Source organism: Protomyctophum parallelum, assembly GCF_964188405.1.
Source record: "Protomyctophum parallelum genome assembly, chromosome: 13".
Lineage (NCBI taxonomy): Eukaryota > Metazoa > Chordata > Actinopteri > Myctophiformes > Myctophidae > Protomyctophum > Protomyctophum parallelum.
The window spans coordinates 15,445,714-15,589,892 of record NC_139708.1 but is presented as its reverse complement, the minus strand read 5'-3'; the positions used below and the strand labels follow the sequence as shown (position 1 = coordinate 15,589,892).

The window sequence follows — 144,179 nt, the reverse complement described above, 5'->3', positions numbered from 1 at the left end:
GGGCGTCCGGCACATTACAGATTATCATAGGCATGTCCAGCTGCCGAACCCCACTTCTACAGCAGTCAACGAGAGAGAGAGAGAGAAAGAAATAGAGAGAGAGAGAGAGAGAGAGGAGAGAGAGAGAGAGAGAGAGAGTGAGAGTGAAAGAGAAAGGCATGAGCTAATAAACGGAGGAAAGACAGAGCACCGTGCACGCTAACAGCAGCAGTATATCAGAGTGAGATGACAGTTGCACAAAACCTATTTACTCTATCACATCTCTGGAAGTAACATCAGTGTAAATGTAATTCTGAGGGTAATTCGGGGATAATTTAACACATTTAGCTGAATACTAGGCCATTGTACGGACACGTCCAATCTGGACTGTTTCATGGCTTCTGAAGGCCTCTGATTCAAGTCAATCATTTTTACATGTGTGCTGGCATGTCCCGCATATACCAGCACACATATACCAGTGGCTGGGAACCTCTGGTGTAGACCACTACTGTAGCCTGGCTAACGTGACTTTGGACTGGGAAGGCTCATTTGATCAGCATATTATGTGTAGATCAGAGGTTTTCAACTGGTGGTCTGTGGACCACTGGTGGTCCGTGAAAGTATTGCATGTGGTCCCTGGCCATGCATTTAGTATGTTTTTTTATCGACCACTAGTTGGAAAACAAACTAATTCATTAAGTGAGTTTTGAATTTCAAGGAAAAGTCAACCGGATTGACTGGTTGAGTCTATTATTGTGCCCATATAATCATGCAGGTTAAGAGAACAGAGTAAGGGCAACCATGCAAAGGAATAGCTCCGGACGACTAACATATATTAAATTACTGACTGTTAAGGGCTTGATTTAATTCACCTCAAATTAACACATTTTATATTGCTTTTAATATCCCCTCACTCAACTCAACAGTGGTCCCCCAGGTTGATTATTAGTCAGCGTGGTGGTCCCTGGTTCATAATCAGTTGAAAACCCCTGGTGTAGATAATAAAGGCACTGTGGCCTCACAGGTCAGACGCAGGTTGGATATGCCCGTATTGAAACGAACAAATCGCGATCTGTGTATCGTTGAAAGCACACATCACATGTCATCCATCGATTATCTCGTTAGCATTAAGGCTAATTTTTGACGTGACATTTTGAAAGTGCAGATGCAAGTCATGTTGAAGCTTTTTTTGTTGACGACACGACAAACTTGCAATGAAGTTACAACAGTGCCTGTTTGTTATCCTGGTATCTCTAGTTGGGGGTGTAGTTAATTGACTGGCGAGAGGAAAATATGAGAACCAATACAAATACACAATCAGCAGTTAAGTGAAGATTGAATGAATGGAGCCTATAGCCTACCCAGTCATATACAGCGGAGGTTCCCGCACTATCTCCCCCCACACAGATCTCCTCCAAGCGGGCTGAACAACAGCTAGGCGGCCCAACCAACCAGCAGGAGTTGGTAGTGCAGAGACATAGACACAATCGATTGTATAGTGTTTTACCTCTATGCCTCCATCAGTTGCTTATTAAGATTGTATGAATATTATTCATTGTTCAAGGTATACATTAATGTCACTGTTAGAAATGGACATGGAGAGACACATGCACATGCAGGGGGAGAGAGAGCGAGAGAGAGAGAGAGTTGGGGGGATTCAAACATTTCCTGAACTTAGCTGAGCAATCTGACCCCCATAGACTGTTGGGAATTCTCTTCACAACTCACAAAGCCCTATAAGAGCCTATCGAGGGCTCAGAAGTAACATAAACACACACGCGCGCGCGCACGGGCGCACATCCACACACGCGCTTAAAGGCCCACTGATTGGCCCCATCAGTGCTCTTGTAGAAATGGCGCTGGAATCGGATGCCGCGCACATATTGGCGAGGCGAACATAAGTGAAAACACATGTTGTGTGAATGCAGAAAACAGAATGACAGAGCCCACGTGAAGTTATAACCCCATCGGATACTTCAGTTCACCAGAGGCAGGCCAGCCCGAGCGGAAACGCGTCCTGTTTTTAAAACCGACGTGGACTATGTATGATTAAGAAATATAAAACCAATCACACGCTGTGTGTTCACATTCATTGAGATCAGGGCATCCTTATTCCTGCAGCCTGATTGGCCAGGAAGATTCTGGGCTGCTGAATATTCATAGGAACATGAGCTGAGCTTCCTTTTGAAAATCATTGCACTACAAATATGAAACAGGTGCCGATTTGGAGATGATATCATCATCAGAAGCATTTAGATTAGACTCATTACTGGACTAGAGTATATACAGTAACGTCCTTGGTGTGCATTTAAATAATATGTGACCAGATTTGACCACATAAGTGAACCTTTCAAGCCTGTTTTCTGCAAGACATTACTCTATAAGCTATATCTCCAAAACTGGTGGGTCAAACTGAACAACCAATATGTCAATTTGAAGCTATGATTCCCTGCTTTCATATGACATGAAAAAATGAAAATTCAAAAACAAAATCCAATGGCAGTCCCTCAGTATAATCTGGTCACATATGTGTACGAACTGACACAAATAGATCCCTCTTGGATCCAACACAATTTTACACTCTCACAAACCTCTCTAAGCCAGTTGAGTAGCCGAACATCCACATAACAAAGTGAAAGTACATAATAACAAGTCATTCATACATTTAAAACATCCACATACATATTTATATTATCCATACATATTTTCCTGCATCGCGGAAACAGAACCCCTCCATTGTCTGGGGTCAGAGGTCATACCCCTAACTGCTGAATGGTCACATACTCTGACCTAAGCCTGACCTTTTGACCTCCATCATGGGATCTGGAACCAAGTCAGATCACTATGTTCGTCCCTCAGGGCACATATACATATGCACACACACATGTGCGTGCGTGCTCGCGCAAGCGTAACGTGTGCTCGCTCTCACGCACGTACGCACACACACACACACACACACAATAAACATTGAGACTGGACAGAGAATAGCTTCTAATCTTTAAATCTAGTCTCATTCTAGAAGCAGCTAGAAAAGCAAGGCCATGGTGAAATAGTATCCCAGTGCGAGTGAAAACAGCCATTACGAACAACCTGCCCCTACACTGCTTTCTGACCAGTTCAGGGTTGACATGTTTTCTTGTAGTTGGTAATTTGACATACAGTATCGTCGCTGTCAGGTGGAAAACCTTGTATGTCCAAAACCGTTACTTTTCAGGAAATGGAAAACAGAACCTGTGTTCCAGTGGATCCAATGTAGTTATTATTTTAGTGACAAGCTTGTTGATACGTTTCATTGGTTCAATATTTATTAATCCCACAGATACACTTCATCACTTTCACTTGTTCATTCAGTGAGCATGTGAATCGGCAATTCTTTGCCACTTTGGCGTAATAATGTAGAATGACAAAGTAGGGATTAATTTATGAAAAATAACATTAATAACAAGTTGAAACATGGAGATACAAGGTTTCTGCCCGACAGCGATGATATTGTTTTTATTTTTATTTTATTTTGTTAGTGCTGTATGTTAGCTTCTTCTTTCACCTGAATGACTGTTGCTAAGCAACTTGTTACTTTGTCTGTACTCACTCTGACAATGTACAGTATGTTGGACAACTGTACAGTACTTTATAGAAGAGAAGAAGAAAAAAAAACATTGCAGTACTAAATACAGTTCAGTTCATACATACACACAGTATTACATACATGACCATCCTCACATCATCTCTGGAATGAAGTGTTGGCTGTGTCTGTCCACCAAGGCATTTTTATTTTCTGAGGCCAGCTTATGTTTTCAATTGTTTTCATTGGGAGCTCTGCATATTTAGACTATGTTACAAACGCCAGCAGCCAGCGTGACAAGGTGTTGAGTGTCTATTCTGCACTGCACATCCCCGTACCGTCTACTTTGGGAATTTGGATGAGCGTTTTATAAGAGTGCCTTGCGTTCTCAGCTGGAGAAAAAAAACACAGTCTCAGTGTTCTCTAGTTTACCAACCCACATTCAAACACCAGCAAGACAAAAGCAGAGGATGGGTGCTCAGATAAAACTCTAAAGAATGCATTGTACACGCTACCTGCTTTATAGTCTAACGGTAAACGTCTTGATTGTTTGTTGCACAGAGATGGTCTCAGTGACCTGATTCCATTTTATTTAAAAGGACAGATCTTTCTCTGCCACTTGTCTGTCTGTGTATCAAGAATCAAGAGGGGTTTATTTGTCCCTCCCTCTCTCACTCGTACAGGGACAAGCAGTGTAAAGTTGGTGTGGCATGGTCTTAAGCATATTACAGGAAATAAATAAAAAGCAGAGAATGTACTGTATATGGAGGGAAGGATAGTGAAACATTAAACTCTGTCCTTTTACATAATGCAAACTTTCTTTTTGCATTTCAAAAGGGGCTTTCTCTCTCTCTGGGGGGCTTTATTTCTTTCTTTTTTCTAGACAGTTCACGCATTAAAGGCATGTAATAATAATAATAATAACTAGAACTGCACTCTGTCGAGTGCATACTTGCTTGTAGTAGCTCACTAGTAGGCCATAAATGGCCAACTAGTGCGCAAGCAGAGCGCGCAAGTCCTTTCGACCGCTGTAAACTGTCAAATCTCAGTATCTCTGTGAAGGAACGTTTGAAATGTATAATTCTTAGATTTTTACTATTTGCTACCTACCTACTTTATGCATATAAACACCTAGTATTATTAAGTATGATTCAAGTTTCTATCTATATAAGTTTGGGTGAAGAGCTAGTCATACATATACACACCACATACTCTGGTCCCAGCAGATCAGGCACAACTTGCTATTTTATTTTTTACTGATTATGTATATAGTATACGTATGACTAGCTCTAAATGATGACGTAAGAGATATGGTCATTTGTGGTTGTTTGGTCCCAGCAAAGCAGGCATATACTATATAGGCATATACTATATATAGTATATATATAGTATATAGGCATATACTATATACGTATACATATATACTACATAGAGTGTGTAGTTGTAAGTTGATTAGCGGTATACTGTGGTTACTTTGCGCCAAAAACCGTGACAGCTGTCCCGCCATTTGATGTTTATGCATGAAAACAGCAAATCTGTGCCTGGTTTGCTGGGACCAAACGACCACAAATGACCATATTTCTTACGTCATCATTAAGAGCTAGTCATACATATACACACCACGTACTCTGGTCCCAGCAGATCAGGCACAATTTGCTATTTTATTTTTACTGATTATGTATATAGTATACGTATGACTAGCTCTAAATGATGACGTAAGAAATATGGTCATTTGTGGTCATTTGGTCCCAGCAAAACAGGCACAGATTTGATGTTTTTCTGCATAAACATCGAATGGCGGGACAGCTGTCACAGCGGAAGAGACCGGGCGAAAACATTACTTGCGCGCTCTGCTTGCGCAAGTAATAATGTACTTTACCCCAGGCTAATGACATGCTAAAAGTTTATAAGTGGACTATTACAGTTTGCCTCTGAAACTCTCACAGTGGAACCATTCGAATTCGTGTTCCGGGCATTAAAACGGAGGTATTATAAAACCTGGACATTAAAATACTAAAGTGGGAATTTTTTTACAGCATGAAAAACACAGACGTTCTGTGTACAGCATTCACCTACTGTACCTTGACATATACACCCCCCTCCCCCCAAGAGGTAATACCGAACCCCCTCACCCAACGAAGTATGTTATAAGACCCTCGGAAACGTTACCTTCTTGGCGGTCCTCGAGGGCGACCTCCGCGTGGGCTTGATCGGGCCACTCAGCGTGACGGGCTGCTTGGACACGGAGCCGTTCTCCCTCTTCTTGCTGGGCGACGAGGGGGCCGACGAGGAGGAGGGGGATGGGGAGCCGGGCTGAGAGGAGGAGGAGGGTGGGGAGAGGGGCCCCACCACACGCACCGACATCTCCTCCGTGGCGGTGAGCCGGAGGCTGCGCAGCATCTCGTCCGTCTCGCGGTCCACCACCAGCAGCCTCGTCTCGTCGTCCACGGCCTTGATTCGCTGCACCACCTGGGAGGAGGAGGGGGGGGGGGACGACGACATGGAGGAGAAGATGAGTGGAAATTATGTTGCAATGATGGAGAGACCATATTACGAGTCCATTTGGGTCATTTTTCACTGAGGATGTTACTGTGCTGAAGAACACAGACCACAGTCTAAAAGACACAAATTGATTGTGGCTCAATCAGAGATTACAAACAATCCTTCTCAAAGAGGGCATCACATCAGGGAGAGAATATTATATCATCAATCAATAATTAACCACTTATAGTAACCCCTAGTTGTTTAGTTGACCGGAGCCCCCAAGGGCCCTATACAAGGCCCCCTGCATCCTTTATTTGACTGGAGCCCCCAAGGGCCCTAAACAAGGCCCCCTGCATCCTTTAGTTGACCGGAGCCCCCAAGGGCCCTATACAAGGGCCCTATACAAGGGCCCTATACAAGGCCCCCTGCCCCCAAGGGCCCTGCCGCCCTATACAAGGCCCCCTGCATCCTTTTTGAGTGGTGCAGCCACTCCAAGGAACAGCAATGTATGTCTGTCTGTCTGTCTGTCTGTCTGTCTGTCCGTCCCTATGTCTGTTTAGAGTACCAATAGTGACAAAAGTGGCGCTGTTGAGCTTCACACTGCACAGCTGCATGATGGAAAGCTGAATTTTTATCAGCCATTACGTGATTTCGGGTGTGACAGTACAGTACAGTAGAGGGACCCCGTGGGGACCCCCACACGGTAACTCTATCATTTCTCAACTGTATCGGACGCAGGGCGTCTCGCCGGAACCGAGCCGGCACCCTGGGCACGTTCCTGTGGGTCTGGAAGTTCCGGGGACCCCTCAAGGATCCCCACACAGAGTTTTACCACTCAGTTCACATGGGTGTGATTTTCCTCTATACCAAATGTTCACCCCAGATATAGATGATAGGATTGATGTTGTTAACTCTGTCTGAGGCTGACTTTTTTGTGTGTTTGGACATCCTTTACATTTTAGAACAACTTTTTGAAATCACTTCAAGCGTCTGTCACCATCTTCCTGTAAGCATGGATGCAAGCCAGTGTCTGTTACAATGGGGAAAGAAGAGACATTTGGAACTTGTACAGTGGAGAGACTTGACCTCATATGAAGCTGATTAATGGTAGGGTACATTAGTTACAGAAAGGTCCAGCATTCTACTTCTGAAGTTTTAATGGATTACGGTTGTCAATGTTTTCAATCAAACGAGCTGGACTCTGCAAATTACCTACAGTCACAGTGGTTGCTAATGATAATATAAGTACATAAAAATTACTAGAACGAATATGCACTTAGTTTTTGGCTGCACGTCTCATTCTGTGTGCTATGATATGCAGTAAAGTTGCAAGCACACACAGTTAATTTAACTCTGAGTGTAACAATGGACCCAAACGGACGGGTCAACAACACTGAAGGATTTTTACAGTGACTGATTCTTCTGATTCTTTTCGTAAGCCTGGGAAAGCCTTAATCAGATTCTGCTGTGGTCCACTTGACAGCCCGCCAAGAGACACAGCCTCCTGGATGCTGGCGTCCATGGAAATGGATAAAGACCCCCACCACCACCACCACAGACATGAGGTGGACACAGGTTGTTTTCTATGACTATTTTTATTTGACAATTTGGCCAAGTCGTTAAATTGTCACTTACGAAATGTGCATGTGTGCATGTGCGAAATGTATACATGCTATGATGCACTTATACTACATGTTGGTTTGTTTACTGTTGAGTGAGAAAACAATCTTGCACATTGCAAGATGGACCCGTCTGTTTGGGTCCATTTTTATTTTTTACACTCATAGTATGCTGCTGAGTGAAGTGGAGTGAGTCCCAGTCCCCTGAATGAGGGATGGAGGTGGGGTGACGACGGTGAGTGGTGACGTTTTGACATTTACCAGCAGTGACCTGCTGTCTTCAGTATTTCTGCAGAAAGGTCTGCTTGTTTTCACTGCACAGATGAGCAGATCTGGACTTGGCATAATGTGCAGTAAACACGCAGCAGTACTGATGTTGTCACTTGTTTAAGAGTTGGATGTGGTGCAAAAAGTTGTGAAGATAATGCTAATTAATACCACACAGTAAAATCCCCAGTGCTAATGTATTCATTTCAGTGTGTTTTTACACACACACGCGCGCGCGCGCCATACACGCGCACGCGGTGCTCTCACCTGGTGGTGCGTCTCTTTCTCCACATTGTCCCCGTTCACCTCCACCACACGGTCCCCGGCGCGGAGCCCCGCCGCCTCTGCAGGACTGGCGGGCTCCACTTTACGGATATACTGTCCGCTCTTCCCCTTCTCGCCGTGCAAGTGAAACCCATACCCGTTGTCCCCTTTTGTCATGAGACAAAGCCGCGGTTTCAAGACGCTGGCCATTATATCCACGCTTGTTGTTGCGTTCAACTTTCCACAGCCGTGCAGGAAAAAAAGGAAGAAAAAAAATGATAATCCAAATGCAGTGTTTTACAGGCGGTCGCACACTAAACTTTCACGCAGTGGAAACACCATATCGATTCGATGTGCGCACACTTTTTTCCCATGAAAGTCGGGATCACACGCACTACTCGCATAGAACCAGACGCAGTAGATATTCTCCAGGAGCGTAACTCCCAGCTCAGAGGTTAATGAAGGAAGGAAAAAAAATCAACAACCCTTTAAAATAAATACGACGAGCAACAAGTTCCGCGCTCGTGCCTTTGTAGTTTGTAGCCAAGCTGGATGGAGCGCTGTGCTCTGCTGTGCTGCTCTGTATGGAGGACTCTCCAAAGCGGATCCCTCGGGCGCGCAGAACTCAGTGCGTGCAACAGCCCATCCTTACAACGGGAGACCCCCCTCACAGTGCACTGGACTAGAGAAAGGCAACAGAGCGCTGGCTATATGCTATGGTCACGACGTTTATCCATTACAACCGGTTGGGGAATATGGATTAAATTACCATCGCATCGGAGCGGTGTTGGCGCTGGCTGTTGTGCGCAATAGCACCACCTCTCAGTTAGCCCTGACTTTTGCCTGCAACTTCGAGGGAGTTGCTTGGTAAAAGCTGCAGCACCGCCCCCAGGTGGTCATACATCAACGGTGACTTAAATGCATTTAAGTTATTTTTTGTGTGATATTTTCATAATACTGAAAATAGTTATACCGGTATCTAGAACTGCTATTTTGGCTATTTATTATTTTTAGTTATGCCACCCTCTATTTTTTATGACCAAGTTTTTATTATGCATTCTTCATTTTACATTGAGTTTTGATTGATTGATTGAAATATGTATTAACAGTTTGCAGAATTACAGTACATTTCAAGCACAACTCAATACAAAGACTATTAACTGTGAGTGGACAACCCAACCCAATAACGCATTACATTTGAGCAACTCACACTCCACTCAACAATTTATTCCACAGTGCACAAAGTGAAAAAGGACAGACATGTTAAACTGTACACAATCCCCCATTTGTACACATCCTGCCATGCACTTCCATTAGCTATGGTTACGTTATTGCATGGTCACAACTAAAAATACGTTTTACAAAATTAACATATAACAACATAGGCTGTACATACATGGCTTTACAACATAAATAGCAAGAGAAATTGTAAGAGTAAAAAGATTATAATATTGTGCTTTGACCTTTTCTATACGTGTATGACTGCATCAATAGATTTCCCTTTGGCCCCATTTTATTCCAACCCTAAAACATTCAGAAATGATAGTTTCCTTCTTCTTCTTTTTATATAACAGAAAGGAAGAGTGGAGGTTTCCATCTAGACACAAGGAAATTTTTTCCCCAGTAATAATTCCAGCAAAGATATATAGGCCGCCGCCTATATATCGATTAGAACCTTACTTGGGAATACCTTTTAAATGGTAAGGAGAGTGTGGAGTCATCATTTAGCAACAAAATCTGATGAAGATTCTATTCTATTTTTGAATGAAATGAAGCCTATCTGACTGCTAACATCCTGGCTTTACTAGCCTAATTAAACACATCCCACAGGCTAACACTTTCTAATATTAAACCTTTTTACAATCTATTGATGTAGTGGTACACGTAAACACAATCACATGCGTCCTTTTTATTGATTGAGAATCGTTGTGCATAGTGTTAAAATAAAATGTATAATAATGACAACAATGCACTAATGGGAGGCCTATAACACAATTTCAAATTGGGCTGCATTGTGACATTCCTTTGATGGTCAATCAAAACACTACACATAGGCCCTACTGCATATATTGTGTTAAGTTGTATGCCTATTCATAGCCTACTAAAGGAAACAATCCCAATGCCCTGTCAGAATAAGATCCTGTTTGTTATACTTGCAGGTATCACTTCTTAAGTTCTTCAGCACTGTTCTCCATGTTTCTGGAACTTTTGAGAAAGAGCGGACGTTATGTACATACGTCATCACGCCGGAAGCTAAATGTACGCTGAATGCTCTCATTGGTCAATGATGTCTGAAACGTCGAGAAACATCCACAGAGTTGTGGAAATATCCAGAAAGCTTTTTACAAATATATATATGAGTAGTGCGTCAGACACACAGACATTATCTTCACCAGATCCGAGGAGCACAACACTTTAGGAACAGCACTTAGGAAGTGAACAGCGAGGAGCGACCACTGTAGGCCAATACTTTTACACAGAAACTTCTCAGCACAGTAAGTACCAGCCTGTTTCGGTCACTTTTAATTTACAGGCTATCAACGGAATATCAGGTTCAGGTTTATCAGGTTCAGGTTCAGGAATATGGGTGTATAAGTTAGTATAACTGTACAGTGTACATTATCATCATATTAATATGAATAAAGTGTAAAACCTCAAGGCTACAATATCATTGTGATAAAATCTGCATCAGTTCCGTGTGTATTCAATTCCAAGAAAGCCATTGAGTAGGATTGTAATATAACTGTTGTAAGACATAATCTGAAACATATACATTATAAAATACCCAAATAGAATCAATATACACAGAAACTTCTCAGCACAGTAAGTACCACTATCTTGTTTCTGATGCTACATTTACAGGCGGAAGGAAACTAAAGGTGTAAATTCATTTGTTTAATTGTTTGTTTGTTGTTTAATTAATTTGAATAAAGTGCAATAACTTCAAGGCTATTATAGTACATGCTTTTCCAGGAAACGAACAAATTAATTTAAATTACAGCATGTGATAAAATATGCATCATCAGTTATTCAATGTGAATGAAATGCAGGAAGCCATTAGGAGGAACTGTTGCAAGTCATATTCTGAAACCTAAAGTAAATATAATATTGGTGTATTCAATTTTACATTATTTGATATAAATAGATATAGATAATATAATCAATTAACTAATACTTATATTATATTTCTTATTATATTAGGCTACATATAAATTATAATTTCAATAATAATCTATACATATATTGTTTCATGTTTGTAAAATGTACCTTTGTTCATTTATTTCTAGGTAATTATTCAAAATGTCTGCAGTAAAAGGTGTTGCTATTGGCATTGACCTGGGAACCACCTATTCCTGTGTGGGGGTTTACCAGCATGGCAAAGTAGAAATCATTGCCAATGACCAGGGCAACAGAACCACCCCCAGCTACGTGGCTTTCACTGACACTGAGAGACTCATTGGAGACGCAGCCAAGAACCAGGTGGCTATGAACCCCTCCAACACTGTGTTTGATGCCAAGAGACTGATTGGTCGGAAGTTTGATGATGCAGTGGTGCAGTCGGACATGAAGCACTGGCCCTTTAGGGTGGTGAGTGATGGAGGAAAGCCCAAAGTTCAGGTGGAATACAAGGGGGAGAACAAATGCTTCAACCCAGAGGAGATCTCCTCCATGGTCCTGGTAAAGATGAAAGAGATTGCTGAGGCCTACCTGGGCCAGAAGGTGAACAATGCTGTCATCACAGTCCCAGCTTACTTCAATGACTCACAGAGGCAGGCTACAAAGGATGCTGGCACCATTGCAGGGCTGAATATACTGAGAATAGTCAACGAGCCAACTGCAGCCGCCATCGCCTACGGACTAGACAAAGGCAAGTCAGGAGAACACAACGTCCTAATCTTTGACCTGGGTGGGGGCACCTTTGATGTGTCAATCCTGACGATCGAGGACGGTATCTTTGAGGTGAAGGCTACAGCTGGAGACACTCACCTGGGTGGGGAGGACTTTGACAATCGCATGGTCAACCACTTTGTGGAGGAGTTTAAGAGGAAATGCAAGAAGGACATCAGCCAAAACAAGAGATCTCTGAGGAGGTTGCGCACAGCTTGTGAGAGAGCTAAGAGAACCCTGTCCTCCAGCACTCAGGCTAACATTGAAATTGACTCTCTTTTTGAGGGCATTGACTTCTACACCTCCATCACCAGGGCTCGCTTTGAGGAGATGTGCTCTGACCTCTTCAGGGGAACATTAGAGCCTGTGGAAAAAGCCCTTAGCGATGCCAAGATGGACAAGGCGCACATTAACGACATTGTCCTGGTTGGAGGCTCCACCAGAATCCCCAAAATCCAGAAACTCCTGCAGGATTTCTTCAACGGCAGGGAGCTAAACAAGAGTATCAACCCAGATGAGGCCGTGGCTTATGGAGCTGCTGTCCAGGCTGCCATTCTGTCAGGTGATACATCAGGAAACGTTCAAGACCTGCTGCTGCTGGATGTGGCACCTCTCTCTCTGGGCCTTGAGACAGCTGGAGGAGTTATGACAGCCCTCATTAAACGGAACACTACCATCCCCACTAAACAAACCCAGACCTTCAGCACTTACTCTGACAACCAGCCTGGGGTCCTCATCCAGGTGTTTGAAGGAGAGAGAGCCATGACCAAGGACAACAATCTGCTGGGCAAGTTTGAACTGTCAGGAATCCCACCTGCTCCTAGAGGGGTTCCTCAGATCGAGGTCACCTTTGACATTGATGCTAATGGTATCTTGAAAGTGTCTGCAGTGGATAAAAGCACAGGCAAAGAGAACAAAATCACCATTACCAACGATAAGGGTCGGCTCAGCAAAGAAGAGATCGAGAGGATGGTGCAGGATGCTGACGAATACAAAGTTGAAGACGACCTTCAGAGGGACAGGATCACTGCCAAGAACTCCCTGGAATCCTACACCTTCAACATGAAGAGCAGTGTACAAGATGACAACGTGAAGGGGAAGATCAGTGAAGAGGACCAGAAGAAGGTCATTGAGCAGTGTGATCAGGCCATAGCCTGGCTGGAGAACAACCAGTTGGCTGATAAAGAGGAATATCAGAACCAACAGAAAGAGCTGGAGAAAGTGTGTAGCTCCATCATCAGCAAGTTGTATCAGGGAGGAATGCCAGCAGGCAGCTGCAGACAGCAGGCACAAGGCAACTCCCAGGGCCCAACCATTGAGGAGGTTGACTAATTTAATATTTGTTTATGGACTTAAAAAAAGGAAGAAAAAAGAGATGATAATGCTTACTGTACTTACACTTTAATCTATGTGTGACTATAGGTAATTTGTGTTTTTGTTGATCATGTACATAATGTACAGTGCATTCACTGTATATTCATTACTTTTATTTGTATTTTATTTACAGTATGCAGTGCTGGACATTGCAGTAAAATGTTAAATTGAATATTGCTGGTGGCTTTGTATATTTTAAATAAAATAATATGTAAATATCATCATTCATCATAATAATTGTCCTGAGTTATTCACATTTACAATTAGGTAGGAACATTGATGGCATTTTCTTTATTTGGAAAGTATCTGAAACCCATCTGAAGGAGTTCAAGAGTAACTCAACATTAACATTTGCCATTTGAAATTCACCACTGAATGTGATGACCACAAGATGAAGAGTGACTCTAGCAGACTTCATTCCAACATCTTAAGCGTACTGACAGAAACTGTGTTACATAAACAAACTTTCCATCCTTTTCCATTCAAGAGAAGTCTGCAAATATCCCAGTTTAAATTCCCCCACATCTGTATTTCTGATGTCGATTTCCTTAGGCTCTGCCTCTGATATAGATGCATGTTATTATCAAAGTATCAACACTGGTTGACAGTCATACAACTGTGATGCAGTATTTCTAGTTCAGAAGTGGCACCTTGAACTAAGTAACCAGGTGGGGAGAGAAGATCTAGTATAGACCGATTCACAGAGGGGTGCCCTGGGCGCGGCCATTACTGAGGTGTAATCCATGGAGCAGGTGCTCCGTAGGCCAGGTGTAGCTAATCAGTGCTGCTGCACTCAATGGTACACCTCAGTAATGGCCGCACCCAGGAAACCCTCTGTGAATCGGTCTATAGGCTAGATATATACCCACAACAATTAACTTATAATATACAAGACCAGTACAATACCATGTCTTCATTCATTCAAACTGGTCCATTACACTGTCTATTAAATTGACCCTGAGGATTTTACTTGCAATGTTTTGGCAACGTGAGTTTATGTAAGACTGGGGAGACTACACAGTTTTAATGTTTCCATGTGTACTCTCAGGCCCCTTTTCCACTGGGGTTGAACCGGTTTGGTTATTTTTTCCCACGGCCGCTTATTTAACCAGTTCAGAGTGTTTCCACTGAACATGAGTTGGTTCAGAACCTTAAAAGTTGGTTTGGAACTGGAACCAAACAATGGCTGTCGGTTCTGTGGAAGCACCAAGGTTCCAAATGTGTTACATTTGCACAGATGGTTTTACTGTATAGTGAAAGTAATCATATCAAAGTGTCAGTTCAACTGTGATGTTTAAGTGGCAAGTGCTGTCTGGGAAAAGTCCATTAACATTCTCTAGTCTAAAGTGTCCTGGCCCACAGCTCAGACAGGAATGTGGTCTACTCTAGATACAAAATAATGATTTGTCAACACACAACAGCAAAGGCTCTTAACTTAACTTAAATTGTGTTTGTGTGCTGTGTATGTGTATGAGTCTATGACTATGATATAATGTCTGCTCTGCCTCCATCCATCCATCTTCAATCGCGTATCCGTAGTCGGGTCCCGGGGCAACAGCTCCACCATGCAGAGAGCTCCAGACTTTCCTCTCCAGAGCAACATTAGTAACCGAGGTGGTCCCGGCAGATATTGGAGATAGTCCAGCATAGAGGGTCTGCCTCAGGGTCTTCTTCCAGCAGACTGTGCATCGAGGACCTCCCTATAGGGAGACGCTCGAGAGGCATCCTAACCAGATGCTCGAACCACTAAGCTTAGCTGGCTCCTTTCCAAGCGAAAGCTCTGCTCTGCCTGCTGTCTGCTCTGCCTGCTCTGTCTGCTATGCCTCTCAAACAAATATATACTATACTCTCAAATACATATACACTATATGGGACAAATAAGTCGTTGTTGATCAGATTAAGAGCATGATGAGACATTCATATCGTTGGTTTTATGGAGAGGGTTAAAACATCTGCACACTGGTTTAAAGCTCCCCAAAACCTATTTTATTTAATGGTACGTTTCGTCCTCATAGAAACGTTGCGCTTAAATAATATACGTTTTGGGAGCTTTAAACCAGTGTGCGAATGTTTTACCTTTTTCTCCATGATTCTTGTCTTGATGTCCAGCACCTGGCCTTAACAGAGGCACTGGGCTGCTAAGTCTCATGCTTAAGAGTCACGCAATTTGACCTTTTACCACGCACCACGCCACACCTCCCATTGGTATGACCATCTCTTTTTACCTGGTTCAACTCTTTCACTCATTTTGTTAAATGCTACTATTCAAAAGGTGGGTTATTATTCAGCATCATAATTATGCTAACTATCATTTTCTTTTGCAGTTTAAGCAAAAAAATATAATATATATATAGACAGGTGTCATGTCAGGAAAGTAACATCATAATATGTATAATATGATAGTTGATTAGCTGACTTCCATTATATTATAATTATGGAAGTCAGCTAATCAACTATCCTTTTGTGACATAATGCAGTAACTAGAAACAACCACCAGGTGTTCTCATTCATCCATTCTGAGGATCTGAGGATTTCACATTTTACAATATCATATTCTTTTTCTTTTGATTTCTAACCGTTTGAAATCATATGAACTTTATATACGTGTTTTCTTCTTCATTTTACACAGTACTTTGTATTTCATTAAAGTAGGTCACTTGAGTCTTGACTTGAAGTTGACCAGTTGATTTCAATCTACGAAAGGAACTGGGCCTACACTACCCATAATTCCGTCTGGGAGTTTTGACGCAAATTTTGAGATAAAAAAAAAAAACACCCCGACCAACCGTTAGTGACGCCGAAGGAAGGAAGAAGGAGGAGGTGTGTGGCTGCTGCTGACTGTGCTTCTGGGTCGTTTCTTATTTTAAATAATAATAATAATCATCACCATTCTGAATAGATACAGACAACAAACAGCGTTCTAATTATGGCTGAGGGATCTGTGACCGCTGTTGTAGACAACAAAAGCGCCAATCTACTTGTGAGTATTTCTCTGATGCTAGCAAACAGGTGAACTTTAACGTTAGCATGTTAGCCCTAGCTCTGGCCTGTCCTCGGCCCTAATGAGGATTAAAGCCTCTTTTTATATACCCAGTAGAGTCGACAGTAGTACGACGGTGTCGCTTCCCGAAAATAACTGATCTACAAGCTGCGACTCGTTGTTGGCTTGTATATCAGTCTTGTACGAGCAATTCATATTAGCGCTGGTTAATATGTAGCTGATCGCTCTCTCTTCAGTCTCATCCTTGTGTAATACCTGACCCTGGGTTTGTATGCATATATTACATTAGCCTACTGCTACGTATTTCTTAATGGTCTACATCTAGGTATTACCATTTTATTTTATTAGAATTGTTTATTGATTATTGCAGCATCCCTGCAGGTTATTTGTCTGTGTAAAGAAGTGGTGGAATTCAAGTTCTTCAGAAGGGGAGAATACAGGCGGGTGCGGGCCGGGGTAGCCCCTCTCGGAACCCAGTATAAATCTAGGCTAGCCTAAGATTATCTACCATAGTTTAAATCTTAGGCTAGTATATATTTTGTACCGTATTACCGCCATCCCAAATACAAAGATGAAAGATGTTTTTGTGTTTGTTTTGAGTGGATGGAAGCTGTACTTGTCTTGACTCTTGCCCGTTTCCTTTTATATTTAATGTGTATATTTGTGATTGTGTGCACAGTTGCACACCTATTTATTTTGCACTTTTGCTGCTAATTGTAGTGGATTGATGCCAAACTAAGTTTTGTTGTTATGCAATGATGACTATAACTAATTCAATCTAATCCGAAATCTTTGGTTTTAATCGGGTAACTTAAACTAGAGCTCAGATTCCTCTCCAAGACCTTAAGTAGGGAAGTGTAAAAGGTCACAATGTTGCAGAGAACAGCATGAAATGGCAAGTGGCGACATCACTCTTAAGGCCAGTCCCCACCAATGAAACTTGTTGCAACTAGTTGTATTTGTGCGGTCTGTCCTTTACCCTTCAAATATTACGGTCCTGTTCCAATGACATCATCAATGTGGAATACAAGCTAATAGAAACTGCAGGCTTTCTAGTCCTGAAAAGTTGCAATGTGAAAATGGAAGCCATCGTTCTCACGATAATGAAAATCTAAAAAAAAAATGTTTTGTTTAAAAAAAGATTCTGCCTAATGATGTCACTGGAAGACGCTTACTAAACTGCCCACAGCCCTCCTATGAGACACAGACTGAGTAGAAGGAAATTGTGCCATTTTATCATGATTATTAGTGAGGACCTATTATATGAAGATACGTTAAAGTGGTGAAGTGGTCTTTTAACAAGTGGTGCCTGTTGAATGAATAGGCCTTTAAATGTTTCCATGTCAGGGACCCGTCACCCCCAAATTTATATTTGGCCCTCATCTGAAAATGTTTTGTTAGATGGGGTGCAATTTTAACGCTTTGCATGAATTGCATCACCAACGCGTTGTGGGCTTGTAGATCGGCTATTCTCAAATAACAGTGGTATAGTGTTAAACTGATAATGGTGCAATTTTAACAAAATGTCCTGGGGACCCCGGACCCCACTTTGATAACCAGTGGCCTACAGAAAGCTATCCTACTACACGCCTGAGCTTCAGTCATCATTTTGGCTGAGTCGCAATTATTTTCATGGATGACATGGTATTGTGGCTCATTATCAGATGTAACGAACAAGGCTACCATAGTCCTAGTAGTATTTATTCTGTAGTACATGATTCTCTTCAAAATGAGTACAGCCATAGAGAGGACTAGTAGAATTAGAGCCCCCCCCCCCCCCCCCCCCAGCTGTTCATTTCAAGTTGGAAGTTGCTCACTGGCGTCTGAAGCCCCCGGAAGAACGTTCTGCTTCTGCTTTTTGTGCCCAAAATGCGGAAGTGGTAACTCCATGAACGTGCCTGAATTTATTCATGAACAAGCCGCGAGCGCCCTGTTAAACCCGTGCTCCTTTGCTCGTGCATGCATTTCACCCGCCTTCAGTTCCAGCTTTGGCCAGTAGGGCAGGGTGGCTTCAGTTTCCCAGCCGCTCTGTGGGCCTGAGTGCAGGCCTGTCCACCTGTGCTTATGAGTTTTTCGTGTGTGTTTTGGGTGTCTAGGCACAGGAAACGGCCCAGCTGGAAGAGCAGCTGCAGGGTTGGGGAGAGGTGATCCTGGCTGGGGACCAGGTGCTGCGCTGGGAGAGGCCCTGGTTCCCTGGGGCGTTGATGGGTGCCACCACTCTGCTCTTCATGTGAGTGTCTGTTTTTGAACTTGGATGATGATGCCATCTGGATGGTTGCTTTTTTTTAATGCCTGGGGACACACTGACGGGAGGAGCATACAATGGTGTTTGTTTTTAGGGGACCCATGTTTTACAGTTTGTTAACCCAGATTACATCACTAGGCACATATTTGGCATGGCCACATCAGCTGCTATGTGGTCAGGTCAGGTCTGCATGTAGTGTACTAAACAAAATGGTTAAAAGCTATCGTATCAACACGAAAGAAAATGTTTATGCATTATTATTATTATTATTATGCACTTTCATTTAAATTGCCACCTGTATGCTTTTTTTTTGCCTTTTTTTGCTTAAAGATGATTAATATTCCATTAATAAGTTAAGCTAATATATTAAAGTCTAACTCCAACACAAACATTAAACGCCATTAACAATAAAGAGACAATATGACGTGTTCCCTTTATTGTCCTGTACATAGGAGGGCCTAGTACCCCTCAAAAACAGATGGGACTCTTTCATTTGTGATAGTTGGTGACAAATTCCGTGGGCTGTTTCTGGACAAAAATTATATCAGAACCCAGAGGCTGTTTTTGATGGACGGTACTGGTGCAATAAAGATTTGTTTCCAGGCAATATGGCATTGTTCTTTAGTGCCCTCACTACGCAGAGGGTTGGCTACATTATCTGATTCTGAAGTGGAAAAGAAAGCATGTTGTACCAAAGCCAGTAGAGTGGTGTTGAGCTCTGTCTGTATGCAGTGAGAAGTGCCCTAAGCTGTTTTGGAAGATAATGTAATCATTGTACAACAAAATACTCTTGTGCAAGTGCCAGCCTTCTTCTAATGCAGTGGTTTTCAACCAGTGGTCCTTGATGGGGTTCCAGGTGGTCCCCAGCTAAGTGATGGAGAGGTGTAACCAAATGGACCCTTATTAGATCTTTAACTCTTGAGAGTGTAAACTGAAACCAAATGGACCCTTACAGGTCCATTTGGTTTAATTTTATGCTTAAAGTAGGAGTTAAATTGTTAAACATCTGCATTACTTAATTTACGAAAAGTCTACACTACTGTGTTTAAATTGACAAAAGATAATAATAGTGAAATGTGATAACTGGCTGGGATATACTGCACTGGTTCTCATTATGGTGTTACCACTTACCAGGTCCTTTGCGAAGTAGTTCCAGAGGGGCCCACTCCCCAACTGAATGATTGATGGTTAGGAACCAAAATAAGTTAAATTGATACAGGGGACACGGAGATAAAAATGAGTGTTAAGTTAATCAATGGTGATCTGTGGCTTAAAGCATATTGAATGGGGGATCATGTTGAGAATCACATACTGGATTGTTAAACGTGTCTCTCTCTCTATCCTGACAGGATGATTTACTACCTGGACCCCTCTGTGCTGACTGGACTCTCCTGCACAGTCATGCTGCTGTGTCTGTCTGACTACCTGGTGCCCACGCTTGCCCCGCGGATCTTCGGCGACAACAAGTGGTGAGACGCTGTCTTCTAAATAAAGAGTTGAATCGCTGTCAAGTCGGAGCCCAACCCCGATTTATCGGTCATTATTTGACAACATCAGTATATCGGCCCAATTTGTAACGTCTTCCATCCTGATGTCCCTGGCTATCTACAAGCTCACAAATGTGTCACGATGAAATATGGTATATCAGGAGTTAGTTGGTTACCATAGTTATCATATTTAGTAATCTATATTTCTGACAATTTATAAAGTTGACACCCGGGGCTAGCACTACGTGTCCTGTTGGTGTACACACTTCACAGCCATAAGGTGCTCCAGGCAGTTCTCGTGTTGCCTCCTCTTGTAGAAGACATTTGGAGCAGGATTGAGTGACAGTCTCCAGGTGCTGCGTGTTGGGTGTCTGGCCATGACTGTGACAGTGCTGACTGTAACGTTACATCAGCAGAGCGTGACTCATCTGCCTTTTTTTTCTCTTTCTCCTGTTTGCAGCACCTTCCATACATTTGGCCTTCCCTGCAAGAATATTGTTTTGTAAATGGCAACGCGTGTGCCTTAACAGTTTAGTTAAATAGTTCATGGTGGTGGTCAGGATTTATCTAGATTAAGATATTGCCATGGCATGGGAAGGCATCGCTGAAAATGTTGTTTAAAGGCGGGAAAAGAGCTTTAGTGGGCGGGTGAACAAACTGGACATCGTGGACACGACAATGTAGTCCTGTCTGTTATGTGCTAAGATTGCACCTGGCATTTGAATGCGGCAAGTCTATTCTTAGTTGAGCCAGTAAGGGTGTGGCTATTGATCCATGCAGTCTGCTCGCAACGCAGATGTGTCCTGCAGAAAGTGCTGGCTGGGTCCTCGCTTAACCTGGATCCTCACAAGGCCAGTGATTGGGAGGAAAGTAAAAGCAGTGTGTGTCTGTGTGAGAGAGAGAGGCTATTTGGGTATCTGGTCTTGATGTCCTTTCAGGGCCGCTAATGGGAACAAGTCCCATGGCTTGAAATAGGGGGTGATGGTTAAGCCAAAGAGAACAGCACGTTCTGAAAGATACCCCCCTGCACACGCCTCTGAAGCGGTTTGCTTTACTCCCCGTCAGCACTATATAGCACCGTTTCAATGTATATGGGTGTGTGGTAATCGTGTCCTTACTGAGGCAACTGCACTGTACAGATTGTGAGACTGATGTTTCTCGTTGAGAACAATGATGTATCTAATAATCTTGGCTCCTGTATCGATGTGCTTGCATCATGCACAACTGGTTTGCTTATTCATCATTAGTCACTGTGGCCTAGTTTGTCTTCACTTGGTGTTTTGTACACACTGAGTGGCAGTTTGAAATTTGATGATTAATGCCAATTCCCTACAGAAAACTCTGTGCCAAGCATGAGCAGACAGTACCGTATACTGTTGTGTTAAATAGACAAAGCACCAATTCGGTTTTTTTTTTGGGCTCGACACAGTCGACAGTAAAAAATCTCTTAAACGTTGCAGTTTGTTGCTTTCCAGCTTGCTTACTGTTCTTTGTGCTCCTGAATCAATCAATGCACCAATTGTTATAAAAATAATTCTCCCCTCCTTCCCCTCCAGGACCTCAGAGCAACAGCAACGCTTCCATGAGATCTGTGGCAACCTCGTGAAGACCCAGCGCCGTGTGTTTGGCTGGTGGACACGTCTTTTTACCCTCAAAGAGGAGAAACCTAAGATGGTATTCCATTAGATTTTTTGAGGGGCACTAGCTCCTCCTATTTCCAGCTTTGAGGGTGTGTGTAAACACAAACATTGTCCTTAAACAAACATTAAATGCCATTGATAAAGAATGGCCAGTTTTGAGTGTTTGTGTAAACACAAACCTTGTAGACGAAGTTGAGGACACAAATTGTCATTGGCCAGAAAATGTGTCTTATGTATACGAGCAAATCGGCTATTCCTCCAGCACAATTGACAATTCCCATTGACAATGAAAGGAGAATTTAGGTCAAATGTCTGCCAAAGCTTGTCCCCAAACGTCAATATTTGCCAATGAAACGAGAAACGTAAAGTTGTGGCCAGTATGAGATGATGCAAGATGATGTACGATGATAAGAGCGTCCCTCACTTCACACGGGTGTGACTTTTAAATATATATTTAACTGACCCACAAATCCATCACCTTTACACTACTGCCAAAAATAAACTATGCATAATATACTACATATTCAATAAACAATACTTCTTGAGGTAAATTAGTAGTGCCAGTGGTTGTTCATTAGATTTGTGTCATGAGGAGAGAATGCTCTTTCTCTAGGCTACAGATAAATGTGTCCCCAGTCAGCTGATATGATTCTGCTGCCCCACTTTAGTAGGCCATTAACTTGGCTTTGTGCCGCCTAACGGCTCATAAAGGCACTTGCAGGCTTGTCTTTGATGATGATAGACACGCACATAATTAATTTGCACGGTCAATGAGGGCTTTGTCAGACGTTTGGCAAGGACACAGCCAGGCATGGACTCCGCTCATGTAAGCAGAGCTGCCAACCTGCACACATTTTGTGTACCAACCACGCAATTCTAGGTGTCTATATGCCTAGAATTGCGTGGTTGGTACACAAAATGTGTGCAGGTTGGCAGCTCTGTGTAAGGTTTAAAGCTCCAATCTGGAACTTATTTTAATGAATACAATTTTCAGTGTTTGGAGGGTTGCTGTTCCATTGATAGTAGGATACCTACCTACTGGTAGACATGTAGTACTGCCTGAAGTTCATAAGACTATCTCCTCTGGAATAGTGGGAGTTGCTCTTGCATGAGAGGGCTAGATCCCTGTCCGGATCCTGGGTAGGACATAAAAGTTGCGGACTGCAACTTGTTTTTCACCACCTGGGTGCAACCTAACACACACACACACACACACATATTAACTGTATGATTTCTGGTGTGCCAGTACAGTACACAGGGCTTAAAGTTCTCAGTCCTGGGTTACGGATTTCAGTCCTGAGGATTTCATATAGGTCATTTAATGAGATCAGTGCAGATTTGCAAAAAAATTATTTTCAGGTTTAGGATTTATTTTAGCTTTAAACCCTGCATACAGTACAGTAGAGGGACCCCCACACGGTAACTGTCATTTCTCAACCGTTTCGGATGTGGGGCGCCTCGCCGGAATCGTGGGGGCACCCTGAGTGTGTTCCTGTGGTGCACCACTCACGTCACACAGGTGTGATTTAAAAATATATATATATATATATATATGATTATGGCAAAAAATCACAATGTGTTGAGAGACATGCAGCTGCTGTATACTCCCACAGTTGCTCTATACATCGGCTTACAACAGTGTTTTACTGGATATTGCCGTTTGTGTTAAATAATACCATAAATCTGCCATTACCCTTTTCATGTCACGCACCCCCTAGAGGATGTTCACGCACCACAAGGGGTTCACGCACCACAGTTTGGGAACCACTGGGTTAGGGTACACTCTGAGTTAAATTAACTTAGATTTTACAATATAAAATAATAAACTAATGCAGGTCAAACTGGGGGTCCCTGAAATAAAAATGGTTGAGAATCACTGCACCCACACACAGCATTTCTGAGGCAGTGGGTCTGACCCAAAAGTGGGCCTGTGAAGCTGCGACATAGACCTATGCAGGCTATGCAGCCTGTGGCAAATGGGAGTAAAAAAAAATCCTCCATGTTGATGTAACTCGAGAGTGCTTACATGGACCTGCCGGCATGGTCAATTTGGTTCAATTTGTGCACTCTTCGGAGTTTAAATAACACTGCAGGTTTTACTGCAGTGTGTAGTGTGGCTGTGGAACAGTTTGTACTGTGAAGGTCCTTATCAGTGTCGTCTCTTGTGGACCCTCCCTGTCCTGTGTTCTATCTGCAGTACTTTGCCTCGGTGATCAGCAGTCTGCTGGCGGTGGCCTGGATTGGACAGCAGGTCCACAACCTGTTTCTCACCTACCTGATTGGTGAGTACAAAACACACACACACACACACACACACACACACAGCAATTTGTTTTCGTAATTTTGTAACTTTGTTAACCAATGGGTTTTACGGAAACCTCATCAGTGATACTCTATCCTCTGCTTGCCTTAGGGCAAGCAGAGGAATGACATTTCTTTAATGATTAAGATGCTAGGAAACGGGAAGTGGTGGCTGTTTGTCTAAACAACACCAGCTTCCTGTTTAGAAACACACGCCTGTTGCCCTAGACTAGAGCATGCCGGACAAATTAGCAGCCCCGTTGGCTGCGTCTGGCCCAGGAGCAACAGCTGTGATCTAATTTAAATTGTATTTTATTAAAAGTATCCATCTTGATGGTAGCTGAGCATCGTCTAAAATCTGTAATCTGGAGCATCTTGTTTGCCAGCGAGAAACCAATTCTGCCAATCACACCATCCTCAGTCTAATTTAACTCTGAAAGCGTACAAAATAACTAAATGGACCCTTTACCAGCAGCTGGCAAGTCATCTGCACTGTGAAATTGTACACTCTAGTTGGCACCGTGATGCAATTCTCACCATGCTGTAAGGTAGAGACCATTGTCTTCAGTAGGTTTGGATCAACATTCACATGTGAATCAAGCTTTTGTGTACTATATACACAGTATAATACAAGATACCTCTCTCTGATCATAGACATATTTCGTTGGCTTTTTTTTTGTCTTCGTGCTTTGAAGACATTTGTGTGCGTTGCATGACTGCTCTGATGCAACGTACTAACATGTTACTTCCTCTTAGTCTGATTCAGCACTACAGTAGAAGTCTGTCTTCTAACGCACACTCGTGAAACACAGGCAAAACAATTCGCCTACTGCTGGAATAAAAATAAAAGTTGCCAAAATGTTACACACACACACACGCATAGTATCAACCCTATAGATGTATAATTATCCCTTAGAGAGTGTTAGTGAATCATCATTCTTGGAAGATGAGTTGTCAACAGGGTGAGACTGACATGTCTGTTCCCATCCCTCACGTCACCCCTTCACCACAGCAATGGATGACGGGGTACAAATCATGGCGAAATCCTTTGTTCTGAAGCATTCAGTGAAATGTGACCTTTCATGTATTCCTGTTTTGGGACATCGACTGTTATGAAATGGTCGCGATGAAACCATTTTAAGCTAGAGTATTTGTTTGTCATTGTATGATACTCGTCACGCACGAAAATCTGATCTGCAAGCTCACAACTCATTGCTTATGTGACGTGTTGAGTTTTAGATCTACTCTTTTCTGAGTGCAACGCCATTGTATGATGGAGCATAAATTAAGCATGCGATTTCGCATCGGTCTGAATTTTTCTCCTAGACTCGAGTCATGCCAGTAACTTGTGTGTTCTTGTAATTAATTCCCCAAATGTATTATTTTAAGCTTGGGTAGGTTTTCCAATTAAATACATTTCCACCATTATGCACAGTGCAATACTCATTGTGTGGCTCAGGAGGTAGAGCAGGTCGTCCAATGATCCGTCGGTTGGTGGTTCGAATCCCGGGTCCTCCTGTCCACATGTCGAAGTGTCCTTAGGCAAGACACTGAACCCCACCTTGCCTCCAGTGGTCGTCGCCATTGGTGTGTGAATGTGGGAAGTGAGGATGCTGGCGTTGACTGTTCGCCGCTTCACCGCCCAATGTATGAATGGATGGACCATTGCAAAGAGCTTTGAGTAAGCACGTAGTGCATAGAAAAGGTAATCTATTATTGTTAAAGGGAAACTTCTCCTGACGCTCTGATGTGAAACACGTTTGGTATGTTGGCAATGTAAATGTTTAGTGGAAAATGCATAGAACATAGGGAGGGTATTTCTTTAGCCATGTTATAGTATATTATTTATCTTCTCATAATAACAATGGGATTTAGTTTGAAATTCCTCCAACATTTCCCTTAATCTATCGGTTTGTAACACTGACTGACAATATACATAATTATAATGTAACCAAAGGTACAGGAAAACATTGTCAGGAACACTTTTCTTTTTCTGCCCCCTGCAGTGAGCTTCCTGCTGCTTCTTCCTGGCCTCAACCAGCATGGTATCATCACCAAGTACGCTGGTATGGCCAAGAGGGAGATCAACAAACTGCTGAAACAGAAGGAGAAGAAGAATGAGTAGGAATGGAAAGCACTGCAAAGTGCAATCCTCAATGTTCATTTAACTTGTAGAGCGTGCAACCAAATGGACCTATTGGGTCCATTTGCACACTCTGAGTTAAATTAACACTGGAGGTTTTACGAGAGGCGAGAGCGACTCTGAAAGACGGACTGTGGAACAAAGTTGAAGATGGAAATGTATTTACAAGAGAAGAAACCAGTAGAGCGACTGGGAAGAGAGAAGAAAATAAATAAGCACCCTGGGCTCCCTCAATTTCTCTCTCTCTGTCACAGAGATAAGACCAATTTGTCACACGTGGAAGAACGTGTCATCGCTCCTTCCCTCCCGACATTTCAGGCCCAGTCAAATAGTGGGATTATTATTAATTTTTTTTCTATTGTGTTTTTGTTATTCATTTAAGTGCATGCAGTCACCACATGGATTCTGATTGTTGCTTTTCCTTCACCATGAACCAAATGGCAGATATACAAGCTCATTGTGAGCTTAGAATTAGTATTAGGGCTTAGGTGGTTAATTAAACATGTTCTGTGCACTGAAATGTTCATCACCATAATTCACTCATACACACGCCTCCTATTGTTTCTTAGTTTAATGAAAACAATTAAGATGCCAGTAAAGCTTGTTAAAGCCATTCCCTATTTATTTTCCACAGAATTGGCGACTACTGAGTGTTTAGTTTTTCTCTGGCATTGTAGCATCAATTCTTTCAGCCACACATAGATCGCTCACAGGCAAGATGTCACAGGAGAAATTGTTTACTTTTTTCGTTTAGTCACTACTCTTTGCTTTAGATGTATTTAAATGGAGTATTGAATGAAACTGGAGGCCTCCACAGGAAATCCTTTTAATTTAACTCATGTGACACTGAGTGTACAAATGGAACCAGATACTTGGACGGGTACATCTGTTTTCTTTTTGTACACTTTCTGGGTTAAATTAACCCTCAGGATTTTGTCAGTGTACGCTGTGCTGTGTGTTTGTGTACATGTTTGGAAAGAGAACAGAGCCGTCTCTTTAGAAGCAAGCCTGCTGTTGCTAGGCTGAGCATTGCCGGTCCCTGTAGCTCTTGCTCCTACCCCCACAATACACTTTTTGTTTATCGTCTGGGGTGCCTGTCTGTAAATAGGCCTGTCCCTTTATTATATATGTCTACCCTGCTGTCTCCCATCTACTGTGATGTCTTATTCTGTCCCCTCTTTAGTCTGTTTGACCCCTGTCCTGAATTTATCCTCCCCAATGGAGGTCTGTAAAAAGAATAAATAAAAGTCTGATTTAAATTAAGTTGGACCAGTTTGGGGTATTTTTCTTTTCTTGGGGCAAGGTTCCTGGGGGGGGGGGGGGGGGAAGTCCCCTGGAAGTCTCACTTTTGTCGACGTTTCCAGCAAAGGTGGTTGAGGTGCTACATTACAACATTCAAGTTAGTACCGTGGAAGTTCTAAGATGAACTTGACAAACTTGAATGTTGTAATGTAGCACCTAAGCCACGTGATATCTTTCTGCGCCTGTGTGATTGCTCAGACAGCCGTGCAGATGTAAAGTATAGGAACATTTTCATTCCCATACTTGAGAGCTCTGGAATCTCTTGCACTCCCTTGGAGTTATGTCAAGTATGAAGCTCATATCTCCAACAAGGTTCATAGCACACAACCATTTGCCTGCAGGGCACCTCCCCAGATTTATTTGATGCCGTCAATGAGAAGTCTGTCTGGTAGCATACCATGCATTCCCTGTACTCTGGTGTCATCTGCCAGACATACGTATACCTTTAACCATTAACCATTTTCAACCTATTTTGGGCATCATACGGGGCGGCCAATCAATTTGGGGGACCTTGAGATGAAAAGGTTTGAGAACCACTGGTTTATGGCCTGCTGTAGATGTGATTGCAGATGACAGTACTGTACAGTATGTTGTGTAGCTAGCTAGTACAGTCTGAGAGCACAGCAGTCAGTCTCCCTGCGTCGTGTGGCCCATAGCACCCTGTCCCCCGACTGCCTCCTTGGATCCTGTGGACCAGCTTCATTTGACTTCTGCTCACCTGTAGCCCACAACACACACACACACACACACAAAAACATGAACCTAGTGGCCCTATATAATTATATTTTGGGGCTTTTTATGCCTTTATTGATAGGTTGAAAGTAGATTGACAGGAAATGGGGAGAGAGATGAGGGGGAAGACACGTGGCAAGGGCCGTTGGGATCGGGAGTTGAGCCTGCGGCACACTGTCAGGCTGGCTCAGCAGCTCAGACGGTTGAGCTAACTGTCCGGGCCCTACAAGCTGTTTTTGGTAAAGGTATTTGGTGTAGAGAATTTATGGGTTTGGTGGTAAGGAACTCTAAAACATTTTAATTTTGATTATCCAGTTTTATATGCATTAGGCCAAAGACCCCCATTGGATTATTTCTAAATATACAGTATCCCTCTAGAGTTTTGGGGTTCCTGAATCCATCAGAGTTTTTAGTAAAGAATTACTCCTGGTCATTAAATTGGCCACGCCTACTTTTCAGGGGGCCTATATATCCATCAAATTGTGGTGGCTTATGTAATTTTTGAGTGGTACATTTTGATTATTGGGGTTTTTTAGAACATCAAATAAAGATATCTCCATTTTATACTGTTTGGTTTGCGTAATTTGCATAATTAGATAATTATTGGCCAAAAACTAGAAATCGCTATAATTTTGCTTCTAATAAACTTAGAAAAGCAATCCAAGAGACTAAGACCATGTTTGTGATGTCCAGAAATTAATCTATTACCATGGTTCAGTCTTGCAAAGTCTCCTCATTAACGATACACATCAGGAAATTACTGCATTCTTCACATTTTCCAATGTAGAGATTATCTCAGACTCTCATAGACTAAGTCTATGTTACATGTCCAGACATAATTACCTTGACATGACGATATTATGCAACCATGTCATTAGTATATTGGCATACATGATGTAATAAATGAGCTGAAACCAGGAAATAGCTACAGTATATTGCCAGCACACGCTGGAGTCCAATCTGAAATAAACTATTGGCCCTATAGTTCACCACCCACCTAAACTAAGAAGGTATCTCTCATGGATGGAATGGTAGTGCTACAGGGAATTGGAATTAAGCCATCATGTGCCCAGCAGACTGAACACTTCACAGCCACACTGGACAGCAAGTCCAAATAGTATAGGGAAATCAATGTGGTGTATGACCTCTTCAATCTGACAATCTCCCATCCATACTGAAGGAGGCCATGGAAGAGATTCCAGGGTGGCAAACACGGGAACGTTTCAGCAAAACAGTTCCCGTCAAACATGACCTAAATTAAAAGGAGCTGACTGTCTATCTCATTAAGGAGGCCACACGGAAGAGATTCCAGGGTGGCAAGCCTGCAACAAGGGGAAGGTTTCAGCAAAACAGTTGGATCAAACATGATCTAAAAGGAGCTGACTGTGTATGACTCTATCTCATCAAGGAGGCCACAGGAAGAGATTCCAGAGTGGCAAGCTGCCAACTACTTACAGTACCATGTTGATGACTGCACAGTGCACACCATTCAGGAAAGTATCAGCAAAACAGTTCCTGTCAAACAGCATCAAACATGTCTATCTTGCCAAGAAAGCCCTATAGTATACTCTATAGGGTGGACACACTAACCAACCACAAGGCCACTGAGAGGGGAAACTAATCTCTGGATTGAGTTCACACTCTTTTGTCTTGCAACCCGATGGTACCATCAGCTATGAAAGCACGTGCACCGACATACTGTACTTCATCAGCAACAAGAAACCTTTATGTGCAGTTTAAAATAAACATAATCTAGGAAGTATGTGACCATTTTTTATATTCTTTATTTTTACTTGATATTTTTTCCATAATGTATGCAAATGATACTAAAATGGACAATCTGCATAACTTAGTAATTAGAAGAGATTAATTGATGAACATCCGAACAGACTCTCAGATCACCTATATATCAATTATTATCAAAAATACTAATGCTAATGATGAAAGGTTACATGACTGCAGATTTTTCTGGACATCACAAACATGGATTTAGACTCATCGATTACCTTAATTAATAAAAGTAAACTAATATCGGCAAATATATAATATATAGCTAATTATGCAAACGAATACAAAAATAGAAAATGGAGATATCTTCATTTGACTTTCTAAGAGAACCCCAAGGATCAAAATATACCGCTCAACAAGGATAAATATGTGACAATTACGGGCCAACACAACTCCTGTTGTCTATTGGCGAGTGCAAAGCCTTTTTTGAGTGACATGAGGACGAGGAGCCTGCCAGGGAGTAGTAGAATATATGCTAAACGTTTCATGTGGTTAAGTTAAAACATCATTTAGGCCAAATTGTGATATCTTAGGGCCCATGTCATCCAGTGTCCCTTGGGCTTTGGTCCCTATTTAATGCCTGCAGCTGAAAAATTCAGCGCTGATCCAGTTTCCTCACTGAATGTCAGGTTACACCAGCCATATTAATATTGATGCAATGGTTCCAACATCTAACTGTATGGATCTACCTGTGAGAACGTTGTGCTGGTGCCACTGTGTGGGTCTGCCACTGGGGCAGGGTCCTGCTGAGCAGGCAGCCACCGGCGGTAGGTGTGTGGGTCTACCACTGGGGCAGGGTGCTGCTGAGCAGGCAGCCACCGGCGGTAGGTGCTCTCTCTGGTAGGTTGTCCAGTACGAGCTGAGCTCATGTGGGTTCAGGACCTCTTGTAGTGCCTGACCCCCGCGGTAGCGTTTCCAGTTTTCCTGACTCATGTCAGCTCTCTGGAGAGAATACAGAGATGGAAGGAGAGAGGATGCTTCTTGGCTGCCTCAATCTATGTGTATTATTATTATTATTATTATTATTATTATGTGAGAACTGGTGCTTTCTGAATAGTCATCTGATTGCACTGAAAATGGAGCTACAGTGCCATCTATTGTGGATATAGAGTAGGGGCCTACTGTAGACAGCTACAGGAAAGCTACACAGCTTTCATCATGCACCACCGCCAGCATTAATTGTGATTTATAAAGGAAGAATCTAATATGCATAAACAAAAATAGAAAAAAGTAGACTTAGAAAAGTTTAAAATGTAATTATATGACATTTTAATTATAGTTATAAGCAATCATACATAATCATAATGCTTTATAGCAATAATTATACCACTTTATAAAGTGGTATATTAAGCACTGTCTAATGCTTTATAAACTTCATTATAATCGATGCACGGTATAATGCTGTTATTGTCACTCTTTATACCAACATTCTAACATTTTATAATAACTTACCCCCTCCATCCTACTACTCCTGTTTTCCTTACTGACAAGCATGTATTAATAATCAAAATATCATACCCTTTTGGGGGGTCAGCATCTCAGCAATTCATTAAACCAACATGTTTCGACCTATACTGGTCTACATCAGGGCTGATGAAGACCAGTATAGGTCGAAACATGTTGGTTTAATAAAGATTCTAAAGATGGGGAGTGACACGTGGAAGGGGCCGTCGGGCTCAGGAGTCAAACCCGCGGCACGCCATCCGGCTGGCTTGGCAGCCTAGGTGCCCAGGCGGTTGAGCTAACCGTCCGGGCCGATTCTTTTTAACTACTTTGTGTGCCCGGATCTCCACCTTTTTTCATTCTACACATGGATGAAGGTGGCGTTGACTTACTGGGGTGACATATTTGGGTCCGTGCACCTCTTTGGTGTGTGACTGGAACAGGCAAGGTGCACCATTACTCAGATCCAACTGGCTGAGATGCTGGGACTGGAAACTGGAATGCGGCAGATGGAACATGAGCGGCTGTCCATTGGCCAGCCTGCTGGAATAACTCTACAATGCATTGATAGGAAAGCAATATTCAAAAAGAGAGCACCATGTTATGCCTGATTTGTGCTTTGATGCGTGCTGGTGTCACACATCAAAAATAGCAGATCTACAAGCTCACAATGCGTATAAATGAAGGCGAACCTGGGTGTGTGTGGTGGTGTAGCAGTCCATGGAGCTTTGGTCGCCGAAGGTCAGCGTACTCTGGTGCATTGGACGTACCGACCTTGAAGCCTGGGGCAGGCCCCGGTGCTCTCTGGTCTGGACCCTTCTGCTGCCACTGACTACCGACCTACTGTTCATCTGGCTAGCAGGTTCCAAGGTCAAGGGCTCTCCAACAGGCATCCTGGTTGTGTCTAGTCAAGCACCTAATCACAAAGAAAGAAAGAAACAATATAAATCCAAGTTAGTTATAAATCCGGTAGTTTGGAACCAAATTGACCCTAAAAGGTCAGTGTACAAATGTAGTTAAACAGTGTACAATAATGTACACTCATGTCATGTGGGTCTATGACCTAAATTTGCATATCAAACTGGGGTTCCTTGAATATAAAAAAGTTTGAGAACCTCTGGGCTATATATGTCCAAATAGAGAATCTACAGTAAGTATCCACCTGAATAAATCCTTTATCCATGTTCAGAGTGAATAACAGGCATTTGTTTCATATCTAAGAGACCTTGAGCTCTATACTATGAAAGCATGTTTATCTTCATTTGAAAGGAAGTCTGTCTGTCTCCAGATATTCCTTTTGAACCTTTTAATGAACTAAATATCGCCTTTGTACAACATTCAAGGATGAGGCCAGCACAAAATTACCCCACGCATACCGATTTGCACCTGTAACAGTTATGATTACACACACAGTTATATCAGTACTGTATGCACTATGTCGTTTTTTTTCGTACTTTTATAACAACAGCATTTGCATAAGATGGTCAGTCAAAGTTCCAGTTCTTAATTAACTTTGATTATGTTCTGACCCACAATCTAATGTCTTAATAAAACTGTCCTGACGCCTTTTAAGCAGTGACGTCATGTGGTAGCCACAGCAGGCGCCCTTCACTTCACACGAGTGTGATTTAGTTGTTGGGAAATGGGAATAATATTGTATTTATTACATAATAATAAATGTATGGAACCTACATGTTCTTGATTGTGTAATCATAAAGCATAAAAGAGATGTGAACAATATAAAAATGGTATTCAGACATAATAAGCTAAGACTTCAGCATACACATCTGTCTTGTGTCACACATGAAGTGTCATTGTGATTAATTTAATTTAATTCATTATTTGATGTTTTATTTATTTGTAGGCCTACAACCAAACTAAACAGGCAAAAAAACAGATTTAAATTAAGAGGTTGCAAGTGCAGTCGCTATAGTGTGACTTACCCAAGCTAAAGCCAGACATGCATGAAAGTCAGAGTGCAGTCTAATCCATTGCTGAGCATGTGTTGTTATGGTAACACGCAAACAATCACAGTTGTACAGCATAAATGTAGAATTATAAAATGTATATTTCCGATGTTAGTTATACACTGACTGCAGATGTGTGGGTTAACCTGGTTATTTGTTCACGTTTTTCTCGTTTTGTTGTTCTTAAGATTTGTTCTGCTTGACCACAAAAGTTCCGTAATTTAAATAGATGAGATTTGTTTTGTATATTTCTTCCTCAATGCGAAAATATACCTTGTTGTTTGTTGACTGGTTCATGCATACTCTGATCCGGCATGTCGCTCTGAAAAAGAACATTTGCCAAATGCCTATTTTGGCTATTATTGACAGGACTGGAAAATATACTGAGGCATGCACTGTACTGAGTGGTTATTTGTAGGTTACCAATCTATTTGTCCGAACATGCATCTCGCCATAGCCATGTCATGAACCTTTCAAAACAGTCAAACTCTTCATGTCAAGGACCCCCAAATTGTCACTAATTAGCCCGCAGACCCCCATTTGAAAAGATATGCCAGGGACCCCCATAAGAGAAGATTTTTACGGTTCTAGCAGTGATTCTCAACCCGTTTAATTTCAAGGACCCCCAGTTTGACATGGATTAGTCTACGGACCCCCATTTAATGGCATTTCTATCTCTGGGACCCCCAATGTTGATTGTAAAATCAATGTTAATTTAACTCTGAGAGTTCATTTAACTCTGAGAACAAAATGTACACTCTCAGAGTTACAGACCCATAAGGGTCCAAACTATCATTTAGCTGGGGACCCATGGACCCCACTTTGGGAACCACTGTTGTACAGGACACAGGATGCTGTACGTCCGTCCTACACAGAATCCGACAGAGACACTGAGGAGTCATTATGAACAGAGTGGTCTGCAGTGAATGTTGTAGACTTGCGACACTGTCATTAATTTACACATAATCTTCTTGGTTGAACATCTAGGCATATATGGGAACTTTCTATATGGAATGTGATGCTTGTAATCCGGAAATGATGATTTCAATCACTGCTCTGTCATACCACGTCCCTCTGAGAATGTCTCAACCTCACTGGGGCTGCTGCTGTCATCCATGGCTGTCTCTCCCTCAGCACTGTAATTCCTCTAATGTTTGGAGCATCTGTATTTATCACTTCATCTGTTTCAACTAGGGCTGTCGATCGATTAAAATATTTAATCTGATTAATCGCATGATTGTCCATAGTTAACTGTGATTAATCGCAAATTAATCGCAAATTTTTTATCCGTTCTAAATATACCTTAAATCTGCATTTCATGGACCACACCATTTGATGACATTTAGCCTTCCAGACCCAAACTAAAGAACTGTATTGATGTTGGCCAATGATACCATTACTAGAGATAACAGGCCATGTTGATCAAAATAACATGTTTTCTAAGTTTTCTAATTGTGTAGACTTAAATTAACTTAAGTAATTCAGCTGTTTAACAATTTATTATTCAACTCTTCAGTGTAAAATTGCCATGCGTCTCTCAACCATTCTGTCAAACTTCACAGTGCGTTAATCGCGCATTAAAAAAAATAGTGCCGTTAAAAGGATTGTGAGTTAACTAGTTAATAGTGCGTTAACTTTGACAGCCCTAGTTTCAACCCTTTAAGACTCTACAAATGCCTTCTCACATTTCTCACAGTTAAGATGTTTCAAAACATGTATTTGTTATTTCGGGCAATTTGACATTACTGTGTCAGACAATTTTTTGTCTATTTTACAAATCTTCGCTTATAAGGCACAAAATTGTTACAGATGGAAGTCCACGACATCTGGGGGTCCTTGACATAAACATGTTACCACTGGTGAAAATATTATTGGGGCGTGCCTCTTCGCTGAGATTTGTGCTCGACTGAGCAGGTACGTATAGTTAGTTATTCAGTTAACATTCCGGCTTCAAGAAAGTGCCACATGTTCTGCAAATAATATATAGGCCGCCTAATATACAAGGGGCAATACAAGTAAACATCACACTCGTGTGAAGTCACATCATCATATATCATCATACATCACATTCCGTTCTCAGCCAATAAAATCATCACAAACTGGCCAATCACTTTTGGCGTCTTCACTTTTATGCCCTCACTTTTTATCCTCAATATGTACTTTGCTCAGCCAATCAAATCATTGCCATCATCGTGTTTGTGTTCACACAAGCAGAGAAAGCTGTGCATAGGAGGGGGCTAGCGCCCCTCAAAAGCCAAGCAGCAATAATAATAAAGTAATTAAGTGGAGTCTATCAACCATGTATAATGAGTAGAGAAAATGATAAAACACTGGTGTGCAAAAAAACTATACAATTTGTTTGGAATTGCAATATCTTTACAGCAACCAGGATATACAGACTATACACGAACAATATACTGTATATTACACTACATGTGGCAGCAACATACATAAGAATATTATGTCCTGGAGGTTTAAAAAAAATGTTACAGTTGAAGATGAAATTTGACAGGGCTTTGATAGCCTGAGGTAAAAAAAAGCTCTTTGTGACTCTCTGTTGAGACTTTGTGACATCACAGGCATTTGCCTGACTGTATACAAACAACTTAAGGGGGCGTGAGGTGCACCTCCACAGCAGAGTGGATTTCTACAACACAACATTTTGGCTATAGGGATGGCGCTTGAGAAAGTTTGGTCACCAAAATGTGTTGACTTGAACCAAATGTTCGTAACGTCCCCAGTTTGATTCAAGCTGTTAAGTGTTACATGTCTTAACCTCTGACCTCAGTTTCCTTACTTGCTAAACTCACCTATATCTAAATAAAGAAAAACTACTGGGGGCATCTGGATTGTGTTGACTTAAAGCAGTCACCCACCACTAGAGTTCCATGCATTCGGTAGAGTGCAACTGGATGGGACTTCTTGATTGGTAGCTGAAATTGCATACAGCAGTGACCTAAGTAGATTAAAGGCTCATACATAGTCTGGTTTTACGGTGGTGGGGTGACCACCGAACTACAACATGACGTCACGAGCCGCGGTGAAGAGCAAACCACCGCCACCGCTCCAGCCCTTCTCTCTGTTTTTACTCACCACCGCTCAACGTTATTTCAGCTCCGGTGGTCAGCTCACCACCGGAGCGGTGGTCACCTTACCACCGAAAATCCAGACTATGAATAGGCCTTAAGACTTAAGGTCACCCATTTGTCATAACTAGAAAAACTGCCACCACTGGAGTCACGGACTTAATTAGATAACCTATGTCAGTGAAAGTAGCAACCAATACCGCACTGGTCATTTTAACTTTGGTTGTAGGCCTACACACAATGAACTAACAATTTCATCAATCCATCCATCCTCAACTGCTTATCCGTAGTCGGGTCACGGGGGCAACAACTCCACCAGAGAGCTCTAGTCTTCCCTCTCCAGAGCAACATTTGTAACTTCATTGTGGGGGATCTTGAATGCGTTCCCAGACCATTTGAGATATGATCCCTCCATCTGATCCTTGGACTGCCGGGGGTTCTCCTTCCAGTGGGATTTGCATGGATGACCTACCGAGCGTGACGCGAGAGGCATCCTTACCAGATGCCCAAACCACCTAAGCTGGCTCCTTTGCAATCGAAGCAGCATGGTCTACATCGAGTCTCTCTCGCGTGACTGAACCTCTCAATCTATCTCTAAGAGAGATGCCAGCCAGCCGTCTGAGAACTAATTTCGGCCGATTGTATCCACAACCTTATTGACCCACACTTCATGACCATAGATGAATTTCAATTGAGACTAAATTGGAACACAGAAAAAAGCAACAAAAATCCCAACAAAAACCCTTAAAAATACTATCTATCACATCTTCCAATCCACGTGGAACCTTCCATGTGGATCTCCGACTTCATGTAGCCTGTCTCTATTGCAGCTTTCCAGCTGTTTGTGGAGGTCATTAATCTGGTATAGTAGGTTTCTGATGTTGGAGGTCTTTAATCTCTGTGAACTGTTACTGTTCCACTCTGTTTCAAGAAACTTTCAATCAGGTTCATCTGCTCTCTCAAGTCTTTCTCTCCTTCAGATTCCAAATCTGAGCAAGGGTTCAGATCGATCCGGCACCTACAACTTCTATATTATGAAATTAAAGTAAAATATATATATATAAAAAAACTGTATGTGACAAGCGGTACTTCTTTGGCTTACTTAGCATGTGCACTAGATAGTAAATGCTGATCGGACCAACAGTTTGCGAGATGTATCTCCAGACAAACACAGACACAGACCCGTGGATGGCTAGCCTCCTACAGAGCCACGCTGTAAAAAAAACACTGGTCTTGGTCATTTCATGTAGTTCCCGTGCATAGTACCTAGCCTAAAACCAGCTAAACTTATCAAAAATGCTGCAATCAAATAAGCAATCAAACCAACAGTTTGGATGCTGCTTTGTTTGCAGTATTGAAGATAACAATGGAAGCCGATTCTTTCAATTTCTAACATTTTTACACCATAGACTCTCCTCATATGTCTTGCCTAGCTCCGTAGTGACTTTGAACCATATCTGGGACTCGCATCTCTCCATCTGTCTTTTACGGATTTCCTGATGAGGCGCTCCTCAAAGTTTTTCCTCTCCTTGGCCCAAAGCCGCTCTTGCTCTCGCCTGTCTCTATTGGAGCTTTCCAGCTGTTTGTGGAGGTCATTAATCTGGTATAGTAGGTTTCTATTCTGATGTTGGAGGTCTTTAATCTCTGTGAACTGCTCCACTCTTTGTTTCAAGAAACTTTCAATCAGGTTCATCTGCTCTCTCAAGTCTTTCTCTCCTTCAGATGTCACGGTCTTAGCCCTCGGTATGTAGAGAAGACTGCTTCTGAAGTCGCTTTTCGTTCTCATTTGTGGCTTTATCTTTTCCTCCATATCCATGATCTTATGCTGTGCAGATAGGAGCTTTCCATTCAAAGACTCCTTCTCTTCAAGCAGTTTGTTCATCTTTTTTCTGTGCTCTTGCATGGTCTCCTCTAGTTTCCGGTTCCACACTTCTTCAAGCAAATCCATCTTCTCTTTCCAGGCTTTCTCTCTCTCATTCATAAACTTCTCTACGCATTCTTGCTCATGGAAGATTCTTTCTCGCAGTGCAGTGTGTGCCTGTGCTTTATATTTTTTCTCTTCCATTAAGCGCTCTTGGATGAACATCAGTTCGTTTTCATAATTCTGGACCCTGGTCCTTAACCACTCATTCTCCTGCCTGTTCCTGTTTATCATGGGTTCCATTTCCTGGAGAGTTATGGCTTGGCTGTGATCCTTTTTGCTGAGTTTGTTGTTCTCCACTCTCAGGCTGTTCTTCTCAGCCTCTAATTGCGTTACTGTCAGAAATACCTGTCTCAGACCTGTGCTTAACTGCTCCATGTCTGAGAACTTCTGCTGGTCAACGACATGCTTGAGCCTGTTGACTAAGTCTTCCTCCGACTCGGCTTCAGACGTGTCTTTCACTCTCCTGCCAAAGACACCCCTTCTAGCACTTTTGCTGAGGCGCTCCTCCAAAGCATACCTCTCTTTGGCCCAAAGAATTTCTTTGTTGGTCCAAATAGCCACTTGGTCTTTCCATTCATTGTTGATGCGGTTCAGCTTTCGTTGGAGATCGCTATTATGGAATTGGAGATCTTTCAACTGTTCCTCCAAGTGCTCACGCTTGATCCTATCTTCATGCATTGTCAAAGTAAGTACATTATACTAACAAGTGCCAACACAGATATTTATACAAGTACATTTGTACGTCATCATAGCTGCCCACTGATTGGACAGAGTATTTTGACGTCATCACGATTGCTATTGTAACAGGGATGAGGGGAGTGAGATATTGTAAGTAAATCCAAGCCTTTTATAGAGTTCTAGCAGCATATACAGTATATACGCTAGAGGGCGGCCCCCCGTTATTTATTTCAATAGAAGTTGCTCAGTGGCATTTTGAAGGATCCGGAAGACTGACAAAGTCCTCCGGGTAGTACCCCTCATCCCTCGAGCATCGATATGATTGGTTGGCTCCTATGAGAGTGCACCTTGCGCTGTTCTTGTGGTAACTCTACGTCATGTCACCTCACGCGTTCACAAGACCCATCGGCTCACCCTCTTGCTCATGCATGTATTTTGTTCACCTGCAATTCTAGCTTTGACCAGTAGGGCCGAAGACTTCAAAGTTGGCCTGTCGTTCTGGGGGCTTGAAGCCTAAGGACGCGCTGTGATTGGCCAGTGTGCTTGTGCAAGGACACGCTGTGATTGGTCAGTAGCCACTTTGAGTGGCAGTGTGGGAAAAAACGCTCTCACCAGAACATTAACTATACTATTCTCTGCCTATCGGGTCACGCCTCGTGGCGGCGTTTCTGACCGTCGCGGTCAGAAACTATACTTTAGGCAAGAGGCATTTCCGTGTTGGCCACAGAAGCAGGGTGTGGTTATAAGCACAACCGCTATAGACATTCAAATGTCGCAAATAAATAGAATCACTCATATAGTAATCTAAAATACTGGTTCTCAATGTTGGGTTCAGAACAAATGGAAATGGAACCATAAGGGAGTTTTTTGAGGGGTGGTAGACCCTCATATGCCCAGCTTTGAGTGTTTGTGTGAATGAACACATACATTGGCTGATGATTGGCTGATCACCCCATAGCGATGATTTCATTGGCTGAGAAAAGTACCAAGTCCAATCCGGCTAATCATTTAGGAATTTTCTGTCCTCACTTTCAATACGCACTTTGGTCAGCCAATCATATCATCACTATCGGGTGCTCAGCCAATCAAATCATTGCTTTGGGGTACACACAAACACACAAAGCTTGGCATAGGAGGGCCCTCAAACATCCTGGCATATCCGAACAAGCCAATAATAAACCAATGGAGGCCTAAACCGTCATTACACCTAGGAAAAACTGAATCCATTACTTATCGGTCTAAAATCAACCTCAGTAAAGTCCAATGACTTACCGACTATGGTTAGAGTTTGTGACCATGTAATCTCTGTAAGTAAGGTAAGGTAAGTATAAGGTAACCTACACCATTTGGGTTGTACTTGGGATAACAAACTTGCCAAAATAAATGCCATCAAAGGTGATTATGAAAGTCAACCAAAAAACAATATTTTTGAGTAGGATCAGTGGATCAGTTCCCCGATATGGGGGGCATACATTAGTCCGACATACAAATAGTCCGACATACATGGCCGGTTAAGACTCACCCACCCATGGCTATGGTTGGGCTATGACATGCGTTAAAGCCACATACATGGCTGTTTAAGACTAACCCGTGGATCCGACATGTGTTGCCGCAGGTTGAGACTTTGGCTTCTGCGTGTGGTTAGGGTTAGATTAGGGTTTGGGGTAGGGTGTCGGACTATTGCATGTTGGACTGTTTTCTAGAGTTAGCCCATGGGCATAACACCCGAAGGAGATCAACTGACCTCGTTCCCCCAAACTTCAGGTCAAACTAGGGGGGAAATGCATTCTGCTATGCTGCCACCATAATGTGGAATGAACAACCAAAACTAAAAGAATGGCTGACCTCGAAATAGTGAGCATATAGTTTAACTCCTTGAACCCCTTGGTAGTAGCTTACCATCCTCTTCCCCCACCCCTACTTTCTCTGTAAATATACTACTGCGTTGTCTACCAATATGCAAGTGTTTGTTGTATAATTGTATTGTATTACTGATGAATTGAGTACATCAGACCACAATCTTTTCATGTTATCCTTTTAGCATAACCTTTGACTGTACTACTTATACTGTTAACAAACATGCTAATAAAGTATTCAATCAATCAACAAATAGTTTGATTGAATACTTTATTAACAGGTATGTTCCAATCATCTGTGATTATATCGACCAGGTGTACAGGATCACGGAAATGCAGCTGGTGTCTACCTGTGCGGAGACGGGCCAACACAACAGTGGAGGTTAACAACTACTGTACAAAGAGTACAGTAGAAATGATGAGCTGACAATGATTGACAATGACTGAATGGAAAATAATAACAAAAACTCCAACAAAGAAACAAACAAAAAACACTAGTGTGAGTCAGCTTCATGCAGATTGCAGCCTCTCATATGCTCCATCATGGACATCCGGCACGATTCCCACCTGCCGTGCGTGTCTTGTTGCAGCTGCAATCTGCCTTTACGATTTATAATTTAGACATTTCAGGAATATTTGTGTATCTGGTCTGTCTGTCTGTCTGCCTGGTTGGCTGGCTGGGGCTCCAGCACTATGTTCACGTCCATGATGGAGGATTTAAGCCATTCTGCCACCAATCTGAAACCTTTTCTGCCTCTGTCTAGGATTCACGTATTTCTTTTTATTTCGCAGGGCCTGTGCATATAAATAAACATTACTGTAAAATATACAGACGTAGCCTGTGGCTATTCATCTGACTATTCTGGTCAGGTATGAAGCGGGTAGCCTAAAATCAGCCAACTAAAACCAATTATTGTCAATTATTTCTTTCCAAGTTCTTTCCATCTCCAAATACATTTCCAGGCTCTTAGGGCTCTTGCAGGGTGCATGTCTGCTTTTAATTCCAATTTCAGATACATGTTTCTTGCTTCTACTTCCTTGGCCTGTGCCAAGAGTAGGCCTACAGAACAGTCTGTTGCTTCTCTGAGAATGAGATTTCCCCTTATTTTCATTTTTTGTTGAAGCACTCACTGAAAGTGTCCTTCTCATCTGGCCTAGACTTTCTATCCTTATCAACTAATGCGTTCCGTGATGAGGTATTTATTCTGGTATTTGAGGTATTTTATCTCCATGAACTTCTCCAATTCTCTATATCAGGTTCATCTGCTCTCAAATATTCTCTCTTCCTCAGAATCCATCCCTCTTGCTCCTTGATTGGAAGAGAATGTCTTAAACTTTTTCTCCATGTCTGTGTCGTGAGCTTTCCAGGCAAAGCCTCCTTTCTTCAAGCAGTGTGCTTATCTTCTGTCTGTCTCTCCTTTTCCACTTCTCTAGTCTCTTGTTACTGCTGCTGTGCAATTCATTTATTTGGGTAACTGCCCTCTTCCTCTGCCTCCAGGGGTACAGTGCTAGTAGTTATTTTGATCTAGACATACTTTTTAGCATTTTCTGTTAATGCGCTCCTCCAAAGAATTCCTCTCTTTGGCCCAAATGATGTATTTTTTGGTCCAAACAGTCTCTTACTCTCTCCAGTTTCTTTCTTTCTCATTCTAGGGATTGTTAATTTCTCCGTTTATTTCTGTAAAATATGCTGGATTTAGACCATAGGTATAAAGCTGGCAGCCAAAATCCAGCCAAAATCTTATACTCCAAAAATTCCAAACAACAAGCCGAGCAAACCAACACAAATAGCCATGGCAGTCGATTCTTTCCATCTCACCAACCACTCTTTCATGACACGACTCTTAACCCTCTCCCATAACGTCAACTTCGGACTTTCCTCCTGCATGGCCCAACTAACTAAACACTCTACAGTGCAGACAGAATTTATATCGAAAAACTCAATGTGTACGTCACAACTGCATGTTGACTACATTCATTTATTAGTAATTTGACGACGTCATAGTTGCTATGGTAGCAGAGATAAGTGTGTGCGACAGGCTGGAAGGGCCCTGACGGTTGACAATGCCTCATGAGGACTCAGATTCCCTGTCTAAAGATGAAGACGATGATGTTTCCTTTCCTTGATGCTAAGCGAGGCTGGAAAGCCTCCCAACATAGCAACTCTCGATGCAAGGGAATCCTACCACTCTACCATGGAATTCAACATTCAAGTACTATGTGCAAATGCAAGTGTTTGCAAACAGGCAGCTTGCTCCGTGCCCCTTTCATAAAGCAGGGCCATCAAAGGATGCTGGCCTACTCTTTCTCAAAACAGATGTGGCAAGCTGATTTAGCAACAAGCTCACAAGCTGAGCTTGTAGATCTACTCTTTTTGCAATTTGTTTTTTGGGGGGCCTATAATGACATCTGACATGCCCAAACTAGGGATGGTTGGATGCCAGGTTGAGAGTAGCTAATAAATGTATCGTTGCAGTCTAGAAAACGCATACCGGTATCTTAACATGTCTGTCATGTGTCATGTATGGGCGGGCATGGATTGAACCATTCACAGGCCAGGCCCAGGGCCAGCCAGCCTCTGGGGATGAACAAATATTTCTTCCTATAGCCTAGGGCATAGCAGTGTGTGCGGTCTTCTGGTTCCACAAAAAAATGGTGGTGGGAATTGTAGGCCCTATCTAATGAACAGTAGGATGATGTCATCTGTGACTGTGATATGGTTTTTCATCAAATGCGCAGAATGACATTAGGCTCCCCCTGGAGAGATCTACCCTGGCACCATTAGCTGCAGTTTGAGGGTTTGCGCTAGCAGCACCATTCACAACACCAGCTAATGTTACAAATGTTGTTATCAAAAAAGCATGCAACTAATTTCACTTAGCTTTAGAAGCAGGGCACGACTACTTAGGAATGGTAGAGAATAGGTAGGCATTTTTCTTGTTCTCATTAATAATGCCAGAGAAATATGCCTGCTTTGCCAGACGCAAAGCTTTGTTATAGGCGACTGTTGACTTTTTAAGAATCTCTAGGTGGATAGTCTCTACGACATTTCTTTCTTCAGTGAACATGTATGCTCATTTATCCATTGACCACAAGTCAATTAATACAAAAACTGTTACTGTGGACGACTCACAACACCATGATAAAGCATTACACTTAATACAACAGGGTCCACCATTTAGGGCATAGGGCCTACTGTACAATGTATTATGAATACAAATTACACTCGTGTGAATTAAGTGAGGGGAGCCCACTCTCCCATTGTGGCTGCCACACGATTGCAGATTCGCTGCCACTATTCATGGTGTCGTCCACAGTTGTTGTGGCACAGTAACAGTTTTTGTATTGACTTGTGCTTAGTTTGAAATGTATACCACTGTGAAATACAATTTCCAATCAATCAATCAAACGTTACATTCATGCAGTGGGTTATTAAAACAAACCCAGTCACAAGATGTATTTTTATATATTGGTCACATCTCACACAATATCATTTAGCCTAAACAAACATTAACATTAATATTAAAAGTCAATAGACATGGCTGCATGGCAAGGTTTTTTTTTTTTGCTATTTCAAAAGCCATGCATTAGCGGGGCCACTTAATTGGCACAGGCCCAGTCAATTGAGATCTTGTCTAACTTCTGAAATACTGGGGCGAAAAAACAAGAAAAGCAACAAAATATAGCCTACATTAGCAGTAATCTCTCGTCACCAGACTTTCTAGTGACATTGGCAGCCAGCCCCACACACCCTGTGCTGTGTATGCACATTTCTGTTCGTAGCCAACGTAACGTGTCCAAAATGAAATCACACCAACGGTGACCAACCACAGCAAGCCGCCTTTGAATACTGAACCACGGGATAAAAATAATACCCTATGGACTTTATGCCCATTCCAGACCAGAGCCATAGCGTACAGTTGTTGCGACATTGAGGGGGCAGAAAACAGCCCGGTCACGTGGCTCATCGACTCCGATCATGCACATTCCGTAAACTTCCGGTTGTCCCTGAAGTAGAAGAGCCTGCCTGGCCCAATGAAGTGAACGGAGTTGTCGTAACTCTGTCTTCTATGGCTCTGGCTGCTGTGTCTGGTCGTTTCTGTTTAGGGGTTAAAAAGTACCCTATGCGTCAGTGGATCGTTGGACATCATGGCTACGGAGTGCGAGTGAGTTGTTGACACTGACAGCGTGTGAAATCATTGAAATCAAGATTCTCTGTTAATTTCTGAATGACACATCTCGGCCATTTGTTGTACAGCTTTACACAAACGGTGGCTATGTTGTTTTGAGCAAATCATATTGATCTTGCTTTAGTTTGTGTGTAGCAACAGCAGGACTCAGCTAAGCTAGCGACTGCTAACACCGATAGCTGATGTGTGTGATTATTTTCTGATCTAAAGGGTTTCATATTGTGAGCTGGTTGTATAAAGGCTGTTTTCGGTAACTAGTCTAGGACACCAGCGCACTAATCAGGCTGTCTGCTTTTATGTAAAAACTGGCCTTGCATCATAAGCATAGGGTATAATAGCCCTGGTCCAGGGCTAAGGGTATAACTACATAACGAGTACGTTGTCACTGACTTGGAGGCCACTCTGACGCCTGCACTCATCAATGACGTCATTAATGGCATCTCCATATTTGGACAAAAAGCGATGACCGACACAGATTCCGTGAATTTATTGTACGGTGATGCTGATGGATAAGTTGAATGAACACTGGGCACTTTTCTGCTACTCCGTATAGTGTGCTGGGTGAAATTGAGGTGCTCCAGTCCATCTACCTGGATGAGCTGCATGTCACCAGGACAGGTGACGGGTGAGAAACTGCTTTTTGCACCATAAACAAAGCCATAATTGAACTCCCAAGAGTGTACGTAAGGGGAACCAAATGAGCCTGTAATTTATGGGCCCATTTGGTTCCTATTTGTACACACGCTGAACGAAGGTTGTCGATACTGTTAGGCCCCATTTACACTGGCAGCCTGAATCAGATCTGAGCCACATCCAGATTGGAATCTGATTTGTTAGTCATGTGACATGTTGGACTCATTTAAACCAATCTGATTTCAATCTCGATGTGGCACAGATCTGATTTAGGCAGATTTGTCTGCCAGTGTAAATGTGTGTCCCCAATTAGTTTGTGGAATTCTGTGTTCAATGCCCTTATTTCTCCATACAAATTCAAATTATAAAGTGCTTACCCTAAAGCCACGGCTACCAGACTTTTGTGTTCAGTAATATTAAATAATAAAGAGGTTGGTTGGTTTAATGTTTAGTTGTACAGTATGGCACAGGATGTGAAAGCAGGTACCAGACGTGATGGAAACGAGAAAAGTCTGTGGCATTCAGGCACAGACGGGATTAAAACACTTATTTTAAACAATACGGAATATTACGGAACCTATGGTCAAGTAACATCCGTGGCTTTACGATAAGACCTTTAATCTGTCAAACTATCAGAGTCTGAGATTCTGCATGCCAGAATTAATCAAATTTATCTCCGACAGTCTTGGTATAAGGCTAGGAAGTTGAATGGTTTTAATCATAAGCTACTGTAGACTTAGTTTGGTCAGGTGTCACTGTGTGTGTGGGCCTGGTGACTTTCAATTACTTTAATTTCAATGTAATTGTATTGCAAAACGGTTATCTCAAGACAATACAATGGTATCAGTTTGTGTTGTGCTTCTCTCCAGGGGCTGGGAGGTGAGCCTGGTGCTGTATCCGTCTACGGCGGAGGACTCTGTCTCCCAGTTCGTCCGACTCACCCTGACTATGACCCTTGACCGGGAGGTAGGCTTATTCAGTATCTTATCCCATCTGCTGTTGGTCTCTAGTATCTCAGTTAAAGCTGCAAGCCAAATGTTTCATACTCAGAATTTGAACTCTGTTCCCCCATGCGGGAGACCAAATTTCTACCTCTCTTCTGAAGGGGGAATCACTGCTTGGGGAAATATTGTGCATATGCACAGCTTCAATCACTACTACTTGTCAACCTGTAGGTGTCCTACGTGACACAAGGGTCTAAATGTCTCAATGGAAGAGCAGGGAGACCACCTCCAACCACTGAATATGTGATAGTTATATACAAGGGTGCACACTATTATTTTGGGCTAGTACTCAAAGGAGCACCTGCCCATGTAGTTTGGTGCGCACAGCGGGGTGGGTGGGGGGGTTACAGACGTTTGTATCCTGCCACAACGTTATGCTGCTTTCACACGGGCGGATGCAACAGATGCAAAGCTACACTAGTACACCTAGTCACAGACAGTGTCGTCGTTAAGCAGTTGGTTACATCTATTTGTGAGTTATCTGACTGAAATGGTTTTAATGGTGCTCAATGCAAGGAGTAATATGTGTTTCTCTGTCCCTCTCACAGTACCCATTCTCCCCTCCAACCATCTCCATTCATAACCCCCGAGGACTTTCTGATGAGAAGCTCAACAGGTAAAGATTTTGAATCCTTGTTGTTGGACCCATTTGGCTTGGTTCAAGAACTTGAACCCTATTTTTAAAAAAACAACGAAAATAAAATAGAAATATTACGTTTTTGATCAATTTCCAAAATATGCTTACTATATTGAGTTTCAAACAGTCCAAATGATGTGTCTCTTTCTCTCTGCTCTCATCAAGTGTTAAGAGGTGTCTGCAAACCGAGGCAGAGGCCAGTCTTGGTTCACCAGTCTTATATCAGCTTATCGAGGTCTGTTATCTCTCCAGCATAATACTGAATTACTGATCTTCTTATAATACACAGTTGTGTACTATGTGTAGTAGTTCTGCTATCCAATTATTTGGTGCCTCATTTTAAAGCGGCACTCATGTCCTGTCGGATTTGAAGTTGACCTGAGTCCACCATGCAAATGCTACCCTGAGCCAAATAGCCAATAGAGCGTACCTGTTTTAATTTTTACCTTCAGGCAGTACCACTTGTCAACCAGTAGTGGTCAGACCCTACAGAGGGATCTAGATTTCTCGATAGATCATGCAAACCAAATGCAACGACTTGCAGCTGTGTTAGTTGTATCGTATTGAAATACTCTAATAATAATGACCATGCAAATTGGTTACAATGACATTTTATTCAAGTTACATAGTGTAGCTTTAAACTTCTACTCTGTCTCACTTTCCACCATCAGAAAGCCAAAGAGATGTTGACAGAGAGCAATATTCCCCATGGGAACTGTGTCATTTGCCTTTATGACTTTAAGGTTGGTTTTGCTGTCTTTTATTTTGATGAAAATGTGTACAATTTGTGGACCCAAAGATTCCACTGCAGATAAATATGAATTCTTACAGCCGTTATACTAGAGGCCATTGTTTATCCAACATCCATTTGACCCTCTTTGCGTCACACTCTTGTGTACTTGACTTCCTTTAAAATCACTTTTATATGCTTAACAACCGTCTATCCCTCTCTTCAGGAGGATGAAGTATTCACCAAGACAAGCTGCTATCACTACTTTCACTCCCACTGCCTGGGCCGCTACGTTACACATTCTGAGAGGGGGCTGAGGGAGCGTGAAAGGGAACTGGAGGAGGACAAGACCAGGGCGAGGACAGAAGAGGTCAGATGTCTTGTTCTGCACACTGACACAAATGCACCTGAGATGCAGTGTGTACTGTATATTGTCACAGGCACAAACCTTGTATACATAGTTTCACCCTTAAAATCTCACCCTTTTGTTTGTTTTGTATAGGAGCTGACTGTTGTGTGTCCGGTGTGCAGAGAGCCTCTGGTGTATGATGTTGAACAGCTCCTGTCTTCCCCTGCTCCTTGTTTTCCTGAGGTAAAATAAACACATTCTGCATTTTACACTCAGCTCCAGTATAGCTATCGGCTAACAGCAGATAACACTTTTAGGCCCATCTATTCAAGGTTTTTAAAGTCAAGAGTTTTTTTTTTTTTTTTATAACTTTATTTATAAGATTTTCAATTTTTGTAGACAAACAACCCCACATATACCCCACCCTCCCTGGTTCCATCACAAAACAAGACAACAAGAACAACAACAAAAAAACAACAATAAAATAAACGGGTAGTAAAGGATATAAATTAAATAAATAAATACAATAAAATAAAATTAGCCTTTTACTAGATTAAGGGGCTACACAGTGAACCAAATTACATGTAGGAAAAACACTTAGGACACATCATCAAAAGACAGTGAGTCGGAAGACAGTGAAAGGGTGAATTCAAGGATAGGGGACCAAGCCTTCTCCAATGGTATAAAGGACAGAACATCCTTGACCCAACTTGTAAATGTTGGAGGTTTATCAGATTTCCAATTGCGGAGAATAAGTCTCCTCGCTATGAGTGAAGCAAAATCTATGAAATTGGCTTGGGGAGAGGTAATTGGTGCATCGTCGTTGGGAACTCCAAATATAGCAGTTATCGGGTTGGGCGCAATTGGCATATGACAGCTGGTTGAGAAAGCATCAAAAATACTATTCCAGAATGGGTTCAAGGAAGTGCATCCCCAGAACATATGTCCAATAGAGGCTGGCTCCAGATGACATCTTATACAAGTAGAGTCAATGTCAGGATAAATTTTAGATAGTTTTTCTCTCGAGAAATGCAAACTATGTACTATTTTGAATTGAATTAGGCAATGTCTAAGACATAAAGAGGTAGTATGAATACGCCTCAAAGAGAGTTCCCACGTCTCTTCCTCCAGCTCTAAATTCAGGTCCTGTATAGTATAGTATGGTGTCTACTATAAAAAAGTCAAGAGTTTTGACTTTTGACTTTAGAAGATTAGATTTCGCATTAGAAGATTAAAAGTAAAATAACCATAAAGGGTGTATTGACATAGGTAGATAATATATCCTTCTATCTTACAAGCTTGTAATTTTTAGTATGCACCTGTGCTACTGTAACACTTGAATGTATGTTTTGTGTAATATATCATGATGAATAGCAATTTGTTAATTCTAGAGCTCAACTTGCCGCAGGCCAAATGCGGTCTGCAGGGCGCCCCCTTGTGGCCCCTGTGGGGGAAAAAATACTTTTTGAGACTTTACTGTGTGTGTGTGTGTGTGTGTGTGCCCCGCCCCCCCCCCCCCACACACACACACACACACACACACACACACACACACACACACACACACACACTCATTCCACAGTTGTGGCCCCCTGCAGTTTAATTGTATTTAAAGATGCCAACATGCATCATGCCAACACTGGACAGTTCAATTAAATTCTTGCACCATGACTTGTCTGACTCTCTGGAACACCTGAAGCCGTGAGTTATAAGAAAGGGTAATGAACCTGTTTGTTTAACCCAGATGCAAGGAGTGGAGATCGGGGCAGACTTCAGACGGAAGTGGCGTAAACTCCAGGGCATTTTAGAACGACAGAAGGCCAAAGGAGGACTCATTGACCCTGAAGTGGAATCGAATCGTTTCTTCATACATATCAATGAGGTGAGCAACAATAAATGACCCTACAACAAAGTAGAGTAGCAAGTCTATTTTGCTCATGTGAAAATGTTTGTCAATGTCAACCTCTGCAGACACCCGCTGGCGGTGAAAATATGAACCTGGATGTAGATGCCTCTACTACCCAATCGGTGCCCTTCACTTATTCTGTGTCATCCAATGAAGTTCGTGTCCAGGGGGAGCAGTTGCACACTGGCCAGTCACATCACAGAGGCTGGCCAGGTCACAGAAGGTTTATCCATTCAAAGTACACAAGAAGAGGAGGCAGGGGAAGGCCACAACATGGAAGAACTGCACCACCTTCAGAGCAGTTTGTCAAACTCAACCTGTCTTCAGCCAGCACCAATTGCCAAGCTTCTGAATCCAGACTTCAGAAAGTAGGAAATGCAGAGCAAGTAGGAAATGTAGAGCTAAACCAATCCAAGATGACAGAGGATGAGTGCTCCACAGTCCAGAACGATAAAGAGCTTCTGGTTTCTGACAAACAGCCAATTTGCCAGCCAAATTTGGATGGACTGAAAACCGACTGCCCAAAGGATGTCGGGGAATCTGTTCATAGCCGAACAAACCGAGGAAGGAGAAGAGGCCCTCGTGGATCTGGACAACAACCTAGCCGCTGGCAGGATAGGCATGTCAGAGGACCGGAGGATAGGCATGTCAGAGGACCGGAGGATAGGCATGTCAGAGGACCGGACCAATGGGATGCTCCACAATCTGCTCACCATAACTGGGATGGTCCAAGAAGCAGGGGAGGGGCCTATAATCCCTGTGACAGAGGAGGTGGGCCTCGACGGGGTCATGGGAGAGGATTCCACCAAAAAGTGGTAGAGAGAGAAGTGGGTAAGGAGGGGGTGCTATGACAAAGGGCCATGCGAGGGCAAAAGAACAAATGTGTGTGTGCCTCCATTATCAACATGTATAACATAAAGCCCTGCACCAGAACTGTCCTGTATAGTATCTTACCATCCTTTGCATTGGTGTTGTCCTCGTCTATGATATGCACATTCATGCAGGCTTATATCCGATGCAGATGGTCATTGTTGGTCTCTGTTGTGCTGCCATATGAATTGAAAGAGCAAAAAATTAAAGTAATCTTTCTCTGGGAGTTTCTGTGTTTTGTAAGATATCTGAAATGATGTGCAGGCATCTTTATGATGCATGTTTCTCCAGTCAACAATTATGTTACATACCGGGTGTATTTACTACCTGTATATACACATACCAGGCCTGGCAAGCCAAATGTGAGGCAACGGTATATGCAAATCATAAGCGATTCTGGGGATTCAAAACGTCTGACAGAAACTTTGCCTGAAATACTCATTAACAATTTGATGACAAGATTTGTCATTGTCTTATATCCTACAAAAGGGCAGGAATTTCAGGAAGCACATGGCGGTCGTGCTCCTTCAATTTGGCCATATGTGCTAACAGTGCTTAGTTATTTATCCTGGGGCCATCGTCGCCTTGATGCAGCACCAGTGCAGTCGCGGATATCACAGTTTTCAGCCTGTTTTCTGTCAATTTGTTTTTTTTAGACACCTCTGTGACTTGATCTGACATCAGTGTTTTGTTGAGATTCTGAATTCTTAACTCGCCATCTACAAGCAAGCCCAGTGACTGATTAGTCCAAGGCTGACCGTGTATAAACATTTGACTCAGGAGTTTGAATAAATATTGGTGATTTGAAATGTATTTACATGGCTGTCATTGTTTTATTTGATGGCCTTGAGTTGCCCTGTTGTGCCTTCATATGTAGGCCTTCGACTTCGCACAGACTAGTCACTATGACTAGAGTGACTACAACAAGTGGAACGTGCGTGCACAGTCACACCCCCTGACCAGCCCCTGAACCCTACTCTAAACTCTATTATTATTAAAAAGCGGTCATGTGACAACAACCTAGCCCGCCCATCACATACATCTACGACCATTCCTCTGAGGCTGTGGGACCCCACAGTCCAGAGCCGAAAATAGCAGATTTACAAGCTCACAGTGCGTGGCAGACGGTACCAACTGTATGGGTAACTGGCGCGTTGTGAGCTTGTAGATCTGACGCGCGACACCGTAGTCCGACGACGCTAATCTTCTGGGCGGGGCTAAACTGCAAGCAAGCGCACTAGCGCAGGGTTTGTTTTCAGATTGTGATCGGCGTATGTACGTTACGTTTCACTTTAGCTTGTTGTTAGCCAAATAGCCATTTATATTACACAAAAGGACTACCGTCAACGACATAAAATGGACATGGTGGACATGGAGACACGACACGGCATGGCGGACCGGGCGGATCTGGACGGCGGCGGGATGCAGATCCAGGCCCCCTGCTCCTCGAACGGCAGTGGCGGGGAGGACGACGAGTCGGAGGCCTTGGAGCGTTCTCGAGAATCCGGGGACTCTAGTTGCCTGCACGGCGGGGATGGAGAGGACATGGCGGGCTGCAGGGAGCAGGAGGTGACGGTGGACATCGGAGAGACGTACTTGTGTCAGCGAGCCGATAAAACATGGCGTGAGTATTATTTATATTGTATTTGTTTAAATTGAAATGTTACTGCTTTATCGGTCGCGTTGCAATGAAACTTGTAACGTAGAACAACAATCTAGAAGACTGGAATCAATGCACGTCGCAGATTGCATGGTGCTTGCTTATCCGGTCTGGAATTCTGGATTCTAGAGGTACATGTAACATGAAATGAATATTGCCAGTTTCAAAGCATTCATAGATATCATATCATTCATGTTGGTAGGATATGCACCATTATGTCATAGCTTATGGCTGTATTCTACAATAAATAATGTAGAACGTTCTTTGCACTGATCCCTAGAGTCACATAGGTCTAAATTCGATGGGCTACAAAAGACAATATAACAAGTTAACAACCATTCATTAAGACTTCAGCACAGATGCATTTAGTATGGCGGTGTGGCTCGGCTCATGTGATATCATCACCTGTGCACCGAGACACAACTTTGTTATCATATCATATTTGATATCTCAGATTATCTGTGCATTGAGACACAGCTCTGATATAAACAACAAACCCCAGAGCCGAGCATAACATGTCATCAACAACATAACTTTCAAGTTTCAATGCATTCCATATACCACATAGATACTGAACATATCACATTTAGTGTTGCATTCAATTAATCGGATAGGTGAATCGAGAGGCTGCTGCCTGCTGTTTAACGTCAAAGCCCCCCTTGCAAGTTGCAATGCACTCCCTTCCCAGACCCTTTGTTAGGATGTTTAGACATTTATTTTAATTTAAAGTTCTCTGTGGGCCAGCCCTTAAAGTGCTTTATTGTATTGCAACTCTAGATTCATCCCATTATAAAGAAAAAGAAAGTTGCAAATTGCGGATAAGATACCCCTAACAGAACTAGATACTACATATAGTACAATCCATAAATCACATTTATAATCATAGAATCACCCATTACAGAACTAAGGGAGGAGGCCGGGGAGGTGGAGGGAATTTGAACGCTGACATCTGAACACCCACAGAGTCAGCTAGCACATTGTAGACTGAGGACAGTGTATCCAGACAGTAGATTCACAAAGACGCCAAATGCCGTGAGCGGCAGGAGTTTCTTCCTGGTTTTTAGGTGGAGCTTCATTTCCATTCACCAGGAAGAGACGCCTGCCGCTCGCGGGATTTGAATCTTCGTGAATCTACTGTAGTCTGTCTGGATGCAGTCTAGTGACTGCTTAAAAGGAACATCTGATTGAATGTGGGCTTGCTTGAGTTAGGGCTCGTACACACTGCACGATATTTACTCCGGTTATGCTGTCAGGAAGCATTTTTGGCGCTCGCCGACAACCCCCCCGAGCATTTCTGAATGCCGACTGGACATCATGCAGTATGAACTGGGTTGCGACCGCGTCCCGAGAAGGCCTGTATTACAGCCAATGAGAGCACAGGAAAGGTTCAAGGTTCAAGGTTCAAGGTTGTTTATTAATGTCCCCGAAGGGCAAAAGGTTTTACAGCAGGTCATAAGGCCCGAAACACATATAAATACATCAGTCAGACCAAAGTTATTGCTGCTGGTCGCAAGCGTGCGCTGCGCCCGGCCTACTTGCATCTTCAGAAAAGAAGAAGAAGAATGGGGGTGGGGGGGGGGGAAGCATGAATGGGAGATGGGTGTTGACAGAGAGGGAGGGGGGGGGATGGAGACATCACATCACATTACAGTTGCATTGTGCAGGCACGGAAACTTGGGTGCGGGTGAGGGTTGGTTTTGGGTCTGAGGACAAATAAAAAACACTGATTCTCACGCCACGCTTCGATATGAAGGGCTGCCTGAGAGCAGGAAAGCTGTGCTCAAAGACAGAAAGTCTGTATGTCACTGTTTCCACACCTAAGCGCAAAATGTCTGTGATGTAAATCATTTCCGAGTTTTTAGACAGCTGGTGGATGGAAATTAAGCTCCACCAGGAGAGCGTTTCCGGGAATCTGGCCGTCTCGCAAGTCGTCCGCGGAAGTGGAGCTTCTTTTCCATCCACCAGCTGTCTAAAAACTAAGCTGCGCACAGCCGAGAACGTGCGCGGCTCTTTAGATAGTGTGGCAGCACCTTGTCTGTGTTTGTCTGTATCGATGGATGATAATATATAACCTTTATTCCGTAGGTAAATCCAGGTGTCATAGGTAGCTATATTAACCTAATATTGCTGTTAAATAGTCTATAAAACCAACGCATCTCACTTGAATAATGTTGATATTATGTTGTGTGTGTCTGTGTCTGTCTGTCAGAGAATTATTTAATGAAAATCAAGATTTTAGCGTCCTGACTCCTGTCTCGCTCTATTTCGCCCTGTATGTTCCTGTGTGTGTGCACTGTGCAGAGAGAAAGATGCAGGCTACGTCCTGTCGGTCTCGCGCATGTATCACGGGATCCTGCACCCATACGTGAGACGTCAAAATGAATTGAAATAAAAAAACAAATGTAGCCTATATGTATCGGGTCTGGATCGCATCGTCTTGCAGTGTGTGATCCCTAGTCGGCGATTGTTTAGTGTGAAAATCACAAAGCCGATTAAACAAAAAGACTCCTGTAGTCAAATACATAACGATCTGATGACTCGCAGACAACTTTAAAAGTCCTGTAATGTGTAGTTGGCAGCAAATGAGAGTGAAGGGAGTTGGCATGCAGAGAGACAGCTGATTTAAAGGAGCAGAATGAATTATTGCTAGAGAATGAAGGGGGTATTACATGATAAACCTTCTGACTTCCGTGTCTCAATGAACTATCGCTGCGCTGGATTAGTTTTTATTGAGGTTGCTAACTATTCTCCTTTCTCCCTTTCAGATTCAGCTGAGGTGATCCAGACACGGTTGAACGAACAAGAGGGCAGAGAGGAGTTTTATGTCCACTATGTGGGATGTGAGTTAACTTAACACACCAACTTCCTAACAATAGCTAAAATGAAGATTGTATATGACTATGATCATGCTTTGCTAGATATTATGACACTTCAGGTCCATAGGGTTTATCTATTTTGTTTCACACACTGACACATTTAATATCGTAAAATGATATCCATTCAACACGTTTGTATTTTAATTTTATAGCACCCCCATATCTTCAAAGCCGGATTCAACCCTACATGTCCCGGACTCTTCTCCCTTCTTGTTTCCAAACTGTGGAATGAACTCCCCATTGCAGTTAGAATTGCAGACTCACTCCCAATCTTCAACTGTAATCTGAAAGACTCACCTCTTCAGACTACCTTAGCGTCTATAGCACTTACAGTAGTACTTGCCCTAGTCTTGATGACCTTGCAGGCTTTATGCAAAAGCGAAAATGTAATTTACATAGTATGTTATTTAGACAGATGCCATGTGTAGACCTGGAATCCTATAGTAAGCCTTGCCGAGGCATGAGGCCCATAGTGCAGGATACTATCTCCTGTTTCTGTAGCGTGAGGCAGCTTGATGTACAAGTACACCCCCTGGACATGACGCTAGTATGTCGCAGGGACTTACCCCCATCCAACCCTTGATGCTGAGTGTCAAGCAGGGAGGCACTGGGTATTTCTTTGGTATGACCCGGCCGGGGATTGAACCCCGACCTCCCAGTCTCAGGGCGGACACTAACCACAAGGCCACTGAGCTGGTAATGGTAACAGTAATGGTTCCTAAACAGTGGGTCAGAAACCATGTTTCGGTCATGGACCAATTTGTATACGTCGCAAATAAATATAAATAAAGATAGATAAACATCAATCTATAATTTCAAAAGTTTTAACAAACGACGCAATTAAAAATAATCCCAACATTTTTCTAAAGTATTTCATGAATACAACATTTTTAAAAGCATTGAAGTAGTGAACATAGCAGATCTGCAATATTGTAGATCTGCTAATTTCACTGGGGGTGGGGGGCGCTAGCGTCTGGCTTTTGGAATTACGTCAGATGGCAGCAGCCAGGTCTATAGATTTTTAATGTTTGGTTAGAGCAGCGGTTCCCAAAGTGGGGCCCGCGGACCCCTAGGGGTACGCGACGCATAGCCAGGGGGTACCCAAGCCCCCTCAAAAAAAATAAAAAACATTTTTATTTTATTTATTTTTTAGGGGGCTAGTGAATCATGGTGTGTGTGATATGAAATGTCCAGTACCTCCCCAGTGCCACCCCAGTGTCTGCCCTGCAGTGTCTGCCCAGTGCCTCCCCAGTGTCCGCCATGGTGCCTCCCCAGTGTCTGCCCAGTGGCTCCCCAGTGTCCCCTGAGTGCCTCCCCAGTGTTCCCCTGAGTGCCTCCCCAGTGTCTCCCCAGTGCCTCCCCAATGTCTCCCCAGTGGCTGCAGTTTCTCCCGAGTGCCTCCCCAGTGCCTCCCCAGTGTCCCCTCAGTGCTTCCCCAGTGCCTCCCCAGTGTCCTCCTGAGTGCCTCCCCAGTGCCTCCCCAGTGCCCCCCCAGTGCCTCCCCAGTGTCCCCCTGAGAGCCTCCCGAGTGCCTCCCCAGTGCCTCCCCAGTGTACCCCTGAGTGCCTCCCCAGTGTCTTCCCAGTGCCTTCCCAGTGCCTCCCCAGTGTCCCCCTGAGTGTCTCCCCAGTGTCTCCCCAGTGTCTCCCCAGTGCCTTCCCAGTGTCCCCTCAGTGCCTTCCCAGTGCCTCCCCAGTGTCCCCTCAGTGCCTTCCCAGTGCCTTCCCAGTGCCTCCCCAGTGTCCCCCCAGTGCCCAGCCGAGTGCCTCCCCAGTGTCCCCCTGAGTGCCTCCCCAGTGTCTCCCCAGTGTCTCCCCAGTGCCTCCCCAGTGTCCCCTCAGTGCCTTCCCAGTGCCTCCCCAGTGTCCCCTCAGTGCCTCCCCAGTGTCCCCTCAGTGCCTCCCCAGTGTCTCCCCAGTGTCTCCCCAGTGCCTCCCCAGTGTCCCCTCAGTGCCTCCCCAGTGCCTGCCCAGTGTCCCCCAGTGTCCCCCCAGTGTCTCCAATAGCAATACAAGAGCAATAATACAAATTAATCTTAATTAATAAACGTAATAAAACGTATTAATTAATTATTTAATCAAATTAATTAATTAATCAAAATGTTCGACGCAAGAAGGCCCCCCTGCGGCCTGCGCCCAGCACCATGCCAAAGCTTTTTCCTGCAGGAAACACTGCTTGTGGTTGTAAATATATTGTTATCTGTGTTGTACCTGGAAAAATATCTACCCCAAAAGGGGTACCTGGTCCAGAAAAGTTTGGGAACCCCTGTGTTAGAGCACTAAACGTGAACATCATGTGGCAGCCAAGTCTATGGACTTTTAATGTTTGTTTACAGCACCTTAAACAAACATTACAGGTGCCCCTAACTTCACACGAGTGTGATTGTTTTATATTATACTGTTACACTGATGATAGGTTCTTGGTTTATCTATGATCCTAGATTACCATTTCTATGCATTTGATGTATTATCCTTGCTTAATGTAAATCGCTCTGGATTAAGGGTATTTGCTAATGCCTAAATTAAATTGTAAATTGATGGCATTAAAAACTATTTTGTGTAGTCTGTCAGTATCAAAGTGTCTACACTGTGAAATGTTTACAGAAACATGAAATAGAGTTCCATTAAAATTCTACCATCATCCATTGCTTTTTGGCCCATGCAGTCAACAGGCGCCTGGATGAGTGGGTGGGAAAGATCCGCTTGGCACTCACCAAGACAGTGAAGGATGCAGTGAGGAAGAGTGCAGAGATCGGCGGCATCGGCGAGCTAGGGGAGCAGCCGGAGAGAAAAATCACCCGAAACCAGAAGAGGAAGCATGATGAGATCAACCATGTGCAGAAGGTGTGTAATCACGTCCAGGTTGTCTAAACACTAAGGGCACTTTCACACTGGACATGTTTGGTTCGTTTAACCAAAGGGGTAAGCGGACCATGGTCCGCTTATAGGCCCTATACGTCCTCTCTAGGTGGAGGTACTACCTGTCAGTGGGGAGTGTTGGCTGATGAATGAATATCAACATCCTAATACTGGGGGGGTCAAAATATGTCAAAAAACACTTTGTTTGAAATAGTCCAGTGTGAACACCAAACGGACCAAAATCCAAATAGAAATATTTGGTCCATGGTCCTTGATCTGGACCTTCTAAGCAAATTTTGGGTGTGAAAACGCTCAAAACGGCCTAAAGCAGTCGGAGCCAGAACTAGAGATTTTCTTCCGTGACTGCTCATGACTGGGATTTGTGTCATAAACCGTGAGCCTTGTTTTGTTCGATTGCAGTCAAAGTTCTGTTTTGCAGACCAAGGCTTGCTTTGAGCTTCTTGATTTTCCCCCAATTACACTGTTGCGGTCAGTTTTATATACCATAGTTGGTTGTATAATTGGCATTGCCTAGGACTGTTTTTGTTTGTTCAAGCTTTCTTGCAGGCTTGCAAGGTTATCTTCTTCACATGACTTCTACTAATATAATTTACTTATTGATGGAATTATACAAGTAATGCTCTCGAGAACATATTCAATTGATCAAAAATGTCTACATCACCTATTTGCGCATTTCCTTTTTCTATAAAGCTGGCAAGATCCACCTCCTTCAAATGTAAAACTTTGTAGTATTATTATTGTGCCAAATATCAAGTTTTGGGACATTTTCTGACAGTTTCCACTCAGGGCTTTATGCAAAAAAATGGAATGTTCTGTGCACAAAATATGGTTGATGGAATCCCACTTCAGACCAGAGAAGCTTTTTACTTGGGGTCAGGGTTCAATGTAAATACAAAAAGAACAAGCATTGTGTACCTGACCTATGGCAGTTTGTTGGTTTATGATTCTGACAGGATTTCATTCATCTCTCTCTATAGACTTATGCAGAGATGGACCCCACAACAGCAGCCTTGGAGAAGGAGCATGAGGCGGTAAGGAATGTGTGGAGGTGTGAGTTGGAGACAAATGCTCAGATACACCATGTACTCAACTGTATGCAAGCAAAACAAAACCCTGCAAGGTGGCGTAAAGGCTGTCCGACACAAAATGGAACCGCTGAAATTAATAACTTGACATTCAAATTCAAATATTACTTTATTTTGTATTTTTTGCAAACTTTCACTGCAGAATGATCAGAATGTCTTTTACAATTACACATCAGAATCGAGTAAGCTGTATTTATAAGCCAAGATAGGCTGCAGCCTATTACAACAAATCCACATCAAGCGTTTTGCCATTCTAGTTAGCTCTACATGAAAATATTTTTTTTTTATGCATTCTCAGTATGTATGTTTCCAGCACAGACAAAGAGAAAATAATTATTTCGCGTCTCCTTCCCCCAGATAACCAAAGTGAAATATGTGGACAAGATCCAGATAGGGAACTTTGAGATCGATGCCTGGTACTTCTCGCCGTTTCCAGAAGACTACGGCAAGCAGCCCAAGCTGTGGATCTGCGAGTACTGCCTCAAGTACATGAAGTACGAGAAGACCTTCCGATATCACTTGGTCAGTTCAACACCCTGCATGTAGGCTGCAAAAGGGGATGGACTAGTTCTGTTTTCAAGCTAAAATATTGTCGCTGTCAGGTGAAAATCTCATCTGTCCAAATAATTATTATGTAAAAGATTATTGATTAACAAAATGAAAAAGATATAAGCTCACAATGCGACGCGTTGTAATCTAGTAGATCTGCTATTTTCACAACTTTTGTGTGACACTGTTGTATGAAGAAGTAGGACATTAATTTACGAAAAAAGTTGAAATATGGAGATACAATGTTTCTGCCCGACAGCAACGATATGGTATCGGGATAACACAGAACACAGGATGTACTGTATCTCTGTTTATTTGTCACTCACCCCATTTAAAGGGAAATGGGATGGGATCAGTTTTGAACATAAATCCCATTCTTCTCATTGCTAGTTTTGTGCTAGTGTGGCACAAATAAATCCCCTTGTCTTCTGTGGCCTTGCTTGGTGGTTTAGAAAATGTGATTATTGCATCTGTGGAACTTGAACGTCAGGAAGATTAACTGTTGACTTCCTGTCTCTAGTCCAACTGCCAATGGAAGCAGCCGCCCGGTAAAGAGATCTACAGAAGAAGCAACATCTCAGTGTACGAGGTGGATGGGCGAGATCACAAGGTAAGCAGAGCTGGGGAAGTCCAAATACACGCTGTGAATCCCAAGTAGTTAAATCGACACTGAGGAAAGTGAGATTGGATGAGGCAAGATGAGAATGATTCAGTTTCATGTAGAGCCGCAACTATTAATTATTTTCATGGTGATTAATTATTATGCTAATTGATTTTTGGGGCTAATTTTGTATATCAACGAATCATTGTGAAAATACTGAAAAGAGCTGATCTACAAGCTCACAATTGCAACACGTTGTGAGCTTGTAGATCTTCAACTATTTTAACTGTTGCACCCCTAGTTCATACTTCTCTTAATGATCATGGTTGTTTGTTGGTTTCTGTGGTCAGATCTATTGTCAGAACCTGTGTCTACTAGCCAAGCTCTTCCTGGATCACAAGACGCTGTACTTTGACGTGGAGCCTTTCATCTTCTATATTCTCACTGAAGTCAACAGACACGGCGCACACATAGTCGGTTACTTCTCCAAAGTAAGTTCTGCTGTCCTTGTTTTGTTTTTTTCTTTTTTGTTAACTGGCTTAGCGGTTACTGAATAGGATCTTATGATTTTGTTTGTACAGGAGAAAGAGTCTCCCGATGGGAACAATGTGGCGTGCATCCTCACACTGCCGCCCTACCAACGCAGAGGCTATGGAAAGTTCCTCATAGCATTCAGTGAGTAGGAGATAAGACTCATATTAAAGGTAGAGTAAGTGATGTTTTTTGGTTAAAACAAAACGTTTTTCGTCAAAAGGCTAAAGTAGTATTTTCTGATATTAATCATTGATATAGACTGTTCAGTAACGGGAGTCTCCTGTATCCTGTCTGAGTCCTAATTGGTATCCTGATTCCTGAGAAGATTCTCCTGCTACTGAACACAACATAACAATGATCAGAATATAGAGCTATGTAACACTTATTTTAACCAAAGAAAATCACTTCACAGCGGGAACACAATCTATTGATTGATCATTAAAATAAACATGCTTCAAAATGCACACAGCCCACCCATCTGACCTTTTAACACTGCAGCTACGGCTGCCGTTTCAAATGGTCAGATGGTGAGTCTTTTGAGATGTTCAAGTGGCCCTTGATCCAGAAAAGGTTGGGAACGCCTGGTCTAGGTCAGTGGCCTGAGGATCCTGATCCACAGGTTGAGAAGCACTAGTCTAGCTAGCATTCTCTGACTGTGTCTGTCTGTCTGTAGGTTACGAGCTGTCTAAGCTGGAAAGTGCTGTGGGCTCCCCAGAGAAGCCGCTGTCGGACCTTGGCAAGTTGAGTTACCGCAGCTACTGGTCCTGGGTGCTCCTGGAGATCCTGAGAGACTTTAGGGGTACACTCTCCATCAAGGACCTCAGGTAGACGATGTTAATGACTGTCATTTATCAGTGTCAGTTCTAGAGAGCATACTTAAAAAGGTTATCTTTGAAAAACAAAGAAGGGTCCCGCACACTGTCTTGCCAAGAATGTTGCTCTTTATTCAACGTTGTCCATCAGGACAGACAAGACTTTTGCTAAAAAGTTCTAGAGAGCAGACAGAGCGAGACACACATGCACGCACACACGTGCGCCCTCTCTCACACACACAGACACACACTCACACACAACCACTGAGAGTTTGTCACGAGATTTCCCCAATGATTATTTGGTTAATTTGGTGAATAATGTTATTTTTGGGTGGTGAAACCACTCCAAGGAACAGAGAGAGAGAGAGAGAAAGAGAGGAGTTGCACCACACAGTTCACACGGGTGTGATTTTACTAATCTGTGTAGTAGATTATGTTGATACAATGAAACTACCACAACTGATAATTTCAGATCCAATCCACTTCATTTATATAGCACATTTAAAATGACAGTGTTGAACCAAAGTGCTGTACAGTAGGTTTCCTACCTGTGGTTGAGTAGGACACCTACTGGTTGAAAGACGTATTACATTAAAGTCAAATGGAAACAAATTTAAAAATGTCAGTAACATCAGTACATTCCCCCTCTGCCTTTAATGCTCACTTAAGCTTTTTCATATCAAGTTCCATTATTTATTTGGCATTTGATCCACGGACCACCATCTGATGAGATTTAGCTTTGCAGACTCAAAACTGAAGAATATTTTGTTATCGTTGGCTAAGATTTTGTCCACAATTCAATGCTGTTGGCAAACGGCATTGAAAATGTATAAAAATTACAATTCTTCTACATTCTCTAATTTTGTAGACTTCTTGTAAATTAAGTAATGCAGATGTACCGGGTTTAACAATAATGTAACTCTTGAGAGCGTAAAATGAAACCAAATAAACCTGTACGGTTCCATTTGGTTTCATTTTACACTTGAGAGTTAAAGATCTATAAGTGTCCATTTGGTTACCAACTCCATCATTTAGCTGGTTGACCACCTGGAACCCCCTCAAGGACCACTGGTTGAAAACCACTGCTCTAGTGTGAAAGCTAGTTGTGAATAAGCCTAGTCTTCACATAGCCGTACAGTCGGAGATCTCCCCCTACTGATTTACTGAATCTAAGGGCATTCCGACTAGGGTCCTGGGTTCGCAGTCGCACCCGGGTCCACTTGCCAGATGTTGTGATTGGTGTGACTGCTGCGTACCGTACTGGAGTACCATTCCGTACCCTGGTATTTCTGGAAGAGTTGTCTGGAGTACAATGCATGCATGCATACTCTGGTATGGCATGCACCATGCAGCATATTCAATATAGAGGCAAAGAAAATCATTCTGAGATTTAAAAAATTGCATTGCAGAACCATATAGAGCAGGGGTGCCCACACCTTTTTTTACTTGAGAGCTACTTGCTAAATGACCAGCAGAACAAGATCTACCCACCAAAAATTGTATTATCCCATTGCTGAAAATAGTTTAAAAATCTACCTGTGGGAGCTTTGGAGTGTGTGAGTGTGTCTGTGTGTGTGCGTGCGTGCATCTTTGTGTGTACCTTAGACAGGCCCATATTTGCATGTCAAATATGAACACAAAAATTGGTGTCCCCAAGTTTTTATTCTTAAGGTTAGGTTTAACATTAGATAGACATCTATCCATTAGGTTAGATCAGTTATAGTGTGTGTGCGTGAGTGTGTGCATGCATGCATTAATTGCATTATGCACCCTCTTTGAATATGCCACTCACTTTGAATAAAGATTTTAATAACGTACGTTTGCAAGACTGGAATGCTGTGTTATTCTGAATGATGCAGACAACACAACACCCATGTAATGGAATATTAATATTTGCACAGTTGCACTTCATGTGTCCTTCATTTCCTTCAATGCCGGTTTCTTGTTCTTCCATTTTGGATGACTGATGAATGTTGGTTTTTGCCGAATGTTCCCCTATTTTTGACATGCCAACAATAAAGATGCAAGGCTGCTGCGGTTATACTAACAATCCAGATGTTATGGTGGTATACACTTTCAGCACGTGGCGTTCGTAATTTGTCGAAAACAAAGTATTGCATTGTGGGTTTGAGGCAGGCCCCTTTTGATGTAAATCAATCAAGTCACCTTAATTCAAGTGGCATATGCCACTTGAACTATTTTTTATTTCATTAAACTTATTTATATTTTAGGCCAGGGGCATGTCATGTGGTCTACCTGCACAGCCTTTGTGATCTACTGGTAGATCACGATCTACCTTTTGGGCACCCCTGATATAGAGGCAAAAACAATCATTATGAGATTTAAAAAATTGCATTGCAGAACCAATGCAAAGACCTTAGGGTGGTCCTTCATATTGTGATGTTGATATGATTTGTTTTCAATGAAGGTGATGTAGGTTTGTCAGGGCCAGGGGCTATTATCACTGCTGTTCCAGCCCATACTTTGGGTTTAGATGCCACCAGACATATCAGTAGGCGGCGATCTCGGATCGTCGAGCTACACGAGACTATTAACCCACCACACACCTTTTTAGTTTTTCTACTGCTATAGATTTTGTACTATATATATACACTGTGTCAAACTCGCTACTTCATCCCTTTCAGCGCAATGACCAGCATCACCCAGGGTGACATCATCAGCACACTGCAGTCCCTCAACATGGTCAAGTATTGGAAAGGCCAGCATGTCATCTGTGTCACACCTAAACTGGTGGAGGAACACCTCAAGAGCGCACAGTACAAGAAGCCACCAATCACAGGTATACACCAGTTCACTCATGCTATGTTCAGACTGGCAGCCCAAATCCGATTTTGAATCCGATCGGTATTTGATCCAAGTCTAAACTGTAAGAAACAACAACATGGAAACCATGTTCCTAGTCCTACCACCTAGATGGTTTGAAATGCTAGTTCAAAACTGATTCCTAAAGCGTCAGTCTGGACACTCAGACACTGAAACCTGAGTTTGACTTTGTCGCATGATGATGGTGTCACACTCTGAAAATAGCTGATCTACCGTACACAGCTAGATCTAGCTCACACACATTAAACTTGTAGGCCTTCAGTGAGTGACACCATCGTACGTCATTGCACCATTACCAACATTATTGTTTTTATTTTGTTGCTATTCCTCTGCCTCCCAAACTGATCAGATTTGAGAAACTAATACGCACTACGGCGCAGCTGATATGAATATAGCCTCGTGTCCCTGCCCTGCCAGGCGCAGCTGATATTATGGTGCTCTCGGACGTGGGAATAGGACTGTCAAATTATTATATCATCTATAAAAAAATCTGCCCACGGGCCTCTGCAAACCTCTGTCCTCAGAATCTGTCTGTTCTGACTGGTTCCCCTCTGTGGATGGAGTAATTGATCTGCATTTTGCACACGGGCATTGATCAATGGCATATGCACAAAATAAAGATGCCCATTTTTCACTTCTCAAAATCTAAACAGTTTATTAGTGTTTTTATGTAAACACTGGACATTCAGTGGTTGGGCTATCGGATTTGTCATCACCATGGTTACAGCCACTGCTGCTTACTGCATGCGACCACTGCCAGACAGAACGCTTCAAACTTATAAAGGACTTTTATTTACAGCCCCTGTCCATACACTGTGTTTTATGAGCGGGAGGGTGCTTTGGATAACGTCATCATAGCACGCAGATTCACATGCGCAATGTTCTAATCCAGCCAGGTTGTGTTATTAGCATAGCCTCTAAGCATCAATTTATCATGGTTGTGGGAGCGACCGCTGTACAAACGCACGCACACACACACACACACACACACACACACACACACACGTGTGTTCGATATGGGTCCACAACGCTCAATGTTCTAATCCAGGTTGTGTTATTAGCACACATGGCTTCGCTCAAACATCAACTTCTCATGGTTGTGGGAGCGACGGGTCAGCGCAGCGCGTTTACGTCTGTGTGTGAGTGTGTGTGTGTTCGCTGTGGGTCTGCCTGGACCTGTTGCAGCTGGACAGACACTGAACACTGTGATGGTGAAAGCCGTAGTGATGAACACGTGTGACTCTTTCTCGCTCTCTCCTCCACAGTGGACACCATGTGTCTGAAGTGGGCACCGCCCAAACACAAGCAGGTCAAGCTGTCGAAGAAATAATAATGTGGATTGGGCCTGTTCATCGACCCTTCACCAAGTTCCCCCTCCTTACCACAAATCTGTCTTGAATTGTGGAGCTCCATTCTTAACCACATTAACCCTATATAGGCTCTGTGGGGTGAAAACCTTGTATGTCCAAAAACTTTCTTTTATTATTGTTATATATAAAAAAAAGGTCAAAGTGAAAATAGCTGATCTACACAATCTCACATCACGTCCCATCGCGACACACTGTGAGCTTGTAGATCTGCATGTATGACATGCCCAGAATAGAGCACCGAAGTCTGACGTAATTTACGCATCCTACCTGGGTCACCATAGATGTGTTTAATATCGTATCATATAAGAACTGTGTTCCAAAAATAAACAATCGAGCACGGTGGTTTGACTCATATTGATATGAAGCATCAAGTGACGGTGAGAAAACGCTAATGTTACCGCTGCCAAATTTATTTCATTTTTGCCATAAATATGAGTGACTGATACAGAGCCACTGTAAGTTTGCCACTACAATATCGACAATTTCGACAATTTCTTTATTTTTGTACAACAATGCTTATGAGACGATGACTCGGGATGAACAAGTGACTTCAGGATGTCGATACTCTATAGGGATTAGGGAAGCTATCGGTTCATGTGGTTAAGAAGAACCAATGTACATTACTAGACTGTTAATATTTTGTTCTTTTTTTTTAAAGTAAAAAATGTTGAATTCAGATATTTGTCTGCGTATTTAATTATGTGACATCAGTGTTTTGCATTTATGACATAGTTGTGTATATTACATTTTGTATCAATGATGAGAGAAACCGCTGAATAATAGTTCTAAAGCAGAGGTTTAATATATATAATATATAGAAGTTCATGAAGAATTACACAATTTATTTTATAGGAGAAACTAAATTAACCAGATTTCTGGTCAAACCAACAAGAAATAACCATGTAATGTCATTAAACGCAATACACACACTACACAGTTATACCAGAATTATATTGTGTATATTAAGTGTTTTAGAGCCTGGTAAATTAACAAGCTTATTGTATAATTCGTTGAGGTGCACCAGTAGAAGCAAGTCATTTTTCGGTAATCTATCCTCAACAAAGGGCACTACCGGTACTTACTTACGTAAGGAGCCGATTAAACCGGTGTTTTCATGAAGGAGATTGTAATTATTGTAATTGTACGACAATCAGCCTATCCAGGTACTATTTCGGTGCTTCAATAGCAGGCATTGTGTCACCAAATACTATTGATCAACACTAATTACACCCCTATAAGAGTAGTTAAACTGGTTTTGAAGCATATCATTTGACAATGGAACCCCCCATCTGTGGAGTAAAATCCGCTGTGGTATGTAACAAAAATGGTTCCATTTGTACACATTCAGTTAAATGAACACTTAGGTCTTAGGATTTTATTGTGTAGTGGGAGGTTTTGTTGGAGGCAAGCTCTCAGGTGTAGAATAGCCTACAGGTAAAACTGTGCTCCTCCCTCTTTCTGTTCTGTTTATTTGCAGCTTGCACATTGAACGGGACGTTTCATTTAAATTTGTCGAGCTATCTGACTAACATTAATGAAATACCGGTATATATATATTTTTATTATCTATTTTGTGTGGATGCCAAGAGCCACTGTTCCTTGCATAATGCAGCGTTAAATAACCACATCTGTTTGAAACGCGTAACGTCGGTGTGCGTGCATTTAACCAGGGATGTGAAAGCTTTATTTTAAAAGTAACGTTTCGGAAACCCAAGCAAATGTCAACATTTTTCTGTTCTACAAGTTTTAAATATGCTGAACCTCATCACACTTATCGTTGCAGCATCAAGTAAGTCCTCTATTTATTGACTTAGTTTATAATATAAATTAATAATAAGCTACACTACTTGGATATTGATATTGTATATTTTTGGTTTAACTGACTTAATTTTCCTTCTATGTGCACAACAGGTTTGAGGGTATGCAAGGCTCAAGGTAATTGAAAACGATGTGCAAATGCAAAGAATTAAAACCATTCTGTATTATTTTCCATATAGAAGACCTAATGCCCTGCAGGCAGTAAAGGTTTAGGAACAGGTGGCCTCATTGTGAAACATAATTTTCAGTCCTTTGTGAGAGCCTTAGGCTGTTATTGTATTCTAGGGCTACCATTCTACTATTCCTGTGTGTGTGTGTGGGGGGGGAGGGGGGGTTGGGGCATAATTGTCAGTGAATGCAGGGTTGGCAGTGTTTGTGTGGCTCTATGCCACTCCATCCTCATGAGTTTTACCAACACACTATACTCATCCATCTAATGTTCCTTCAGCCTGTGGCCGTGTTCCTGTGGAGAACCGTGTAGTGGGAGGGAACGCAGCCCGGCAGGGGGCATGGCCCTGGCAGGTGCAGATCCAGTTGGATTCCAGTGGACATGTGTGCGGGGGCTCCCTCATCGCCAGTGATTGGGTGCTTTCTGCTGCCCATTGCTTTCCAAAGTAAAAATGGCATTTAAAATATATATAGATATATTTTGCAGCATACAGCATGGATGCTTGGATGGGTTATGCTGTATGGGTTGAAATAGTTGCCACTGTTCCACATATATTGGACTATTTAATATTTCACCAAAAAAGCCGATCTACAAGTTCACATTGCATTGTGACACATTATGAAGTTGTAGATCGGTTATTTTTTAAAGGTTTTAGACGCCAGGTTGAATGTGGTTAATGGATACACTGTGAATCTTTGCTGTTTTCTCGTCGCATACTCACTAACCCAAGGCAACATTGTGATTGTTTTGTATTGATCTGCTCTGATCAATAATTTCCATTCTCTCCTCCCTGCCTTTCAGCCCGTCGGACGTTTCCTCCTACAGTCTGTACATCGGCCGTCAGCACCTCAATAATTACAACCAATACGAGAGCCACCGGCGGGTGCTGCGGGTGCTCGTGCCTGCCGACTACCAGGGCCCTCAGAGCGGCTACGATGTGGCTCTGGTACAGCTGGCAGAGTCGGTGGCCTGGAGCGAGTATGTTCAGCCTGTCTGCCTTCCTGAAGCCGGTGTCGCGTTCGCCAGTGGCACCCTGTGCTACGTCACTGGCTGGGGACACACACAGGAGGGGGGTGAGTGGAGAAAATACATTTTTCTTCTTCTTTTCCTTTCGGCTTTTCCCTTCAGGGGTCGCCACAGCGAATCATCTGCCTCCATCTCACCCTGTCCTTTGCCTCCTCTTCTCTCACACCAACTAACTTCAGTCCTCTTTCACTACATCCATAAATCTTCTCTTTGGTCTTCCTCTAGGCCTCCTGCCTGGCAGTTCCAACTACAACATCCTTCTACCGATATGCTCACTATCCCTCCTCTGTACGTTTCCAAACCATCTCAGTCTGACCTCTGGCTTTATCTCCAAAACATATGACATGTGCTGTCCGTCTGATGTACTCGTTCCTGATACTATCCAAGTAAATTGAAAGGCTGAATTATGGTCATGTCATTATTGCCGAAGATTTATGATTTTCTTTTTTGGAAATGTTTAAAAAATGTGGACAAATAGGCAATCTACAAGCTCATAACATAACAAGATGCAACACGTTGTGGACTTTTAGATCAGCAAATTAATTTCTCCCCACACACATTTCTGTGTTGTCACTGCTGTTGTATCCTAATGACTCACCTGCCAGTGAGTAGCCTCCACCAGGAGGATGTCGTAGAGCCTTTGTCCTACTCTTCCCACCCAACACTCCCTGCTGACAGGTGCCGCCCAAGCCAGTAGGAATACATGCAGTGACAAATATCACCCTCCCTGCCCGGCTTCCCTCCCGCGAACACGTGCCCATTGTGTTGCATTCAAACCCACAACATCCGTGGTGGTTGGCAGGGACTTTCCACTGCGCCGTATATATTAATGGGTATATATATAAATTGGTGGTCTAGGATTCATAGGTATAGGTATTGGCATCGAGCACAAAACTCGGTCACAGTTGGGATCTAGTGCTTTAAAAGATTTTCACCAAGTTAAACTGTCCAGTTCCTGTGAGACTCAGAGGCAGCTAAGATTGTTGAGTGTTATTATAGACGACTGACCCCTTCTGTGCCACGCAGGAAAAAGCAATGTCTCGACTCTTTGCCCTTATAGTGAGAGTGTTTTTATCATTCTAGTCATTGAAGTGTTCAATTGTGCCTTGTGTTCCATGGCCTATCGCTCTTCAAATTTGTCAGTCATAGAAGATAGAAATGAATACAGTGAGGGGTGAATTAGCTGGGGGTAAATCTATATCTCTGCTTTTGATGTCCTCCATCTGGTCTTTTCTTCTTCTTTTTTTATCACCTTTCTTCCCTTTGGGAAATGTAGACTGTCTGATGTATTTGATGTATGTTTGAAAATATCACAATTAAAAATTGGTTGTGGTTTTCATGTAGATGTAACATTTACTGTGTGATCTAGGGCTAGGCCTACTGTTTTTTTCCTTTGCAATTTATGATGGTCTCAACTCAACCATGATGAGCCCCTATTTTCACCTATTCTACACACTTTGATATAAAATCCTGACACTGATCTACTTCTCCTTGACACCACCTTTGAACACAGTGCCTCTGTCTGGGGCGGGAACTCTGCAGGAGGTTGAGGTGCCAATCATCGAGCAGACATCTTGTCACAGGATGTACCAGACCCTGTCTTACAATTCTGAGGAGGTGGACATCCGTTTTGACATGATCTGTGCAGGCTTCCCAGAGGGGGGCAAGGACTCATGTCAGGTGGGTTCAATCCAATACGATTTTGTCAGTTTACTCTCAAATGCATTTTGTATCCAGTTCCATTCAAGAGATTCACACACAGATGAAACATACAATTGCACATATGACACTTTCCATAGATGTACACAACAAATTGACATTTTTCTTTTGCCCATACTAACAATAGCATTTATAGAAGTGGTCACACAATACATTTATGAGAAAGGGTTCTTGTGAAAAGTGTGTTGAAGAGTTGAAGATTTTTTTTAATGGAAAAAGTTACTCCGCGTTAACATTCAGGTATATCTGTCTACTTATCTAATCATTGAACCAGGGGGATTCTGGAGGACCGCTGGTCTGCCCCATAGACAACCAGACATGGATCCAGGCTGGTGTGGTGAGCTTTGGACAGGGCTGTGCTCAGCGCAACAGGCCTGGAGTTTATGCCAAGGTGTCGGCCTTCGCCCATTTCATTAGATCTAGAGTGCCAGAGGCTCATTTCATCAGCGGGGCCTCACCTAGCAGGGCAATGTGGGGTCTATTACTAATATTTACTCTGACTCCACTGCTAATGGCAAGTTAAGGACACATATCCATGCTGGGATGTTTTATTTTGTGTGTAAATGTTTCGAGTGTCATGTTGTGATTGAAACTGCCACAGAAGAAGTTTGTCGTGTAAGGACATTTGTACTCCTTGTAATCTGAAGGAAAGGGGTTGTAGTGATAGTTGATCGATGCTTCCAACCAATAGAGGGCAACACCGACTAGCCTACCTGACGCTTGATTGAATAATTTATTAAAACTGCGCATGCGCCTGGCAGGCAATGAGTTATTCGTTTGCAAAAATGGCACGGTGGCACAGATTTATAATGCTAAAAGGATAACCCAATAAGCCCAGCGCTTGTTTCCATTGAGGTCCTGTATATTCAATTCATCAAGACATTAATATACAATATACAATTATATGCAAAACATCATATATAAGTAGTAGTAAAAAAGAGATATGTACAGTGTCAGTAAACAGTTGGGGCTTAGATTTATTTTACAGCTACCTGTAGAGACAAGAGACAACTTCAGACAGTGTGACTGAGAGATGCTGGTTCTGCACGTTTTTAATAAAAAGTTATTGAACACAACCAGTTTATTCATTACAAGAAAGAAACATTACACACACACCTGTAGGAATAGCCGCAATTTGCAACTCAAAACTCAAAAAAAATAGTGTTGCAGTTTGGAAGCACTCATTTTTGTTAACGGGTCGCGCTGCTGCCTCCTGCATTATGTGCAAATTTGAAACGGGTGGAATGCAGGGCCGTTCAGTGACGTACGACGAGTGCTTCCAAACTCCAGCACTTAGAAAAATAATCACTTGCAGAGGATGTCTTGACAGAAAGTAGCTCATAACATGTCTACGGTGGATTTTTATGAAAAACAAGCTCGGCAGATTGAAAGAGGATAATTCAAGCTTGGACTACAGCTGCAATGTTGGTGAGTTTAACGTCGTTTAAGACAAGCAGATCACAAACCAAAAATGATGAATAGGAAGTGGATGGAGCTTGTTGCAACTCTAGATTCAACCCATTGTAAAAAAAAAATCTAGAGTTGCAAATTGCGGCTACTGTAGGAAGTTATGTTCAACCAGTGGCTCTGTGGCTGTTCTGCAAACCTGTTGAGGGAAATGGTGCCATATTGGAAAACTACTCGATTGCTTTGGAGTGTGGGTTGAAATGACTGCAAATTGTGAACAGTCCAGTCATCGATGTCCAGGTGTCCAACAGTGGTATTCAAACAAAGATCTGCAGCTGCATATTGTTGTAGCTGATTTCAGTTTATGAGTGTTAGTGTGAGTGAGTCACTGACTCGCATTCCCTCAACATATTTCCAATGCTTTCCCCCCCTGGTTTTCGATGGTATGCAGGCCGTCCACACCAAGAACTATACTGATACCTTTTTTTTTTTTTTTTTAAGATATTTTTTTGCGGCTTACGCCTTTTATTGATTTTTGAAGGGACAGACAGTAGGCTGACAGGAAACGGGAGAGAGATGGGGGATGACATGCAGTAAAGGCCGTGTCGGGTCCGGGAGTCGAACCCGCGGCACACTGCGACTGGATTACCAGTCCGGTGCCCAGACCGTTACGCTACGGCCTGGGCCTATACTGATACCTTAACGTTGTTTTCAAATGTACGGCAGAGTTCACACCAAGATACAGTGATTTGTGCTCGATTTTGTTCCCACAGATCACTGCCTCCAAAATCACAGTAGGTAGGCCTATGTATAACGGATAAATACAGTAGTCCTGTGTACTGTACAGACTCGTCTCAAAAACAACTATAACAATATTTGCTGTGAAAAAGAGAAATGAAGGACCGTAAGGTCAATTAGACCTTTAAATTGAGATACTTATAGATATGCTTTAACAACTAATGAGAGTGTAGTAATATTAAGGTCCCCAGTCTTTTTGGGGGGTCTGGGGGTCATATATGAAGTGCTATGTGGTGGAGTCAGTACAAAAATGACATTCAAAGAGATTTTTGACTTCTGAAAGCCTCGAGCTAGTTCAGCTATATACATATACATACAGTATTCAACCACTGGAGGGCAGCAATGCACTCAGACATGGATGTACTGTAATGTAAGTGTGCAGCCAGCGTCACCAGGCATTCGACAGTACCTGTGGAAAGCCTGGCTTCTATTTACTGTTCGGCTCTGACATCCGGTCTACAGCCTGCCTTCTGTATCCGTTCATTTCCTCACATACATACGTGCACTGACACGAACCGTTTCCGTATCCGCTCCAGACTGGATGTTCTGGTTCAAACGGCATGTCCCAGGCTGCCACTGCCCCCATTCAGCCAGCTGGTGCGAGCGCTAGGCGGTGCGCTTGTTTCCCCGTCGGCAGCTAAGCTTGCAGGCTTTATTTGGTTTGCAGGAATGGCATCTAACGGTAAGGAGGAGGATCATATTATACGCTTAATCTTGTGACTGGATTATTTGACATATGATATGATCGTATAACGTTTGATAGGAGCAAAACGAATTCATTTCAGTTGAGGTTATAAACACACTAGCTAGCTTTAGATTATACGAATACGAACGTAAGCGCATCTAGGACAGTAAAAAATAATCTTTATTTTGGTATAGACAATAAAATAGTGGCACGGACGCAAAGCAAGCATATATTTCAACCTGCCAAGCATCACTATACTGGTCATATTAATATCTTATAATATCGTATCAATCAATACCTGACCTAAAGCATTATACTGTCTATATGTGGGCCAGTCTCACCCACAGTAGGCCTGTAATTTACTGCAGAAAACACACAGTAGGGAGTAGGCTATAGGCGGCTACACTTGACAGGGCGCATAACCCGCATATCATAATACGCACTGGCCATTTGGTTCCATTTGTAGGCTATACACTCGTCTCGAGTTATAGAGAAGGGTCCATATTTGGTTCCATTTGTACCAACAACAAATAAGATGGTACCGTATTACTCACTGAATAAAACATAGAATGTTACATCCTGGCAGTCGGGAGGTTGACGTTGACCTACAATGTTTTAATTGTGATGCAGCTAACGTAGTGTGGCAAGACTGATTGATATGCTCTGACAAAAATAATAAATATGCTCTAATGTTTCTATTCTAGATTATTCCCAAACACCTGTCCAAGGGTAAGTCCGAAATACTTATTATTCCCCATCAACACTGTCCTGTAGGGTGTAGGCTAATATAATCATTACTTACATTCTACATCACTAAAGTGTCCAATTATATAAGTAAAATGTTTTGGTACGCAGAACCACATGTCATCTAGAACTTTTAATATCTCTCCTGTGTGGGTGGGGTTCATTTTCTGTGCAGCTATGGGTCCTATGGTGGTGGCGGTGGCGGTGGAGGTGGTGGTAGTGGTGGGCAGCAGTCCTCTGGTCAGAGCTATGGGCAGCAGTCCTCTGGTCAGAGCTATGGCCAGCAAGGCTATGGAGGCTACAGTCAGAACGCAGACAGCAGTCCACCTTCCTACAACCAAGGAGGCTATGGGAGCTATGGCCAACCCCAGTCAGGTAAGGGCAGTGTACATCACATTCATTCTTCTTATTTTACCTGGTCAAATCCAATGTTGTATGTCTTATCCAATGTCTCGTAATATCTTTGTACATAGCCATTTCATGTCAGCAGCTGTCCTATTTGTCAGTGGAGTTGATGTGTTAGTGTAGTCTAATAAGACCCAGATATAGACAAAATAAACATTTTCTTCCTTCATATTTCATATGTTTTGGTGTGACACCCCCACACAAGTAAGTATAAATCAGAACATAGTGATCATAAACATACTGTCTCCTCCACTCAGGAGGATACGATTCTGCGCCCCCTAACCAGGGTGGAGGTGGCTACAGCCAGTCCAGTCAGTCCTACAGCTCTGGGGGCTACAGCAGCAGTAGCCAGCCTCCTCCTAGCAGCTACAACCAGCAGTCATCCTACTCCAGCTATGGCCAGCAGCAGCCTCCTTCATCTCCCCCCTCAGGGTAAGACCCCCAGTGTCTGTGTGTGACTGCTAAACGTTAAACTGTAGGAACTAGGAACGGCTTACGCTGAGCAAAAATCAGGTATGCCACATTTTTATGAAATTACCCTGCTGTTGTGTCCATGTATTGTGTTACAATATTCACACCACCACCTGAGAGCTGATGCTTTTGCAAAAAGACAAAATTCCTTCGTCTTTAACAAAGCATTTTCCTAGCTAGCTAGCTAGCTGTACTGGTTTTTAGGCTTGATGCCTTTGTGTGATTTTATTTGTAATGAATTGTTCTGGTAGTTGTGTACAGTTGTGTTTTGCATTGTTTTATGCCAATGTTTTTATCTTACTCTGATATTTGATTTAATGTAAAGTGCAATACAAATAATAATGTCATATTTAAAATGTTACAAAAGTAATGGAAATAGTCGATACTCGATAGACAAGCTCACAATGTAGTATGAGCTATTGTTGCTGCTATTTGTAGTACAACAAAGTATATAGGGCTTAAAGGAGTTGTTCACCCAAAACATGACTTATTGTCTATCACACCCCAAGTATTGCATTTTTTAGGTCGCATTCCTAAGCCAATCATTTGATGACCAGCGATGACCGTCCGAGCTGGTATTCGGAGCTGCCATTCGGTCATCTAATTATCGTCGTAGAAATGCAACAAAAACAAACAAAAAATCTCCATGAATTCAAGGCTTCATGGCATGTGTAATTGATGGAAAATACATAATTGTTTTGTTTGAACTACTCCTTTAAGCGGTTAACCCTTCCTCGGCAGTTACAGCAGTAACTCCCAGCAGGCGTCTGGTTATGGGCAGCAGCAGCAGAGTGGAGGTGGTTATGGGAGCAGCGGGGGTCAGACTGCTGGCTATGGAGGCAGTGGAAGTCACCAACAGCCCTCTCCACTTGGGGGTGCTCCCTACAGCCAATCATCTGGCTATAACAGCCCCCCTTCACAGAGCTACGGCCAGCAGAGCCAGTATGGTCAGAGTACTGGTAAGTGTAAAGCAGCGTTTTTTGTAAAACCTTGGGTTGTATACTGTACGTACCTGCCAATGATATAAGTCAAAAGATTGTCCACCATCTATATCTGTTGCTTCCGTGCTCTGGTCGAGAAAACATAAGTAGTGATTCCATTCACTCTCCTTTATGGAGAAACCGCTCTCAAAATCACAATTTATAGCATATGAGCAAACAAAGCAGTTTCTGTCAGTCAATATATTTTTTTAATTATTTTGTTATATACTTTTGGAAGGTGGAATGGCTGAATTCATGTTATATTAACTTAGACGTTATCAATCTAATGCTACAAAAGTCGAGGACACCGATACTGGTAAAAAGTGTCCGCTGCCCGGCGCCTGCCAAAAATGTGAGTTCCAGGACTTCCTTTTCTTTCTCCTCAGGATACGGACCTGACAGCCCACCGTTGAGTGGAGGAGGTGGAGGATACGGTGGTGAGGAGGGAGGTTACGGTGGCCAGGATGGTCGTGGCGGGAGAGGCAGAGGAGGTGGCGGAGGTGGATATGGGAGTCGTGGCGCAGGCGGTTACGACCGTGGTTTTGACCGCGGTGGCAGAGGAGGACCACGAGGCAGAGGCAGTATGGGGTGAGTGTCCTCTACTTCCGGTCTACACAGCCCTGGTCCTGCATCCCATTCCGTCTGTCTTATGACGGCAGACGAATTCTGTACAGAGATGCATAGGCTATACATTATGTTATGAACTGTCGTCAGTGCTTAATGTGGACCACAAACATTTTAAAAGCGAAAAAGTGCAGGATTATCACAAATAATTGTCGGTTTCTGTGATATGCTTTAATTTCATGACTTGAACTGCCCTGCTGCTTTTGTAGGGAAGTGTGAGCCCAGGAACTTGATAAGGACATTTTGATAAAAAAGTACAAAGTACCTCATTTTGGCTGTTGTTTGCAGCAGTTAATGTCATTTGTAATTATGCAATGACTAAAATGCCTTACAAATAGCTTAAAAATGTAGCTTATATTTACAATTAGGCATTTAGCAGATACTCTTAACCACAACCCAATGGTGATGGAACAGGTCCATTTGAGTGATGAAATCATGAATAATACTATGTCTGCAATCCATGTAAAAGTTGTTTGCATACGATGCACTAAAATGAAGAACGGCTTCCTTTGTTCCTGTTGGTGTTGTCATAGATATATGGCTACTGTGGTTTCAATTATCTCAGGTTATGACTGTAATCAGACAACAATCTAGGAGTTTTATGTTTTTACATTTACAGTTAGACTTATTAAAGGATAACTTTATAGTAGCTGATGCATAATTGCTGAATGGTGCTCTTGCACAATCTAACTGACCAATAGCTCTAACAATGTTATGACCCATGAAATGTCTGCATTCACATACTGTAAGTGCATAAGGTACTTGCAATGCAGTAGCTGAATTTAAATATAAAATCAACTGGAATAATAGAACAAAGGCAAACACACTGACTGTGTGAAAAGTGACTGCAATTCATAAAAAAAGGCCATTTATAGATGAATGATTGTCAATGGACAAAATGAATGGCAATGGGGAAACTCCACCCTCTGCCAATTGGTCACTTTACTTCTTTCACTTTACAAAATACCCCTAAAAAATATAAATTGTTAGCAGTGACTGTCAACATTATGACAAAATAGACCTAGCTGTGTGGACTGTACTAGGTTGTATACTTGAAAATAATTAAACAAAAAACTATAAAATTCACAATAAATGTATGAAACGGAAGCATGCTATAGCGATGCACAATGAAGAAATCGCACAACAGGGACATTAACAAAAAACAGGTAGATATGATTTATGTAAACTGCAGACGTGTCATGAGGCAGTGAAATGAGTGTGATTAATTTAATTTGGAAGTTGGTACATTTTAAAAGTCACAGCAAAAAGGTAAAAGCTTTTCATTGTTAACAAATGCCACATCCAGTACTAGATAATCTTGTAATCTGGTATGGTAAATTCTTACCAGTGTGATGGACTGTAATTCTGTTATCTCACAATGTTGATGATGTCTCAGCCTTTTAAACTCACACAAGCAAAACATTTTGCCATTTCATAGTATGTACTTAGTCTCATCCATGAAAAGTATATGAATTATTGACACACACACACACACACACACACACACACACCCATTATAATGTTTTGGAGCTCAATCACCTGAACGCCCTAACACCATTACCTGGTAGATGATATAACATCATTTACCACATATTACCTGCCATATTATGACGGAACAGAAGGATAGTTGCTGTTCACATGACCTGTCTAAAAGGACACAATCTCTTGTCCAATTCTCAATTTCATATTTGACCTTACCTAGAATAAGGCCTAAATTATTCTCTTGTTGATACACTGAAGGTATATACGAAGGCCTACATGTTACTATAGATGCCAATCTGTCATTAAGTCTTTTAAAAATGTTGCAGGCAAGTGAGTGAGGTCCTTCCTTACTGTAACACGTTCTCACCAGACATTTGCTACACCGATGATGGTACTGTGTCTTATAATGTTCGTATGGCTATTCAAGTCAGAGCTGTTTATGGATTCGATTCAGTATGATTCCCACACAGACACCACCATATCCCCCTGCCTCCTTCACCTTTCCCCACCACCTTCCACTACACTCCGCCAGGTCCAATGTATAATATTATGCTTTAATCAATGTTTGAATCTTCCCGTAGGCTTCATACCCGCTCTCCAGGGTGCCTTTCTGCATTTAGGTCTTCGTTAAGGGAAATAACAGAAGGAGGAAAGTTCATACACAGTTCGTAGGAGAAGTAGGGGGCGGTGAACCAAAGTGTTCAATTCATGCTAGAAGAGAGTACCTGCCTGGGTTCATTCTAGCTTGGGATTTGCTTCACATTCCATGTGAAGAAAACTGGTGGAATACCTAAAATAATACCTAACAATGTCATGGACTCAAAAACCTTTGGGTTGGTTGATGGAAACGGAAAACAAGGTTAATATGAGTTTACAAACAAGTCACCGAAAAGGAGACTTTGAACTTGTGACTTGCAAAAAATGGAAATCTCAGCTGCCTGTGAACACATTCAGCAAATATACAAGGCCATTAAACTGGCCTCTTTGACCACATCCTCACCACAACAAGGATCAAAACAATAGAAAAGGTAAAGGGTTTTATTCGTGAGGAGTTGACCAGAAAGGGGTTAGGGTTTGAACAGAGAGCAATTGCCAAAGGGAAAAAACTGGCTAGTCTGTAAGGAGAGACTAACAAGAGTGAAGGTTAACCCTCCCCTGCACTGTCTGCACCAGTCTTCAATGCGTGTCGCCTTTTCTCTCCCTCTTCATCAGAATGAGCGACCGCGGAGGCTTCAATAAGTTTGGTGGTAAGTGACAAAAACAACTTCCCACAAGAGGTTTGATGGGTTTGAAGAGTCAAAGCTAATGGGAGGGTAGAACAAAAAGGTGAAGAAATCAGGTCATCCCTATTTGGGGCATATTGTTATAGGTGGAAATTGTCAAAAATAGTAACACAATTTTTTTAAATAGCAGAAATAGCAGATGTACAAACTTACAACGTGTTGCGATGCAATGTCTTGTGAGCTTGTAGATCAGCCATAGTTTTTTCCACTATTAGTTGCACGAAGAGGAATGATTATCAACATTTCACATTTGGGGAAAAAGTACCTTAAAATGGTAAACAATGGAGTAGCAAATATAAATTGTTGCACATTGTGACAAAATGTTATACTATTACAATGATATTGTCTCACTATGGAGAGCATCAGCAGGGGCTGCATGTATCAAGGTTTGCACAGCTTCAAATAGATGTGTACACACTGTTCTGCATTTCTCTGAATGGAAGGCTTTGTCAGAGACACGTGTCAGAGACACCTGTTTTTGTTCATAAAGCCAAACAAATCTCAGCCAAAACAGTGTGGAACTGGGAACACTTACATATTGTATTTATTCACTCCCATTTGTACCCCTAAATGGGCAGAAAAACTCCCACAATTAACCTGTTAAATAATAAATACCCGGTCTATACATTTCCCCAAATCAGTGACAAAGAAGCAGTGAAGCGACCTCCTGCTGCGTCATGTGCAAGGTGGTAGGCATGGGCCGTTGAGTGATATTCAACGGGCACTTCCAAACTCTAACATTTAGAAACAAATCACCTGCAAGGAATTTCTTGACAGGAAGTAGCTAATAACGTGTCTACGGTGGATTTTTATTAAACAAACACTTTGCAGATTGAAAGAGGATAATTCAAGCTTGTTGTACAGCTGCAATATTGGTGAGTTTGGCGTTGTTTAATATAATTAGATAGGACTTTTTCTGTTTGAATGAATGAGCTGTCAATGGTAAGTTGCACCTAGTTTGCACCTTGTTGGCAAGATGGATGCAGTCTGCATATGGTCAATAGATGGCCCAGCAGAAGTTGTTACATTCTAGGGGTGCATACTTAGTTTAGACTAGTCATTGGTTAGACATGGGTTAAGGTTAGGTTTAGGTGTGCTGCCCCTACCGTTTGCAATACATTAGAATCTCAATATATCTCAAAGAGGTTTTGGGCAAACTTTACACTTGATTTTATCATTTTAGTAAACCTTTTCATAAACACTTTGTTTTCAGTCGCTAGTCTTTTTTAAATCATCATGGTATACTGGTATGTTTAGTAAATGGCATTAATCTCTGCTTGCATTTCGGACAGGATATAGAAAGATGGATTTGAAATCACTGCAAAATAGGATTAATTTACCGTCTGTATCACTTTGTCCTTCCCTTTTTTACAGTCTATGATTGATGGCAGGGTTCAAGTCGTTCAAATGCGTTTATGTTGCAATTGTTCCTGACTGTATTACCTCAACACAAAATTCCTAACATGTTTTGGTCATGGCAATAAAGGCTTCTCATTCTGATTCTGAGTAAGAGCCAGCAAACGACATTTAGTGCTATTTAGCGGGGAATAACCCCTTAGGCTAGTGCTTAAGACACTGGTGTTACACATAAAGTAGCATACTTGGCATGGCATGTGGAATGTGGAAGAGGGACGTACCGGTAGGCTGGATAATGTGTTAGTAATTGCAGTAAGTGCAAAGTCACTGGGGACCTGTTTTGCATGTTGTCATCCCCTTGCCTTCAGATGCTTGTCTTACTGTACTACAGTATATCTAATATACAGCAACCTAGAAAAGGCCTAACAACATAATCGTAACAAAAAAATATATAGGTATTGTTAAAAGAGCCCAAGGCTTGCCATACCAATAAAATGTTGTGCTATAATTATTGCAAAAGATTTCATTTATTACATCTTTAATTAATGATGCAGTCAGTACAATTACAAATACAGAACATCTGCCACTTATATATAACGGTTGTCCCCTCCCCTGTGGCACACCCGCTATGCGATGCTCAGCCAAACAGTGCAGAATGGCACACCTTCCAGCCAATCACAGCGCCAATTTCACCGCCATAAATGTTAATTTTGCCGTCCTCATTACTATAAAATTACTATAGAATGTCACAAGGAACACAACTACAGCATGGAAAGATGTAGTTGCAGTTCGATTTAACCACATGAGCCCAGTGTCCCTATTTTGGGCTTGAATATTCGGCAAAAATATGAAAGCATTCAGCCAATTCTGTTATTTTTTTCCACCTCGCTATTTTTTGTACAACAAAGTGTATGGAATTCAAGTGGTTAAACTTGACAAACATGGCGTAAGCAGTTGGCTAATGCAAGGGGGAAATATGTATTCTCATCCTCTGTGTCAGACTCAGTACTTGAAATTGGATCGCACAATAGCATCAAAAGGAATTACTCAACAAGTTTCCCAGCATGAATGTTAATGTAGAGGTAACTGGTTTTGTTGCTTTGACACAAGATTAGTGCTTTTCAAAAATGTACACCAGGTGACCAGAAGCTTGTGTGGGTTAAGCCAAAGTATCAGGAAGTCAAACACAGATGACTAATGACTTGTGAAGGTCGTTCATTTATTTATTTTGGTTGATCCTTTCTCAGTTTCTTTATGCTTTCATGTTATGCTTGAGCTCGGCTTTGTATTGTCGGGTCTGTAGGAAAAAGCTTTCACACACCTTGAAATCAGGCGTATGCACAGGAATGTGAAAGGAATAAAAATACACCCGCACACTGTGTATCTGCTCGGTACAAGAGTTTTTTCTTTTAATAAGGCAACGTTTCTGTCCCTCCGGACCTCCTTCAGGCATGAAGAAGGCATATTGTCGGGTCTGGAAACAGCTGTTATAGAGTGATTTATCCATTGTAACGATTACATAGATCTGTTCAGATCATCCTGAATATGAAGGTTAAACCTAACCAGAGCCACTGGAACTTTGAACCAAGTGACACTTCCATTCTTGAGTCTTGGTGGCACAGGTAAAACTATTGTATATTCACTGAACGAATCAACAGATATTGTAATATACTTGTAACGGCAAGTGAAAGTGAAATAAAATTAAGTATGATAATAAAGAAGGCTACATGCCTTTTGGCCCACGGGTGGCAATGGAGGAAAGGCCATAGGGTTACCAAAATACTTCATTCTTCAGGTAGCATGAATGATCATGGCAAGTTTCCTGGCAATCTTCCCAAATACATTTTGAGGTATCTTGTGTGCAAGTGAAAACTTTAGCCTAGGAAAGGCTATTGGGTCACCATTATTTATTGGTCGGAGCCATCATCTGTAGAGCATGAAGGAACACGGCAAATTCCATGGCAATCCAGCAAGTCGCTTTCAAGCTATCTTATTTGGGAGTAAAATGTGAGCAAATCTGTCTTAAAAAGGTTGCATTCCCTGCGTTGACGATGACACGATGCTGACGGATGCCTGATGGCTGCAGTGGAGCTTCGGTGTAAGGCTAAAAGCAGCTCCAAGGTGGTTGAGTTACAGGGTGATTAACATTTGAAACAGTTGAAAATCAGTAATTGTATCTAGTCTTACTGCATGCTCTCATGTATGTGTGGATGCCTGTATTATATATATATATATATATATATATATATGGGGGGCGGTGGGCGAGGCTCAGGGGTAGAGTGGCTGGATGGTAACCGCAAGGTTGCCTGTTCGAACCCGGGCTCCCCCAGAGTTAGTGTCAAAGTGTCCTTGAGCAAGACACTGAACCCCAAATTGCTCCTGATATGCTGGTCGGTGCCTTGGATGGTTTCCGCCGCCATCGGTGGATGTATGTGTGAATGGGTGAATTGATGCACAATCTGTGTGTGTGTGTGTGTGTGTGTGTGTGTGTGTGTGTGTGTGTGTGTGTGTGTGTGTGTGTGTGTGTGTGTGTGTGTGTGTGTGTGTGTGTGTGTGTGTGTGTGTGTGTGTGTGTGTGTGTGTGTGTGTGTGTGTGTGTGTGTGTGTGTGTGTGTGTGTGTGTGTGAGAGAGAGACCCCAAATTCAACCCCAAACAGCTTGGGAGCGGTAAGCACCGCTAAAAAATAAAAGGTTTGTTCAGCAGCCTGATAGCTGCTAAAACTCTGCCACATTCTCTTGTTATGGCTCATGATACTCTGCCAGGTCAAGGGCGCAGTAGTGTTTCGAACAGGGACAACAGTAGTTTAAGGAATGCTTCGTGTGGGGTCACACATTCCGGAAAGACACTTCTTTACCACATTGTGATTGTCTGTGTCTCCTGCTGTCAAACAAACGTAAGAATTATTTATACACAAAGACTGTGTGCAAGTTGATCCGAGTGTAATATGTGGCTGGGGTAATGTAATGTCCCTGAATTGATCATTACTGGAAGTCTCTTCCTCTCTACCACCGTATACACGTACGTAGGTATTTTTCACAGAACATGTCTTAAATATACATGGCACAATGTCTGTGGTCCTGCCCAAGTGATTCTCTAACCAGCATGCAATTATTGTTCAAATACCTTGGTGTACCTGCTCCCTGGTGAGAGCCTGTCAGTGAAAGTAAGGGGTATTGGTTGGAACTGAGCACAAAATAATTGTGACTCTCGCTTCCTGTGTTTACCATGTTGCATCTCTGTTGCATGGGATGGTACAGACTGTACAGTTGTGGTTGTCGTTCCCAAAAAGCATGAAATGGGGAGAGAGATGGAGGGGTGATATGCAGTAAAGGCCATCTGGATCAGGAGTCGAACCCGTGGCACACTGCCAGACTGGATTACCAGCCAAGGTTCCCAGACAGCTACACCAGCTGCCCGGGCCACATTTGGTAACTTCTGATTATAATCGTTAACTTGTTCAGGGGGATTATTTCATCTAAAGTCCCTGTAGTTTTCTGATCTTACACACTTATACCGTTACATGTCAATCCATTGAAATGGTACTGTATAAATGGACTTTGAAAGGTGACACACCAAAGAAGGTGTTGCAAACAATATGGATCTTGATGTTGAACCATATCACTAAACGGTTGACCTTGGCTTTCAATGGGTATTGATGGGTACCATCTCTGGTATGGTCATTCAATGTTCTACGGGGGGAATCCATCATGAACTAACTGACGGAAATGAGGTGTCAGTCAATGACAATGTGACAGCTTGTTGACATTTGTTGGGAAGCGTTCTATAAAACTTGGTTGAATACCGTCACAAATGGTGTGCAATGTCAAGACTGTGAAACTATGTTGAAATGACTGAATTTCACATATACATATTCACAGCACTTCAGCTGATGCCGGTGGATCAAGCTGTTGACTTCTTGTTCATTCTATTATTAAAGAATAGCAGATATTCAAGCTTGTCTGCTATTTTAGAGAAATCTTCAAAGTGTGAGAACTCCTGGTTTAGAAGGCATTTGTAGAATAGGCCTCAGGCCTTAATGGGTTAAAGTAACACATTTGTTTGGTAATTGAGCCAGTATCATTTCAAGCAGTGTAAAGGAGAGCATTTAAATAAATAGATTATGGAGTGGCGAGTGTTTTCACCTCAGTTACAAGAACACAAGCGTGCGACTGCTTGGTTTTAAACACATCTGACCAAATAAGATGTCCAACGGAATGTACATGGAAATGTGTGCCATGTCTATCGTTTAATCGGGGGAGATCCTACTATTGTTGTGTTCCAATAGACACAAGGACACGGATGTCAGCACTTCAAATATCATGTTTTCTTTGTTGTTCAAATTGCTCTCAAAAGGCTTCAGGGTTATTTCAGTCCAGTGTATACGGTTCCATCAGAAAACATTCCTTTGTGTGACGTGACTTGTGACGTGTAGGGTGTAAAATGCTCCACAGTCAGTGTGATGGCAATCATGTCATGGTTGGAAAAATGTTTAGTATTTACATGGTGGAACACAGACGTGCTGTCATGGTAATCAACTGAAGCATTACTGTACATGGCATTGTACGATACAGGTTGTTTCAGTTTGTAGTGTACCAGGGGTGCAACAGTTAATCAAACAAAATAAATATTGATTTCATAAAATAATAAATGTTACGGAAACATTTGTTCTCAAATTAGTTAATTTTTTTAAATTCAATAGAGCTGCAACCGTTTGGGGCTATTGTTTTGCATGACACCGTTGTACAGCGAAGTATAGTATTTACGTGGAGACTAATACATAAAAAATATCTAATAGAATGTTGTCGATTCGTTGAAATTCACTTTTCAATTCAATTAATCAAAAACAAATCGCTAAGAAAATAATCAATAGTTGCAGCCCATGGACATTAGTGATGAGAGTAATGGTGTGATGTGTGAGTGTACAACTGTACATCATCCATAGTGCTTCTTAACTGAAATCTGTCTGTCTTACCCCATCAAGGGCCAAGGGACCAGGGACATGGACATGGAGGACACAGCTCCAGTAAGTGTCCTTCTCTTATTTACATTTTAGAGGATATGAAAATATTATATGTTGTCGCTGTTGGTTAGAAGCCACTATGTTTTGGCTATGTTTTGCTACTTTCCGACAAATTATAAAATAGTTCATTCATTTGTGAAATATGCAGATATGCAAAGTGTTTTACAACACGTAAAATTAGGTTGGGTGCATGCATGGTGACATTCTCAAAGACCATATAATGCTTCCATAAAACATACGGCTTCTTTTCCAACAGTGCATGAAGACCAGGATAACTCTGACAATAATACCATCTTCGTGCAAGGCCTGGGAGACGACTACACTGTCGAATCGGTCGCCACCTTCTTTAAGCAGATTGGCATCATCAAGGTACCTCTCACACACTATTATTATGTGAGGCATTTTGGGTTGCATTTTATGTATGAAAGGTAATATACAAAGTTATTATACCATCGGTAAACCTGAAATATCCCACCAGGCAGAGATTAGAGTTTTCACTAAAACCTTTGCCTAAATCTTTCCCTCGTGTTTTCAGCTCAATAAGAAGACCGGTCTGCCCATGATCAACCTGTACACAGACAGAGAGACCGGGAAGCTGAAGGGGGAAGCCACGGTCTCCTTTGACGACCCCCCATCAGCTAAGGCTGCAATCGACTGGTTTGACGGTAAATATAAGCCTTTTGATTTGGCCCTTTGTTCCAAGACCAATGTTTAAACTGTGAACTGACACCTGGTTTCATGCGATATGCAGTGTTTGTTGCCATACCAAACTCCTACTCTTACAGGACTGCAGCTGTTGACTGAATTTCTATGTGTGACTGTCTTTGACAGGGAAGGAATTCAATGGAAACCCCATCAAGGTGTCCTTTGCTACTCGCAGGGCAGACTTTGGAGGCAGGGGAGGCATGAGGGGAGGCCGAGGAGGGCCGCGGGGAGGTGAGTCTGGTACGTTCATTACAGTATGTGTGTGCGTAAGGGTAATTGGTCTGAGGTGTGCTGGGGGTCGGGAGAGGGTTGGGGTTAGGTTTAGGTGTGCTGCCCCGGGGGAGGTTAGGGTTAGGGTGAGGGTTTGAGGTAGGTTGTTGATCAGATCAAACACATGCACTCGGTGAGGACCCAAATGCAGGACAGCCAGGTACCAGCTGCCACATCACATGAATTGCACCTCCAACAGTCAACTAGCCAGAGCTTCATTGATGTCCAATTGTCCATTTAAACACCTCAAGGCCTCACCAGGTGTAGACAGGCCGGGGTCAGGGGCCTGTCTGCTGGGTCCATTTTGGTCGAGTCATTCTGTCGCGATCTAGTGGTGGTGGTGGTGGTGGTGGTGAGGACCCAAATGCAGGACAGCCAGGCAGGTATAGTGATCAAAACCCACGGTTGGGTATTTTAATAAAACAGGAGGTGAACAGAACAGAAATCACAAATACAGACTAAAACTAAAGCAGACTGACACCAAACAATGAACCGACAAGGACTGACTGGGGAACAAGACTAATATACACAGGAGGGCTGATTACACATGAGAAAAACCTGGGGAAGACATGAACATAGAACGATAACAACTAGAACAAGAACATAGAAATGCAACATCTAGATAAGCAGACATAGAATCAAAACAAGTAGAACATAACATATAAAAACATCTAGATGAGCAAAGTCTGAGACCGTGACAGAAGCGACATACAGTACCTAAACCGCTTGTGCTTATTACCACAGACCGCTTGTGTGTGCAACACGGAAGTGCCTCTCTCCTAGGCTACAACTGCAGACTGTTTTTTGGACCGATAAGGTATAGATTTTGACCGCGGCAGAGGCACCACCGATAGGCCCAGAATCGTAAATCATGTTTTGGGGTGACTCAAAGTGGCTACTGGACAATCACAGCGCGCATCCTTGCACAAGTGCACTGGCCAACCAGTGTGTCCTTGTATAGGTTTTGGAATGATGCGGACATGCAGTGTTAGATGTCAGGAGGAGGACTGGGATGCAAATTATTGGCTACTCTAAATTAAATAAAATTTAAAGAAGATTTACAAACTCAATGTCCAAAGCAGTTACTTTTCAGGATTCAAATAAAAACAATGTAGTAGCAGATTGACGAGCTCAAACGCCACATTTGGATCTTGCAGATTTGATGCTTTTGTGTGACACTGTAGTTTTATCAAGTAGGGCATTAATTTGCGAAAATACACAAATAGTTAAAATATAGAGATAAGTGGTTTCTGCAACAAAAAAACCCATCTGTAACCTGCTGTTGAGGTTGTGTTGAGCTCAAGTACTGTAGCTACAGTAGACACCCGTTATCAATAAGTACCCGTTATCGGCCCAGGCCGTAGCGTAACGGTCTGGGCACCGGACTGGTAATCCAGTCGCAGTGTGCCGCGGGTTCGACTCCCGGACCCGACACGGCCTTTACTGCATGTCATCCCCCCATCTCTCTCCCGTTTCCTGTCAGCCTACTGTCTGTCCCTTCAAAAATCAATAAAAAGGCGTAAGCCGCAAAAAAATATCTTAAAAAATAATAAAAAATAATAATAAGTACCCGTTATCAATAAGCTTTGGGGTTATCGAGCATATCGGCCCATGGCGTCATGTTTAAACAATCAAGACAAGAGGCAATCAAGAAATAAATCTAATCACCCATGCTGGCACAAGCATGTCTGTCTAAAAGTGTATTGTTACCTGCCAACCAGCGCTGTCCAGGTAAACAAAATTACGCTTTTGAACCAGTTAACAGTTTATTTTATTATCTTATTGGTAAAAATCTCAATTGCCTTTTGTCTGTTAGAAAAGTACTGTATTTGAAAGCCCTAGTAAAAGATACCGGTTCTGTTCAGAATTTATTGTCTCCCGTCTTTCCACAAAATAATATAAAATGCTCGATAGCGGGCTCGATAAGAACCTGGCTCGATAAGCCTGATCGATAAGGTGCTGGTTATCAATAAAAAATAATGAGCTCCATCCCTACTTAACTCCTCCGGGCCAATGGGACGCTGTGGTTTTATGCTCTTAACTCTGCAGGGCCAATGGAGGATTCTCTCCATATACACTATTTCTGTCACTACTTAGTGACTGTGGAGGTGGTTTTATGCTCTTAACTCTGCAGGGCCAATGGGACGCGCCGGTTTCATGCTCTTAACTCTGCAGGGCCAATGGGACGTGGCGGTTTCATGCTCTTAACTCTGCAGGGCCAATGGGACGCGGCAGTTTCATGCTCTTAACTCTGCAGGGCCAATGGGACGCGGTGCTTTCATGCTCTTAACTCTGCAGGGCCAATGGGACGCGGCGGTTTCATGCTCTTAACTCTGCAGGGCCAATGGGACGCGGTGCTTTCATGCTCTTAACTCTGCAGGGCCAGTGGGACGTGGCGGTTTCATGCTCTTAACTCTGCAGGGCCAATGGGACGCGGTGCTTTCATGCTCTTAACTCTGCAGGGCCAATGGGACGCGGCAGTTTCATGCTCTTAACTCTGCATGGCCAATGGGACGCGGTGCTTTCATGCTCTTAACTCTGCAGGGCCAATGGGACGTGGTGGTTTCGGAGGTGGGCGCGGTGGAGGCTTCCCAGGAGGTAACGGTGGTGGAGAAAGAGGGGGTGGAGAAAGAGGTGGTGGAGAAAGAGGAGGTGGAGACAGAGGAGGTGGAGAAAGAGGAGGTGCAGCAGGAGGTGGAGGGCAGCTAAGAGCCGGAGACTGGAAGTGCTCAAATCCGTGAGTAAAGATTTAGGGCTGAAATAGCCCGTTATTTTTCAGTGCAATGGACTGTCCCCTTTGCGCACAAAGTTGACGATGAGCAACTGAAAAGTTTGTTAACTAAAACGATGATTATTGTGTTTATATAATATGCTTACATTTCATATCACTCACACATGATCTTGTATCTTTCACCAGCAAAAACAGAAAAGACAAGAAATGCTATTATTTAGCCATTGATCATGTTTTATACTTTGTAGTCATATCATAGTCGCATGAAGTCCGAGATCCATATTAAAGCCACAATTTGTTTTATTTTAGCAAATCGATTCTAATATATATATATATATATATATATATATATATATAAATTAATCAGTTTGATTAACTGTGCACGAATTTACATGCAGCATATTTTCCTAGGATTCTCTCCATCAACACTCTGTCTGTCTCTACTTAGTGACTGTGGAAACCTGAACTTCTCTTGGCGTAATGAGTGTAACCAGTGCAAAGGTGCTAAACCTGAGGGCGCTGGTGGCATGCCCCCTATGGAGAGAGGTAAGAACATGATGCTCTTCTTTAGGTCCTCAAAGACTATCAGTTTGTGTGGGTGAGATACCGGTTATTAGTCACTATCACATCTTGTGATACAGCAGTTATTAGACACCACGTGCCATCACTTGGGTTAGGGAGTATCTTTGAATGATCTGGACATGTTTTCTGAATCAATCAACTCTCAGTAGGGGTGCAACGGTTACTTGAATCAATCGATTTAATGGATTATGAAAAATAATCGATTTTAATCATTTGGGGAAGTTGTATGTCGGCTATTTATGGTATTTTGCGCATGATATAACAAAGTGTGACTCAAGTCGACAACTGGTTAATCGCACCAATTGATTTAGTCGATAATGATTTGATTCAATTTAATGTATTCATTGATATGATACATAAAAAAACATAAAACTTTAATCAAAAAGTAATTGATAGAATAGTAATCGATAGTTGCCAGTGTTTCAGTGCGTTGCCATTTATTTTAGATGCTGGATTGTTGTTAGTGAGTGGTGTTGTTAGTGCCCTGCTGTAAATGATCAGGACCTGTGCAGACAGGTAGGACCACTATCATGTGACAGACAGTCAGACACTATTCACAGCAGCAGACACAGGCCAACACTGTAATTAGTGTAATACAACACCACCACATAGCTGGGATTACTACCGAGGTTGTAGCAGCAGCTACAAAACTACTACCACACGTGGGCCTGTTTATTTTGGCACCATTCTGTCGGCATGACATAAGTAATTAGTAATCGTAATTAAAGTGTTTAGTTTGGATTTAGATTCGCAGCTACCTGTAGTGGGTAATTGGAAAACAATGACAATCATTATTTATTATTACCAAATTATTACCAAAGTGGTGAAAAATACTATAATATGACATATGCCATATCATCTCTGTCGGATGTCCAAAACTGTTACTTTTCAGGATTCTGAGCTCCCAGATCTGCTATATTTGATACTTTTGTGTTCCATATTTGCAATTCATTCTCCAGTCTTATGCCCAAACCACACCAGCAGGGACTCCTTGGGACAAAACCTTGCAATCAAAAGGTTTTTGTCCCAAGGAGTCCCTGCTGGTGTGTTTTGGGTGTGTCTGCAGCACATTACCAAACTGCGTGATGTCTCTGTTCTGCTGGCAGGCGGTTATGGAGGTGAGCGTGGCCGCGGGGGATTCGAGCGGGGCGGCTACAGAGGCGGCCGAGGTGGGGATAGAGGTGGCGATAGAGGTGGCGATAGAGGTGGCGATAGAGGTGGCGATAGAGGTGGCTTCAGAGGCGGCCGAGGCGGAGATAGGGGAGGATTCGGACCTGGCAAGATGGACGGAAGGTGAGACGGTCACACTCAGTCGCACGCGCACACACACAGTCACACACACATTTTTCCCCTCACTGTATGTTTTTCCCCATTTTTCCCTCCTTTATGATGATTTCCTGTTTTTTTGGCTATATGGAAGTATATATTTGTACGTCTCTAAATGTTATGATGAATTGAAAACGGTGGACCCTCTTGTATACAAGTGTAATGCTTTATGGCAGGGGTTTTCAACTGAGTATGAACCAGGGACCACCACCCTGACTGATAATCAACCTGGGGACACCCACCCTGACTGAGAATCAACCTGGGGACCACCACCCTGACTGAGAATTAACCTGGGGACCATTGTTGTGTTGGGAGGGGGGATATGGTCATGGTGTGGGGGAAAGAAATTAACCTTCCATATTAAACTCATGTTGCTGTTCATTGTAACTTATTCTATGAGTAAGCAGACACTTGCGATTGATTATGGGCACAGTTCCTTGTAATGGTGACTCAACCAGGCAATCCGGTATGGTTTCCCTTGAGATTCTAACTCACTTTTCTGTGAAGTTCTTGACATCCGACTTCCCAGTAACTGACAACATCGATGCGTCATAATTTGTCACCAGATCATTTACTGCATTGTTTCTCAACTTTGTCTAACCCTAACCCAATACAATAAATTCAAATACGAATCTTCTCTTTCCTACATTACTAAATGCATGGTCAGGGACCACATGAAACACCTTCACGGACCACCAGTGGTCCACGGACCACCTGTTGAAAACCCATGCTTTATGGTGTCATCCACTCACAGTTAACAGTTTTTGTATTGAGTTGTGCTTGAAATGTACTGTAATTCAGCAAACTCTTAATAAATACTTCAATCAATCAAACACACACACACACACACACACACACTCACACACACACACACACACACACACACACACACACACACACACACACACACACACACACACACACACACACACACATTTTAAGAATTTATTTATGTCCACACAAAGGAAAATGCACAAGGACACAAACATTATCGGTGCAGTTATGTTACAATCACAAGCCTATGACACATGTCTTGGAATCATGATACAGCAAGAATGTCACTCAGCAGCGTCTCTGATAGCCATATTCGTTCACATGACGGTGCTCAGGACTAGGCTTGTTCTCATATGGTGGCATATACAGTACAACAGGGACAGTACAACACCTCGCAAGTCCTTCTGCCTCATCCTCTGGACACTCCAAGCTGTCGAGAGTTCGAAACGCTCCCACAACTGTCTGTGGACATGTCCCAGGCTGGACCATCAGAGAGAACGGAGCCAGGAGTCTCACACCGCGGTGACAACACGCGGTGTCCTCCGCGTTTGCTCCGACAGCGGACGTATACGCCGTAGGAATGTCGCTGACTCATGAAGGAAGCATGAGTTCAAGTCCGTTGCTCTCCCCTTGTCCCCCATATATGGGGACTAGGTTGGTGGAGGGTGTGTAGAGCCCAGGATCACATTAGATGATTGACACAGGGGTGAAAAATGGGTTACAAAATCGTAAGATAAAAAATATATAGTTTAAAAAAAAAAGGAATGTCGCTGACTCACCGGGTCTCACCCGGTGACACTGCGCCCTCCACACTCCACAGCCGCTCTCATGGGCCTGGAAGTCCACACACCGCTGCCCCGATGGCGGACCGACACACCGCAGGGAAGTCACCGGGTCCACTGCCTCTCCTCCCGGCACCTGTTCACGGGAGGGGCCGTCAGGCAGCGTCGTCGCCGGTAGTAGACTACGTCGCTGAGTACATCTTGACGTGATATCTTGACACACACACACAAATGTGTTGAGCAGGCCATCGTTTCACAATCACAATGGGACCCAAATCATTGGTGATGGGATGTTCTGACAGGCTCACAGAAAGAGAAACATTTTAATTAATTAAATAGAGGAATATTGTGTTGCTTAAGTCTTAAATACAGTAATCTTAATAGATATTAAATATTTAATATTTAATAACTCAATAACATAACTTAAAGGTGATATAGACAAGTTTCCAGTGTTTGGAGGCAGTCGCCGCGGCGGTGCAGGGTGAAATACTATTACTCACTTCCACTTCCACCATTTCAACAAAAGCACTGAGAACACCTCAGCATCATAATATAGGGAAAGATACAGGGGGAAAAGGCCAAAAGAATACATTTATATATATTTAAAATTTTGGCTGAAAACTTGTCTATATCACCTTTAATAGATAATATATTATTTATTTAAAAAAAGACAGTGATGTGATATACTGTATTCCCAGTCTGACTTCATGGTGCGGCTTTGTTTTGTCAGGTAATACACTGAAAGAAAACCAAACAAGATTGAAACACTTTTTTCTTTTTTCTTTTTTACCCAATTAGACCTGGAACACCTATATGTTGTTATACCTTTCAAGCCAGGAAAGTCTGTCACAAAAATAAACGGAGGACAGAATTAGCAAGCGTTTTTCGAATCGGCCTCAGGTCTAAATGGGTTGTGCAAGCCTGAATACATTTTAGGTTTGATCATGTGACCACCAGAGTTTGCGGTTGTTTCTATGTGAATGTAACTGAATATGTAAATATATGCAAATCCAACAATAACCACATTATCAAAACACTTAACAGCACTCCTTTGAAACAGGTTGATGACTAGTATAAGTATTTGGGTTCATCTTCTTCCCAAAAGGACTTTCAAACTAGGAAGGGTATGACCTCTGACCTGGTCAGCCTGCAATGCCGATTCTACTCTATGGCTCCGAGACATGGACACTTTCAAAGAAATTAGAAAAACGTCTGGATGTCACTTACACCCGCCTTCTAATGAGAGCGCAAAATCTCTCTTGGAAGAGCCACCCATCGACTTCTCGAATATACGGCAAACTTCCCCGTGTTTCTTCACTAGTCCGATCCAGAAGAACACAGTTTGCCGGTCACTGCTACAGAGCTGATCATGAGGTTATATCTTCCCTTCTTCTCTGGAATCATGCCTCAAAGCAGACCAGAGGTAGAAAACTGTCGTTTCCTGATGTCATCGCCAGGGACACATGAGGAAGCAGGAACTGGGGATGGCAATGAAAGACCGGGAAATCTGGCGTGGCATTGTGAAAGCCATGATCTCGACCGCGGTCGAAAAAGGATCTATATTTATATTTAGTTTCTTGAAATCTTTATACCTGCCGATACCTTGTTCAGGTCCCAGTGAGGAAACTAGTTCTATAACTACTAGGCCAAAACATTAATCAGATGAAACACGTCTCTGTTTCAGGGGGGATCACAGGCAAGAGAGGAGAGACAGGCCCTACTAACTCCTCCATGCTGGAACTGGCTGTCCTGTTGAACCGCGCCAGGACCAGTCACTCTGTCGCCGTCCGTTCTGACCCCAAACCACACCTTTTCCACACATGCTCCAGGATGCTGTTACATGGCTGGTGACATTGTTTGTGAGACATTCTATGTCACCCGACACTATGTAACTGTTCTACGTTTGTGTTTCCATTACGTCTTGCTCTCTTTGTTTGGTTTGAAATACATTGTCTACTCTACATTCACATGACACACGTCCGCATTCCCCTAGTGTCTGTCCCTCAGAGGCCATGGTATAGCTCCAACTGATTTTAGCTTTTCCTTTGCTGTCGTATTTATTGCGGATGAGTCCTTTTGTATCGTGTCCCTATTTGTTATTAAATTAAAGTGTTCCTAAAACAAACCAGTGAACGCGGGCATTTGTAATTGTTATCACCTGAGTTGTGTAATTATTTGACTACTAGGGAAGAGCAATACTTCCTTGTTTTTCTTCATTCTTTGAATTCTGACTTGCAAAAAATAGATTTCAACCTTACTACTACTTTGTACTACTAGGACTAAGACTAAAAAAAGTTAAAAAAAAAAAGAAAAAAAAATGGATGAAAGATTTATAATAATTATATAATAATATAATAAATTAATAATTTACATTTGGGGGATATCTTTCACAATAATGAATAAAACATGTTCTAGACATTCTAATGATCATATATAAACATATATTACAATTATTGTACCTACTTTTATTAGGGTAAAGGTCAAAAGTCTTAGGTTCAAAATCGCACAGAGTCCAGAGTACATTTTTAATTTGTGTGAATTTCAGCCTGTGGGGGGTATTTATATGCAAATATCATGACCAATGGCATTGAAATGGCATTGCAATGAACATCACTGATGATGTTTAGGTGAAAAAAGAACAGAATTTTTTTTTAGTAATTAATTAAAATAGAATTGTTGCTAAAAAGCAACGCTGGGTCTTAGAGGGTATTTATTTAAAGACGGTTACGCCGCGGACAAAGCCAACTCGGATCGTGACAAATCATGACAATGAACACAATATTTTGGGCCGATCAAATCATTAGAAAGAAGAAAATAAAGGCAGGAGACAACACTATTTGCTTTGTTTTTCTTCTTATAAATTATTTGATCGGCCCAAAACATTGTGTTCATTGTCATGATTTGTCACGATCCGAGTTGGCTTTGTCCGTGGCGTAACCGTCTTTAAATAAATACTTAAAGAAAATCCTATGGGAGAAATGCATTGCATTTCATTTCCTGGGCCACTCGTCGTTCTGAAAGGGGGAGGGACTGCGACGCTCTATAAGGCCTTCTGGGAACCAAATGATCATATCTAGCGTGCTGCTTAGCAGAAATTTCAAATATATACTTTAAAGTAGTGTTTATATTATATCCATATCATGATATTAGACTGGATATCGTCTGTGATTTTGAATATTGTATTATTGTGATATGGCATGTTAAATAAAAATGTAAATATTGGATCGGGAAAAAACGGTATCGGCAGATACTCAAAATCAATTGATCGTAATCGGATCGGGAGCAAAAATACGAGATCGGGACATTCCTATACTTTAAAGATATTTAAAATATATGTCGGGGAGGGGGGACAACTTTATTAGGAAAGAAACTCAAAGAAGACAATAACATAAGTAAAGCCATAGACAAGAAAATAAGATGTGAAATCAATAAAAGTGTAAAACAATCGTTGAGATCAATCTCAACTCAAAAAAGCAATTTCAAACAGGTGGGTTTTCAGGGCAGTTTTGAAGAGAGGGAGGGGGCTGTGTCTGAGATATGGTTGGGGAGTGCATTCCAGAGGGAGGATGAAGCCACAGAGAAAGCCCCGTCACCCCAGGTTCGGTGTCTGGTCTTGGGGTCCACCAGGAGGGAACATTGACCACCACACGCCCAACATACTACTTGAGTAAGTTATGTCACTCATTCATAAAATGTAATGCCAAGATGAAGCATTTAGCCATGTTGCATCTGTGCACATGTACTGTAGCCTTTCAGTGAGAAGTCAATGTTTTCACAGCAAGTATAAAGCACATGCAGACGCAGTACAGGACCACTGGTTGCCTGAATTTGAAAATTCTAAATCAGTCAGCAAGGTTTTTGATTCATGCTCTGACAAGGGGAATATAAGGTCACTTTATAAAGTTATGTAACATTTACTTTATTTGTATACATTCATTTTTATGTGGAAACGTAAAAATTCAATAAAACATTTTGTAAAAAAAAGATGTACAAGCTCGATGCCATGCTGTGATCATCTGCTATTTTTGGATAGCTAATGCATAAAGTGTTTAAAATGATTGATACTGTATTAACACATTTTGCTGGGGAACCCCTGACAGACCCCACTGTGAGGATCACTAATGTAATGTATTGTTGCTTTGCTTTTTACCCCCAGGAACACGCCCAGGGGGCCGGGCTGGTTCCAGTGAGCCGCCCCGCGTCCAAAACGGTTGAGAAATGACAGGGTTACCGTGTGGGGGTCCCCAGGGGGTGAAGAGAGGAGAGTCCGCACACAGGTTTGCTCCAAGGCTTTTTATTCAATACACCATAAATAAGACACAACGTTTCGGCCGTGAACGGCCTTCATCAGGTGATAATCGGCAGTATATGTGACAACTCCCTTTTAAACCAGTCGTCACATCACGTGACTGATGATCTCGAGGGCACTCGAAGGATGATGATGAGTTGAAATGTATTCCAGTCAATTCTAGTTAGATCTTGGATAAAGGATTCTGCATTAATATTTTTACTTTGTCTTAGTGTGTATTTGGGGGGAAATCTTGGATTTTAATTTTCCAGACACAGAATATAATAGAGTGGTCACTAAAGCAATCAGACATGCATGACACCAGACTTAATAATTCTCCCAGGATTAGTGACGAGTATCCAGTCTAAAAGAGATGAGGACCGGTGGTCCACTCCAGTGGGTTCCTTAACTAATTGGGTCAGATTTATACTTCTAAATAGGTTTCTGTCATTTGTGCAGGCATGCCCCCCCCCCCCCCCCCCCCAGTTATTATTAAAATCTCCCAAAATTATAAGCTCATTTTGTTTGTCAAGATAATTGAGGGTGGACAGGATGCATTTGGTGAAGTCAGCTGTGGCTGAGCGGGGCCTATAGATTAAGGTCATTAATTAAGTTATCATGAAACTTAATATTAATAAAAAGACATTCAAAATGAACTGGCTCCATGGCAGAAGTAAGACGTTCTGAAACAAGATTGGAATCTACATATGTAGCCAGTCCACCTCCATTACCATCCCTGTCAGCTCGATAGAGAACATAGTTGTCAATTTTCATGCAAATTGTGTAACCAATACTAACCATGTTTCAAATATTGTGATCATATTGGGTTTGTACAGAGTAACCCATGTTCTAAGGGCGTCAATTTTGTTCCTGATGCTCCTAATATTAAGATGGACAACCTTTAGATCCCTGGCTGTATCAATAGTGCCTATGAGAAAGACAAATCAGTCGGGTTGAAAGGGGAGGTGCAGGTGGAATGTGAGCAGCAAGCAAGACAAAAAACTAAAACAAGAAAACACAACAAGCATACCACGCGAGGCCGATGCATGACGGCGCAGTTACTTGGCCGCTATTCATTTGTCAAGCAGAGTAGTGGTGTTCAATAAATACAGGAAAAGGTTTTATTGTGGACTGACAGCATAAGTCAATTCCAGTTGCAATGAACAAGCTCGCAATGAATCACCACTGTTCCAGCTCTTGTGAGGGGAGGCCAAAAGATAAAGATAAAGACCCAAGATAAAGGCTCCCAGATCCTGCTTTATGTTGACCTAAATTAATGTCGTGAGAGATTACGTGCGTTCCACTGCGTTAACCTGGATACTAGCTGACAAGTACAGTACCAAAAACCAATTAGTATTTAGTACACGGAGGTGATATTTTGCGATCCGTTTTGTTTAGTGTATCACAGGTGTGATGATCCGTTTTGTTAATAGTATCAACAAGTGTGAAGAAATGAAGTGAAAATGTTCTTAACAGAGTCTATGACCTCCTTCCAGCTCCTTTCACCCTTACAGCTTTCAAAATGCCCCAAAATATTATGTCAGCCACTTGACTTTTAATTGTTTTATCCCTGCCTATTTTTGGCATGTCATAATTTTTGTGACCATTTTCTAATGTTTTCAGAAACAATTGTGAATTGTCAAATTGTGAGCTTGTATATTGGTGCAAAACTCAGCCGTATGAATCAGGCTTTACTCTAACATTCATTCCGGTACGGAGCAACCCCAGGAAGTGTCAACACAAATTGAATTGACAGCAAAATCAGGAATACATTTACACCTTACTTTATCTCAGCCCCATGTGGCTGATGCTTGGTAGAGATGGAGGCCTCAAGGTTCAAGGTTGTCTTAATTTGTCTCCCTCAGGAGAAATTTGTCTTGGAGACAGTCACAGCTGCATACATACTGTATATACACATTCACAAAAAAGAAGAAAAACACCATGAAACACACCAACATAAAAACAGACAGCCCTACAGCGTTTTATTCAGCATCATATTGCTTTATTAGAATGTCCGGGAGACACAGCACAAAAAAGCAGGATTGTACAGTTATTTTGAACTAGCATGCAACATCCTTGTTCTCAAACTGATACATCCTGTTGGTCCACAACACCACAACAACACCTACTGTATCTACATGAAATCTTACTTACTTACTTCCTTACTTACATACAGTAAGGCTTGTTGTGCATCGCCCATGTAAAGTTCATCTCCTTTAGCTCAGCTGTCACAGTTCGTCGCCAGGTTGACTGAACTGAATATGTCTACATTTTCTATTTGTCTCTTATTTAGACATGGCATTTTCCTTCCTTCCTTTTAAATGTTAAATGGTGCATTTATTTAGCGCCTTTATCCAAGGCCCTTTACATAGATTGTGCATTACATTCACACACATTCATACACCGATGGTGGTGGAAACCATGCAAGGCACCAACCAGCCTATCAGGAGCAATTAGGGGTTCACTGTCTTGCTCAAGGACACTTCGACACTAGCCTCGATACCCAGGCTTTCATTTCGTCTGCGCGAAAGATGAAAGCCTGGAAAAAGCCGTGGGCTGAACCAGTCTAAAAGTGGGAGTCAATCCTTCCGGGTGGGCGTCGCTCTAAATGATGTGACGTAGCGCTGCACTAGGGGGGAGAGGAGGGGCCGGGGGTGACGGACAGATCGATGAGATCCAATCAGGGTGCGCGCATTTCTGAGGCGCGACCCGCCCCTCTAGACGAGAAATGTCTCTGTTTGGGTCAGGCTACTTCGACACTAACTCCTTGCGGTTGCCATCAGGCCACTCGACCCCTGAGCCACCACCGCCCCAAAAAAGATTATTGTTGTTCCTATACGTAGCTCAGCTCCACTCACACTGTTCAACCATGCATGGCTTCAATTCAGATCACTTCTCCAAGGGTGCAGTACTTAGTTTAGACAGTATTTGGTTTAGACTAGTCATTGGTTAGACCAGTCATTAGTCCTACAACTACAACCTATCTCAAACCCTCACCCTAACATCCCACGGGGCAGCACACCTAAACCTAACCTTAACCCATTTCTAACCAATGACTAGTCTAAGTATGCACCCCTTCTCCAATAGACAATAAAGGTACTTTTTATTGCATGGTGAAATGGTGTTTGTGACTGAGCATCCACATCTGTCTGTAGCCTACAGAACACAATGATTTACAAAAATATATATTTTCTTACTTGAAAAGGCTAAGTGGAGGCGACCCGTTAGCTGAGTAGATAGATAGAATACTTTTATTTGCAGGCAATTTAAAAAAACGTGTCGCCAATCAAAAGTACCACAGTGGAATAGACAAACAAGCCGAAGCTTGTTTCCATTGTGGTGGTTGGTGTGAGTGGTTAGGGCGCTCTGATCAGCCAGTCCCCGGCCAGCCAAGCTAGACTATATTTATTTAAATTCATCCCTCTAGTCCCTATGCACATTTCCGGTCTCTCTCCATTCACTGTGTCAATAAACTAAAGGATAAGAAATGCCCAAATAACTTAAAAAATCACACCTGCGAACTGTAGGCTGCTCAACAACACCACTGGCTGGCTGCAGTTACTGCTCAGTGTGAATGGCCCTTTAGGCTGCTCGACCCGAATGCGACCCCAATCAGCTGCATGGGTCAACGTGTCGTACACCCAAACAGACAGACAGACATACACAGTACACACACAGGCATTGGAGCGGTTAGGCACCGCTCAAAAACTAAAACAAGACCGGTTAGCTGCATGGTCTATGCTCAGGCTTGAATTACATTATGCAATCAATGTTCAAGAGGGTTTTGTTGTAACTCTCTCATACAGGTGCATATGGACAAGCAGTGGAGTGTTGGTGTGGCATGCTCAACAGGGATGCATGTGATTAAGGAAATAAGATAAAGAAAATGCATGAGATAAGAGAACAACAAATCAATCATGACTCAAACCTTTCCAAAGAAACTGTTTTGCCCCTCCCACATTTGATCTACCGTAAGTGACACAAAACCTTTTTTTTTTTTGTCATCTACGTTTTTTAATGATTTTACAATAAAGCATACAAAATACACATGACTTACACAAAAGAAAAAGACAAAAAACACAACTTAAATGCTATAGAATCCTTATTCTGGGGGACTATTCAACAAAATTATTATTATTATTACTTGCGCAAGGCCGCAAGCAGAGCGCGCAAGTACTAGTTTCGCCCAGGACGATATTCGATGCGTATGCACCATCCCAGCAAATTACATACTGTAATGGGTCCTTTAATACCCTTACGTCATTTTCTGGGACGGTGCATACGCATCAAAAGTGGCGCAAAGTAACCACAGTATACCGTTAATCAACTTACAAATTACATATACATATACATAGAGGCATTTCCTTTAATCCACCCGACACTGATCGACATATAAGTCACCATCGAAAGCCGTCACTCATGCTCAGGATTAACTTTAATCCTCCTGACACTAAAACATATCGTCCTTACGTCGCCATCGAAAACCAATTACACACTGGCATTGGGTCCTTTAATCCACATCTTTATTACGTCATCATTGAGAGCTAGTTATACCAGTTATACCCTGACATCATTTGCTGGGACGGTTTATACACATCAAAAGTGGCACAAAGTAACCACAGTATACCGCTAATCAATTTACAAATTACATATACATAGAGGCATTTCCTTTAATCCACCCGACACTGATCGACATATACGTCACCATCGAAAGCCGTCACTCATGCTCAGGATTAACTTTAATCCTCCCAACACTAAAACATATCGTCCTTACGTCGCCATCGAAAACCAATTACACTCTGGCATTGGGTCCTTTAATCCACATCTTTATTACGTCATCATTGAGAGCTAGTTATACCCGCTATACCCTGACATCATTTGCTGGGACGGTTCATACGCATCAAAAGTGGCACAAAGTAACCACAGTATACCGCTAATCAATTTACAAATTACATATACATATACAAAAAGGCATTTCCTTTAATCCACCCGACACTGATCGACATATACGTCACCATCGAAAGCCGTCACTCATGCGTATGAGCAATGACTACTTGTCCTTGATATAGCAGTGGTGTCATATTACATAGAGTACATGTATAGATCACCATCGAAAACCATTTACACCCTGGCTACTGGAGAGCTAGTTATACCAGTTATACCCTGACGTCATATGCTGGGACGGTGCATACGCATCCAAAGTGGTGCAAAGTAACACAGTATACCGCTAATCAAATTACAAATTACATATACATATACACAGAGGCATTTAGTATTAATATCACTATAGTCCAAGATTAAGTAAATTTAAAGCAATTGACAATTTTAAATAAATAATTAAATAATTATACTGTATACGTGATAACATATTTTATTTCAGTTTATATACCTTTTTTTTCATTGAATATCGATGTATTTTTCTTTGAGAAACTAAAAAGGGATCCAGAATAATTCTAAATCGATAAAACTGTATTTCTTTTATAGATAGAAACTTGTACCATAATTCATAATACTACTTTTTTACATGCATAAAGTAGGTAGGTAGCAAATAGCTAAACCTAATAATTCAACATTTCAAACGTTCCTTCACAGAGAAGCTGTTTGTAGCGGTCAACAGTACTTGCGCGCTCTAACAAGCAAGTAGGCACTCGACAGAGTGCAGTTATAGTTATTATTATTATTATTATTAGTATTAGTATTAGTATTAGTATTAGTATTAGTATTATTATTATTATTATTATTATTATTAATATTAATATTAATATTAATATTATTATTATTATTATTATTATTACATAGCCAAAGGTCAAGTTTACTAAGTATTTAGGGATTAATTGGTATTTCTGAAAATACATATTAACATGAATTAAACATATGAATAGAAGACGAGCTGGCCAGATGTATGGAGAACCGGGATGACTGGAAACGACGATGGAGAGGAGAGCTCGTCTGAGGATGCCCTAGAGAGCCTAGAGAAAGAGAGTGAGAGTGAGTAAACAAACAAAAACATGCATTTACACAACACTGATGATTGTGTTGTCAAACAAGTCTAAGCTATCTATGAAATCTATGAAAACGTTTAATCTGCAACACAATTTTATACAATATTTAGTGGGGGTCCCTGCTTCATCTTTCTCTCAGCTAAAGGATCCTTGGTCTGGACCCCTGCTATAAAGTGTTTGTTCAGTCACATTAAATGCCATTGACAATGAACGGAGAATTTACATCATAATAATATTATGATGTAAATTCTCCATTCTCTACAGAAATAGCCGATTTGCTCAGACACATATTATGTGTCTGAGCAAATCGGCTATTTCCTTGTTAACACAAACATTAAATTAGACTAGAAAAAGTGCCCCTCGGGACACAGGTCTCCACCAGGTCAGGTCAGTTTGTGGCCTCCTGATAGCGCTATAATAAGCCAATGTGAAAAGGGTGCCATTTCTTCTTGCCTTGGATGGCAATTGGCCGATTTGAGGCATTTTGTTCCAAAAATGTGTCCACCTGTTCTGTGGCGCTATAACAAGCAGGTAGACCAAAGCTAATCTAAGGTCGCACACAATTAGACAGAAATGCTGTGGAATGACATTCATTAGCACTTGAGTCCAGTTCCACTCGTGGTCTAAGTGCAATGACCAAATGATGAATGATGGACAGCACGGCTATTTAGTAAGGTGAAAAGGGAAATACGTTTGAGAATGGTTCATTGACCCAATAGCCAATATGCCATCAGTGGTGGACGTTGGACGACCACCTCAGTTTGATCTCCCAGGGTGATATGAGGACACAGAGACTTGCTCCTGCCCTCTGATGTGGATGTGTTTTTGATTACGTATCATCAAGTGTGTGTCTTATTATATACTGCAGTCATCGCCTATAGGTCAGATCTTGGTGTCCGGCTAACAAGACGCAGCCATGGTTTCCCCATTCAGCAGAATACAGCATGCTGACTCCCCAAGGCATATAATTCACATTACACAGCATCTCAAAAACAGGTTTTGTTTGCTGTGGTTTGACAACTATAACTTTGGTCAAAGTCTTTGAGTACTTTGGTTTAGAGAGGCACTGAAGCGGTGTAGGGACCGACAGACAGGCGGGGCTGATGAAGTGACACCTCCTTGCAGGTAGGCTATGTGTGTTTGGTAAAGGGAGGAGTAGATAAGTTGATTTAAAAGAGAATTACTTCAGTGACATACTCACACACACACACACACACATGATGTCTGTCTGCCAACTACTCCGTGTAGCAACTCTGCTAATGCTACTGATAAGAGGTGAGTAGAATCTCTGTAGCCTATACATTTACTTGAGTGCTGTTTTGTTTTATTATTCTATTTGAATTTACTTTTGCAAGCTGATTACTTTCATTTTAATTACAAATATTGAACTTTTGTATCCTATTTCATTGCATTGATATTAGAAAATAAATTGTACTTAAAATACATTGAATACATTATTGAATACATTGAATACATTATTGAATATATATATTGAAATAATTATAGTATTTACTTGAGAATACCCTTTTCATTTAGACCTGAAATGCATCCGTGTCATTTTCTTTATTTGAACTACCGCGCTATGAGCTTATAGTCTATTTTTGAAAAATAGTGAAAGTTTTGAAAAATCTTAGAATATTTTGAGATGTGGGTCGATGGCCAAATACATATATCAAATATGTATATCCTTGACATGAAAAGGTTTGAGCACCACTTGTATATACTGTAGAAACATACATTTTTGAGTGGTTCTAACCACTCCTATAGACAGAAATGTTTGTCCCTATGTCCCTATGTGTATGTCCGTCCAAGCATGGAAATAGCGTTTGTTGACCAGACCACCAAGTATCACTGTTGCGCAGCCTAACACACACACACACACACACACACACACACACACACACACACACACACACACACACACACACACACAGGCCAGGGAGGAGAGCTTGTTTGGTGCTACAATACAGGGTTGCTCTGGACACCAGATTTGGCTATTGTCCCTTGATCTGCAGGGCAAAACACTTAGTGATCATTTAGCTAGTAAAATGTACCTCAACATCAACACAGACGTTGCTATGCTGTCTACAAAGCCTTCAGTTCACCTCATGGTCACTCGCTCATTACAACTCTAGGGTCTCTCTAGTTTAATGCCAAAAATAATTTGTTCTTAGATCTTGTTTTATTATGCAGGCAGTGGATCTCACTATTATTTTTTTATTTAGTGCTATTTAAATTAACTGATGTCTCGAGCAGGGTCTGAATAAAGCTGGGAACATACAATGTATATCTCTCTTAAATGAACTGTGGTTTGTAGACATTTTAGCCCCTGCTTGTGGGTGTTAATTCATGCAGGGGGAGTATTTTGCATGGGAGTCAAGCTTTGCATAAAGATGTTGACAGACATGAGGACTTTTGTGCCAAAATGTGATACCAAGTTCAGCCGTCACATATTTTAGACTTTAAATAGCTATTGTTTCCATTAAGACCTTTTTAGGCAGGAACCCCTTTTGGTGTTAGCATTACGTTATGCTTTAGCTATTTAAAAATAGCAGATCTACAAGCTCATAGCGCACCACCGAGTGGCGCGCTACGAGCTTGTAGGTCTGCTATTTTTTGAAAAATCGAAGAACGACTGACATAGAAACATAGCTTTTTCAGAAAACTGTCATTTTCAAACAGACATTTTTAGAATCTGATCTCAGGTCAGAATGGGTTAAGACCAATGCAACTCTCATCCTGATAACCTGAGCTGGCAGTGATTAGATAAGTGATTAGATGTACAGTAGTCTATATTCACCCTCATTGTCGTCACTAAAGTGAAGTGGAATGAAGTGACTCAACAAGTAATGTATTTATTTAGCCATTAGTTATTTTCTCAACATTCTTTTTCCCTGTGAACCACATTAACTATAGTATCCATATTCTGGGAATGTCATGTGAACATTCAAGAAAAATAGGGGAATATTGCAGAGCATTTGACAAAAATAGCAGATCTGCAGCCTCCCAATGCATTTTTGCATACTGACACACACACGCACGCACGCACGCACACGCACACACACACACACACACACACACACACACACGTATCGTGTGTGTGTGTGTGTATATATATATATATATATATAATATCCTTGTTATGACAAAACTTTCATTTCAGTGTCACATCATGTCTTATCTCATGCCTTTTCTAATCTAATTTCCTTACCGTAATTAAATGTGTGCAGTTTGATCTGGCTGATAACCTTTTTTTGTCTGTTCCCTGTTTGCTTGTGTGCAATACTAGAGCATGTTGTGATGTCAGAACAGGCCAGATCCATATATGGAGATATAGGGGTGATCAGGTACAGAGCCCAGAGCTTTTGTGCTAGTTCTGGACAACCGGAAATGCATGCCCCACCCAGTTATAATGCATGTGTCCATTTTATGCCCACATACTGTAGTTCTCTGTATGGAGTATGGAGTGTTGTAATGTCAGAACAGGCCAGCTTACACCGGGGCTCCACCGTGCACGTCAGTGTCGCGTCTCCATCACCGTCAGGGAATGTTCCCTTTTTAATCAATGAAGGGTGGCTCCACTGCCCGCGTTGCGTTGCATTGCGTTGCGTTACTGCATTAAAATTGCCCCGGTTCGTTTTTTGACGCACGCGACGGAGACGCAACGCGCCCGGTGGAGCCCTGCCCTTATTGAGTTCTATGTCAGGCATGCCCAAATAAGGAGTGGTGGCCAGCTCCATATATGGACCCTGGGCAGTGGGCAGGGGCCCTGTCCAGAGGTCTTTTTGGGGCGGTTCTGGACAACCGTGGGTTGACTATTATGTAGATAGAGTCCTCGTAGAAGCCCTTTGGGCTTCTTGCCTCCTGGCACCTTTATTTTTATATTTTGTGTACTATTTCTTAATTTCTTTGTATTTTAGTATTTTGTGCTAAATAAATCAAGTCAAATTAACCATACTATTTGTTGAAGTTTAAGTATGGATTATGACATTCATGGTGTGTTTATGCAGGCTGTCTGTGTTCTAGGATTCTTTAGAATCTGTAAGTACTGGTCTGGAGTGATTCCAATTGCTATTCATAGACTGATATTAAAGTAACTGGGTCATTGGTGACCTGTCACTGTACCGTAGGTGATAGCATCATGGTGATACATCATACTCTCCTGTTTTTCCATATTGAATCACATGAACCTTATGAGTCCTTGTTCTGGGCAGATCCTAATAGGTGAACATTTGGTTGAAAATGTCACGCTGCAACCTGTGGGCTTGTAGATCAGCTATTTTTGGGGTAAAGGCCAAAAGGAGAGTTCCAAGTATAGACCTCTGAAGGCCGGTGTCAACAAAGTATAGTGTTTAAGTGGCTAAAACCACAATAAATATTCAGACATTCTTTTTTTTCTGACCAGACAGAAACTTTAATTTGTTAAAAGACAGATATCCACTAAATAATTTCACCATTTCAAAGCTATATTCAAATGAAGTGTTTGAGTGAAAGTTGATGGTATATTTCACTTCATGCATGTCATTTTCCTGTATTGGTTGACAAGCTTTGCATGAAGGCATAACAGAGGGCTATGGGGGTTTGGTCAGGAGTGCTCAAAAGTGAGATATTTATCTAATCACACTTTGCATTGTAGATTATATTATTTAAATTATAACACGTCCACCCTGAACAGAGAATTATAGTGCACAGTAAAATCCTCAGTGTTCATTTATCCATATCTGTCCACAGAACCAAATGGACTTACAGTATACACTGAATTGACGAGGAATGGTTGGAGTTGTGTGCTTGTTTTCTGTGTCATTATACCAGTGGTTCAGACACTGCAGGTGTGCTGTGACCTGTGAGAAAGGTCCAGGTATCCCTTGGGATGTTGTGACAAGCTACTATTATGCAATATATACTGTACTATACAAAAGGTTATGAATAGTTTTGTTATTTAATACATCAGTACTTGTGCACTACCAATACAGAGGCAATTTAAACCCTAAACATGTTTTTCGACCTCTTTTTCTAAAAAAAACAAATAACAGCCAATCTACAAGGTCACAATGTGTATAGCATCACTACTTTCACTCACCCACGTGTGTGCAAGTGCAGGTGCTCATTATGCTATCTATAGTTTATAGTTACAACCAATAAAGAGTTGCAATAGGCTACCTTAAATTGTAACATCATTTTCAATTCGTTTTAAGTATCTGAAAGATTGATTGAATGAATGTTTACACCGAGGTGTATGTTGATCATTTAGAAACTCAGAGTAATGAATGAGTGATTCCAATAACAAACTAGCTAGATCCCTTAACTCCTTTGTTTATAACCATAATGAACCTCCAGACGTTTTGTCAAGATGTCAAGACATTTCCTGTCAAGCCAGAAAAACCCACCTATAGCTGAAGCCGTTTGTACACGTATTATGACTAAACCTGATGACTGCAGGCTACAGACACTTTATGTAGTACAGCAGTACACACACCTTTTTTTCATTTCAAGGATATGCATTAGGCCACGGACACACCATACAATCTTATTTATCTTTGCTACCCCAACCTTAATGTACAAATGAACCCAAACGTTTAGAAACAGTGTATACAGCACCTCTGTTCCCTCTGTCCCAATGAACAAAACAATGTGCTGTCAATTATTTAAATTTGTCATTTTTTGAATAGCTTGTTTCCTTTCCTTTTCAGGGGCTCACTCACAAAACTCACAAGATGGTAAGTACAGTTTATTTTACCTGGGTAAAGAGCAATAATATCGCTGCTAAGGCTGCTCATTTCTTCTAACCCAGCCCGTTGATGCATATTGTGGTTGAATTACAGACTAAATAAGGTTATAAGAACATAACTGTAGCCTATGAAAAACTCAGTGTAAAGGTCCTTGCAGACAGTTTTTCTTTCTATGAAAAATGCAGAAAAACACATGCTAGGATCTTAAGTCCTATTTATGTGTTTTATTTAAGTAACAGCAGACTGTCTTCAGTGACACCTTTTACCTATTTGCTCCATATACAGCCTATGCAATTTTTCTATTAATTCAGTGGTACAAATGTACACATGTTAGCTGTCACGGTGAGTCAAAGGGGTAGGACACAAATGCAGGACAAGAGCAGCAGGAATGTTCAAATTAAACGATTTATTAAAGCAGAATGCCGTCAAGCTACAAACAAAACAAATGAGTAGTAGCAGCATGCAGAAAATGCCAAAAATGCAAAGGTTCCTTCCTTCCTTGACTTCCTTATTGACCCATTGTACCGCCTCCCGCGCCGACGTTCCTGCCTCTGATCTGCTCTGTCACAGCTATAGTCCACTATAGCAAGGACGTTTCCGAACGTATGTTCGGCTGTATTCCATTTAGCGGGTGGGAGATGCTACGGGACCCTACGGGGTAGTAAAGTTATGTGTCTGAAACTTTACGTACCGTTGGGTTCCGAGTGGGGCTAGAAAGTTAGCTACAACTAAGGCATTGTAGTTTGACTATTTTGGGCAAAGAGAAGAAGAACCCGAGAACCTAGTATAGAATCCTGTCAAAGTGATTAAGCGTCAGAATCAGAATCAGCTTTATTGTCACATCACAGTTTTACAAGTAAAAATGTGGTTTTGTGCATAGTTTTTGTGCATAGTTCCCATATGTTATTTTTCAAAGAAAACAAAGAAAGGGAAGTGTGTGTGTGTGTGTGTGTGTGTGTGTGTGTGTGTGTGTGTGTGGCGCAGGATTAATACTTAATCGTATGATAGAGAGCATAAATTATGCATTACTCTATTGGCTTTGCAACCCAGATCAATTGACGGTTGTGTCTCTCTCAGTGTGCGGCCAGCCTCCTCTGAACACCAAGATAGTTGGAGGTGAGGACGCTCCTGCAGGGAGCTGGCCGTGGCAGGCCAGTCTACAATCATCTAGTTCATTTCCAAGTCACTTCTGTGGAGGATCTCTTATTAACAATGAATGGGTGATGTCAGCTGCTCACTGCTTCTCAAGGTGGGGTGTTATTATCAGCAAGAGTCTCTGAGACCATTTCATTAATACTTGCAAAGGGAAAGTGAATATTGTGCTAATTATGGATTGCCTTTTTTCTTTATTCCTAGTAACACCTTAAACACCGTACCATCTGGTCTCACTGTTTATCTGGGTCGGCAGAGTCAAGAACTATCCAATCCTAACGAGGTCTCTCGGTCGGTTAGCCAGATCATCCGCCACCCCGACTATAACTCTTTTACTAGTAATAATGACATCGCTCTCCTGAAACTTTCATCGCCGGTGACTTTTACCAGCTATATCCGACCAGTCTGCCTGGCAGCATCGGGGAGCACCTTCTACAGTGGCATCGACAGCTGGATCACCGGCTGGGGCACAATTGGAACTGGACGTGAGTACAGTACAGTAAAGGTCCATTTTAATGGTAGCATTTAAAACCAGGTGAATTACAGTAAAACAACAAAGAAACCACCATACAGATATGAACTCAGTGACTGTGATGAAAGAAACGTTTGATATAATAATTTGCTCATGAAACTAACTTTGTGTCTCCCTAGTTGCCCTTCCTTCCCCGAAAAACCTCCAGGAGGTGGAGGTTCCAGTGGTGGGGAACAGACAGTGTAATTGTGACTATGGAGTGGGCTCCATCACTGACAATATGATCTGTGCTGGCTTCACTGATGGAGGGAAGGACTCGTGTCAGGTGATCATTTGAATGGTTGTGTTCATTGTGAGCATTTCTTCCCAGAAAATATCTCATTGTTTTAATACAGCATGTGTTTCCCTACAACACGACAGGGAGATTCAGGAGGCCCAATGGTGAGCAAAGAAGGTTCTCGCTGGGTTCAGTCTGGAATAGTGAGCTGGGGTCGGGGTTGTGCCGAGCCTAATTTCCCTGGAGTCTACGTCAGAGTGTCTCGGTACCAGGATTGGATCAACGGTCACATCAGCAGCGACCAGCCAGGATTTGTCACCTTCACGTCCTCTGGGACTAACAGTGACCTGAGCATCACCTGTGCTGGCCTGTCACCACTACCAGTTGCAACAGCTACACCAATTACACCAGCTCCAGGTACCACCACCATTCCTTCCTACAACCACAGCTATAGGTAAAGAATGACTGGCACAAAATAATCATGCAGTGCATGCCGTTGGAATTTTTAACCTGCCTGCCTATGCTCCACAACAGATATATAAAATATAGGATCCATATTTGCGATTTATTGGCCCTCAATTAGCTGCCAGCCTGCCACCTTGACCATAGGGTTCCTTGACATAAGTGATACCACTAACCTTGATGGATAGGATCATCATTCCTTGTTTATTTACTTTATTTTAATTCATCATTACTTGTTTGTTTACTTTATTTTAATTTACTTTCTACCTTCTGCTGTGGATATTAATACTATTATTGTCTTTTATCTTTCTCGGGGTAGCCGTTCCCATCTAGACTGTCAAGCACCATGTATCCATATACTGTACAGTATATTGTGTATTTTTATGTTTGTATTTTATGGTCCGATGTAGGTACGTGTATGTGTATATCTGTGTCCTTTGTTCTGCAACGTGTCTGAGCTGAGCTGTCTGTTTGTTTTAGTTTTGTCTGTCATACAAAAATAGAAGAGGGACCACCGCTCATCTGCTGAAAAAAACTTTTGGGAGGTGCTGGAGCCACAAAAGGAATATGAGGGAAAATAAAGGGAAGCTCCGCACACTCAATCTGCGCACAATCGGTTTATTTCTTTGCAAGCTTTCGGTCTACTGACCTTCTTCAGGCATAATCAAAAAGTGACATAGGACAGATATATATGTTCATCATTTGATTGGATGATTGATCACACCTATGTCAAACATTTCAATTTGAATGATAACTCATGGGAGTTGTAGTTCTCAGTGAAACTACAAAACACCCAAAGACACCAAGTGTCCATTTAGACAAGAGAAAAACATCACAAGGAAAAAACATCAAATATTTACAAACGAAGTAAACAAAAAAACAAAAAAACAGAAAAAACAAAAGCCAAAAATGCAATCAAATGCAAACATCAGGCACATAGCCATCATAAAGCAAAGAGCAAATGTAATCTTTTGTCATCTGTTTATATAACAACACTCATATCGAAGTCTACATTGAGACCTAAGGGTTGTAAACTTTCTAAAGTGTGGATCCAATAGAGCTCTCTCTGGCATAACCTTCTGTCGACATCACCCCCTCTCTGAAGAGTAATCTGCTCTATTCCCTGGAACCTAAGGGAGGAGATAGGATGAGAGTGATTATTAAAGTGACAGGCTACGGGGTAGTTTTCATCTTTTCCTCTGATTGAACTTTTATGTTCACTGATCCTTTGTTTTAAGGGACGGATAGTTTTACCAATATAGATTTTATCACATGGGCATTTTAACAAATATATAACATTTTTTGTGTTGCATGTGATGACACCCTTTACTGGAAAGGCTTTACCTGTTCTGGGATGTCTAAAGACATTAGTTTTCAAAGTGTTGTTACACTGGGCACAGTTGCCACAGGGATAATTGCCTGGTTTAAGGGGGGCCAGGAGAGTCTGTTTTGCTTGCGGCAATATGTTGGCTCTAACCAATTTGTCCCGTATATTTGGTCCTCTTTTATATACAAACAGAGGTGGATCCTTAAAATGTTGTGTGAGAGCTGGATCTGATGTCAAAATATGCCAATATTTCATGACTGTGCTCTTAATCATGTAGGCCTGGGGAGTGTAGGTAGTGATACAGGAAACTGAATATTGTTTTTCCTTTTTTACACTTTTTGTCAATAAAACAGATCTGGATGTATCTAGAGCAATATGGTAGGCATCATCGACACATTTACTAGAATAGCCCCTTTCTTGGAAGCGTTTTTTCATTTCCAGGGCTTTTTCTATGTAATCTTCATCAGAATGGCAAAGTCGTCTTAGTCTGTAGAACTGACTTTTTGGTAAGCCATTTTTTAGAGCTTTGGGGTGAGCACTACTGGCTAGAAGAAAAGTGTTACGGTCATTTTTTTCTTAAATAGGGTAGTGATGAGGCCTCCATTTTGTTGCTCTATCCACATGTCTAGGAATGACACTCGTTGCAAGTCATATTCAAGAGTAAACTTTAAATCAGGATAAACACCATTAAGGAATGACACAAAGTCTACCAATTCTTCAGTTTTGCCCTGGAAAATGCAAAATACATCATCAAGATATCTGTACCATTTAAGGATTTTCTGACAGAAAGGATTTCTTTCAGGATTAAAAACAAAGTTGTACTCAAAAAAACCCATGTATAGATTGGCATAATCTGGCGCAAAAGTGGAGCCCATGGATGTGCCTTTTAGCTGTAGATAGAAGTCCCCAATAAATGAAAAGAAATTGAGTTTAAGGACTAGAGAGGATAATTCACAGATAAATTCACTGGGGGGGAGTTCAGTGCGATCCTGGAGATAAAAGCCTAAAGCATCTAGTCCTCTTTCATGGGAAATATTTGTATAGAGGCTTTCTACATCTAAGGTAACCAATATAGTATCTCTGGGGAGATCTTTGATTTCTGAGATTTTATTAATGACATCAGTGGAGTCCTTAACATATGAAGGAAGGCTAAGAACATAAGGCTTAATAAAATGATCAACAAAATTTGACAAAGGTTCCAAAAGGGAGTCATTACAGGCCACAATGGGTCTGCCCTTGGGTTCAGTCAAACTTTTATGGATCTTGGGCAGCATGTAAAAAACAGGAATCACAGGGTATTCACAATTAAGAAAATCATGTTCATCTTTTGTTATCCAGTCCAGAGCTAATGCCCTATCTGTGACATCTAGAATTTTCCTTTGGAAATCTGATGTAGGATTAACCTTAAGTTTCCTGTAGAATTGTTCATCATTGAGCTGGCGGTAGGCCTCTTTCTTATAATCAGCTATGTTCTGTACAACAATCGCACCTCCCTTATCGGCAGGTTTGATAATGATGTCATTATCCTTGGAAAGTTCTTGTATAGCCATTTTTTCATCAGGGTTCATGTTTGAATGAGAGAAATTTGTTTTGTGTGTTTCCAAAATATCTTTTTCAACCACTCTACAAAAAGTTTGGATGGAGGGATTTTCACATCCAGGATTGAATTTACTCCGGTTTCTAAACACAGGTTTATTTGATCCTTGTGTTTGAGAATTACCAAACATATGTTTCAGTTTAATCTTTCTAAAAAAACGAAATAAATCAGTTTTAATTTCAAAAGAGTCAACTGTGCTTGTAGGGACAAAACTTAGTCCTTTCGACAAAGCAGAAATTTGAGCAGTACTAAGTACGTTGTTTGAGAGGTTAATCACAGGAATTTCACCGACTGGCGGGTGTTGGGTCGGGTCTTGGCGTCTGAATTTCTTCTGTCCACGCCTCGTCTTCCTCTTCCTCTTGCTCTGCCTCTGCCTCTCCCTCGCTGGTCGTTTTTTGGCTGTTGTCTCACCGCCTGATGCTGGGTGCCCCAGGAAGAGTCAGAATCACTGGGGAAGTCACTTTCAGCTGTGGTGGTGTCAGCCTGCTGAGGTGTCTGGGTTCTCTCAGGTGTGCAGGGGGGCTGGGCTTTTTCTTTAACACATAGGAAGTCGTAGACAGTGCCCTGCTGGTAGTCTGCGGCATCCCTCTTGTACTTCTTGATCTTTTTGAACATCAGACCATCTTCATACGATTTTAAGTTTTGTTTCATCGAATCATGGATTTCAGTTAAATTATAACCAATTTTCTCTCGTATTAGTGTTTCATGATTTTCAATGTCTTTTAAAATGTCCTCTTTTTGCCTTGTAGACTCCTCAATCACAAGCAGCATCAAATCTGCTTTGTAAATATTTGATGTTTTTTCCTTGTGATGTTTTTCTCTTGTCTAAATGGACACTTGGTGTCTTTGGGTGTTTTGTAGTTTCACTGAGAACTACAACTCCCATGAGTTATCATTCAAATTGAAATGTTTGACATAGGTGTGATCAATCATCCAATCAAATGATGAACATATATATCTGTCCTATGTCACTTTTTGATTATGCCTGAAGAAGGTCAGTAGACCGAAAGCTTGCAAAGAAATAAACCGATTGTGCGCAGATTGAGTGTGCGGAGCTTCCCTTTATTTTCCCTCATATTAGTTTTGTCTGTCATAAAAATGTAAAAATCACTGAACATATTATTAAAAGAAAATACAGCTATACATAAGTGAGTCCCTAAAAACCCACTTATACAGTAGCTGAAGCTGTTTGCACACAACACTTAGACGTATAATGACTAAACCCCAATGACTGGTACAGACACTTTATGTAGTACAGCAGTAAACGTAAACCTTTTTCATTTCAAGGATATGCATAGGCCACGGACACACCATACAATATCTTATTTATTTATCTCTGCTACCCCAACCTTAATCTCTCAAGAACAGACCTGTAAAATCCGAGTGTACAAATGAACCCGATGAACAAAACCAATCGATGTGCTGTACATGTTTTTAATTGAATAGCTTGTTGTTTCATTCCTTTTTCAGGGGCTCAATCACAAAACTCACAAGATGGTAAGTAAAGTTTTCTTTTCTTTTTTCTTTTACCTGGCTAAAGAGCAATTTTATATCCCTGCTAAGGCTGCTCATTTCTTCTAACCCAGCCCGTTGACGCATATTGTGGTTGAATTACAGACTCGTTTACTGTATGCAGAGCCATAGAGTAAGAGTAGACAGAGTTACGACATTGAGGGGGCAGAAAACTGCCTGGTCACGTGATTCATATACTCTACTTGCGCGAGCCCATAGACTCCAATGCATTCCGTAAACTTCCGGTTGTCCCCATTCAATAGAAGTATGTAGAAAAGCCTGGCCCCATGAAGTGAACAGAGTTATCGTAACTCTGTCTTACTCTATGGCTCTGACTGTATGTAAAACCCTATACCTCACTGCAAAGGTCCTTCCACCTCCCTTGCAGATTGATGCATTATTTGTTTACTTTTTTGTTTGTTTTTTTACAAATGGCGGAAAGAACGGCAGAAAAGTGCAGAAAAACACATCAGTCTGCTAGGACCTTAAGTCCTAGAACAGAACACATATTTATGTGTTTTTATTTAAGGATCAGCAGACTGTCTGTGACTTACCTTTACTTACAGTACATGCTGAACATTTGCTCCATATACAGCCTAAGCTATTTTTCTCTTCATTCAGTGGTACAAATTTACTACAAGGCATTGTGGTTTGGCTATTTTCAGCAAAGAGATTCGTTGTAGAATAACTTGAGAATCTAGTATAGAATCCAGTCGGAAGTGGTTAAGCGTCAGAATCAGAATCAGCTTCATTGTCACATCACAGTTTTACTAGTAAAAATGTAAAATGTGGGTGAAATTCATTTTTGTGCATCATGTAAATCCATCATGTAACTTTTCCAAGAAAACAAAGAAAGGGAATAAGGGGATGGGGGGGGGGGGGACTGAAAGCGTGATTAATACTTCATCGTACGACAAAGCATTGCAACCCAGATCAATTGACGGTTGTGTCTCTCTCAGTGTGCGGCCAGCCTCCTCTGAACACCAGGATAGTTGGAGGTGAGGACGCTCCTGCAGGGAGCTGGCCGTGGCAGGCCAGTCTACAATCTTTTTCAAGTCACTTCTGTGGAGGATCTCTTATTAACAATGAATGGGTGATGTCAGCTGCTCACTGCTTCACAAGGTGGGGTGTTATTATCAGCAAGAGTCTCTGAGACCATTTCATTAATACTTGCAAAAGGAAAGTGAATATTGTGCTAATTATGGATTGCCTTTTTTCTTTATTCCTAGTAACACCGTACCATCTGGTCTCACTGTTTATCTGGGTCGGCAGAGTCAAGAACTATCCAATCCTAACGAGGTCACTCGGTCGGTTAGCCAGATCATCCGCCACCCCAACTATAACTCTATTACTAGTAATAATGACATCGCTCTCCTGAAACTTTCATCGCCGGTGACTTTTACCAGCTATATCCGACCAGTCTGCCTGGCAGCATCGGGGAGCACCTTCTACAGTGGCATCGACAGCTGGATCACCGGCTGGGGCACAATTGGATCTGGACGTGAGTACAGTACAGTAAAGGTCCATTTTAATGGTAGCATTTAAAACCAGGTGAATTACAGTAAAACAACAAACCAACGTACAGAAATAAACACACACAGATTCAGCTAGATTATAGGTTATAGCGCCACCATGAGGCCGATTTTGGCAAAACACATATCTGTAGATTACTCATACACATTTTATCCATGCATCACACAATTCGGTATACACTATCTATATAAATCTATATATTTTGCCAAACATCACACACACTCCTATCCTCCTGGTGGAGACCTGTGCCCAGAAGGGCACTTTTTCTAGTTTGCTCATGAAACTAACTTTGTGTCTCCCTAGTTGCCCTTCCTTCCCCGCAAAACCTCCAGGAGGTGGAGGTTCCAGTGGTGGGGAACAGACAGTGTAATTGTGACTATGGAGTGGGCGCCATCACTGACAATATGATCTGTGCTGGCCTCACTGATGGAGGGAAGGACTCATGTCAGGTGATCATTTGAATGGTTGTGTTCATTGTGAGCATTTCTTCCCGGAAAATATCTCATTGTTTTAATACAGCATGTGTTTCCCTACAACACGACAGGGAGATTCAGGAGGCCCAATGGTGAGCAAAGAAGGTTCTCGCTGGGTTCAGTCTGGAATAGTGAGCTGGGGTTGGGGTTGTGCCGAGCCTAATTTCCCTGGAGTCTACGTCAGAGTGTCTCGGTACCAGGATTGGATCAACGGTCACATCAGCAGCGACCAGCCAGGATTTGTCACCTTCACGTCCTCTGGGACTAACAGTGACCTGAGCGTCACCTGTGCTGGCCTGTCACCACTACCAGTTGCAACAGCTACACCAATTACACCAGCTCCAGGTACCACCACCATTCCTTCCTACAACCACAGCTATAGGTAAAGAATGACTGGCACAAAATAATCATGCAGTGCATGCCGTTGGAATTTTTAACCTGCCTGCCTATGCTCCACAACAGATATATAAAATATAGGATCCATATTTGCGATTTATTGGCCCTCAATTAGCTGCCAGCCTGCCACCTTGACCATAGGGTTCCTTGACATAAGTGATACCACTAACCTTGATGGATAGGATCATCATTCCTTGTTTATTTACTTTATTTTAATTCATCATTACTTGTTTGTTTACTTTATTTTAATTTACTTTCTACCTTCTGCTGTGGATATTAATACTATTATTGTCTTTTATCTTTCTCGGGGTAGCCGTTCCCATCTAGACTGTCAAGCACCATGTATCCATATACTGTACAGTATATTGTGTATTTTTATGTTTGTATTTTATGGTCCGATGTAGGTACGTGTATGTGTATATCTGTGTCCTTTGTTCTGCAACGTGTCTGAGCTGAGCTGTCTGTTTGTTTTAGTTTTGTCTGTCATAAAAATGTAAAAATCACTGAACATATTATTAAAAGAAAATACAGCTATACATAAGTGAGTCCCTAAAAACCCACTTATACAGTAGCTGAAGCTGTTTGCACACAACACTTAGACGTATAATGACTAAACCCCAATGACTGGTACAGACACTTTATGTAGTACAGCAGTAAACATAAACCTTTTTCATTTCAAGGATATGCATAGGCCACGGACACACCATACAATATCTTATTTATTTATCTCTGCTACCCCAACCTTAATCTCTCAAGAACAGACCTGTAAAATCCGAGTGTACAAATGAACCCGACGAACAAAACCAATCGATGTGCTGTACATGTTTTTAATTGAATAGCTTGTTGTTTCATTCCTTTTTCAGGGGCTCAATCACAAAACTCACAAGATGGTAAGTAAAGTTTTCTTTTATTTTTTCTTTTACCTGGCTAAAGAGCAATTTTATATCCCTGCTAAGGCTGCTCATTTCTTCTAACCCAGCCTGTTGACGCATATTGTGGTTGAATTACAGACTCGTTTACTGTATGCAGAGCCATAGAGTAAGACAGAGTTACGACATTGAGGGGGCAGAAAACTGCCTGGTCACGTGATTCATATACTGTACTCACGCGAGCCCATAGACTCCAATGCATTCCGTAAACTTCCGGTTGTCCCCATTCAATAGAAGTATGTAGAAGAGCCAGGCCCCATGAAGTGAACAGAGTTCTCGTAACTCTGTCTTACTCTATGGCTCTGACTGTATGTAAAACCCTATACCTCACTGCAAAGGTCCTTCCACCTCCCTTGCAGATTGATGCATTATTTGTTTACTTTTTTTTTTTTTTTTTTTTACAAATGGCGGAAAGAACGGCAGAAAAGTGCAGAAAAACGCATCAGTCTGCTAGGACCTTAAGTCCTAGAACAGAACACATATTTATGTGTTTTTATTTAAGGATCAGCAGACTGTCTTCAGTGACTTACCTTTACTTACAGTACATGCTGAACATTTGCTCCATATACAGCCTAAGCTATTTTTCTCTTCATTCAGTGGTACAAATTTACTACAAGGCATTGTGGTTTGGCTATTTTCAGCAAAGAGATTCGTTGTAGAATAACTTGAGAATCTAGTATAGAATCCAGTCGGAAGTGGTTAAGCGTCAGAATCAGAATCAGCTTCATTGTCACATCACAGTTTTACAAGTAAAAATGTAAAATGTGGGTGAAATTAATTTTTGTGCATCATGTAAATCCATCATGTAACTTTTCCAAGAAAACAAAGAAAGGGGATGGGGACTGAAAGCGTGATTAATACTTCATCGTACGACAAAGCATTGCAACCCAGATCAATTGACGGTTGTGTCTCTCTCAGTGTGCGGCCAGCCTCCTATGAACACCAGGATAGTTGGAGGTGAGGACGCTCCTGCAGGGAGCTGGCCGTGGCAGGCCAGTCTACAATCTTTTTCAAGTCACTTCTGTGGAGGATCTCTTATTAACAATGAATGGGTGATGTCAGCTGCTCACTGCTTCTCAAGGTGGGGTGTTATTATCAGCAAGAGTCTCTGAGACCATTTCATTAATACTTGCAAAAGGAAAGTGAATATTGTGCTAATTATGGATTGCCTTTTTTCTTTATTCCTAGTAACTCCGTACCATCTGGTCTCACTGTTTATCTGGGTCGGCAGAGTCAAGAACTATCCAATCCTAACGAGGTCTCTCGGTCGGTTAGCCAGATCATCCGCCACCCCAACTATAACTCTATTACTAGTAATAATGACATCGCTCTCCTGAAACTTTCATCGCCGGTGACTTTTACCAGCTATATCCGACCAGTCTGCCTGGCAGCATCAGGGAGCACCTTCTACAGTGGCATCGACAGCTGGATCACCGGCTGGGGTGACATTGGATCTGGACGTGAGTACAGTACAGTAAAGGTCCATTTTAATGGTAGCATTTCAAATCAGGTGAATTACAGTAAAACAACAAACCAACGTACAGAAATAAACACACACAGATTCAGCTAGATTTATGTTTATCTCAGTGACTGTGATGAAGGAAAAGAAAAACGTTATGATAATTGTCTCCACCAGGCCGAAGGCATGGGGAGAGAGTATGTTTTGCACTCCGTCCGTGTGTGTGTCCTTCCGTCCGTCCGTTACCAGCTAATCTCCGGCACCGTTGGCCCGATCCATGCCAAACTTTGCACACACACTCCCTAGATGCCAACGATGAACCTCTGCCCCAGATATTCCACAACGGCCTGTTATAGCGCCACCATGAGGCCGATTTTGGCAAAACACATATCTGTAGATTACTCGTACACATTTTATCCATGCATCACACAATTCGGTATACACTATCTATATAAATCGCCAAACATCACACACACTCCTATCCTCCTGGTGGAGACCTGTGCCCAGAAGGGCACTTTTTCTAGTTTGCTCATGAAACTAACTTTGTGTCTCCCTAGTTGCCCTTCCTTCCCCGCAAAACCTCCAGGAGGTGGAGATTCCAGTGGTGGGGAACAGACAGTGTAATTGTGACTATGGAGTGAGCACCATCACTGACAATATGATCTGTGCTGGCTTCACTGATGGAGGGAAGGACTCGTGTCAGGTGATCATTTGAATGGTTGTGTTCATTGTGAGCATTTCTTCCCGGAAAATATCTCATTGTTTTAATACAGCATGTGTTTCCCTACAACACGACAGGGAGATTCAGGAGGCCCAATGGTGAGCAAAGAAGGTTCTCGCTGGGTTCAGTCTGGAATAGTGAGCTTCGGAAATGGTTGTGCCCTGCCTAATTTCCCTGGAGTCTACGCCAGAGTGTCTCGGTACCAGGATTGGATCAACGGTCACATCAGCAGCGACCAGCCAGGATTTGTCACCTTCACGTCCTCTGGGACTAACAGTGACCTGAGCGTCACCTGTGCTGGCCTGTCACCACTACCAGTTGCAACGGCTACACCAACTACACCAGCTCCAGGTACCACCACCATTCCTTCCTACAACCACAGCTATAGGTAAAGAATGACTGTCACAAAATAAGCATGCAGTGCATGCTGTTGGAATTTTTAACCTGCCTGCTATGCTCCACAACAGATATATAAAATATGGGATCCATATTTGCGATTTATTCGCCCTCAATTAGCTGCCAGCCTGCCTAGGGGAACGAGACACATTTCCTGGTCTAGGAGTGGGAGTGAAGTACAGTGTAGAGGGGCGTCGCTCCAAATATGGTGACGTCGGTTTTCTCTGCTGTTTTCTACCAGGGAGGGGAGGGGCGGAGGGGGGCAGGGACGGGCGCTCAGATCGGTGAACAAATATTCTCCAGCGCTTGCTCCATGCGACCCGCATCTAGTCTAGACCAAAAAGCACGCTGGCTGGGCCAGGCTACTTGAACTCTAGCAGGGAAAAGAGTAGACTAATGTACAGAGTGAAAGGTCAAGTTCACTAAGTATTGTCGGTTTTAAGTGTTTAACCCTCTAAGACCCAGCGTTGCTTTTTAGCAACAATTTTATTTTATTTAATTGCTATTTTTTTTTTTTCTGTTCTTTTTTCACCTAAACGTCATCAGTGATGTTCATTGCAATGCCATTTCAATGCCATTGGTCAACCCTCTAAGACCCAGCGTTGCTTTTTAGCAACAATTTTATTTTATTTAATTACTAAATTATTATTATTTTTTTCTGTTCTTTTTTCACCTAAACATCATCAGTGATGTTCATTGCAATGCCATTTCAATGCCATTGGTCATGATATTTGCATATAAATACCCCCCACAGAGGCTGAAATTCACACAAATAAAAAATGTCTGGACTGGATTTTGAACATTTTTTTTAACCTAAGACTTTTGACCTTTACCCTAATAAAAGTAGGTACAATAATTGTAATATATGTTTTTTTGTGATCATTAGAATGTCTAGAACATGTTTTATTCATTATTGTGAAAGATATCCCCCAAATGTAAATTATTAATTTATTATATTATTATATAATTATTATATAATTATTATAAATCTTCCATCAAACTTTTTTATTTATTAACTTTATTAATTTTTTTTAACATGTTTTAGTGTCAGTCCTAGTAGTACAAAGTAGTAGTAAGGTTGAAATCTATTTTTTGCAAGTAGAAATTAATGCGGGTGTTAGAGGGTTAAATGTCTGAAAATACACATTACCATGAATCCAACATAGATGATAGTGTTGTCAAGTCTATGAACTTATCTGTGAAATCTATGAAAAAGTCGAATCTGCTACACAATTTTATACATGCAGTGGGGCCCTCTGTCAGGCCAGCTCTTATCAAAAGGGCTATGTAGTTTGCTGTTGATATACCTGACATACCTGTACGATGTCTTATTGTTGGTGGAGCTATGCCTATAAAAGCTATACAAACAATGTTTAAGAAGTAGTACCACCACCAACAACTACTGAAAGAGAGCGAGTGCATTTACCGTGGAACATTTACTGTAACTTTCTTTAAAAATATACTTTTTTTGTTCCACTTTAGCTTTGGTCTGCGGCAGTGCCCCTTTGAACACTCGTATTGGTGGAGCCGCCTTAGTGACAACAGCGGGTCTGTGGCCATGGATGGCCAGCTTACAGAAGAACGGTAAACACGTCTGTGGTGGGACCCTGATGGCAGCCGACTTTGTCATGAGTGATGCCGGCTGCTTCTCCAGGTAACGCGTCACTATTCTGACAGTCTTACCTACCCTGACATAAAAGCAGAGGCGTGCAACAATATATCATCTCCCGGTATAACAACAAAAAGTCAAAATATTAATCACTGTTATATCAGTGTATCAGTAGTTTTAAAGAGTTACAATCTATGAATGTGTTACCAGAATTCATAAATAAAATAAAATAATCAAAATAATCAAAAAGAAAGTGTTAAAATTAAGTATTGTTTTGTAGTCATCAGGCATCCCTCAAACCGATATTTCTCAATAAAAGCTGCAGGCTACGAGAGCTTTTTTACAATTTACAATTTAGGCATTTAGTAGACACTCTCAATCCAGAGCGAGTAAGCAAGAACAAAACATGGTAGTACATCAAATACATACAAATAGTAATCATATCATACGTAAGCTAAGAACCTAACATCCATCTAAACCCGGACGCGGACCCTTATCTGAAAAGATTTTGTGCCAGGGATCACAAAAGAGATGATTTTTCAAAGGAGAATTGAAAAGAGGAGATCTACAAAACTGATTACAGTGCAACATTGTGAAAGTAATGTATAAAAGAGTGTTTTTAGACTGATTCTGATGCTTTATTAACTAATTTAGCTGGGGGACCCAACCCCCTCAAGTTCCCCTGGGTGTCCCCGGACCCCACTTTGAGAACCACTGGCCCATGCATGGAAACGTGTGTCTTCAAACAGCAGTGCAGCACGCCTCACTAAGTTAACCCTTTCTGCCTCAGTTCACATAAAGTGTCCGAATGGACCGTCATTCTGGGCCGTCTGAATCAAAATGGCACCAACCCACATGAAGAAACTTTGGCTGTGAGTGACATCACCCTGAGCACACTGACCGGTGACAACGTGGCACTTCTCCGCCTGGCCTCCGAGCCCACCTTCTCTGACCACATCCAACCAATCTGCATGGACACTGGTTCAGCCACCTTCGCGACAGGTTCCACATGCTGGGCAGTGGGCTGGGGATTGGGAGAAGGAGGAGGTGAGTCCTTAAATTGGGTTGTGGTCGTTTTTGACACAAGACCTTGAGGCATTATTTTGTACCATCTTGCCCTCGCACTTGCTCTAGCCTCGGCGACCATGCAGGCATATGCAAAGGCTTACATTATGTAATTTAGATAGCATATTATGAAGACATAGCATTCTATAGTGTATACTTAGTTTCATTGTACAGATATTCTACTGTTAGACGGATGTTAGGTTCTTAGCTTATGATCCTTGATGCCTTGATGATTATTTCTATGTATTTGTCTATTTGATGTATTATTGATGTGTTGTAAATCGCTCTGGATTAAATTGTTAATCGCAGCAATGCTCAAAAGTGCTTCAACTTAATGTGAAACATGCCATTTTTGGAAGCATATTTACAAGTTAAACTGTGTCATTTTCTCATCTTCCTCTTCTGTCTTCCCCACCTCAGAGCAACAGGCTCTGCAGGAGTTTGAGACCTCTCTGGTAGACTGTGGGAACGCCTCCTCTAGTAGTGACGCCATCTGCACTGGAGCTTTGACACTGCAGCAGGTACAGAGCTTCTCTTTAGGATGCCACGCTGCAGTTTATGCAAAGATAAAGGCCAATTCATGCTTTGTCGCATGCTGGTGTGTCAATTGGCCAAAGTAACAGATTTTCAAGCGGAAAATCCAAAGTGACACAGTGTTGTTTTCACTTAAAAATCTGTTATTTTCCACCGGCGACACTGAGTAGAGAGTAGGCCTATGAATTAGGCTGAAGTACAGAAATTAGCACTACAGCTATTGAGGATTTTCTTGGCGATATATCGCTTACGTTTTCGATTAACCAAGCAATCGCGATGTGTTTTAAAAACATATCTATGTGAAAAATATTAAAATTATATTAGCGTCCATCGTAAAATTACCGATCTATGAGTTTGCTGCTTCTAGATCAGCTATTTTTGGTATTGTTGAAATGTTTTGTCTATAATGAGAAGAGAACCCCAACCCCCCCTCCAAACTGTATTATTTGAGAAGTAAGTAATTCATGTTTTTTTATAATCAATTTCTTTAATTAACTATGGACTGACTGAAACAACTGTGTGTGCATCTGCAGGGTCAAGCTGGGGGTCCTCTGATGTGTAAGCAGGGTGACGTTTGGTTCCAGACTGCGGTATTGACCCTCGCCGACAGCAGCAATCAAACGCGGTCAAAGGCATCATCATCGCCATCGGTTTTCACCAAGACGTCCCGCTTCCAGGCCTTCCTGCGGAGTACAGTGGGGACCCTGTTGTCTCCAGCGAGCGGCACTGCACCCATCGCCACATCCTCTGCTCCTCACACTGCTTTATCATTTATCATCCTCCCCCTCTCATTCCTGAGCATCCTTCTGTCTTTGTGGTACTAGCCCCCAGCTGTTCAACGGATGGAGTCTATACGGTAGCCCAGATCAGTGGCCCAGCTCCATCTCAAAATATTCTGTTTCACTGAAGATGACGCACAATGACACTTTTTTAGCTTTTAGACCTGTTCTTTTTGGCAAGCGACATTATGCCACAGAGTATAAACTAGGCTACTGTAGGCTTACGTTACGTGATTGGCTGAATCAGCTGTGAGACTTGAACGGTTTATTATGAAGGTTTGTCAAAGTTCACTTGACATAGTGCTCATAAAGCATTCATCCCCCTATTAATAATCTTTGGCAGGGGACTATGCTTTGGCAACATAATCCAGTATGAGGTGTTAAGTTACGAACGCAGGTCGCAGTTTACTATGAAAACCTGCAAAACCTGTCAGTCAGTCCGTCCGTCTGTCACACCTCGTGACACGCTCCATATATGGCCAATACAGAATTAATTCCACATGTTTCAACCAGTAAGATGCCTAAGGGCGAGAAGCACGCATCCGCCTCAATGACGGCCGACTGATGGGTGAGCGCTGGCGATTTGGCATGGGGGGTCATTTCAACATGGAATGAATTCTGTACTGGCCATATAAGGAGCATGTCTTGAGTGTACAAGGTTTGATGAGGTCAGATCAACATATGGAATGTCAGAACAGGTCAGCTCCATATATGGAGATCTAAGGGTGGTAGCGGGGACATTCTCTTGAGTGTACAAGGTTTGATGTGTGCCTTAATTTTCTGGCCTGTTGAGAACTCTAGTTTTCACTTTTTACTATGCACTTTAACTTTGGGGCAGGCCCGTCTAGAGTTTGTATTGACAGGTATCATTCAAAAGGGAGACATCGAAGAGGAAGGATGGATGGGGAAGGATCAACATATGGAATGTCAGAACAGGTTCTGACATGTATCCATAAGAGATCTATAGAGTTTGAGGTCAGATGGCCAATATTGATGACATCAGGGATCTCCATATATGGGCTTAATTGTGACAGCAGGTCGCATTTACTATGACATCAGGGATCTCCATCCCTGATGCACCTGGGGGCTTTCGTATGTATGGGGATTTTGACGGACTGACTGACGAACAAAAATGTATGATTTCATAGTAAATGCGATCTGTGGTCGCAACAAACAGGGCTGCTGCAACAAACAAATTAAATACAGTACAGTATGTTTATGAAAGTATTTGGGGCGACAAGTATTCGATGTATTAACAGAAACTTCATCGCCACTGCCTTGTTTGATTATTATTTATTTTTTTACTTTGTGGACCAACGTGATATCCAGGCCAATGCCCAAAATCTGTGCTCATCCCCGGATTAAAGATGTAGCCTACAGGAGCCCGGCGTCCGGAGGTTGGAAAGTGACTGTGTGTTCCAACCCTGCCCCCATCGTTGTGATTGTCTGACACCACTACATCTCACTTTCACTAGGACGTGATACGGTAATGAAATGCTCTCAGAATACAATTTCAGCTCATCTTTAAAGGCTAGTATATGTAACTTTGACCTGTGTAACAAAACAACTTTTTTTTTCTTTTCTTTTTTCTCTCTTTTTTAACCAATCATTACATTATCAGCCACTGGTGTAGTGTAGTCAGGCCACACCACTAAGACTATGTATTGTATTGTTATATAAACATAAGTTACATATTCAGTCTTTAGACATGGTGTGCCTTCATCGTACAACCATGTTGCTCCCCAAAAATCATAGATTTCCAACTAAAAGCGTGACACAATGTGCCAAATGTGTGTGTCACGTGACAGGGGCATACGCTGAAATTTATATGAGCCTTCACACTGTAATGTTTACAGTGTTCCATGATTTATTTGCCATACTGGACTTTACATTCAAATTATTGACCATTAATGAGTACAGTTGATGTTGTTGTTGTCGGGCAGAAGCTTCTTATATCCATGTTTAAATTGTGGTTTTTTTTTGTAAATGTAATGCCCAGATCTGCAAGCGGCGTGAAGCCCCGCTTATAGATCTGCTACATTTGCTGGTTTCAAATTGTAATCCTGAAAAGTAACAGTTTTGGACATATGAGGTTTCCACACGACAGAGACGTTATAATATGAGGCTGTATAAATGTCTGACTTTAGCTATACTCCTTCTGCACCTTAAATTGTAATTGTCATGTATGTTGTGTTATTAACAGTTGTACTAAAGAGGAACATAACTATATACTTCTCAGGGGTTTGGGTATGGTACAGTATATGTCAAGTCAATATTGTAGATAATGTTCAATGAATCTCTCATGAAGACTTGTCATGGATGTCTTTACAAATGTGTGCTGTCTAATAAAATATTAGAAGGCTCAGTTCTGGAGATTCCTTTGGTATAAGTTACAGCATAGCTACCCTTTCAGGAAATTAAGACATTTCCAATAGCTAAAATATTATGATATGAACGTTCTTGTAGAGCCAACTCTGCAGGACCTGACTTGTATTGTACTACATTTTTAATTAATACGTTTTTTGTGTGTGGTATTTTTGCCTTTATTGACAGATACAGTTGCTTGACAGGAAAGGGGGAGAGAGATGGGGGGAGGACACACAGCAAAGTTCGACCGCTAAGCCGGCCCAGGCCAAATTAATACTTTTGACAGGGTTGATGCAATAGATGCTGGCTGTGAACCTGTAGCATAACCTATTATTTAATTGTATTTAGTTATTTTTTGTTTGTTTGTTTGTTTGACAGCGGATACATCAGGGATAGCTATATCTGTAGCCCTCAGCATTGTTTGAAGCATAACTTCTGAGAATTAATGCAATTTTTATATTAAACAATTACAAATAAAATACAGGCATAGACTTATACAGACTAGCATCTGTATTGTCGTGAAAGCTTTTGCAGAAGATAGCAGATCGGCAAGCTCACAACGCGTTGCACGGCTGTTTCCTCACAATAACAGAAAACTGAAAATACACTAGTACAGTATAGAGCTCTGAGGGACTCCGCTCAAACATATGGGGGTCAAGTGGTTAAAGTACTGCATTAGGTTTCACTGCCCACAGTACCTAGATGCTGAATAAGCAATCTTTTAGAGCCAAATTTGATACCACACTTCCCTCTAGTGGAGGAGTAGACCTCCCAACAGACCTGAAGAATTCTAATGAAAGTGTCTGTATCAGTGTATCTTGTGGGTGAGACCGAAGTGGGCAATATCATTATCATTGTGCTATTATAACTATACATTTATACAAACAGAAAACGTTGCATTTCACTACATTATCCTGTGTTATATCCTTTTAAAGCTTAACAGCGCATGTATGTATAGCATATTAAAGCCCACAAAATTGAAAAGTTTAAGCAACATCAATCGTCACCATCAACTCAGGTCGGTCCCTGCTAGGGGTTTAACTGTATTACCCAATCCTGGCATTTCCAAGGCAGAACTGTCAAAGCAAAGGCTGGTCAATCACAGCGCGTCCTAGCCAGACATTCTTGCTGAGACTCTTGGATAATGAAGTCAGAGACATTGGCTGCCATGTTATTACCATAGACTGATACCCCAAACTATAGTGCTGCTTTGAGCTATTGGGATAATTCACTAATGTTGTATTACCAGTGATATGAGGTCTGTAGGCTATATGGGCTCCTTAGGGTCCATAGACCCTATAAATTGGCATATGAATTACTAGTGAATTAAATATTTTTTTATTCCAGTCATACAAAAAGGACAGCATTGTACTACTACTTTATTTCTTGTCTCTATTTTACGTTGGTTCTAAGTTTCAAGTTTCAAAACGCAGAACCCTCTTCTAATGTCAGTTAGTTTGCATGGACATAACTAACTAACTGGGAAGCGGTAAATACAAATGATAAGAATATAAAGTAGTTTTATGTAGTCTCAGGTGTGTAGAGCGCCCAATGCTAGTTTGATAACAACAGGTGGCGAGGTGTGGTCTGGTCCAGATCATTCAATTTAACACAGAATGAACTCTGTTTAAGGAATCTGTCACACATCCATTTACCATGGGAGTCTACCTAGTGCATCACGTGTCATTGTTATTCATTCTGCTGGTAAAAGGTAAGAACTACCTAATTCCAATTAGAAATTCCTGTAAGTGTTCAATTTAGACAATATTCAAAAGAAAAGTTTGAATGATCTACACACTGCCTTATGAAGTGTTGTGATCTTGTAAGTTGAAAACATTTTTGAACATCTTGGAAAAGTTTTGAAATTGAAATTTGGGGCTTTTTAAATTTGTATTTCAGCCTATAACTATAGCATGCCCAAAACAGGGACACCATGACGAAAGTTGTTGCAGAGACTGTAAATTCCAGTGAGCCCCAGTGAATGTTCCTGAATGAATACATAACGTTAGATTAAGGGTCTGGGACCGCAAGGGGGTACTCAGGGTTACTACAGTGAAGCCGCCAAATTGTTGTTATAGGAACCTTTTTTCTTTTTTTAATAGCCACTTGAAAATAGCAGAACTACAAGCTGACAACGCATTGCAGCTTGTCAACTTGTAGATCCGCTATCTTCAATAAAGAGTTTAGGTGTAGAGGTGAAAAGGATCAGACCAAATGCATAGTAAAATATCAAGTGATTTAAAGTCTGAAAATACAGAAGCTGGTGTTAATGTTGTCTACAAAGTTGTAACAAGTCTATGAGGCTATCTATGAAATCTCTGACTTTAAAAAATTATTTAAAAATAAATGTAGTTGGGGCCCCATGCACTCCCTGCTTCATCTCTTTCTCTCATCTAAGGGTCCTTGGCCTGAAATGCATTGAAGACCCCTAGCTGATGTTATTAGATGATGGCGTAGGTGATTCAGATGCAGGAGGCAAAGTTTGTCTCAAGGCAATAATTCCATCTTCATTGTTCTCAGGAATTAATGAAAAGCATTTGCATTAAAAGAATGCTAGTGTAAGTCAATGAATGCACCAAAACATCAATTGTATTTTCATTATTCTGTGATAATTTCATAAATGTGAGTTTAACAAATACAAATTTGGCATGCACAATGTTTTTACTTAATTTAGTAATTGTAATTATAATTAAATTGTAATGAAAGAAAACAGATCAGCGATCACTGCAATCACTGGTGCATAAATTATATCCCATGCATGTTTTAACTTTAAAAATTGAAAGCAGTAAATTGTACTGTATAAATGAAGATATAACGTGCTTGGTCATGGTAACCGGTAAAACCAGTTGATCCGCCAGTTTCCCACATGATTCCAGAAACCAGACGAAAAGTTGAAAGGAAAAAGTGATTCCCCAGATCACTCACATGAATGCATAATGTACAGCAACGACAACAAATTTCCCTCTGGATCAGTAAAGGCATATCCAGTTAAAACCACTTGAACCCCATAGTCCCCAGCATCCATATTCTGGAGGGAACATTAACCAAAAATAGGAGATCGTGCTATAGCAGCTTGTAGATCGCTATTTGTGGCAAAGAGACTTAGTGCAAAAATATTCTCCAGGTACAGAGCCAACGCAGGTTCAGTTTACGTCTCTAGATGGTTTAACTTTAAGTGGTTAATTTCCTGGAAATATTTATTTTCTTTTGTATTAAAAAAAACAAACAAGAAAAAATAAACATGCTCATCGTTTCACAGCCTATCATAATGACATGGCAAGCTCAAGCATGAGACTTTCATCAGCTTTTTGCAGATTGTACTGATTGGCAAAAAATGTCTCTTTGCTTCTACAGTATGCCTTTGTGCGGAAGCTGTGCGTTGTATAATACAAACACAATACAATGACTTCAGTGTCATCACACTTGATGTGTTTCTTGGCGAGTTGGGTGGTATGTACTGTAGCACTAGAGCTTTGTTGCCATTGGCCCACCAGAGAAAAGAAAACACTCGGTGTCAGTGAGTTAGAGTCAGTTAGCCGTTTCAAACCAAAGAGTGTGTTCATGGAGAATATGATGTTTTGACCTGCTTTGTTCTATGATGAAAGATGATGGATGTTGAGAAAACCCTGAAAGAACTGACTTAAACAAGATAAGACAATTGTGACATGTGAGTTACCGGATAGAACAGGACCCTCTGCATAGCATACTACACCATTCTATAGGATCTAGTCGGTATGGCATTATACTTCAGAGTCTGAAGTCTTTCAATGACTTCAATGTGGAAGGCGTTATCAAAATAATCTTTTCAGTCCCATCGGGAGAGGAAAAAAATATATTTTGTTTTGATGGTTTTTGATTTATCAGACTGAAGCTAGCGAAGCAGCCACTGTCTATGATCTGGAGCTAGGTTTGATTTTTGACTCATTTATTTTGGCCACCCTAACTCCATCAATAGTTAGGGAATTTTAGCAATATAGTTGGACCATCTGTGAAAAAGATTACCGCCAATAGCTTTCTTCACCAATGTGTTCTTATAGGTGTCTAGAATCACCTCTCAATTTTTTCAAACCCAATTCCTCGTGGAAAGTTCTGGGGAGCCAATCAAAGTTGAGGAGCTAAGGAGGCTTGGGTGAAAAATATGAAAGTCTAAAATTAACTTGTGAGGTGTCTAACTAGGGGTTTTCAGGGGTGCTGAATCCATTCCAACCATTATTTTTTAGTAAAAATGTCTCCCTGGCCATATAATATTGGTATATTGGTTATTAAGCTGTAATGTACAGCACACAGTGTATAATCAATGGTAGGGGATTGGGTTGTTGTTGAATTGATTCTATTCTGAAAATAAAAGAAGAAAATATTGCTAAAGAGTGTACACCTACTGTGCACATGCTCAGTGGATACACTGTCTGCATGTGGGGACTTGTGTGTGTAGGAGCCCGGCTTGGGTCTAAAGATTACTTGTGAGGTGTCTAACTAGGGGGTTTCAGGGGTGCTGAATCTATTCCAACCATTATTTTTGAGTAAAAAAAACACTAATTTTCCATAAGAACATATTTTATTACATACTGCAGAAATGTGCAGTATTGATGTGTTACTCAGCCAACTCCTCATCTTCCTCACTCCTTATCTCGTCTTCCTGGTTGATGTTCTTGCATCCTCCATTACACTTGCCACAAGCAGATATACACTTGACCCCCTGCTTTTTTTTTTTGTCTGTATCCTGATCTGTGGTTTGAAGTCCATTTTTAACACTCAAGTAGCAATACTTGTAGCTATGGAGCTCAGCATATGACTCTGAGTATCCTAACTGGTGACAGTGGTCAATCAACCACTTGGATCCAAACTTGTGGTCAAGCTGAATTGTGAGTCCGAGTTGAGAGGGCATGACTCCAGATCGAGGTCGGTAAGCTTTCAGTAGATTCTGGCCCCAAACTGCCACCTTTTCATCTGTTTTGACGATTGGCTTCAAGAACTGCTTAACGCTATCAGGAATCAGAGCTAGCTGGCTCTGTGTATTAGTCATACTGTCCACTGAAGGGTATTGTTTCATGTCAAGTGGAACTCTTGCCAGTTCTCCACAGATAAGGTTTATGGCTGTGGAAATTGTGAGCTATTTAAGCTCATCATCGTCAATCTGTTGACGGTAGTCTCGGAGGATTGCGTTTGTTGTGTCTTTCAGGCACACAATATCTTCTCTTCTTTCATCTGATGTGAAATAAAGAGACTCCTTATAATGTTCCTGAAGCTTTGTTTTTAGGTACCTTCGTCCATATGCTAGACTTTTGTCCTCTGTGGGGTCAAGCTCTAACATCTTCACGTGGATCTCTGTAAGAGTTGTTAAACCGTGTAACAGGGTTCATAAAGTCTCTTCTGCATCAATTATGATATACTGCCTCTTCTGCCAAATCTATAATACCTGACAGGCGACCAGCAACTTCAAGTCCCCAGTCATCACCTCGTCGCTTTGCTGTCTGCATCAAACTCCTTTTCAGTCGGTCTTGGTATAAATTATCAGGTGCACTATACAACTGCCGAGCTCTGTCTGGATGAAAGGTAGCCACATACAGTATGTGCATGATTAAATTACAATAAGGAGCAAGAAAAACAATTATCAAAATTAATTTGAATCTTACAAAAGACTTACCAGGGTTTCTTTTCAATGTGCCAACATTGACACCTTCATTGCAAAGGATGCAAGTATTATGGTACATCAAGTTTGCCAGGGTTTTGGATGTGGAGCTGCTAGCACTACTACTTGACCCAGACAATGTCCTGTGTCTTCTCTTCCTGTCTGGCTGTTGGTCCTGCTCATCTTGCTCTAAAGAATATATTATGTTTAAAGTTTGTATTAAATTATGATGTCACTCACAACATAGAATAGGATTGAAATCTGCAAGTGGCAACTTTCATCACAATGAAAAAAACTTACGATTTCCAGTGGATATGCTTCTTACACGATTGGATAGCTTGGTTCTGCATTCCAAATGGTATCTTAATTTGGGGTCCATGTTGTTTTCCAGGATGCAACACTCCTGCTACTTCCCCACATGCAGCAAGGAAGCTCTTAGAAGGAAGTGAAGTGGTCACGTGACTGGGCTGCGACATGACACTTCATGGACACTTTCATGGGAGCCAAACTACACCCGGAAGTTCGGCAGAATGCATTGGAGTCAATGAGAGCTCAGTGACCAGCTCATGAACAAACATTATTTATGAATGACTGAGACCTTTTGTAAAGTGATCGCTTCTGGAAAATAAAATAATATATATAACGCGTTATTTTAGGCTGTCTTATTTTTTTATGTGCATACTACTTAATGTGATTTATTTTTTCAAAGAGCAGAGAGCAGCCCAGGCAGAAAACGTACTATGTGCTCTTCTATAAATACCTCAATAAAAATAAATAGTTATTAAGTCGAAAAACAACCACTCGGAAAAAACGTGTGATATCACTTATGTCTTCTTTCATATTCCTGAACCAATTATATGACAAAGCTCGCAATCGTTCATGAATAATGTTTGTTATGAGCTGGTCCAGCCGGCTCCATTCACTGCCATGTATTCGTTGCACTACCGGTGTGAGTTTGGCTCCCATGAAAGTGTCCATGAAAGTGTCATGTCGCAGCCCAGTCACGTGACCACTTCACTTCCTTCTAAGAGCTTCCTTGACATGCAGACAGTGTATCCCACTGAGCATGTGCACAGTAGGTGTACATTTCGCTAATCACTGAGGTTTTTCAGGTAAAACACAGGAAAACAGGGATTCTTTTCTCCGTTTATTATTTAACATTGAAGTGAATTGAGCAGTAAATCTTTGGATCGCATTATCTCCTGTTTTTTTTGTGAATTCGAATTTATTTATTTATCTTTTCTTTTTTTCTTTTTTTAAATAGACGTCAAAAGACGTCATTGGCGCTGTGGGCTTACTAAAAACAGTCGTCAAAAGACATCATTGGCAGGGAATGAGTTTTAACAATAAGCCCTCGGGGCTCCTTAAGCAGACAGTGTATCCACTGAGCATGTGCACAGTAGGTGTACACTCTTATCAAGTGTTTAGCAATATTTTCTTCTTTTATTTTCAGAATAGAATCAATTCAACAACACCCCAATCCCCTACCATTGATTATACACTGTGTGCTGTACATTACAGCTTAATAACCAATATACCAATATTATATGGCCAGGGAGACATTTTTACTAAAAAATTGAATGGATTCAGCACCCCTGAAAACCCCTAGTTAGACACCTCACAAGTTAATTTTAGACTTTCATATTTTTCACCCTCAACTCCTCAACTTTGATTGGCTCCCCAGAATTTTCCATGAGGAATTGGGTGATTCTAGACACCTATAAGAACACATTGGTGAAGAAAGCTATTGGCGGTAATTTTTTTCACAGATGGTCCAACTATATTGCTAAAATTCCCTAACTACAAGCAACATGGAGCAGTAGGAGATACAGGCACAACAAATTGTATTTCTCATTGATGTTTGTTGACATAATGATCACATGTAATTTGGTCTTGTATTAGGCTATATAAGTTGCAGTAAGGTTCAGCATTCCGCCCTATCACACAAAGGTCACATTGTGCAAGCAAAGAAGGTTTGTGAATGCCAATCAATACAATCTGCAATCTGCTGGAGATGAGCAGCCTGATTCTTTTTTCTTTTCTTTTTTTCCACAACAGTTCGCAGACCCTGAATAGTCATTGCCTGTAGTCAGTACTAGTTATGTTACAGTAAAATCGATAAACTAGTAAAACCGAGAAAAACAGAGGTTACGGGGCGCCTGGCTGAGTTTTTTTGTCCTCGACTGGGCCTGGCCCGTGGCCCGAAAACACATCACTACATTGTTTCTAACATGGCCTCTGTTCATAGCTGCATCAATGTCCGTAAGGCACAGACATAGACAACTAGAAACTAGCTAGTTGTCAGTAATTATTTCATGCCTTATGTATACATGGCCTTAGATGGTATCAACATTTTAATGTTTTATTTAACCTTTATTTAACCAGTAAAAAACATACAAGTTTGAACTGAACTGGCCAAGAGAAGAGGCAAAATAAGTAACACAGCTCTGCCAGTGACAATAACAGTAACAATAACAATAAATTCAGGACAATAATAGGACAGACATGCAACGTTCAAGAACTCAGTACCCCACTAACGAAGAAGCTCAAAGGAAGAACAGGAACGTCTAATAACGCAACCAATAAAGGCTTATATATAAAAACTAAGCAACTAAATTAGCTAATAAACTAAAAAGCAAGAGAACCAACATCAACATCAAAGCAGGAGCAATGTTTGGGAAGTGTGTCCATGGCAATCCTTTTAATACTCACTAGGGGAATCACAAAAGCCAGTTTGAGTCTGGTCATTCCATGACCAGGGTCAACAAGCTCACAACACATCACAGATGAGGGATGGCTGATCACACCTAGCCTGGTCAAGGGTGAGTGGTTAACCAGGCTAGATCACACCTGGCCCACACTGGGCAAGATCTACACTGTAGTAGAGTGTATCGCGGATGTAGCAGGATTTGGGCGGAAGTATAGCCTACTGCTCAAGGAAATGACGTTGACGCTTTACATAACTAAAGAACTAAAAATCATTGCATGGATGCACCTGGGACGTATCCTCAGTGATTGTTGAGTTAAAACACGTAAATGGAGCGTGGATCTTCTACAAGACACCTCAGACCTCAGACAACTACATCTCCCAGAGTGCATCAGCTGCAAGATGGCTGCTGGTGCTCATTTGGCTGATTGAACACCTGACACTCAAACAACTAACAAACAAGCAAGCTGAAGGTCTACTCAAGAGCTCTACCCCCAAAGACGCCAATGGTCGGTTATGTTTATTCTACTGTTTTATTCTACTTTATGCTTACTGCTTAATGTGGTTAAAAATCTGGCCTTATAGGCTAATGCCTGTAGATTAAGTTCAGTTTGGAACTTTCAGTATAGCCTCAATTTGTTTGAGTTTGCATTTAAATTTGTTTACTAACTTAAAAGACTACAAAAATGTGAATCTATATGATTTACCATGTTTAAAGGTATGTCAAATGTCTAGGTTACTTGGAGCTGATCTACAAGCTCAAAGTTCAGTTTTTCCCTTTAATTACTTTACTTAGGCTACTTACTTAAAAAAGTTAATTTAAGACATTTAAATTTGGCATTTATTGTGTAAAAACACTTGTTAAAACGCATTGTTTAGAAGACGTTTGATTATTTAAAAAATATATTTAATGTTTAAATTCAAGCATGTATAAAAAGAGAACTTATTTGTTTGAAAAGATATGTTTATTGTTTGGCATTGTTGTTAACCTTGTTTCCTTGTTTTCGAAGGTTTTCAACCTAATTGAAGAACCAACCAGTCAACAAAAGCAACTGTGCAAAAAAGTTGAAAATAAAAGTTGACTTTGAGTTGGATCATGGAGTTGTTTCCTTACCTGTCATTTGGAGTGGAATTGGGTTTTGACTTAAAGGTATATTCAGTGATTTCACTTAATTCAAATATCACTTATTTTTTTGTTGTGATAATCCTCTCTACTATAGAGTGTGCTGACCATATAAGGAGTTCCTCCCTGTCCCCAGTTAACCCCTGGGGGTCAAAAAACCTTAGGTTTCGTTTTTGACTCTCTATCCTGATTGGACGAAAGTTTGGGTCCCAAGGCAAAAACGAAACCTAAGGTTTTTTGAGTGAAATCACTGAATATACCTTTAACAGTGATGTATCCCAAGGTCATCAGGGGTTTGGGCCTCTCGAACATCATACCCCTCACTCAGGTGACCCAGCCGGGGTGATCAAGTCCCGACTTACGTCCCAGTAGCTACCCTTGATCAGTCCCATTAGGGCAAGACCAAGGCCACACAATCCGTTGCTCCGGAACTGCTCTGCCAGGACTGGGAGAACCAGATTCTGGCACGTGGAAGGTCTAGGCTCTGTGGGTTGACTCCTGTCCGGGCCCCTCCTACGTCTCACCAGGTTCACTCCTGCTCTCATCAGGCCTAGGACCTGTGTGTTGCACCAGACTCCCAGCACCAGGCACTTCATTCAGGAGTGGTGGATTATAATGGCCCTCCTAAAGGCCTCACCGAGGGTTTTTTGGGCTTCCTCCTCACGGAGGACACAGGCTGGGGCGCTAACCCATACTGCTCACCCGGGTGCCGTCTACATTCTGGCTGTCACCCGTCTCTCCGGTGGTCACCAGACTATACCTGGTTGTCACATAGTCTATTCCTATGAGTCACTATAAAAATAATACAAATACAAATCTGTTTACATTTTGAAGTGTTGTGATTGGTCAAAAAATATGGTACAAATACATCTGATGGATGTTCCAGCCCGACACTTCCGCCGATACACACTCTGCCTTAGGTCGTGAGTGACCAGGCTTTTCTCTTTGCAGTATAAGGCTGGGACTTTCCAGACTGAAGTTCAGTAGAACATTGTCTTTTCATCTGGTACCACATACAGCATGGCAAACGGTGTGTGATTCTGTATGTCTACTTGGAAATAAAGTGTGTTTTGGGATCTCAGCTGTTCTGTCCTGCACTGAGCCTGTGACAGATCGGCTATTTTCAGCACACGACAACAGATCACAAACTAGAACTGCACTCTGTCGAGTGCCTACTTGCACATTCCACACACGTAGGCCATAAATGGCCTACTAGTGCGCAAGCAGAGTGCACAAGTACTGTCGACCGCTACGAACTTTCAAATATCAGCCTCTCTGTAAAACATTGAAAGTGAATTAAAGGTAATGTCTGTATGTATACATGTATGTAACCTGAAACCTCTCTTTATTACGTCACCATCAAATGCCAGGTTATAACCCGGCTTTGATACACATCTTAATTACGTCACAATCAATACCTACCAAGCATACACATGCATTCGTACCAGCACGACCACAAAACGTGCGCGCTCTGCTTGCACAAGTAATGACAAAATTAGCAATGACTCTGGTTAATTAGGAATGTTGAACTAGAGTAAGGATTTTGATATAAGGCCTCGAAACAATTTCTGTTCATGCAAATCCCACAACTTAATTCAAAAGTAATTTAAGTAATTTATAACTTCCTCTAATCATATTCCTTCCTCTTTATTTTCAGCTTCTCAGGCACAACTGAATGGTAAGCCACTTGGAACATTTCAAGCATGTGCTACTGTATATTGTATATGTTGATCAGCTACTGTGATCTCTTGCACCATATTCATTTCTGACAAACCGAAAGCCAAGGATGGAGATTATCGTCATCTTCTTAAACGAATGGCCTTTTTTATTTTTTTCATGAAAAATGTATGACTATTAATATAAAATAACACTGTCTGTTAGTTATGTAACAAAGAGGATTAAATACAATTAAATAGGATTAAATGGCCTGATTTAGACCAGTTTGCCTAATTTATGCCTGATTTATGCAAATTCCTTTTTGGCCTAAGTCACAAAACCATGTAACTTACTGTAGGCCATTTATTTAAAAGAGGCGGGATGCTGGGATCAGCATGATCCTTTTCAATTAGGACTTTGGCGATTTTATCAGAGGTGCAGGCCAGACTGGCCAGTGTCATGAGGAGCTGACTTAAGCCAAAAGAAAATTTTCATCAAGAAAGCACTTGTCTTAGGCCATTAAGTTTAAGAAGGTGATGTTATGTTTTTGCCATTTGCCTGTTGTGGATGCAGAACTATTCGCAGAACTATTAATCTCTCAACTTCTGGACTGACCAGCAAATATTTCCCCCATATCTGTCTAACACGAAAAAGATTCTGAGCTTATTCCCAGACAAATGGGACAATGCACACACTCATCTGATTACACGATTGCTTCTTTACATTGCGATTATTTTAAAGATGATGTTCAATTGATTGTTTGTCACCTGTCTCTCCTCTCCAGTGCTGGCAATCCTCCTGTTGATTGGGAGGTGGCAAGTACTGTAGAGGAGAGGGCTGTTGAAATATGAATTGGAAATTGTTTAAGTAATGATGTAATTGTATATAACTTGTAAGTTAATTGATACAAATTACTGTGAGTGTTCTATCCTGTTCTTGATATGACCCACCTGGTTTAAAATGGTGGCTGGATCTGCAGTGTGGTGACTGTGGTCTGGGAAAACTACCGGTATTGACCTTATGCAGCCCGCGGCCATCTTGCCAGCAAGGTGCTAACTAGATGCAATTTTCCATTGACAGCCCATATCCAAACAGAAAAGGCCTATCTGATTGTATTAAACAACATCAAACTCACCAACATTGCAGCTGTGCGAAAAGCTTCAATTATCCTCTTTCTATCTGTTTGTTTCATAAAAATCCACTGTAAACTTGATATAAAGCTTCCTGTTAAGAAATTCCTTGCAGGTTATTTCTTATTTATATTCTTGGACAGTTGTTTGATTCTTGAAGCCATGGTCCAGTCAAACTTTATGGTCAATACCGGTAGTTTACCCGTACCACAATGAATTGAGTGCTATGTGTTGGGGGGGAGTACTGCAACCCTCTTGCTGGACGTGCTGCAACATGTGACTTGTCTTACACAATGCACAGCCCTAGGCCTCCCAGATATGCTTCTATCTAGTTTATACGGTTTGTTTTATCATTTTAAATGTATACACTATTTTATTCCATGTGATTTTATTGTGATAGGCACATTATCATCAGTATATCTAGTATATAGTATCTTTCACCATTACAAACCCATTCATTTAAATCCCTAGCATTCGTGTGTGGCCGTGCTCCTCTGAACACCAGGATAGTGGGAGGTGCGAATGCTCCTCCAGGAACCTGGCCCTGGCAGGCCAGTATACAAACAAATGACACATCTGACACTTCTCACTTGTGCGGAGGATCCCTTATTAACGTGGAATTTGTTCTCACGGCTGCTCACTGCTTCACAATAAGGTGTGCTGCTAATATCAGCAAGAGATCAACTACTCTCCCATTTCATTAATACTTGCAGTGGTGGAATCAGACAGTACTCACAATTTCTTACTTAAGCTATCGATACTGTATTGGCATCAAAATATACATAAAGTACCAAAAGTAAAAGTACTTATGCAGAATGTCCCGTTTCACAATTTATGTGTATAAAATGTATTAAAAAAAATCTTTAAAATAACAGAAGCAAAGTTGTAGGCTATTTTCAAATTCCAGAACTAAAGTTTAAGGGCTGAAGTGGTTTATGTATGTTTTGTAATCAAAATATATGTACTTTTGTAACTAGTAACTGATGTTTTCAGTAAAAGTACAGTATAGAAAATGGGAAATACTCACTTTGTTACTTTGCACCACTGAATACTTGTATAATATTGTGCTCATTGTAGATTGTTGTTCTGTTTTTTTCTTTACTCTTAGTAACGACCCATCTGGTCTCGTTGTTTTTCTGGGTCGCCGGAGTCAACGAGGATCCAACCCTAACGAGGTGTCTCGGACAGTTACCCAGGTCATCCTTCACCCTGACTTCAACAGGGGTGTCATGAATGATAATGACATCGCTCTTGTGAAACTTTCCACACCAGTTACTTTTACCAACTTCATCGTCCCAGCCTGTCTGGCAACACCGGCCAGCTCCTTCCACAGTGGCATCGACAGTTGGATCACTGGCTGGGGTGACGTTGGAACAGAACGTGAGTACAGACAAGACAGTGCATGTGAGCGTAGATATGGTTGGGAGTGTGCATGGTGAGTTTAATTTACACTGGGTATGGGCAGTTGGAAAGCAATCTTTAAATTACAAATGATGCCGAAAGAGACTCATCACAGATAATGCTTGAAATTATAAATGGAAATGCAGTACAGATTGTAAAAATAGGATGGGAGATACAGTATGTAAGATATGTAGATATGTAGATGGGAGATATGGTATGTAAATGTCAGCAACCAGAAGCAGTACAGACAGAGCGGGTGGTGAAGAAAGCACAACAACGCCTCTACTTCCTGAGGAGACTCAAGAAAGCTGGCATGGGCCCCAAAGTCCTAAAAGCTTTCTACAGAGGCACCACAGAGAGCATCCTGACTGGCTGCTTCACTGCCTGGTATGGCAGCTAGCTGCACCGACCTCAACCGCAAAGCACTGCAGAGGGTTGTGCGGACAGCCGAACGCATCAGCGGATGTGATCTCCCTGTATGGCGAACGCTGTGTCAGCAAAGCCTGTGGAATTATGAATTACCTAACCCAAGCCATCCCAATTACTGTTTGAGATGCTGCCACATGGAAAACGTCTCAAAGCCACTGGAAATATACTAAAGAAAGATAAACTTCTTCCCCAGAACAATCAGATACATGAACAAACCGATAAGAACCTTTCTAAACAAAATGTGTTGTATATGGAACATAGCCTCAATTGCACCTTCTTAAAGGTATATTCAGTGATTTCACTCAAAAATCCTTATATGGTCAGCACACTCTATAGTAGAGAGGATTATAACAAAGCAAAAAAATAAGTGATATTTGAATTAAGTGAAATCACTGAATATACCTTTAAAGAGAGTCTGATGTCTGATGTTTAGTAAAATGGTAAGTTCATAAAACATAATTTGTGTCTCCCTAGAGCCCCTCCCTCTCCCACAAATCCTCCAGGAGGTGAGAGTTCCAGTTGTGGGGAACAGAGAGTGTAAATGTCTCATCTCATTGATAGCCATCACTGACAATATGATCTGTGCTGGATTTCGAGCTGGAGGGAAGGACGCATGTCAGGTGATCATTTGAATCGTTGTGTTAATTATTTAGTATTTCTTCCTGCAAATCTTATTTCATTATTATTATTTTTATTGGGTTTTTTCCATTTTAAAATACAAGACATATGACCACAAATGAAACATAGGGGATAAAACAAGAGACAAAACAAAACAGTAAACAGAACAAAGGGGAACAAAACAAAACAAAACAGACCCTCATAACTTTCCACCCGCCCTCGCCCTCCAATGCCCCGGGGGCCCCGGGGGAAACAGAATAAGTTACTGCATGTGCTTGAGATTCATGCATTAAAGTAATTAAAATTAAATGCTAGCAATAATTGAAGCAATGTAACGAAAACAAAGAAAACAAATTAAGCTAATTCATTTTCAAATATACATATATATATACCGTACATACACACACACATATATATATATACATACATGCATATACATACTGTACATATCCACGCCTACATACATACACATATCCGAGCACACATATATATACATGCACGTACACATATACGCATACTCACAGTAGAGGGGGGAATATTGGAATTAGTTCCTACTTAAATTGTGGTCAAGGAATTAATGTATGTGAGGAATGGGTCCCAGGTTCTGTAGAAGTTATTCAATGAACCTCTAACCGTGTATTAAATTTTTTCCAAATGGAGAAAGGATGCCAAATCTTTTAGCCATGATGA

At 41.8% G+C, this 144,179-nt stretch overlaps 10 protein-coding genes across 17 annotated transcripts in view; 9 read left to right on the top strand and 1 right to left on the bottom strand.

Annotated features, from left to right (window-relative positions):
- The window catches only part of LOC310869073 (Na(+)/H(+) exchange regulatory cofactor NHE-RF2), a 58,333-nt gene extending 49,307 nt beyond the window's left edge, over positions 1-9,026 (bottom strand). For 4 of the 5 annotated variants that reach the window (XR_014570124.1, XR_014570125.1, XR_014570126.1 and 1 more), the window contains exons 1-2: positions 8,179-9,025; positions 5,711-6,010 (exon numbers count right to left, since the gene is read on the bottom strand). Coding sequence is in view for 2 of the 5 variants with exons in the window: in XM_083779657.1 (XP_083635783.1) it covers positions 5,711-6,010; positions 8,179-8,385 (507 nt within the window). In the remaining 3 variants the exon portion in view is untranslated. Of the gene's footprint in view, positions 1-5,710; positions 6,011-8,178 lie in introns of all 5 variants that reach the window. The other variant, XM_083779658.1, reaches the window with a different exon arrangement.
- Positions 9,027-10,471: 1,445 nt separating this feature from the next.
- LOC310869065 (heat shock 70 kDa protein 1) lies at positions 10,472-13,615 on the top strand. 2 transcript variants are annotated; one of them, XM_083779644.1, is made up of 2 exons: positions 10,472-10,670; positions 11,463-13,615. In XM_083779644.1, the coding sequence occupies exon 2, from the start codon at positions 11,476-11,478 to the stop codon at positions 13,393-13,395; it is 1,920 nt and encodes a 639-aa protein (XP_083635770.1). In that variant the 5' UTR covers positions 10,472-10,670; positions 11,463-11,475; the 3' UTR covers positions 13,396-13,615. The 2 variants fall into 2 exon arrangements, with proteins under 2 accessions (XP_083635770.1, XP_083635771.1); XM_083779645.1 differs by lacking the exon at positions 10,472-10,670 and adding an exon at positions 10,981-10,998.
- A 2,600-nt stretch (positions 13,616-16,215) lies between these two features.
- arl6ip1 (ARL6 interacting reticulophagy regulator 1) lies at positions 16,216-27,517 on the top strand. The gene is made up of 6 exons (XM_083779665.1): positions 16,216-16,417; positions 18,535-18,668; positions 20,033-20,152; positions 21,727-21,844; positions 24,008-24,092; positions 26,118-27,517. The coding sequence occupies exons 1-6, from the start codon at positions 16,364-16,366 to the stop codon at positions 26,234-26,236; spliced, it is 630 nt and encodes a 209-aa protein (XP_083635791.1). The 5' UTR covers positions 16,216-16,363; the 3' UTR covers positions 26,237-27,517.
- A 17,633-nt stretch (positions 27,518-45,150) lies between these two features.
- rnf25 (ring finger protein 25) lies at positions 45,151-52,231 on the top strand. 2 transcript variants are annotated; one of them, XM_083779652.1, is made up of 10 exons: positions 45,151-45,196; positions 45,774-45,845; positions 46,723-46,819; positions 47,406-47,473; positions 47,660-47,729; positions 48,166-48,237; positions 48,451-48,594; positions 48,727-48,816; positions 50,318-50,455; positions 50,545-52,231. In XM_083779652.1, the coding sequence occupies exons 1-10, from the start codon at positions 45,180-45,182 to the stop codon at positions 51,328-51,330; spliced, it is 1,554 nt and encodes a 517-aa protein (XP_083635778.1). In that variant the 5' UTR covers positions 45,151-45,179; the 3' UTR covers positions 51,331-52,231. The 2 variants fall into 2 exon arrangements, with proteins under 2 accessions (XP_083635778.1, XP_083635777.1); XM_083779651.1 differs by lacking the exon at positions 45,151-45,196 and having other exon boundaries at positions 45,585-45,845.
- Positions 52,232-52,581: 350 nt separating this feature from the next.
- Positions 52,582-67,209, top strand: kat8 (K(lysine) acetyltransferase 8). The gene is made up of 11 exons (XM_083779655.1): positions 52,582-52,973; positions 55,775-55,849; positions 58,550-58,728; positions 59,742-59,795; positions 60,207-60,371; positions 60,919-61,008; positions 61,350-61,490; positions 61,581-61,674; positions 62,207-62,357; positions 64,991-65,145; positions 66,455-67,209. The coding sequence occupies exons 1-11, from the start codon at positions 52,706-52,708 to the stop codon at positions 66,517-66,519; spliced, it is 1,437 nt and encodes a 478-aa protein (XP_083635781.1). The 5' UTR covers positions 52,582-52,705; the 3' UTR covers positions 66,520-67,209.
- Positions 67,210-68,311: 1,102 nt separating this feature from the next.
- LOC310868513 (serine protease 27) lies at positions 68,312-72,165 on the top strand (the record flags this gene model as incomplete). Its single annotated transcript, XM_083778969.1, has 6 exons — positions 68,312-68,348; positions 68,471-68,494; positions 68,826-68,991; positions 69,348-69,619; positions 71,086-71,252; positions 71,566-72,165. The coding sequence occupies 6 exons, from the start codon at positions 68,312-68,314 to the stop codon at positions 71,812-71,814; spliced, it is 915 nt and encodes a 304-aa protein (XP_083635095.1). The 3' UTR covers positions 71,815-72,165.
- A 2,000-nt stretch (positions 72,166-74,165) lies between these two features.
- Positions 74,166-95,892, top strand: fus (FUS RNA binding protein; the record flags this gene model as incomplete). Its single annotated transcript, XM_083778968.1, has 15 exons — positions 74,166-74,178; positions 74,886-74,910; positions 75,101-75,300; positions 75,588-75,762; positions 76,543-76,760; positions 77,168-77,369; positions 80,100-80,134; positions 86,509-86,550; positions 86,804-86,916; positions 87,083-87,212; positions 87,379-87,483; positions 90,067-90,259; positions 90,702-90,799; positions 91,942-92,128; positions 95,402-95,892. 15 exons carry the CDS (start codon positions 74,166-74,168, stop codon positions 95,439-95,441), a joined length of 1,776 nt encoding a protein of 591 aa, XP_083635094.1. The 3' UTR covers positions 95,442-95,892.
- A 9,319-nt stretch (positions 95,893-105,211) lies between these two features.
- On the top strand, positions 105,212-128,269 carry LOC310869066 (transmembrane protease serine 9-like). Of its 2 annotated transcripts, none has more exons than XM_083779646.1 (11): positions 105,212-105,282; positions 109,698-109,724; positions 117,495-117,657; positions 117,765-118,036; positions 118,372-118,517; positions 118,613-118,886; positions 119,801-119,827; positions 123,925-124,096; positions 124,842-125,098; positions 125,537-125,637; positions 126,184-128,269. In XM_083779646.1, exons 1-11 carry the CDS (start codon positions 105,225-105,227, stop codon positions 126,472-126,474), a joined length of 1,788 nt encoding a protein of 595 aa, XP_083635772.1. In that variant the 5' UTR covers positions 105,212-105,224; the 3' UTR covers positions 126,475-128,269. The 2 variants fall into 2 exon arrangements, with proteins under 2 accessions (XP_083635772.1, XP_083635773.1); XM_083779647.1 differs by lacking the exon at positions 117,495-117,657 and adding an exon at positions 110,814-110,985 and having other exon boundaries at positions 105,230-105,282; positions 126,184-128,268.
- On the top strand, positions 111,065-116,528 carry LOC310869552 (tryptase-like; the record flags this gene model as incomplete). The annotated part of the gene is made up of 5 exons (XM_083780366.1): positions 111,065-111,091; positions 111,145-111,373; positions 111,540-111,685; positions 111,781-112,054; positions 116,494-116,528. 5 exons carry the CDS (start codon positions 111,065-111,067, stop codon positions 116,526-116,528), a joined length of 711 nt encoding a protein of 236 aa, XP_083636492.1.
- On the top strand, positions 120,877-122,438 carry LOC310869551 (prostasin-like; the record flags this gene model as incomplete). Its single annotated transcript, XM_083780365.1, has 4 exons — positions 120,877-120,947; positions 121,055-121,326; positions 121,883-122,028; positions 122,124-122,438. Exons 1-4 carry the CDS (start codon positions 120,922-120,924, stop codon positions 122,436-122,438), a joined length of 759 nt encoding a protein of 252 aa, XP_083636491.1. The 5' UTR covers positions 120,877-120,921.
- Positions 128,270-144,179: the final 15,910 nt, after the last annotated feature.

Bases quoted from the DNA above. Each gene is read 5' to 3' on its own strand.
- arl6ip1 (XM_083779665.1), top strand. From the start codon at position 16,364: ATGGCTGAGGGATCTGTGACCGCTGTTGTAGACAACAAAAGCGCCAAT. The intron at 18,669-20,032 runs GTGAGTGTCTGT...CTATCCTGACAG, and splicing joins GCCACCACTCTGCTCTTCAT to GATGATTTACTACCTGGACC. The intron at 20,153-21,726 runs GTGAGACGCTGT...CTTCCCCTCCAG, and splicing joins ATCTTCGGCGACAACAAGTG to GACCTCAGAGCAACAGCAAC.
- LOC310869066 (XM_083779646.1), top strand. From the start codon at position 105,225: ATGATGTCTGTCTGCCAACTACTCCGTGTAGCAACTCTGCTAATGCTA. The intron at 117,658-117,764 runs GTGGGGTGTTAT...CTTTATTCCTAG, and splicing joins GCTGCTCACTGCTTCACAAG to TAACACCGTACCATCTGGTC. The intron at 119,828-123,924 runs GTAAGTAAAGTT...GTTCCACTTTAG, and splicing joins ATCACAAAACTCACAAGATG to CTTTGGTCTGCGGCAGTGCC.
- LOC310869065 (XM_083779644.1), top strand. From the start codon at position 11,476: ATGTCTGCAGTAAAAGGTGTTGCTATTGGCATTGACCTGGGAACCACC.
- kat8 (XM_083779655.1), top strand. From the start codon at position 52,706: ATGGACATGGTGGACATGGAGACACGACACGGCATGGCGGACCGGGCG. The intron at 58,729-59,741 runs GTGTGTAATCAC...CTCTCTCTATAG, and splicing joins AGATCAACCATGTGCAGAAG to ACTTATGCAGAGATGGACCC. The intron at 61,009-61,349 runs GTAAGCAGAGCT...TTCTGTGGTCAG, and splicing joins TGGATGGGCGAGATCACAAG to ATCTATTGTCAGAACCTGTG.
- rnf25 (XM_083779651.1), top strand. From the start codon at position 45,739: ATGAACACTGGGCACTTTTCTGCTACTCCGTATAGTGTGCTGGGTGAA. The intron at 47,730-48,165 runs GTCTGTTATCTC...TTCCACCATCAG, and splicing joins TCTTATATCAGCTTATCGAG to AAAGCCAAAGAGATGTTGAC. The intron at 48,817-50,317 runs GTAAAATAAACA...TGTTTAACCCAG, and splicing joins CTGCTCCTTGTTTTCCTGAG to ATGCAAGGAGTGGAGATCGG.